This window comes from Podarcis vaucheri, assembly GCF_965113315.1.
Source record: "Podarcis vaucheri genome assembly, chromosome: 7".
Classification (NCBI taxonomy): domain Eukaryota; kingdom Metazoa; phylum Chordata; class Lepidosauria; order Squamata; family Lacertidae; genus Podarcis; species Podarcis vaucheri.
Window position 1 is genome coordinate 32,577,084 of NC_138765.1, and position 120,578 is coordinate 32,697,661.

The following is a 120,578-nucleotide window of genomic DNA, read 5'->3' on the forward strand; positions in this document are numbered from 1 at the left end:
TTGGAATGGAAATAAGTGGTTTTGGTAATGAGGTTAATAAGAATATGCAAATATAGATCGTTATATGGATGGAAATATATAGTTATAATAGGTTAAGATACAGAGCAAAGATAAATGAAAGAGGGTAAGGATTTGCTGAAAGGATTTTGTAAACGGCAATACAAAAAGGGGAGGTGTGAGGAGGTCAAGGAAATAAGTAAATGAGCCTAAAGATATTGAAAAATGGATTTTTTCTTTTTTTAATTTTTTTTCCTCTTTTTTTTTTTCTTTTTCCAGCCAGCTGTTTTTTGTATTTTGTGTTTTTCTTTTTCTCTTTTAGGTCCTCTTTTTGGTGTTTTTCTTGTTATCTTTTTTCTTTTTTGTGTAATCTGTGTTTATGTGTAATCTTTGGTATAGTTTTCTTGGTTCTTTGAACCTATGTTTGTTGTAAAATTTTAATAAATATTTTATATAAAAAAAGAAAAGAAAAAAGAAAGAAAAAAAATGGGGGGAAAGGAAGTGGAATGGGGTGTGCTTTCACAGGGTCACCATTGGGGTGGATGCTGTTGTTGACAAATTTCAGGATCCAGTCTGCCTACCGCCTGCATAGTTACACATTCTGGATTCTGTTCCTTGGAAACAAAGACTACAAGAGAGAGAAGACTTTGTCTCTCTTGTATTGCTGCCAGTCCTCTTCAGGAGTCTTGCAGGAGCCGGAAGCTGCTAAGACCATCTGCTTGAGGGGACCTACAAGATTCAAGAAGCAACCTATTTGAAAGAAGTTCACAGAGGTCCAGGGTCACAGGGGGTCACAGATCTACTGTTTTTGCAGGTCATCCAGTGAGCTTGATGCCTGAGCGGGGTTTGAACTCTTGTCTCCCATGTCCTAGTCCAACTTTCTCACCACTAAACCACACTGGCTTCTCCACTGCCAATGTGTACAAAAATAAATGTGAATTTTCATGCGGTTTAAAACAAACAAACATGAAAGTGTTACAGACGGAGAGGAGATTAATTAAGGTTGCCAAAGATAGTTGTTGTTTTTTTTACTGGACCAGCTCCAATGTAATTAACAGCATCCTTCCAGGCAGAAATGTAGCATCCAGCTTTTCCTGGCACAGTAGCAAGAAAGAGATGGGAAAAGCTTGCCCTCATATATTCCTGGCTGCCACAGCTATCATCAACCACTGCCTGTGGTGTGTTGGGATGGTGACTGGAAGTGTAGCCAGTCGGCAGGGTTTATATAATGACCGGAAAATCAATCAATAGAGCTTTTCTGTAGATTGAGTTCCTGCCCTGCCTCCTCTCAGAAGCGGTTGCCCTTCTGGGACTTATGGAAAAATCTATGAGTTAATTATGATAGAGCCCCAGGACGTCACGTGAGATGCAAGCTGTTCTTCTCTCACCTCTGAAGTATAGGGACCAGGCAAGGTCAGCCCTGAGATGTGGGCAATGAACATGCTGAGCTTATGGGAACAACTGGGCAGAATTATGTGGGCAGCTGGGTGCTTTGCCCAGAGAGGACCACTGTGCCTTTAAGGATGGCACAGAGGAAAATTACACCGAAAGGGGAATCTCTTGTCACTGCAGGAGTGTGGTGGAGAATATTCTGATGAAATTCTAACTTTGGGGGCTGACATGAAAACTCAAATGTAGTGCCTCAATACATTATTTGAGCAGCGGTTAAACTTCATTTAACACCAGATTAAAAAGCAAACAACAACAACAACACCCCAAACACACACTATCTCCAATATGGAATGATAAGTAATGTTGCCAAAAGCTGCACACAAGAAGGAGAAGGCAAGCTAGGGAGATTACTCCCCCAAGGGTAATCTAGTCCAACCCCTGCAATGCAGGAATCACAGCTAAAGCATCCACAACATTCAACCTCTGCTTAATAAAAGCCTCCAAGGAAAGAGAGTCCACAACTTCCCAAGGGAAACTGTTTCACTGTTGAACAGCTCTGACCACCAGAAAGTTCTTCCTGATGTTTAGTTGGAATCTGCTTTCTTGCAATTTGAACCAATTGCTCTCTGAAGCAGGAAAAAACAAGCTCGTTCCATCTTCCATGTGACAGCCCTTCAGATATCTGAAGATGGCTATCATTAGTTTTGGTATAATAGGCATGTGCTTCAAGCACATAAAGAGAGTTGTGTGAAAAATCTTTACTGCATTGTGCTTGTACCTAAGGCGGATGGGTTGGCTGAGCTGCGGTGAAAGCTTGGAATGTTTATTTGCTCAGGGAACAAAGCTGTCTGCGGTCCAACTTCTATGAGGGAAGGGAATCCTGCTGGCATTAAAAACTCACCTAGCAAATGGCTGATGACTGGGAAGAGGTCTAGGGAAGGAATATAATATACACAGGAGGTAAGCAGGTTGAGAAAGAGAACGCAAGGAAAGGAGGATGGGGAAATGATGGAAGAGGCGGGGAACTGAGCTGAGGTCTCAAAAGTAAGATGAGGAGAAATTGGATGCTATGCAGACAGGAAAATGGTTGTGCCGGAAGGGCTGGTGGAGAGACAGGATGGCTACATGTGGGTCAGCCTAAACAGTATGTAGTAGCCTAAAAGGCAAGGAGTTGAGGAAAGAATGGGTGATGGACATGAAGAGTCAAGGAGGAAGAGAGACTGGAGCAAAGCTAGAAAGCAAGCCTAGGCTCATGAACTATTTCCAGGAAGCAAATGGTCAGGTAAGAGGAAGAGACATGGTGGCTTAGTGGTAGAGCACATGCTTTGCATGCAGAAGGTCCCAAGTTCAACCCCTGGCAATTTCTCCAGGTAGGGGCTGGGAAAGACACTGCCCACTATTGGCTGTGGGCTTCTAAATTGAGTACATTTTGGGATGTTGAGCTTCTCCTCTGGGCTCACAATGGAGCAATCACAATCCTTGCAGTGCAACATGGTGACAAATCACTGAACCTGCCAGCACAAACGAACCACTGGAAAATGCCTTTTGATTTCAGTGGCTGAAATTTTCAGTCTCCCCCAAGTTTGTGCAGGTCTGTCTCATTCATCTCTGCCATGTGCTTCTGGAATAGGCCTGTCTCTCTGTCGGGCGAGTCAGGTTTCACCCTGACCTGCTTCCCTGCCTACAACATTCTCCTTGCGCTGAGTCAGGCAGGCAGACGGGGCTGGATAGAGTTTCGCAGGAAACCTTTGCCTCTTATGCAGGGATGCACTGCTGGAGGAGAAGTAGGATCAGGGTAAGCTGGCCACAATTCAGAGTGCAGCCACAATTACGTGGTAGACAGAAATTCAATAGGTGCAGACAGAAAGATGCTGTTAATGGCATGAGTTCCAGGTCTGGGACTTTTGCCTCTTGTGTAGGTTTTTCCCCTCTCCCCTATTTAAAGCACAGAAGCCCAGCAAAAACAAAGGGCGAAAAATGTAGCATCTGAACAGCCTCTGCTCAGAACTTTCTGTTTCAGGAGTTCCTGTGCTCAGATAAACAAGCTGGGTACTTTGCCATCCTACCTTCAAAACATGGATGGGTGGAGGAAGGATCTCACGTGGATTAGGTTGCCACATTTTATTGGCCTTGCCTCTGGGCCTTTAACAGGAGCTTGATGCACACGCACACACACACACACACACCACACACACCAAGCTTCAGTTGCTTAAATTTCTGTGTACCAGCTTGCTGTTGAAGGCGCAGGAGTACAGCCAATACAAAAAAAATGTGACAATTCCTGCCCCTTGTGCATTGCCAGAGAGCTCCTTGAAGTTGCAGTTCTCCATCCTGAAAGCCACGGAGACTCGAGTGGGAGGAGTGAACCACTGCCAGTTAGGAAAAGGTCACCTGCACACCTGCACAGAAGGCAGCAGCTGCTATTCCTGGTGGCAGATGCAATGGCACAGGTGATGATAAGAGAGGTTGACTTGCCAGGGACGAAAGCTCTCTAAGGAAGAAGCAGGAATGAAGTGTGAATCGGGAGATGATTTCAGAAAGAAGGTCTGGTTTAGAGATCTGTGATGTGGAAGAGTTGCTTTCAAACCCACTAAAGAGTCACCTTCCCTTCTGGGCAAATTCCTGGGGGCCATGTTCCCAGGGTGGGCAGGGCCAGAGGGAAATGTGGGCAGAGCAGCAAACATGAATTTTACTTTTGTACAGTAGGCTAGTTTCTCTCCGGGCTCCCGCATCCCTCTCTGCCCACCATCCAAACAAGCAAGAACCATTGTCATAACTGAAGAAAACATTCCAGCCAGGCATAATCCCATAAGGAGGATGCAAAGTAAGTGAGTTGCTGGGGAGGGTGTGTGGTCTGGAGGACCCCAGTTGGCCTTTGGGCCTGACTCTCCTCACCCCTGCTTTAACTGCGGCCCGACACACTGACATAGAATAATAGAACTGTAGAGTTGGAAGGGACCACAAGGATCATCTAGCCCACCCCCTGCAATGCAGGAATCTTTCGCCCAACACGGAAGCAGGCAAGCCTTCCTTGCATCACTGCACCTCCCTGGCAGGGAAAGCATCAACAGCTAAATGTTTGCAGGTGTTCAGCTGCTGTTGAAAGACACAGGGCCAGTTAAAAACCCAGGCAATTCTAGGAACACTGGAGTTTGGCCTTGCTGCTGGGAACAGCTCATAGAGGGATTCCTGACCCTTGAGCATACTGGCTGGGGCTGATGGGAGCTGGAGTCCAACAACTGGAAGGCAACACACTGGCTGCCCCACCTAAAGGCCCCATTTAACACCCTCACCTATTGAGCCACACCTGAAGTTGGTGTGTGTCATGCAAATGACGTGGTGTCCCTTCCTCTCTCTCTCTGCTGCAGATAATAGGAAACCCTTTGAGTGTGCCAACTCATCGGTGCCCAGCCATTCCTTTTATTTGAATCATGCTCAAGCACCTACGCTTCCAGAGAGCAGGGATCAGGAAACCTGCCTGGCCAGTGTGTTTGGGAAAGATTCCAGTCAGCTGGATGTGCTTGTTGCTCCGCGGCAAGCTTCTACAGTGGGAATTAGGCACTTTAAAAAAAGTCTTATTTTGCCCTGAGCTCTCAAGGGCAGAAGACACACCACTTTCTTCCAGCAGAGCTTCAGCACTCAGCACAAAGGTGCCTGACCTTATTCTCATGCTGGGGAGAGTGTGCTTCCTGCAGACCATCCCTCCAGTCTCCTCTGCCCCACACGTATTATCCAACCCCTTTAATCCCATCCCAGAGGCGTTGTCCCCAGATAGCTTCCTCCTCCTCCTCAGTTACACAGGGCCTGGTACTAAACTGCCCAGATTGGATTTTGAATCGCACTCCAGGAAGTTCAATTTCTCCCTTGTGTGTTTCTGCCTCTCTGTTGCTAATGCTCTTCCATTGCCATGTCCTACAGGCAGGCCCCTGCATACAATCATGGAATGGGAAGGAATCCCCACAGTTTTCCAATCCTCCTCCTGGCCCCAACGTAGGACCTCTTCAGCAGATGTCTTTCCATTCGTCATTGCACCCCCCCCCCGCCTCTGCCTTAACCACAGACTCCTCTTGCCAGCTTATTTAGCTACTGTACTCCTCTGTAACTGGACACGAATCTATTATTTTTATAGTCTGAAGCAGGCGTAGACAAACTCAGCCCTCTAGATGTTTTGGGACTACAACTCCCATCATCCCTAGCTGACAGGACCAGTGGTCAGGGATGATGGGAGTTGTAGTCCCAAAACATCTGGAGGGACGAGTTTGCCTATGCCTGGTCTGAAGGCAGGGAAGGAGGAATATTAAAGACTTACTCAAATTTCTGGGCACAGTCTGCACCGGGGATGGAATGTAAGGGTTTTCTCCTGTTCCTATACTTCAGGTCTGTGGAAACTAGAACTCTCCAGATATTTGTGGACTACAACTCCCATCAGCCCCTTTGGGTCCCTTCCAACTCTACAGTTCTATGCGGACTGCTCACACTGCCTGAGTGGATGAGCATCCTGGAGGGCCACAGGTTCCCCTGTCCTGCTTTTCTTGAACCAGCCTCAGACTGGGTGAGGGAGAGAATTGCTGTGGCAGCCAGGGATGCATCTATCCATGACTACTGCCATCTTTCAATGGTACTGATAGGAACCCAGCTGCCTCAGACAGGAGACACTTGCAATATCTATCTGCAGATCTCAGGACTGAAACTGGGACCTTCTGCATACAAAGGAAGTGCTCTGCCATTGACCTACTGCCCTCCCTGTAGTTCATATGCAGCAGTGGAAGTGCTGGTCACATCCGCACCATGCATTTAAAGCATAGTGTTTCTTTGTCACAGACCTACAATGCTCAGCACCCTTACTCTTAAAGTGGCACAAGAGAGCTTTAAATGGGTGGTGCAGATGTGATCTCCGTCTCCCCGTTTGACTAGTGCTACCAACACAAAATTAAACCCAGCGATGGTGCATTTAGCTAATGTTAGATTCTGGATTTAATGGTCTTAGGGGGTGCGGGCGGGACTTTTTAGATGGCAATGTGCATTACTGTCACTTCAAAATGTAGGAAAGCCAACCCTGGTGCATCTGGAGGTCTTCCTGCACATTCTGCTGAGTGGGACCCTGGATTTCTTGACCACATCCTCCGATGATTTCACTGCTAATTATTATGCTCACTAATCCTGAAGATCTGCCACACCCCAGTTCTATATGCACTGGAATCCCTACAGCATCTATAAAATGTACTAAAAACAAGTGGTGGGAGTGTTAAGGAGTATAGTTTCATTACAATTAACAACTACACTTTACAAGTTTGTTATTTATTTTTATTTTATCTAATCTAAGGTAGATTTAAAGGCAAAGGGTGCTACTTTTCCAGAAGGGTCAGGTGCAAACTAAGGGGGAACAGCAATTTATTTGGAAAGCTGATTCAATTCTGAACTGAAAGCACACACTGTACATGCTCGTGGCTCCTGTTCATTCATTTTATGTGGCTGCCATCAGTGAAAAATAATATGTATAAGAAGAGTAATGAAAATGTGAAATGACATATTCTTGATACTGTAGAGCGTGCATACTTTCCTTACCCACTGGTTATACAAGTTATGCTGGCTGAATCTGTATTTTGCTATACTGAAAGCTAATAAAAATACGGGGGGGGGGGTTATGTGGCTGGTGAAATTTGGTGTCCCAACAAATCTGGAGAGATCCTGTGTTCACTAATTCCCTTGTTAAAAGCAAAGAAACAAAACAAACAATTATTTTCTCAGACAAATGACACTAGGCCTTTGAACAGTGTTTGGATGGATCATGTCCATCACAGATTTTCCTTTGGATAATGTTTAAAAGGAAAATGCTTCCCTCTGGGAAAGAGGGAAAGCATATGCTTCCCTCTGGGAAAGAGGGAAAGCATATGCTTTGAAGCACCTGGCTCGAAGTGGCCGGGCTTTTTGTCCCCCCTCCCCCCGTAATTTTTTAACACAACAGCTGACAGCCCTACTCACCATATCAGGATGAGGAGAGCATGACAAATTGATGGGGTGGTGGTGGTGCACACGCGGTCAGGCCCAGCTGTGGCACTGAAGACCCACGGCTGGGAGTCCTCACAAGAACAGTTAAAGACACCCCCCCCGCCCCGTCTAATGCCTGTTCATACTTTTCTGTTATGACGGGTAAAGGAAGTGAAGTGGTGAGTGCCGCCCCCCACATCTGCCCTGGAAATTCCCCCAAACAGGCTTCATCTTACATCCTCTCTCTTCTCTCCCCCCACCAACTTTTCCCCCTTTTGCTAAATGAGTCACCCTTTCAGAGTCTCAACATGTTCACGGCCGCGACCAAGAGGCGAAAGTAAAGAGGGGTGCGTGCGTTTGGCAATCTGGGTTTCCCAAAGCTCCTCTGTTAGTTTCGGTGTCCAAGCGCTTTGAAACGTTGTCCAAATAATTTCGACTCCCCAACTGCATGTGTCTTTATACTCTAGTCGGGCTGAAGTGAGCATGACATGAGTGTAAAACAAGGCTGCCACCCCTCCCTTCTGTCTCCCTGGTCATGGTAGCTCCCAGCTTCAGAGGCCAGACTAGGCAGGGACTGTACAATAGTTGGAACTCTCTTTGCAATATCAGCTGCTGCTGCTGTTGCTGCAACTGGACAAGGGGGGGACGGGGTTGATTTATGCTGGTGGTGTTTTTAAATATATATATTTTAAATATATATCCCTTGATTTGCTTTCAATCTCCCTGGCTGCAAAATATCCCCCCCCCCCGCTTTCAAATTCCAGCGGCACTGAGTGGGGAAATTAGAAGGATTTTTTTATTTGAAGAAGGGGGGGCTTCCTCCCCAATACTGTTGCATTCGGAGAAGATAATTTTATGAGTCTCTTTGCGGGAAGCAAGTTTGTTGGATATTCTCTCTCCACCCTCCACACGCCCGGAAACTGTGGTGGAAGCTGGAATCATCTTGAAGAAGGAGGAGGCGGAGGAGGAATGAAAAAAAGAGGAAGGGCTTGATTTATTTTTGTTTCTAATAGGATTATATGTTTTATTTCTGCTTTACTTTAGAAATTAGAGGATCGGGAGGGAGGGATTAATAGGAACCCGGAGAGAAAATAAGGTGGGGGAGGGAAATCACACCCATCCTATCCATCACCTCCTCAAAAAAAACACAGAAGCCACCATGGAGAAGAAGGAAGAGGCAGCAAAGGCCTTTTTGGTGAAGCAACAGCCGGATGATATCCGAGGTAAATATTTGCTCTGCTAAGAAGTCATTTTTAGAGGATGATGTTGCAAATCGTTGAAAGGGCGGCGGAGCGGGGCGGGGGCAGAGGAGCAAAGAGACAGCAGACTTTGAATCTGTGTCCGGATTTCCACCCAGATCTGCGAGTGGGCACAGATAAGGGGGTCCGGGGGTGTCTGTTTGCTGCAGCAAGTTGTAGAACATTCGTTCTCTTAATTGTTCTCCAGCCTTTCCAAAAACATGAACTCATCGCCTGACTATTTTGTCTGTGCGGCTGGCTGTGCCTGATGGACATTTGCTACAGGGGCCTTTTGGGGAGGGGGGGAGTCGGGGGTGCTGGATGGATGTGAAGGTGGATACAGTATTGATTCTTTAACTAGGATTCCGTATCCCCCATGCAGGGAAGGGATCATTTTGGGAGGGGGCCGGTTGGAGGCCACGCTGCTGTGATATTGAGGCAGGGGGTGCCCGGCCTTCCACAGGTCACTGATGTGGGGTTTATAAATAACCCTCTGTCCGAAGCCCTACCCAACCCCGGATTGGCATTCCTCCCGACAGCTGCCTTTGGGAGGCGACCAAGCCCTCGAGGAGACCACCTGCCCCTTTCTTCTGACTTTGTGAGTGGGGGAGGTCAACCCCTGGTCGCAGTTGAGAAAAAAAGAAAAAAGAAAAGCCGATCCAAGTTCAAACTAGCCGAATTTGAAGGTGTCGAGGGCCAGGACCCGGGGTGGCCACGTAAAGGGCTCCGCCGTGGGCCTAGTTCTGCTCTTGCTTGTGCGACTGGGGTTTTTCTGAGAGGGTGGACTCGGCAGGGAAGGGGGGCAGGGCCCAGACCCACAATGGATTAAACTTCCCTGCCGCTTGGAGGGAAAAGTTGGGGGCTGGCTCTCCAATTAAAGGGTCATTTTTTGTCCCTGGGGAACGTTTTGAGATGGAACTCTTGGTCCTCTGCCAGTGAGGTTTGTCGGAATCTCAGCATCTTGCCAGTTGTATGTGTGTGCAGTCAAACAGAGAGAGATAATCTTTGCCATTTTCCCGCTAGACACCAGATATCTGCTTGTCTGCAAGGGCAACATCCTGTCTCTGTTGTACAGCCTGGAAATTTTTGCCGGCACACATGTGGGTGGGCTGTGTTGGCTAGAATTTGGACAGGACGTTTTGTGTGCTTGTGTGAGTATGTGTTTGCTTCATTTGTAGAGAATTTGCTTTCTGGGTTTCTTTTTGGAGTTTTGCTTTGTTTTTTGTTTTTTTGTCCAGAACTCTTTAAAGGCCTGCTTTCTGAAATCATCTGCAGCTTGGGGCTTAAAGTTCCTTTGAAAACTTCAGGGCCTGGTCATTTCCTTTGTCCTCGGTTTCGGAGACAGGCTTTAGAAGATGACAGCAAATAAGCAGAGTCCAGTGTTAAGGATCTCACGAATCAATAGGTTCGCCTTGCAACTTACTTTGAACTGCTAAGGTTTGAAGTTCTTGGTTATGCCTTTTGTCAGAAGCTTGTGGGGCTACTAATATCTCCCACCCACCCCCGGATGGAAAATTGAGCTAAAGTGGAACCATCTCTTCTCGACTGGCAAACTTTGGTTTTGTTCTCTGAACGTTGGGAAAGTGAGATTGTTACTTTGGTGTAGTTACGCAGTGGGTAATCTTGCCAAATGAAATGTAGGCTGGAAGTAAGGAGGGGGTTGTTCAGAAGGCCATGTAACTGGCAAATGCTGGGTTAAGTAGGGAGGGGTGTGGCTGCCTTCTGAGGCCTCTATAGCATGGCTGGGACCTGGCCAGATGAAGCAGTGTCTGTGAGTTGTCTTATTTTGGGTTTTGCTGACTCCTGCCAAGTAACTGGTGGCTTGAGTGCAAGGAAGAAACAACCGAAAAGAAAGAGGAGTGGCAAAACCATTGGGATATGGGGGACTTCCTATCATCAGTCACTGCCAGTGATGGCGTTGAGCGTGTTATAGGCAGCGAGTGGTGCATTTACTGGAAAGCACCGGAGGTTTTACATGGGGAAGTAGGAAGGCCTGGGTAAGAGAAGGTGTTTAGGTTTTGGGGCTGGGGTAGCCCAGAGGTGATGCAGAAAGAGACAAAGACACAGGGAATTACCTGATACTGAGTCAGACCATCGGTTTATTTAGCTCAGTATTATTGTCTACATTGACTGGCAGTGGCTTCCCAAGGTTTCAGGCGGGGTTCTCTCTTGGTCCTCCCTGGAAATGCCAGAGATTTGACCTGGGACCTTCTGCATGCAAAGAAGATGCTCTGAGAATGCAGAACAAAATCCCAGTTTTTGGATCTAGGCCAACAGGCTTGACTGGATGAGGTTGGATTAATTTTTTATTTTTTTTAGGTTTGGAAAGGCCTGGCCCAAATTTTCAGGCTTCTAAAGTGTGTACTTGGGGAGAAGCAATGGGAAGTAGCTTCCTATTTCTGAGGTATGGAGGTGGAAGAAGCCACTCCCACCCCCCAAGTTGCTACTTCCCATAGAAACCTCACAGGGGATCTGGAGCCAGACGTAACTGCACACTGTGGGATTTAAAATGTCTGGAAACATGCAGGCAAAGGCTGGAATATGAACAGCATAAAGGCCGCAAGGAAATGTGGCCTGCTAGTGCTTTCCCCCTCCCTTCCCCTTCTCCTAAGAGGCTGCTTGACAGGAGGCCCCCTTGGTGCTAATTTGATTCTCTCTCAAGTGCCTGGAGATCATTTCCATGCCCTTGGAGAGACCTCTCAGTCGTTTGCACCATTCCAAGCTATGGGGCAGGCGAACTCTGCGTTGCTGTATTCTGGGCCTGAATTGTGTGCCTGTGTGTGGGCCATGCAGGATCTTGCCCCTATAGTATGACTTGTAGTTGCCTTAAGCAATGTGGGCTGTGTGTTGGTGATGGATGGTATATATGAAGGGAAGCTCATAGCCTCCAATATCCTGCAGCATGATCATGGGGTCATGCTTGTTGACATGTTGAGAATAACACTTTCCTCTGCCTGCTCCTTACGTTGTTTCCTATGCAGCAGCTTATCCTCCATGGATCTGAAAGCCAAGGCAGTGCTTAAAGATAGGATAGAAAACCATAATTGCCCTACAGTAGGTTTTCAACAGTTCAGAGTGCATCTCAGCATCAATAGTGTATGAAATGGAGGATTTTGTACCACGTCCGCATGATGCATTTTAATGTTTGTGCGCAGGATTCTCTGTGCATGTGCACTAGGGATGAGATAGCTCAGTGGTAGAGCTTCTGCTTTGCACGGAGACGGTCCCAGGTTCAATCCCTGGTATCTACTGGTACTATTGGGAAAAACTCCAGTAGAACTGTTGCCAAGTCATTGCAGACAATACTGCTGTGGTTCAACCATAGAGCACATGCTTTATATACCGAAGGTCCCAAGTTCAGGCCCCAGCATCTGAACCTCTATTTTCAGCCTGAGGACCACATTCTCTCCTGGGCTACCTTCTGGGTGCAACATATGAGCCCAGAGGCAAAAAATGGATGGAACAGATAATGTGTTTCCCAAACTTAGGCCTCTCCAGCTATTTTGGAACTACAATTCCCATCATCCCTGACCACTGGTGCTGCTAGCTAGGGGTGATGGGAGTTGTAGTCCAAAACAGCTGGAGAAATACTGATGTAAATGTCACAAACCCCTCTCAATTCTCCATCTATGCATTCAAAGACATTTCAGCTAGGCAGAAACGCTCCAGCAGGGCTGATGAGGCACGTGACCTTTGGGAGAATTTTGAGGGCCAGGTGGAAAGACCTGAAGGGCCACATTTGCCCCCTAGATCTGAGGTTCCCCATCCCTGGTGCAGACAATACTGAGCTAGGTGAAACTGTGGCCTGGCAGAGTCTGTATTAGGTTGATAGGTTCCCCCCCCCCCTCTCTCTCTCTCTCTCTCTCTCTCTCTCTCTCTCTCTCTCCCTCCCTCTCTCTCTCCCCTCTCTCTGCCTCTTCCAAACTAGATGAGATGCCATTAACAGAACTATCAATTGCACGAATGACTTTTAAAAAGCAAGCAGCAAACATTGAGCTGGGGGTGAAATCTAATCTGGACTTCAGCAGGGGCCAAAGGGTTAAAGCCCCCACTCCATCCCACAACTGAGCTTCAATCAGGATCGGGACCCCACAGCTGCAATGTGCTCGCAGGCCATTTGTGAAATTGCTTGTTGGCATAGCATCTCATCTGTGTTGCTGCTTATCATTTTCCCCTATTTTGTGTGAGCTGTGGCTCCAGCCCCTTATGCAGCTGCAAATCATGGTTGACATTGCCTGTTTTAATGTGTTAATACTTTCAAAACTGAATTGTTTATCAGGAATGTTGTATGATGTTTTGAATTGATCTCACCTCCCTCGACAAGTCGGCCTGGGTGATTTTTTTCATGCTTCACATTTTTAGCTCAGTGCTCAAGGTAGACAACCAGCCTTTGCTCTAGTCTCAGCCTGGCCAAAACCTTATTGATCCCCCTCGCCATATTAGAAGATTAGAAAAAGTAAATACAAGGTGAACAGAGATTGCTGGTGGGGGATGGGGAGACTGAAGTGTGGGATAAGACATTTCCCACGATAGGCTTCCCTGCATAAAGCAGGGGTGGAGAACCTGTGGCCCTCCAGGTGTTCTTGGACTGTATCTGCGGTCACCCATTCTGACTGAGACTGATGGGAGCTGGAGTCCACCCCCATCTGGAGGGCCACAGGCTTCCCACCCATCTACCCACCCCTGCAGTAAGATATCCAGTGGAATAGACTATTCCACAGGTCTGAGGATGAGCCTTGTGGGCCTCTTGGTTGGGTCTTGTATTCAGCAGCACTCCAGCCAAATAGGTGCTCCATTTCCACCCTACCCCAGCTAAGCAACTCATTTATTGCTCCTTGATTTCCAGCCCAGGGCTGGAGTCATATGGTGGTGTGTGTGTGCAAGGATTAGAACTGCTGAAGATGCTCCATTACAGTGGTGCCCCGCAAGATGAAAAACTCGCTAGACCAAAGGTTTTTCCGTTTTTGCGTTGCTTCGCTAGACAAATTTCCCTATGGGCTTGCTTCGCAAGACGAAAACGTCTTGCGCTTTTTAAAAAAAGACGCTTGAAGAGGCGCAGTTGTGACGGACCGTGCTTTGCAAGACGAAAAACATCGCTAGACGAAAAGACTCGCGGAACGAATTCTTTTCGTCTTGCGAGGCACCACTGTACTGACCTAAAGCCCTTCCTCCAGCCTAGTAATATGTTCCCACCTGTAGCCTTGTGCACTACAAACCATCCATCCAGACCTTCCATTAGATTAGGGAGTTAGCAAGCTGTGCTAGGTAGAGTCATACCATTGGTCCACCTTACTCCGCCAGTAACTGATGTCTGTGTGGAAGGACTTTGAGTTCAGGCCATTTCTGGTGCTCAAAATAGCTTCCCAGGCTCAGAATTCTTGAACGCTGAATGTTTGTTTTTTGCAGCTGGCTTCAGTATGTGGATCTCAGGATTCTAGTAAGAAATACACAGAACAGTCTTCACAAGCCTGAATATCAGAAGAGCTTTTCTGCTGGGTCAGGCCAAATCCTAGCCTAGCATCCTGCTCCTGCAGTGACCAAACTGATTCCAATGGGCAACTCACAAAGAGAACCCGGAAGCAAAAGCTCTCTCCCCACCTGTGATACCTAGCAATTGGAAGTCTAAGGCAGTGGAGGTAGAACATGGCCATTGATATCCTTACCCTCTGTGCATTTCTCTGGTCCTCTTCTGAATCCACCCAAGCTGCATTTGTCCCCCTGCAGGACTGGGGTAGATGGAGCAATAGCCTGACCAGATATGTGGCAGCTTCCTAAGCTACAAACAGGAGACAGCTTGGAGTATTGCTGAGCGGTCCTGGACACTACAGTCCCACCAATCCCAACCCTTTTTTGCTGCTGTTCTGCAATCTTTCTGGTAGGGAACAAGTGATCAGGCCCCAAATCTACACTCAGCGTGATCGCTGAATAATCAAGAGTTTGCCCTGAGGCTGGCTTTGCGTCCGCTTCATGAGCTCCACCCAGCAGCTCTGGTTAGAAAAGACATGGCTAAGCTTGGCTTGGTGGCCCCTTTTGTGGGATGGAGGATTGAAAAGGAGATGAACAAGCCCCTCCCACCTGGCAGTCCCTCTTGCAGAGATGGCTGAGTCACCCCTAATCCGAGATTGCTGCGTCAGATGGTTGAATTAATGAATTAATTGATCAAACTTTCTTTTGTCAAGCAACCAAAGCTCTGTGTTAGCTCTCCTAGCTGCCTGTTTCTCAGGCAGATGAAAAATTCAGAGCCTTCCATTGTTTAGAATGAAGCAGGACATTCCTTTCCTTTCCTGTTTCGATGATCTCCAGATGGGGGAGGCTCAGGCAGTTGTGGAATCTGTGCGCAGTGCGCAGGGTATGCCTAGGCAGCCAAGCAGTGTTCCGGGGGAAGCCGTTGCAAGGAAGCACCAAAGCAGGGGAAGGGCCACAGCTCAGTGGCAAAGTGCTTTCTGTGCACGCAAGAGGTCTCAGATTCAATCTCGGGCATCTCCAGGTAGGGCTGTGAAAGATTCTGGTAGAAGTGCTTTGGGAGAAAGGAGCTATTTAGTGGCCTGGTTCACACAACACTGAACTATGGTTTGTTTCACTTGACTGTGGTTTGTTTAAATGTGCAAACCCAGCTCAGTAGACCAACTATGGCTTGTTTCCTGCCAACAAATCATGCCGTGAAACCATGATTTGTTGTTGGCTTGCACCGGCTTGTTTTAACTATCATTTAGTGTACGACTGAACCCAAGTGGCACCTTAACTATGGTCTCTTTGGCGACTCCTCTCCAGAGGTGCTTCAGGCTGCAGAGGCATGTGACAAGAACTGATGGAAAACAAGCTAGGTGTAGGAATAAGCCATGGATTATTTGGTCATCTGTGAGCTCGCTTGGTGTTTGTTGAACAAACCCATGGTTAAAACAAACCATTGCCTTATGTGTGAATGCAGCCAGTGTATGACTTGACTTGCTTGACATTGCCTAATACATCTAACTATTTGGTCTGCAGGCCTCTTTCTGAGCACCTCTGAAGCCCAGTTGGGGACACGTTGGAGCTGGTGGAGGCTGGGAGTAAGGGACTCATCCACAAAGCCCCACTGTATTTCGGAGGTGCTCAGAAAGCAGTGAGATTCTCATTGCTTTCTAAATAGTTCTAAAGCTCAATGCAGCCATGGGGACGAGCCTTCTCCCCAGCTCTACCCTCCAGTTCAAAGGACGGGGTTGCCACTGGCAACTTGGTGTGCATGTTTGTGGAGCCCCTGTTCCAACATGATTCTGTGCACAAAGTGCTTTCCCCTTCCCTCAACCTCCATTTCCACTTTGGGGATCGTGGCTGGATTTCTGCAAGACAGGGCACAGATGCCAGGTGGTCCTGTGACAATTGCCTACACCCCAGATTTTTCTGAGCGGTGTGTGCATGTGTAGTCACCCTATAGCAGCCCCTGCTGTCGTTTTCCAAGGTGTTCTTCTAAATCTGCCCAACCCTTTCCCATAGCCAAGAAGTAGCAGGTGCCCTGGCACTGCGTTCCCTGGGCTCCCTATGTCTTTCAGTTTGGATAAAGCTGCACCGTGACGGAGCACTTGTGATTAGGAGTGACAGGCCTTGCAGGGCATCTCAGGTTCCCTGGCTGGCTTTCCTTCATGTATATTTTAACCCAAGTGTAAGCCAACGCCTGGCTCCCACCCCAGAGCCAAACGCAGCCCCTTAGTCCCTGCCAAGCCACAGGTACGGAATGGCTCCAGCCCTCCGCTATCTTTTCTTGATGTCACTCCAGGGTATGTGTGCGCGCACGTATAGAAAAGTGCACTCCATGTGCGCACATAGCCATCCATCCACAAAGGATGCTTCAGCGGCCCGGCAATTTCAGACTCAGCCTGAGTTTTGTACAGGGTCCCCTCAGGGATTTCTCCCTTTCTTAAAACCACTCTCTTCTAAGTTTATTTTCTTCGAAGCAATCTACATTCTCTTTCACTCTGCAAAAAGAGTTATTTTGACTGCTTACGCGCAGAGAGGTGCTGTCATCTGGAAACATGCTTTTCCTTAAGCTTTTGCCATGGACCGGAAATCTTGGGGAAGGGAGACATCCTCCCCCCACCCCCACGCAAATAACACTACACTTCTGAGCCAGCTGATCTAAAGGCGATTTGCAGAAGTTGGTTTGGGACAAACAAACAAAAAAGTCTTTTCTTTCCCACAGTGAATTAATGTATGAAGCTCCCTACTACTCTTCAGGTGAGGCAATGGCCACTCGCTGCCATGGCTGGAGGAAAAGTCAATCAACACAAAGTCAAAGTCGTGTTTCCTGCAAAAGGACCCATGTTTAATCCCAGCATTTCCAGGAAGGCTAGGAAATGAGCACCACTTCCTGAAACCTCAGAGAGCTTCTGCCAGTGTTGACCAGGAAATGGGTCGCCTCCAGATGTTGGACTACAACTCCCACCAAACCTGACTTGGTCATGCTGCCTGGGGCTGATGGGAGTTGGAAACCTGCAAAACTGGAAGGCTACACTTCCCCCATCCCATGTATAGATAGTACTAAATTAGATGAACTAACAGACTGACTTGGGGAAGGGCTATAGCTCAGTGGCAGAGCACGTGCCTTGCATCCAGAAGGTCCCTGGTTCAATCCCTGGCACCTCCACTTAGGTCAGGGAAAGACTCCTGTCTGAAACTCTGGAGAGCTGCTGCCAGTTAGTGCTGATGCTCTGACTTGCTGTAATGCAGCTTCCAAATCTTTGTGGTCAGAGGCAGTATACCTCTGATTAAAAGAAGCTGGGAAGGCCATCATCTTTATAGTGTGTTAGTGAGTTTCCAGAGGCACCTGGCTGGGTGATGTTGGAAGCAAGATGTTGGACTTAGACAGACTCTGGTCTGATCCAGCAGTTCTTATGTTCCTTGAGTTCCTGTAGGTTGATAAATCCTCCATTTGCCCCTTAATGCCAGGTAGGACTGGCAAACTTAATTCCTTGGACAGATGACTTCTTCAGACTTGCTAGATAAAGTTTGGCTGAGATTAAGAGTAATAATTCCTTGCGCTCAATTTCATTGGGGTCCTTGAGGGGTTTAAAACAACGAATCCTTTCTCCATATGTGACAGGAGATAATAGCAATTGGTGTTAAAAAAATCTGAACTCTCTTCAATGCTTCTTGTTATTTTTGTATTGCATTTTGCCTTGTGGTCATTTAACAAAGAGAAAAGCAGATGTTACTTTTTAACATCTATTCTCTCTCTTTGGTGCATTTGACTCTTTTCAGCCTTTGGGACACCTAACCTTTTTTACCCTGCTTTGCAAAGCCTGGAAAGAAAATGTTGATCCTTTTTGACTAGGGCTGCCATTTCAATTTTCACTCTGGTTCTGTCAAACACTGAAGCTTTATGGCGTAAGGGAAAATAAAATTCTTTAATGGTTAAACTTTACATTGCTGTTTTCAGCTACGAACTATCCCGAATAGGTAAAATGATGCATTAGCTTGTGTGTGTGTTTTTTTTTTAAAAAAGAAAACAATATTACCATGCAGACTTTTATAATAACCTATATCCCACCCTTGTAATTAAGCTCTAGCTTGGTAAGCCACACATGACATAGGATTCCACTATATGTGAGGGAGTGAGCTGGTGGGGGAAGGCTAGAGAACACTGACCATCCCCTGTACACAGCGTAGAAACCAAGCTGTTGTGGGAGGGACAGACCTCTCTGCCCCATCACTGCCAGCTTGCACCAGACTTGTAATTTATTTATTCATTCATTTATTTATTTTTGCCTGCTGGTAAATTTTGTCAGCTTATTTACAAGGCTATTCTATCCTGTTTCTGAACTTGGCCAATCTGCAGATGGATACTGGAAAATGGAAACTAGGGGATCAGGAGCTCATACTGACATACATTGTTCTCCCCACCCCAGCCCTGCAAGGTGGGTTAGGCTGAGCTTGGTGGCTGAATTGGGATTTGAACTGTGGTCTTCCAGCACTCTAACCACAACCCCACACTAACTCTCACCTCACCACACTTACAGGCAAATAGATGACTGGGGGGAATCACTTTTGATTTTCTCCCCCAGGGGTAGTCAATATGGGGGCCCTCCAGATGTTGACAGTCTAATTAGCACTTCCACCACCATCCATGCTATCTGTGGCTGACAGCAGCTGTAGCTGAACGATATCTGGAGGGCACTGTGTCGGATACCTGTGTTCTAGCCCCTGGTTCTCCACGTGGCTCCTGCTTGCTTACTTCTGCTTACGACTCCTTTCCCTTCAATAAAAATGAGAACCAGAGCTGAGTACACACCGTACAGACCTACAGTTCCCAGCACCTTTAACAAACTTTAGTAGTCAGGATTCTTTCTTTTTCTTTTTGCTGGGCTGGCATGTGCTTTAAATATGTGGTGTGTATGCAGCCCAAGGCAGGGCTGGTATTAATGCATTTGTGGCATAGTGGGCAATGTGGGGGACATGGCTGACCTCGCTCCCCAGTGGTCCCTTTTAACCTGTCCTGTCTGAGCATCTGGTTGGTTGGCACCCCTACCACCTGGGTTTTCTTCCTTTCCCTCCTGTGTTATATACACAGGAACATATCCTTGCACTTCAGATTGGCTTCATTTATCACATTTATATCCCACCTTCCCTCCAAAGAGCTCAAGGTGGCAGGCATGGTTCTCTTCCTCCCCATCTTAGCCTCACCACAACCCTTATCTGGTAGGTTTAGCTAAGAGGCAATGGCTGCCCAAGGGCAACCAGTGAATTTCACTGCTGGGCAGGGATTTGAACCTGGGTCTCCCAGCTCCTAGTCCCAACATTCCTACCACCAGCTGTCATTTGCTTTATTTGACCACATCAGGTTTGGTTGCTAGTGTGGGGCTGACTTTAGCCCTCTGGACACATTACTCGTGTGTAGGCAATATCCTTGCTGATGGCAGAGTGAGGATGTGTTTTTTCACTCACACTATGGTTAGGTCTGCTTCTCATACGAACTATGCAAGGGAATTCAAAGGTGTGAATATGTATGTGTAAGGGACACCTGTGTCCACTCTTTCTGTGGATGTTGTACCAAAGGGTGGTGGTTCTGGGTTTCTTAATCCAGTTTAAAAATGTGATAATGTGCCTCTGACAGGACTCCTGGTTCATACATGCATGTTAATTTCTTGATGATTGCAGCCTCAAGAGATCATTGGCTTTTGTGAATGCTCTGTAGTGGATCCAACACAATGAGCAAACCTCTCTTGCAGCCTTATGTCACAACAAACACCAATATGTTTCTCAATAGGGTCAGCTCACACGTTAACCTACTAGCCCTCAAGGTTGTGGGGCATTAGGAGAGCACATTGTTGTGAGCTTTAAATGCATTGAAGGCCAACCTGCTCTCTAGAATCCAGTTTGGTCAGGGTAGCTTTGCAAATACATCCACAAAAGTGACATCAGTCATTTTCCAACAACCAAATATCCCTCCTGATAATGAGATCTACATAGTGAAATGCTGATTCAGGGTGTGGTCAGTGACAGCAGAGCCGGGGAGTTGCTTCCTGAATCTTGGAAACAATTGCTTTGATTTTTCTTGCTTTGGCCTCTCCCAAACTGGAAGAAAGCCCCAGGAAACCCATTTCCTGATTCCCTTCTAGCTAGCTGATCCTAGATTGACACTGATATGACATCCCTGCCCCCAGCCCCCAAGGTACAGGGTTTTTTCCCCCTTGCCCTCCTGTCTTTGCACAAGGCCCTACATCCCAGGGAAGGGCCCTGCCACAGCTTGTATGCCCAGAGAGACTGCACGCCTCATTAAACACACAGACACACAAATACTTCCTGCAGATTAACTCGCAAGTGTACCTTTTCACACCTGGCTGGGAACACCTGTCATTGTGATCAAGCAGCCATGCCTTAAGGGAGGGCACTAAGCTTCACTAAAGGTAACCAGCCAGCCTTATAGTTCCTGATTTGCACTGCTGGATGCAGCATCAGTGCTCCCTCTTTCCCCAGTTTGAATCCTGCCTTAACAAATTCAGCCTAAGTTTAGAGAGAGTGTGATTTCAGCAGACATAGGTTCCTTACTAATTAATGTGAATGTTTAGAGCGGTATCTACAGGTTGTGGTCAACTCACTTTTATTCAGCTCACACCCTTTGAAATTAATGGACCTAAGTTGGTCATGTCCATTCATTTCAATGAGTCTTTTCAATCAAAGTTGAACCCTGTATACACCTTTTTTCTGTCTGGTGGGCTAGGGTTGCTTAAAGGTTTTCTCCACCCACTGCAACTTCCTTTCCCCAATCATCTTTCTCACAGCTGGATTTATGTCTCGTATGCATTGCAGGAGGCAGGGGAAACTACCAGGACATTTTGCAGTAGGAAAAGCAGCAGGGAGAGGAAGGGTGAAGCACCCTCTGGCCAGCTGCATTTCCCCCTAAAATGACCCTTTACAAAGTCACAATATTCAGCAAACACAGAGAGGAGAGTAACATGTCATTTCCCCCCCTCTGCTGATGAGTTTGAAATGTTGAAAGAATAAAACTGGCCTCCTTTGTAGGGTTGGTGACTTGTTCTCTTCACACAAACCCCTTCTTCAGCTCTGCCATTCGTAGCTGGGCAGAGCATTTTCACTCTTGTTTACCACCTTGTCCCTCACCCAGCTGCACACCTAGGCAAGGGCATTTGGTTCAGGGCCCTACCTTTTGGCGGAAAGGATGGGAGCTCAGGAAAGGCTTTGGAGAAGGCAGGGCAGGGTTGCTAAATTGGTCTACTTGGCAGAGAAGGCAGAAACTTGGGTTGGGGGAGGCTTAAAAGGACAGGGTTTGTTTTGTCTGGAGACATGAAGGCAGAGCCTGATAGCATGCATTGCTTGAATGTTGGGAAACTTGTTATCAGGATCCTTGAGGAGAATTGAGTCTCCGGGGCCACCTAAGAGGCAGGGGAGAGAACCACAGATTCACAAAGTCATTTTAGAGCAGTGTTTTCCGAACTTGGGTCTCCAGCTGTTTTTGAACTACAACTCCCATCATCCATGGCTACCTGGTCAGGGATCATTTGCACACTAGGCTAGCCTTTTCACACTCACAAATCCCCCTCTATCCTCCAACCAGGCAAGCAACAGGCTTATCAGGGTTCAAAAACATATTCTAGCCAGGCAAAAACACTCAAGGAAGTGAGGGGTGTGGCTGGGGAGAGTCCCAAGGGCCAGATAGGAAGGTCAGAAGCACCACATTTCTCCCCTGGGCCTGAGACTCCCCACCACTAGTCTAAGTCAGTTGTTCCACAGTTGTCTCCACTTCATGCTGTGGACAGCTAACCCAATTCTCCCTTTCAGGGTGTAACGGAGACTGAAGGATGTTTTATCAGGCTATTTCTGTCCTGCAGGAAAGGAATGGCTCCTTCAGAACAGTCCAAGTACAGTTGCATTTGTTTCCCAACAACCTGGGAACCGTCTCGCTCTGTTTTCTAGTTGCAAACTAAAATTGGACTGAGCACAAACTCTCTCATGGGAAGTGCAAACTTGATATTCTTGAGGCTTTTCCAGAGTAATGGCGGTTGCTGGGGCCTTTGAACGGTTTGAATTCAGCCCACTGGAAAAGTGCTGCATTTTAAGTGATATGAAAGTCTTGCCCAGCAGTGTTTGATCTGCGATGTTTCATTCACACATGTGAGCCTGTTGCTGAGCAGGGACTTGTGAACAGGCCATAAGAACAGAGCATAAAACAGGGGAAAACAGAAAGCCTACCAGATAAGGGTTCTTTGCATTGAGTGGCAGCTCTCCAGGGTTTGGGGCATCAGGCCTTTCCCAGCCCTATCTAGAGATGCCAGGGATTGAACTCTGGTGACGTCTGGGGTGGAAAATCACAATAGTAGTCTATCAGAGCCTATCTTGGGAAGATTTAAAAACAGCTAATCTGGTCTGTGTGCCAAAGGTGGGGTTTGCACGGCTTGACATTTCTTCCAGTCTAGCACCTTCAAGGCCCTGTCTGTAGACGCATATGGTAAAGTTGGCAAGCTGGTGTCAAGGGCATGGTAATGTTAGCAAGCTCAGCTTGAAATGTGCATTTAAAGACCCCCTTCCTCCTTTTCTGATCTTTTCTTCTTTTGGTTTTGTCTGTCTCTCCCCCTCCTCTTAACAACTATGTGGCTGAATGCACCATCAAGATTGCCTCTCCATATTCCTGGACAGGGATAGTCTGATGGTTGTAGTCCATGCATTGATAACTTCAAGGCTGGATTACTGTCATTCGCTTTATGCAGGGCTGTGCCTGAGCCTGGTTTGGAAGCTCCAGCTGGTGCAGAATGCAGCAGCCAGATTGCTAGTGGTTGACAACATGTGACACAATTGTTAAAGCATCTGCACTGCATCTACTACAAAGCCAGGTTCAAGGCAGTGTTGGAAACTCAGATATATGTATTAGCTAAATGTCAAATGACACCTTAAACCTAGGTTACGGTCACCACAACAGAATGTCTAGGCGCCTTTTTTGTTGTGGAATTTGTTATAATTGTTATTATTATTATTATTCATCTCATTTCTATACTTTATATTTTAAAGGGGAAAAAATCTCAAAGCTGTTTGCAGCATATTAAAACGTCAAAATAAAGCAATCCAGAATAAAATGAATTCAAGCTTTGGGGAAAATATTTCAGATCCTTCTTTAAGTGACATTTTGCTTTCTGCATATCTATTTACCTACTTAATTGATATAGCTGCCCCATAGCAGTACTTAAAAAGCCAGTATGGTGTAGTGCAGGCATCCCCAAACTCGGCCCTCCAGATGTTTTGGGACTACAGTTCCCATCATCCCTGACCACTGGTCCTGTTAGCTAGGGATGATGGGAGTTGTAGCCCCAAAACTGAGGGCTGAGCTTGGGGGTGCCTTGTGTAGTGGTTAGAGTGTCGGACTGTGACCTGGGAGATCATGGTTCAAATCCCCACTCAGTCATGAAGCTCACTGAGTGACCTCAGGCCAGTCACAGCCTCTCAACCTACCACACAGGTTGATTGTGGGGATTAACTGAGGGTGGGGGTAAACCATGTACACCTTGGAGAAATATGTGGAAAGAAATGCAATAAATTAACCTTTTCGGCTTACCTGCTGGAGGGGCCAGCCAGTTGGAGATGTTAGTTGCCAACCTGGCATCCAGAGATCTCCATGTGGTTGCAGTTGGACATGCACCAGTCGCAAAACGCACCTGGTGCCTGCCTAATTTCTAACACTGGTTCAGTGGTGTTCTTGTATTAATTTACAAAGCGATGAGCAACTTAAGTGCTGGGTGCTTAAGCTCTGTCCCTGATAATCATCTGATGGAATGTCGCTGGAATGTTCCCGGAGTTGGGGAGGCTGATTTGACAACATGGAACTGTGCCTTTAAGTGTCACCGCCCAATCCTGTGGAATATTCTGCCAACAGAGAGTCAGCAGGCACCTCCTGTTTCAACTTCTGTGCCTGCTGAAAACTTTTCTATTCCATCAGGCTTATGCAGGCAGTTCAGAATACATTTTCCCACAACAGTTAGCTCCTTCCTTTTTTTAACCCCCCCCCCAAAACCTTTCTTTATATGGTTTTATGTGCAGTTGTTGTGAACTGCTTTGATCTTCTCTGTATGAATTAGCAGTGTGCAAATACTTTTATGAATAAAGAAGACAGTAAGCTAAGAAAGTCAGCTTCTAGTCAAGCTTCTGTCTTGCTGAGTGGCACAATGCACTTCCCTTGTGCAAGCCCAGCTTCCAGCGAACGGGAGTTGCATCAGAATGCAGGCATCCTCTGGCACTGTGCCTCTTCCCTTCAAAGCAGCTAGCATGGGAGACGCTTTCTTGTGGCTTGCATCCGGGCACACCTCTTGCATCTCTTTTCTGGAAGCACCCATCCTGGCCCCATTGGTGCAGCAATGGAAAGGATCTCCCTGGACGCACAGCAGAATCCAGCCCTGCTAAGCCTTCTTGAAAGCACCCATCCATTTGCCCCCCCATGTGCCTCTGTGGGCTGGAGCCAAGGGGGCAGGGCAGGGACTGCCTACTCTTGCAGCTGTGGCTTTGCGAACCCCATACTTAAGCTCTCCGAGGCTCCCTTCAGTGCTGGGGTCCGCTGGCTCTTCCACCCTGTAATTGGTGACCAGGCAGAGAGAAAAATGCAGCCTGCAATCCTTCTGTGTAAAGAAGCTTAGCTGCCTTCTCTACTTGTGTGTTGTGGAGTCCTTGAGGCAGGCTTCACTGGCTGCCATCACTGACGGTGGTAACAGTTTTTAAAAACATCCCCTGATATCCCTTCCTCCCTACATTCTCATCCCCTAATTACAGAAGGATGTAATTGGGTGGGTCATTGCTGAGCCCAGTTGTCTGCCCTGCTGCTGATATCCTGCACCAAAATCCTATCTGATGCCTGCCAGGGCTTTCCTGGTGCCACGTAGACAAGATCATGTGTTGGGTCATCCTCCAAGTTAACTAATGCAGAGTTGGGACCAACTCCAGTGCCTCCAGTGAATGATATGGATTAGGATCTGACCTCCCTCAAGCATAAGGATGCCTGGGAAAAGCAGCAATGCCCCTTGGTAGACCATGCCAAGATGACATTCCAACATCATCTTGGCAGTCTTTTTGTGTTGGAGCTGCCCTTGGGAAAGAAAGGATTCAAATCCGTTTTCCCTGAATGCTGTGGTTGCAATGAATATTGGGTACACACCCCTGCGTCAACCTTTTTTTTAAAAAGGTGTGGTTCTAAGGGCCCCTCCCAACAGTCTTTTTTTATTGTGTATTTATGATTATTTGCGCTCATTATGGTATTGGGGTGGTTATATGCAATCTCACTTTCAATACTGTTTGCGCCTGCATAATTTTCAGGTAGGGCATGTGGCCTTGTTTCCAGTCATGGCATGTTCTGTAACTTCTTGTTAAAACCCTCTGACTTTTTATACCAGCAAAGTTCTGGTTTGTGTGGACCTAGTAAGCCATATAGTTTAGCTCACCACATTGTGCAAACTAGACCAGAGTGATCCAACAACAACCATGACATATTTTCATTTACAGGCTATAGTTAAGGCACCAGGCTGGGTTTGCATATAATGCTAAAGCAAGGTTTATTAACTTAGATTTATTTAAACGCAGCAGGGCTTATATTTGGCCCTGTTTAAATTTGGTGCCAATTGCAAACTCCCACTTTCATCAGTGATTAACTCCAATTGGGAGCTCCCAAGCGGCACTCATAACAGCGGGGCTTCCATTGCATGCCAGGTTTTTAAGCTGCTGAATTGCAAAGCCACACTTGGAAAAGAACAATCAGGAACACACTCAGAAATTCCTGTTGTTCCTTTGCAACTGCGGCTTTACTTGCCCCACACCTGATGTCATATTTTGCCTGAATGGCAAGCCTTCTTTAATGCAAATCACCAAGATAACATTTTTTGTTATTGGGAAATATGTACATACTGTACATAAAAAAAATAAAATGCATTTGGCGGCTTAGGAAATTTAGCAAGCGTTGCTGTCATCCATACACTTTCAAGATCCACATCTCCAAACAGCCCGATTTGTCTCCTTTGATTCTCACCAGCCCCAGCTGTCAGCGTTGCTTTTTGAAGAATCCTAAAGAGTAAGTAGTTTTCTGCTTTGAAAACTCTTCGCTTCCTCCAGTAGGTTCCCAGATGCTTTTACTCTGCCCTGCAGAGCTAAGGTGCTTTGGTGTTGCTCATTCTGTATCTCTCCCTCCACCCCGCTGAAAGGGGGCGGGGGCCTTGATCGAAGCAGGCTCAGCCTTTTGTGGGTAAACATTCAGAGGAAGAGGGTTTCCCAATTCAGGCATACTGCGTCCGCCACCTGTTGCAGGGCACCTGCTGTTGCGTTTCAAAGAATATGCAGAATTATGCTCAGTTGCATTCCATTAAAGTATCAAAATTCAATTTGCTGCCGTCTGTTTTGCAGTCTGTTCTGCCATTGGTGGCAGAAGCTGCTGAACGTTTACATAGTTGGAGCTAGGGTTGCCAGATGCTGGGTACAAACATCTTGGGGGGAGTGCTGTGGTCACATCCTGTTTGTGAGCTTCCGAAGGCTTACCTGACTTCTGCGGCCTGGAAACAGACCCCTTGGCTAGATAGATGCTGATCAGATCCTGTAGGCATTTCTTAAACCTGACCTCTTGTATACAAGGCAGATCTCTAGCATGAGAGGTAGTGGGGTGCCAACATACCACCACTCAGGAAATTGCCTCGAGTTATTGCCAAATTATGGCCACAAGGGTTGCGTGGGGTGAAAGTGCCTATTTTAAGCATCTAATCTTTATTTCAGAAGCGGTCTGATGGAGAACCAGCAGCCTCCCGACTGCAGGGGTTTAATTGAGTGCCACTAAATTTGGAGTCTTGAATGTTCCCTGGCTTCACCACACAAGTGTTGATCTGATTATCTAGCCTGGAACATGTCATCGGGAGAACCTGAGAGTGCTCATATGAACACAAGGAGGAGGAGCCTGACTGCTGGGACAGGGCAAAGCTCTATCTGATGCAGAGCCAGCAGCAATGCATAACCATTTGATTGGGTGGCAGGGGGGCTTTGTGCAGCAGTGATCCTTGCGTGCGGGCAGGACAAAAAGTCTATGAAATGTTGGAAGGTGTGTTATGTGGACCCCACTGCTGGGATCTCATGTGGTGACTTGGTTCACACCCACCCACACTGTGTATTTCAAGCACATGCCTTCCTGCAAAGAAAGCTGGGAGTTGTAGTTTAAGGGAATTGCAGCTCTGTATGTTCCCAGGATTCTTTGGGAGAGCCTTTGGCTTTAAATGTGGATGTGACTGTGTGTTTCTATTGATAACAGTGTCTGTGTGTGTTTAGATTGCTTTGGGGCTCAGGCTTAGTAAAAAGAAAAAGGTGGGGGGGTGCGGAAAGCAGTTGATTCAATTAGCCATGCGTTCTTGAGTTACTTGACAGCCTTATGTAATTTTTGTCATAACAGCAATTTTCAAAGCAAAACCCTCCCTGATGCCAAATGTTTCTCTGCCCTGCTGCAACCTTTTTAATGTTTTCCTCCACCTCCTACTCCCCCCCCCCAAGTCACTCACGGTTCCCATGACTTAAGTACATCAAGCAATTCCATCCTTCTCCCTCCTGCCTCACTCTCGCCCCCCCTCGCTTCGGGCCTTTCCCATCTTGCTCATTTGGCCTCTGTTTGACGTGTGTGTGTGCGCATGCGCATGCGCATACAGAATAACTGTGAGCATCTTTCCTTCCCCGCCCCCCCCCCGTCCTGTTGTAAACTGGAAAGAATCACGGGTGTGGAACAAAAACTGAAAGAAGAGAGATCTTGTGACCAATTTGAAAGCACTCCCAGCTTCAGAGTCCTGCAGGCTACCCGGAGTTACATCTTTCCATTAGCAGATGTCATCTTGTATGGACAGAAAGTGCAACCCCCACCCCTTTAAAACCGAGCTGCCAGTGATGGAAGGGAACCTTGCACCCAGAACGTGTCCACACTTGTGGAAATATACTTTTTAACTGAATGCAGTTTGGTGGAAAAGTAGCTGGAGGAGATTGCTCAACTTTTGCATCTCTTTTTCTAAGTGTGTGTGTGTGTGGTCAGACTGGAAGAACTCGGCTCTCTGCCTCTGGCCTTTTAAAGTCAATAGAAAGTAAGGTAACTCTACATTGCTTTGCCCGGAGTCTTGCTGGAACTTGGATGCTAAATTAGCATTTGCACTGAGACTGTGTCCATCATACTCCCATTTTCTGCACACTGTCTGTGTTTCCAGTGCTAGGTGGGTTTTTAATGCATGATCACAGGACATATGTATACTGTAAGGTAAAGGTAAAGGTAAAGGTAAAGGGACCCCTGACCGTTAGGTCCAGTTGCGGACGACTCTGGGGTTGCAGTGCTCATCTTGCTTTACTGGCTGAGGGAGCCTGCGTACAGCTTCCGGGTCATGTGGCCAGCATGACTAAGCTGCTTCTGGTGAACCAGAGCAGCACACAGAAATGCCGTTTACCTTCCCGCCGGAGTGGTACCTATTTGTCTACTTGCACTTTGACATCCTTTCAAACTGCTAGGTTGGCACGAGCAACGGGAGCTCACCCCGTTGCGGGGATTCAAACCGCCGACCTTCTGATCATCAAGCCCTAGGCTCAGTGGTTTAACCCACAGCGCCACCCTGTAGTTTGTTACAAAAACCTATTGTTTGATGTGATGCTTCTCAAACAAGCTTCACTCTAATTGGAGTCCTTAAGCCTTGGGATCCTTAAGCCAGTTCCTATCCTCTCTAGCCAAGATGTAAACACCTTTGCATAGGGTAGAGATATCCCCTCCCATACTCCCTGTGTGTGAACACAAACAGCAATGGCTATGACACTGTGAAGCCCTGCTGATGTGAACAGCTAGGGGGAAAAGAGCTGGGAAATGCATTCACTGGCGTCTCTAAGGCGGTAATGTGAACACACCCTGAGATGGGGATTAGAGTCATCTGTGAACACATCAGAGATTACAAAATGTGGCAAACTACTTCCTTTTTAAATGTAGTAGTTATTTAATCTTTTTGAGTGCATGCTTCTAGTCCCCATGTTCACACAAAAAACAGCATGGATAGTCTACAGCAAAAGAGTCAGAGAAAACAGTTGGCTTACATCAGACTTCCATTGGCCAGAGGATATAATAATCTTAGTTCAACATGGGCCCCAGGCATTTACTGTGCCCCTCCCCATATTGTTACCCCTCCCCACCCCTTAAAAATAAGTAATTGATCCGCTACTTCATGCAAACCAGTTTTGTCTGCTGGATTTCTCTACTCATCCCTTCTTCTTTTTTTTAAATAAATATTTATTAAGGTTTTTACAATGTTACAAAATGAAAAAGAGAAAAGAAAAAATACAAAATAAAAATAGTTAAAAACAATTCAATCTTTTCATCACTTATCTTTCATTTACTTATTTCCCGGACCTCCTCATACCTCCCCCTTTTGTATTCCAGTTCAATTTATTAGTTCAGCAATTCCTTTCCCTCCTTATTTTATCCTGATCTTTAATCTTGATATATTGTAACCTAAATTTACCTGTTAAGAATCCAATTTTTTCATATTCTTTTATACCATTACAGCTAGAAACCCCTTAACTTCAATCCAACATCATTCTAACATTCATTAATTTTACAAGATTTCTGTAAATAGTCTTTAAATTTCTTCCAATCTTCTTCCACCAACTCTTCTCCCTGGTCTCGGATTCTGCCAGTCATTTCCGCCAATTCCATATAATCCATCAGTTTCATCTGCCATTCTTCCAGAGTGGGTAGATCTTGTGTCTTCCAATACTTTGCAATAAGTATTCTTGCTGCTGTTGTAGCATACATAAAGAAAGTTCTGTCCTTCTTTAACACTGATTGGCCGACTATGCCCAGAAGAAAGGCCTCTGGTTTCTTCAAGAAGGTATATTTAAATTCCTTTTTTTATTCATTATAAATCATCTCCCAGAAAGCCTTAATCCTTGGGCACGTCCACCATTGGTGAAAGAATGTACCTTCAGTTTCCTTACATTTCCAACATTTATTATCGGGCAAATGGTAGATTTTTGCAAGCTTGACTGGGGTCATGTACCACCTGTATATCATTTTCATAATATTCTCTCTTAAGGCATTACATGCCGTAAACTTCATACCTGTGGTCCATAACTGTTCCCAGTCAGCCATCATTATGTTATGTCCAACATCTTGTGCCCATTTAATCATAGCAGATTTCACCGTTTCATCCTGAATATTCCATTTCAACAGCAGGTTATACATCTTTGACAAAATCTTAGTTTTGGGTTCTAACAATTCTGTTTCTAATTTTGATTTTTCCACCTGGAAGCCGATTTTCTTGTCCAAATTGTATGCCTCCATTATTTGATAATAATGAAGCCAGTCTCGCACTTTGTTTTTTATTTTTTCAAAACTCTGCAATTTCAACCTATCTCCATCTTGTTCCAAAATTTCCCAATATTTCGGTCTACTCATCCCTTCTGCACTGTGAAGCTTCTAATGATACCAAGCTCATCCCTGCCTGCATTCTGCAAGCCCCATAGACCCTTCTTCTGGTATAAACAGCAAATACAGTGGTACCTCAGTTTATGAACTTAATCTTTTCCCGGAGGCCCGTTCTTAAACTGAAACCATTCTTAAACCGAGGCGCACGTTCCCTAATGAGGCCTATCGCCACTGGTGCCCTTCCACTGTTCGGATTCCGTTCTTAGACTGAGGTAAAGTTCGCAAACCGGGACACTACTTCCGGTTCTGCAGTGTTTGTAAACCAAATAGCTCGTAAACAGGGCTGTTCTTAAACCGAGGTACCATTGTACTGTTACTGCTTAATTCTAGATTAGAGCCTTTAGCCCTATTTATGCAGTGCTTTCCCACAATTTTGTGGAAGTGAAATTAGAAGTTCGACGTAAGCATATAGTGCTAGATTATACTGCAATTCTGTTCCCCATGGCCAAGATCCCTTCTATAATATTACTCATAAGCAAATTCCATTCAGCAAATGTCCTTTCTAATGTTAATTAAAAGTTTCCTGTATTCAGTTTTTATTTGATGTTTTTATTGTTTCATGCTGAGCATGGCAATAAGATTAGTGGCAAATTTATTTCCCCTTAAAAGTTGTCTCAACATTGCCCACCCCATGTCAGTTTCTTTTTCTGCAAGGGGAGAAAGCTTTAATTCTATTTTTTATAGTTAAATAGCCCCCCTTCCTTGGGAAGAGAAGTGGACTCTGGGAGGCTGTATTAAAAAGGCTATTCATGGCAGGCAATTAATAGGACATTCCTCACTAGTTTTACTGCCACACTGAATGCAAAGCAATAAATTACCTGAGACTTCAAACAGGAAGTGTTTAATTAAAGCTATAGTAGCCATTAAGAGTCATCATCACTTGTCTGCACAAAACAAAATTGTGCAGCAGCTGTATTTTACTACCCCAAAATTGCCACAAATCTGGCCTGAGGGGAGACCACAACAGAACACCACAAAACTGACTGACGGTGACATTAACTGGGAACTGAGAAACTGTTCCCATTAACTGGGAACTGGGAAAGTGAGTAAACAAAGGGTGGCAATTCTAGGAGGAAGGATTAGCTCAGAAGCAATCTGCCTTCCTCCCTCTTCTCCAAAACCCACTATTTTTGCAATCTGAATAGGTTGTGCTAAGGTAGCTGAGTGATGACGTTTCCCCCTCCAGCTGCATAATTGGTGAGAGATGCAGAATTTAAGGCAAGTGCTTTATTGGCCAGGTGCACCAACAGTGTCTGCTGTGATCAGTTTTTGGAACCTTGTACCAAAGTCACATGCTGTGTTTCTGAAAACGGTAGTTACTTACAAAGAATATTCCTGTTTGAGCTTGCAGACTGACTCTACTATGGTCTTGCCATCAATGTGTCCCTATGTAGCAGGTGCCAAAGAAGGAAGGAGATCCGTACATCTCTGTGTCTGTCTTTGCCAGTGTTCTAGCTATATGGACAAAGAACAGGATATTGGTGAATCTGGAGCTGGAAGTTCTTACAAGAGCCTACAGTTACAGACAGTGGTGTAGGTACAGACCTACTAAACCATCTTATACTGAGTTAGGCGTTTGTTCATCTGTGCTGACTGGCGGCGAGTCTCCAGAATTTCAGGAAGGAATCCCTCCCAGCCTTGGCTGCGGATTGAACCTGGGACTTTCTGTATGGAGAGCATGCGCTCTGACACTGAGCTATGGCCCTTCCCCAGAGTAGGGCAGAGATGGGATAAAGCACAGCCACTTATTTCACAGCAAGAACAATGATGTCATCTCCCAGGGCACTATTTGCCAATCCTCTGAATGCCAAATATTGGGGCTGGGGTGGGGACATAGCCAAAGAAACACATCAGAATAAAATTAAGGAAGAGTTGTGGTTCGCTGACAGAGCATCTGTCAGTGCCTGCTCACTCCCCCCCCCCCCTGCCAGGAACTCACCAGTTTGAGTGGTGAGGACAGCAGAAAGTGGGGGTGGGGATGCAAATTGCTAATGGGAGGGGAGGAGGCAAGGATCAAATGAGGAGCAGGGCTGTGTGTGTGTGTATGAGAGAGGAGAGCGTGTGGAATAGTTACACCCACTGCGAGGGATGAGGGAGAGAGAAATCCGATTCAGTTTACATTTAGCTAATTTGCACTTCTGAAACAATATGCATACCGAAACACCGTTGTCCTTCAGAATTCTCTGATTTTTCTGCACAGTTCCGTAGCCAAATAAAGTGTACAGAATGCATATACTGAGGTAAAGTATGCACAAAATGCGTATATTCTTGGAAATAGGATACAGTAATGGGGAAATTGCTTTGCGAAAATTGTATATTAGGGGAAATTGCAAGCAAATATTTGGAGAAATTCACATTAGAATGCTGGTGACTTTTCTTTGGGACTTAAAAATGATCATCCCAAACTCAAGTGGAAGTGTAGAGAACTCTTAAGATTTGAAAATGAGAAACTGAGAGAAACAAAAATGGACAGATCCGACCATCCCTCACTTCCCTGCTGGCATGTGGCCCGCAAAGCGTTAGCTGACGGGATATGTGGCCCTTGGGCCAAAAAAAACAACAGGCCACTACCCATGATGTAGAGAGGATACCAATGGCTGGACTCCGTGTAATTGCCTTCCTAAAATTAGCAGCTTGGAAAAGAAAGGCTGTTGCACAGTGGCAGAAGGCCATCAAAGAAGGGCCAAGTCCGTCCTCTCACAGCTGTCTTCAGCAGACCCTGCCAAATGTCATTCGGAAGTTTCTGGGAAGAGTCATGGTGGGCTTTCTTTTTGCAGTCCTGCTTCTTTTCCCCGCTTTTTCAGGCAGCAGTGACGTTTCCCCAAGACCTGCCCCCCAAATCACCTGGATACTCTGCCGCAGCTGTGGCATGGGCCTTAATTAACATGGATTGGAAGAACGGCTTTGTTAGTCAAAACATTAATTACGATAGCGCAGGAAAGCCCACACCACTACCCCTGCTTGGCATTCCTGGGTGGCATGATTAAACTGATTTGGCTGTGGAAGAGCAGCAGAATGAAAAGGAAATTTGTTAATGCCGTTTGGAATAAACTTGCAGCGCTGTTTGGAATCGATTTCTCAAACGCTCTGGGGTCTAGTTGTCTCCAGATCTCCTTGCCAACCGCCATCCCTTCCGTACTTGCCACTCGGTTGTTCTCCTCCACCGCTCCCCCCCCCTCATTTCCACCTCCCTCTCTCTTTACTTTCTGTCTGCTGAGGTCCCTTTGTCTCGTGCATGGAAATGCACCATCCATCATTACCCAACAGAGCGATTCTGTTGACTGTGCAACTTGTAGCTGCTAATTACACAATGCAGAGATGGTTAAACGTTTAAAGGAATGGCGGGGGGGATTGGGGATAGCAGAAAATATACAGCATTTTCTGTTGGCTGCATGTCTCTTGCCAGAGAGGAAGGTGGTGGGGCCAGAGTTCAGAGGCAGAGCACAAGCTTCGTGAGCAGACGGTCCCTGATTCAATCCTGGGCACCTTGAGTCTTAAGAAAGGAACGGTGGGCAGGTGATGAGCAAGACCAGGAGGGCACCATCATGGAGTCCACTCCCCTCTGCTCCGAAGACACTGTTACATCTTCTTCACACAGGGCATGAAGCTGTTGTGGAGTTGGTCCCCACAGGAGGCAGTGATGGCAACCAACCTCTATGGCTCTAAAAGAGGATCAGACAAAATGCAGGGAGTGTCAGAGGTGTCACGTGGCTGGGTCAACTCTGTCAGATGGGCAGGGTGCAAATAAAAAAAATCATTATAAAAAATGTTATGTCTCTGAATATCAGTTGCTGGGTATCTCAAGGGGGTCTGTGGTTTGAGATCAGATTTTTGGGTTAGATGGGCCTTTAGCCTGATTAAGTAGATCCCTTCCTATGCTCTTAAGCTCTTACTTTTCTCGCCCCCCCCTTATATAGTTGCTTTTAACTGCTTGTCTTTTGTTTCTATCTTAAGTTTTGTGAGTTATAATCACTTTTATCCCTTTCCTCTTTTTAGGTCTTATGTGCTTTATTTATTAGCATGTTTTTATCTTATGCTGGTCTGTGACTGTAATAAAGTTTTGTGATGGTACCTCTCTGAGGACCGAGGCCCAAAAAAGTCCCTTCTAGTGAAGGCTGAACTATAGTGGGCTTCGGGGGACTGATAGAATGAGACTCCCTAAGGTGTTTCCGTGTGACGCTTTGCTACTGCTCCTAATAATAATGATCATAATCATAACAATTTATTATTTATACCCCGCCCATCTGGCTGGGTTTCCCCAGCCACTGTGGGCGGCTTCCAACAAAATATTAAAATACAATAGTCTGTCAAACATCAAAAGCTTCCCTAAACAAGGCTGCCTTCAGATGTCTTCTAAAGGTCTGGTAGTTGTTTTTCTCTTTGACATCTGGTGGGAGGGCGTTCCACAGGGTGGGTGCCCCTACCGAGAAGGCCCTCTGCCTGGTTCCCTGTAACTTGGCTTCTCACAGTGAGGGAACCGCCAGAAGGCCCTCGGCGCTGGACCTCAGTGTCCAAGCTGAACGATGGGGGTGGAGACGCTCCTTCAGGTATACTGGACCGAGGCCAGCACGACCCGAGTGCAACAGCAAGTCTTTCCACTTGCTCAGGGAGAAGGGATGCATCCAGATTGAAGAGCAGAGAGGATATAGGTGAGGATAGGAGAACCTCTTGCCTTAAAGGAGGCCTCTCTGCAGGCAGCCACGCCAGGCTGTTTACAGCCAGAGTGATGATGGAGGGTTGTGACACAGAGATGCAAGGGACAAAGGTGACTCAGATCAGGAATTCCTGCAAGCTGAGAAGCATGTTTAGCAAATTATCCTTGCTATGAAGCTCTGCAAGAAGAAGGCAGAAAACAGCAGCATAACAACTTAGTCACCGGTGAGTCCAGGCTGGTGGAATGCTCATTCCAAGAACTCAGCATGGCAAATGACTTCTAAATATGAAAATAACTATCCAAGGCTAGGAGTTTGTGTTAACTGCTGTTCTTTTCTTTTTTTTAACGGTCCACCTGGACCCTCCAGATGTTTTGGGCTATTTGCCCCAGCCAGCACAGCTGGAGGACCCTAGGTTGGAGAAGGCTGCTTTATTTTGCAATTTCCCTTTACTTTTTACATGACCTCCCACAGATGTCAAGAATTGCTCCTGACATTGTGTTTAGTGTAGCTTTGAGGGGGCTTTGATCTGATGGAGGAGCTTCTCTGAGTCGGAACACTTGCAAACCCCCACTTTTCCCGTTCAAAAATAATGGCTTGATGCAGGATATTTGGTTTCCACTTGTTGATCACCCCCAGGCCTTTTTGTTGCCACTGTGTCCCCTCCCTTCCCCAGGACTTTTCTCTCCCTTGAATCTTGACCGCTAGCTGGCTGGCCTCACCCCACCCTCTCCCCTGCCTCTTCTTCATGCCTTCCATCCTGCAGGAGTCTGCAAGGAGCCTCCTTCAGCACAAGGCAGGGCAAGCATTTGTAGCCTTCTTTTGTGGCTTCCGCCAGGTCTCAGGCTGGACATTCTTGTTCCATTACTTAATTGTTGTCCGCGAAGGACTCTGTTGCTACGAGGGAGGTGTGTGTGTGTGTGTTGGGGATGGCGGTGAATTATGTAACTGGAAGCAGGAGTGAATTGTTGACTCTTCCTGGTCCAGATCATGGGCTGGTTCAGATTGAGAGCACCTGGGGGCGGAGGGTGGGCGTGAGTTTCTCCCCCTACATGAACCAGCTAATAGAAAGTGTAAAATATTTGTAGAACCTGAGATAGGAGGCACTGTTATTCTCTTTTTTTGGAAAGAAACTATCCTGCTCCCCCACTTTTCAGTGCTTTCTTTTGCACATGCATGCACACATAGACACCCTGGAAAAATCCTGTGGGTGCCTGTGCTCCAGGCAGGGTGGGTGGGTAGAAGAATGGGGACCCACAGCTCCTTTGAAGTCCTCCATCTCCATTTAACAATTAGAGGAGGGAAGCTTGGAAACAGCCGCCTCAGGAAATCTCACAGAAGCAAAAAGTGAACTGCACTTGGTGTCAGGAGAGGGTTTTGTGTTTTGTGTTTGGCCTGCTGTGCGGATATTAGAGGTACAGGGACTCTATCGGGGGTGGGGAACAACCACCCTAAAGGTGGCAACTTTACGTAGGGCCCATAAAACGATATTTTGCTGCTTCATCTGAGTATGCCAGTTTCCGGGCCTGAGGGAGAAGGGGTCTTTGTGCCCTGCTGGCACTGTGCCCAGCTGTGATTGCTGTTTACTTTAAATGAGCTGTGCCTGGCACCCCTGCCTCAAGCTGTGAGGGGAGGGAGAGATCGCTTGCCTAACTCTGGAGAGCTTGCCTGAGAAGTATTCGGAGGGGGTCTCCTCATAAGCCTTCTTGCCTCCTTCTGTCTTACAGCCCCGGATGGGACCCTCCCGGAAGCAACCCCGCTCCCCCTCAGTGAACGGACTAGCCATTCGCCTGCCACGGCGCCCCTCATGAGGGGGACAGAAACACACCCAAGTGACCAGCCTCTCCTTCCCCTCCCACCAGAAGCCACCCCTCTGCCGCCTGCTGCCGCTCCCACAGGGGCAACGCCTCCTGCTCAAAATGGTCCCCCGGGTGTCAAGACTGCCACGGCGCCCCCTGTGGAAATGAAACCTTCCCTTCAGACTAACCAGGCCAGCCCACTGCCTGCCACGACGCTCCTGGCTGTGGAGGCCCTGCCCCCTAAGAATGGCCGCCCCCCGCCGATAGGTGCCCAGGCATCGCCTCCCACAGAAGAAGAACATCGCCAGGAAAGCACCCAACAACCAGCACCCAAGAGCGAACAGCCTTCCCCTGCCCAGGGGCCTTCCAGACCCCGGACCAAACAAGGTATGTTTGGGGCATGTCAGGGGTTGGGGGCGGAACTCGAAGCTGATCAGAAATTTGCCGGGTGGGAATCTTTGTCACCACATAATTTTCCTGAACTGTTTATTTCTTGTGGAAAGACAGCAGATAAGTTTGCAGCTTCTCTGTTTGAAACACACACACACACACACACACACACACACACACACACACGGCAGCCAGGGGTTTGTCAATATGATGGATGGGGTCTGCAGAAATAGAGAACCTCTGGACTGTGGGCTTCATTAGGAACCCTAGGCCTCCCCCATTTGGAGTCTTTTATTCCAAGGGCCACAGGCTCCCAATCTCTGTCCCATGTGAGTGTTGTTTTTATTCTTTATTTAAAATGCTTTCATTTCACCTTTCGGTACAAAATGTTCTGTGGTAAGAAATACAATAAGGCAACAGGAGAAAGGATTCCCCCTCATAATGCTAAAACTTGTGGACATCTGAGGATTGTTGGAAGATTCAAGTGAGAAAAAAGAAAGTACAAGAAAGTACTTTTTCACGCAGCACCTAGTTAAATTATGGAACTCACTGCTGTAAGGGGGAAGTGATGGCCACCAAAGTGGGTGGCTTTAAAAGAGGAATGAATGCCCAGCTATGGAGGAAAGAAAGCATCTTCTTCCGTAAATCTCTTCTTGTGCAACCAGCCTGGAAATGTAGCAGGCTAGAAGAGCAGGAGATGGATTCCTCTGTCTCCTCCTCCTGCTCCTCCTCCTCCTCCATTTGACTTGGTAGAAGGCAACATTACATTCTGGCCTGCTGAGAGATGAGTAGCTTGCGTTTCCATGCTGCCCAGGGAGAAGAGGGCCTCCACTCCCCTGAGTCCATCATGGAAATAGCTAGTACAAACATTTGCAAGCTAGTAGTTTTTTTGCCTATTTATGTGCCTGGCTTGATAGCCTTCTTCTTCTTCTTCTTCTTCTTCTGCTGCTGCTCCTCCTCCATGGGGTATATTGCCACAAGGCATCTAGATTTGGCTCTCTGAGTTGGTGCTAGAGAAGGACGCATGATGACTGGCAGAGTCACAGTACCATCTGCAGCAGTTCTCTTGCTTCTTTTCAGATTTTTGGTCCTACTTGGAGTCTCAGTCCTCCCTGTTCATATTATTTGCTGTGTGATTTTACTCTTCCTTACTTGTCTTCCTCCTCCTCCCCATCCTGCTGTTTTACTGCTCTAAAAATATAAACATTGATAGTTTGTTTTTGTTTCTCCATTATTATTATTATTATTATTATTATTATTATTATTATTTATTTTTATTATTTTTATTATTATTATTAATTATTATTATTATACTGCTGCCAGTGATGCCACTGGTGTGACCCCCTTCAGATCCAAGTGGGACACAGTAGTCTAGAAAGAGTGGTGCAGACATGAAGAGAATTTGATGAACGTAGGGGTTGCAGGGGGTGGGGTGGGCTTGCACATGACTTTTCTAACTGGCCTAACCTCTCCCTTCTCTTCCCCAGATACCCAGAAGGCGCAAGCCAGGCACAAACTCGCTCGAGAGCGACGGGAAGAACGAGCCAAACATCTAGGTAAGAAGCAAGCTTGTGTTTGTGGGGCAGAGGAAGCTTCAGGCCCTCTCCAGGCAACGAAGCTTTCAGATCTTCTGGGACCCTTGCCCAGGACCCTTTGGTCCATCTATCTATTGCACACTGACTGACAGTGGTCTCCAAGGTCTCATACAGGTGAGTGAGAAGGCAGATGAAGAAGGGATCAATCTCTCTGTCCCTCCTCTACCAGTCAACTTAGTTTCTGTGATGGCCATGAAGGAAAGCTGCTTCTTCCACAGCTGGCACACAAAGTAGACTGCCAAAAGGGGCACAGATTGCTTTGTGATTCCTCTGCCAGTCAGTCCACCTGACAGACAGCAGAATGGGTTTTTTTTTTACCTGCTAAGAAACTAGAGCCCTGATCCTCCAGGACTCTAAATCACCCAGAGAGCATCTCTGAATAAACAGGGCAGGCTCCCTATGGCAGACATTCAGCCCCTGACACGTGGATGGCTGCAGGATTGGCAACAGGAACATGCAGTAGTGTCCCTGCACCCTCCCACAACAGTAATTCTGCGTGTGCGGAGTCTGGGAGAACATGACTTTGCACGGCTCTTGTATTTTGAGAAAATTCATCTCTCACGTGTACCAAATTGTGAGTGGGAGAGAAATCATCATACTCCTTCCTTCCGTTGGGCCAGCAAGTCTAGACAAACACACAAACTTCAGCCAGTTATGCATCCCCCTTCTGCCCCCGTCATGTGCATCTGTGAGATGTGTTGTAGGTAATGTCTTGGCAAAGAAGATTCCTTTCCCATGCAGTAGACCTCTAGTCATTAATTTTGCTGGGTGCTGCTCTCTGTTCTGCGGCCTCTCTCCTGCTTTCCCTCTGCACCACACTGCCCACACCATCACTCCCCCTCCTAATACTTTTGCCGCTCCAGTCTAAATCACTTTCCACCCTCATTCCCCCATTGTTTGGCCTGAATGTGTTTTTCAGGCCAGCTTCCCATTCCCTTTGTTGACTGCATTGCCCCTCCCTCCCTCTCTGCTAGTATCCTGATCCACTTTGTTGTTTAGGGTCTTCCCCCCTCTCTTCCCCCCCCCCCAGCTTGCTGTCACCAGCTGTGGGCTTCATCCCTGAAGCTAGGGGTTCAGTTACTGCAACCCACTCCTTGTTTGAGTGAATTCCTGCAGGATTTTCCCTCATTCCTTCCAACTCTCCTGCCAACCCAGCTTTCCATTGCAGATAGGTCCTATTTTTATTTAGTTAAAATATTTGTGCCTTGCCTTTCAAAGTTTGCTTCAAGGCAGCTTGCAAGCATTTGAAAGCATTGTGCATGCAAAATGCATAAAAACAATTAAACGAGTAAGTCAGTCAGTTTATTTATATACCACGACCCACAAAATACAACTGTTCTCTAAAGCGGTTTGCATTTTTAAAGCAGTCTAAATGCAGCAGAGTAATAATTGCATAATAAAAAGTAGAATTATCACTGCAATAACGTAACAACATAACACTAAACAAATCAACAATTAACTGTATATTTAACATCCATCAAAATTAAAGTGAGCATAAAGTTCACCAGTCGATAAAGTAAAAGTATCCAATAACTTCACATCCAGAAGTGGCCCCAAAGCATTAGCAATGAGCAACTGCTCTCCTTCATCGTTTATACCAGAAACCCCTCTCAATAGTTCTTCTGGAAGCAGCTGCTTTATGAAGGCTCCCAGTGCTGGAGGATAGAACAAGGCAGGTGAAGCAGCCACCTATCCCCTCACCTAACTTTAAAAGTGCAGACATTCTCCTTCTTTACACTACAACCTCTTCAAATCTCCTCCCTCCTTCTCCCCCCCACAAAGTAAATAAATAAAATCCCTAATGAAAAGGCAGGCCTAGTTATCACGAGCATCAGATGAGGTAGTCAGCCTCTTTCTGGACTGTTCCCAGGCCTGGCATCAGCACAGAAGCCAATGCCAGGGGCCTGTTGTAGCTAGTGCCAGCTCCCGCTTTCTAATGTTTATTATTATTTTTTAATGGTCCAGCGCTGTGAAGTGATGCACTGGGGAAAGTTGTAACCATTGGTCTGCTTCTTAGCCCCAGTGACTCAGGGCTTTGCCCCTGGGGTGCAGGTCGAGGGTACGACCCAGAGGCAGCGGGGATGAGGAAGATGATGGTGGCAGTAATGGCTGTAGTTAAAGGGGAAGGGCCACAGCCCAGTGGCAGAGCATCTGCTTTGAATGGAGAAGGCCCTAGGCTCAAGCGCTGGCATCTCCAGGTAGGACTGGAAAGCCCTGTCTGAAACCCTGGAGAGCCTCTGCCAGTCACATTGAACTAAATGGGCCAATAGCCTGACTCAGTAGAAGGCAGCTTAATTGTTTGGTGAAGGGCCATAGCTCTTGGAGAGCATCTGCACTGTGTGCAAAAGTCCCAAGTTTGATCCCTGGCATGTGTAAGCATGAAGGCCCAGCATCAATATCTGACATCCTAGTGCTCATCAGAGCCCATCAGAGCTAACATCTGCCCTCCATGCCTGCTGGCTGGATCTGCAACATGCCATCTAAATTTCCCACAATACTCTGCCATTATCAGAGTTTTTTCCAGCCAGGCTAATGGGTGGGCACATGTCCTGTGGGGAGAGGATGTGGCTGGGGAAGAGGTGTGGCCTGGGGAAAGTCCCAAACATCAGGCAAAAGGAGGCCTCGAGGGTGTGGTTCTCCACCTCTGCCTTGGGGCTGATGGGAGTTGCAGTTCAAAACACCTAGAGGGAGCCAGGTTGGCAAGAACTGTTTTGTTGTATTCTGTCTCAGAATTTCCATCCCTCTGCATCCAGCCTGCTATACGTTCCCTAGGTGGCGAGCTAAAAGCGATAATAATGTACATTCATTTTAAATAGTTTAAAAAAACTGAACAAGAGGCCATATCGTTTTAGACAAATATATGGAGGAGAAGATCTGTTAGTGGCTATTAGGTGCTATGAGGCAAATGGTGGGGGGAGGCTGTTGCCTTCATGCTGGGATTGCAAGATTCCTGGAAGGATCTGGCTCTAAGCAGGAAGGTGGCAGAGTGTTTGTTTCAGATATATATTCAGATTGCAAGACTTCCACAAAATACTCACCTTCTCTCTGCCTAAGGGACTTGTTGGATGAAATGAAAACCACACCGTTTCCTTGTAATGTAATATGTCCCAGGAGTGAGGAAGTTTGTGTGTGTGTGTGTGTGTGTGTGTGTGTGTGTGTGTGCAGACAAGGCTGGCTATGCACTACATTGCTTTATCTCTTCTGTCTACTTTCCTCCCTCTTTATTCTTTGGTCTTTGCCCCAGTAGCTGCCAAGCGGGTCCTGTGGCTGGAGAAGGAGGAGAAGGCTCGGGTGCTGCGTGAAAAGCAACTGGAGGAGCGGAGGCGGCGACTGGAGGAGCAGCGGGTTCGTGCTGAGAAGCGGCGAGCTGTTCTGGAGGAACGCCAGCGTCAAAAGCTGGAGAAGAACAAGGTGGGCTTTGGGGTAGCTTGGGAGCAGGAAGGGAGGCAGGCAGAGGGGAGGAGAGCCGGCAACAGGGCACATGAAGAAGCAAGCTGCGGATTGCAGTGCAACTGCCAGGCAGCAGGAAAAGGAATTACATAGGACAAGGGTAGCTATTAACCTGTGGTGCTCTGCAAATGCATGTTGGACTACAGCTCCCTTCAAAATAATAATACAAAACCAATACAGTCGTACCTCTACCTACATATCCCTCCGGATACGTAATCTTTGAGTTACGACCACGGCAAACCTGGAAGTATATACTTCCAGATTTCTTGGCGTGCGCATCCGCAGAAGCGCTCGATCATGCTGCATGTGTGCACAGAAGCGTGCCTCAATTTACATTATTTTCAGGGTGCGAACGGACCCCTGGAATGAATTAAGTTCATATCCGGAGGGTCCACTGTCGTATGATAATAATACAGAAAAACAGTGTTTTCTAAGTAATAAAATCCAACAGCATTAAGCAGCAAAATATCTCTGTTATAATTCTATTCTCCAGAGATCTGAATTAATTATTTTGACACCTTCAGAGCCTTTTAGTGGTTTGTGGTTTGGAGAGGGACTTTTCACTGGGTGGGGGGGCACTTTGCTTATGAAATACCTTTTCCAAAAAGGTAAACCAAGCAATGTCATATCCACCTAGAGATCTTGGGGAAGGGTTTTTGTCTCCTCCTTTGTTATTCACTCCATCCAAACCCTTACCTCCAAGGCTCTGAAATGGCAATTGAAGGTTTAGTGTCTCTCACAGAACGTAGAAAGCTGCCTTATCTTCAGTCAGACCATTGGTCCATCTCACTCAGTATTGCCTACAGGCCTACACTGACTGGCAGAGGCTTTCCCAGGATTCAGATGCCAGTCAGATGCTATGGAGATGCCAGGGATTGAACCAGGGGCCTTCTGCACACAACAGCACCCCCTGCCCCATAGATGATACAAGGCTTGTTTTTACAGGATAGGCAGCTGCCTTATACAGTCAAAGCAATGGTCCTTAGTACTGTCTATGCTGGCTGGCAGCAGCTCTCTAGGGATTCAGACAGAGGCTCTGTCCTTCCTGACTCCTCCCCTTTCCCCTTCTTCATCAGGAGCGATATGAAGCTGCCATCCAGCGCTCAACAAAGAAAACCTGGGCTGAAATCCGGCAGCACCGATGGTCATGGGCTGGTGCCCTGCACCAGGGCTCCCCTGCTCACAAGGATGGTGAGTGGAGACACTTGGCACATGTGCATCTTTGTGTGGGCACAGACATGCATCCACTGGGGGGGGGGAGCCAATAAATAAGCGCATGTAGGCTGACCAGAGTGAGCTCGATAGGATCACTAATGGTAGCATGGGGAGAGTGGGGCTCAGTGCTTTTGCACGTGCATGCGCTTGATCAAGAAGGGGCCTTTGCATGCTGATTTGTAATTAGATTGATTGCAAACCAGCCCTTTTTGCATGGGGGCAGCTGGCCTTGTATTTGCAGCTTGCTGTTCAGTAGGGCCACTAGCCAGTGGATGCTCTGGCATGGTAACTATGGTGTTGGATGCTCTGGTGTGGTGACACCCCTTCCTTGCCTCCTGCTATTCCGAACCTCCCACATCTGTTTCCTCACTTGTTTGCATTTTCTGGGCATCAGGTTTTGCAAGAGAGTGACATAACGCAGGTCTTCTTGGGGCTGGGCAGTGAGGCACATGATGCTGTTGGCTCAGTTGATTTAGTCCACAGGCACTGGCACCACAAGCTTAGGTTTAAGGCTTTTTTGTAATTCAGGGCACAAACATATAAGGGCTCAGTATCTGCAGAGGAATTTTCCTTCCCAAGAAGCTATGATTTGTGATCGAAGATAGTTTCGAGCCCTTATGGTTGTGGAGAAGAGCTTGCGAGAGAGAGTTTGCAGTTTGTTATGCAGGCTTAGCAGGGCTCCCTGCAGACAGCAGACAAGGCAATAATCAAAGCTTGCCTGGTAACCTGTGGTGAGTAATGATTCCCTCCAAGCAATCAGACAGTGAAACTTTGCTAAAATCAGTTTTTTTCTTCTGGGCCATGAGTGATTAGCATAGCTATATCTGGACAGGCAAGCAAGTGAAAATGTTTGTGGACTAGTAATACTTAGGGATTATTGCAGTGCTCAGTTGGGTTTTGAACTCTGAAGTCCTGAGTGGGCTGGGACTAAACCTCCTCCTCCTAATTAGCACTATAAGCACTTTAGAGTGTAAGAAGCACTTTACATGTATTACGGTTTTGGAATCCTTATAGCAGCCTTGTAAGGTAGTCTTTTGGCCATGACTGCTGTTAAATGGAACCCCCATGATCAGGGGCAGTATACCTCTGAGTACCAGAGTCTGGAAACAAACCTTAGGGGAGAGGGCTGTTGCATTCATGCCTGCTTGTGGGCTTCTTGGAGGCACCTGATTCGTCGCTGTGGGAAACAAGATGCTGGACTTGAATGACCTTTGGCCTGATCCAGTGGGGCTTGCTTTACTTTCTTATGTAGCTCAGTGTTACTGTCCTAGCTGGGAGAGAGGAAGTGGCTTGCCTAAAGTCAGCTCAGTGAGTTTATTGCAAGGGCAAAATTCAATGTAGGAACTTCCTGACAAACAACTCACTCTCCTCTCCTCTCCAGAGAGATCCTCTTCCTATAGAAGCCCTCTGATCAGGAACTGGGGACCCTCCTCCCAAGTCCTATATTTTTACTTGGTTATAGGGCAACGGTTGTGGCCTCCTCTGTTTGGCTCCACCCCTAAGAATCTTTCTTTCATGAATGGAACCTCAAACAATGCAAACTTTTAAAAACAATTCCATATGCAACCATGTGCATGGAGTTGTTCTTAAATGTTTGCTTTGTTTTTTATATATAGAACTGTTTTTAACTGATGTGATACATTTCTTGTTTTACAGTTGTTAACTGTGTGTGTGTGTTTGTGTATGTTATAGTATATTTTATTGCTGTAACCCACTCTGTGACCTTCTGGTGAAGGACGGGTAAGAAATCTCATAAACAAGTTCCCAAATGCTTCGGCTTTTCAGAAAGACCCAAACCATCTCATATTTCCACAGGCATTGGGCTGGTTATGAGTCTCACTTGAGGTTTTATGTATATGTGGATTAATGTAGTGTATTTATTTAATTGGCTTCCTTTGCTTCTTATAGTTTTGATATCACAGAGTATTTCAAATTTTATTAGCTGTGTTTGGTTTTGAGGTAGGAAAGGTCACTAGTCTAAATAAATAGCTAAATACCTTTCTGAAATGATAGGTACTAGGGTTCATGCCTGCTGAGAAACTTGCCCTTCAACCTGGATGTTCTTACCCTTAGTCCTAGATGGACTGAGGTTGGTTGATGGGTGGTTACAATGGTGGCAGAAGGACACTCTATATGTGTTTAAAGTACCTCTTTTAACATTATTTATTTGCTTGTTTGTGACTTTTGTGGCTGAGCAGGGAATCAGTACCCTGTCTCCCCTACTCCAAAACCACAACCGTTACAGCTCATGGGGACTGGCTAAGAGCTTGATCACTGCATGTCTTTTCCAGTGGATTGTAATGACTTCTCACTGTGCCCTAGTTGTAATCCACACCTAGTACTGTGACTCTGTACAGGACAGCTCTTCCTCCAGGGCAGGGGCCATACCTTCTCCAAATTGCAGTTTGTTATGACAAGTGAGGCCTGCAACAAAATGTTGTGGCATATCCCCTCCTTCTGAGACAACCTTCCCACTTTGGGGTCCCACAGGCTGCTAGTTTGCAACTCCCATCTTTCCTTGCCATTGGCTGTGCTGGCTGGGGCTGCTATATTGTCCAAGAGGATCTGAGAACCCAAGGTTGGGGAACCTGATCTTAGAGGAATGCTTCCATCTAGAACTCCCGCTAGTCTGAAATATGAGCTTTGTTCTCACCGGGGAGGACTGCATTTTGCAAAAAGAGGACAAATCACATATTTTCCTTCCTCTGTTTCCCCCCGTTTGAGCTAGAAGGGTTTGAGTCAGCATCTTAGGCATTTTACAGCTCCGGGATACTCATTATAAGCTGTTAAGGTAGGTGTGGGGAACCCTAAATTTTGCTAAATTATAATTTCCATAATCCCTAGCCATGTGTGCTGGAGCTGAGGGGAGTTGTAGTTCAGCAAAATCTGGAGGGCCACAGGTTCTCCATCCCTGCTACCAGAGGAGTGAGAGGGGGAAACAAGTCATTGTGGAACTTTCTATCATGGGGCTGCAGCATAGTTCCTTCAAGTGAACTATGCAACAAACTTAATATTTTACTATTATGAGCTACAATCATCTCACATACATATATACCCAGAAAAAAACTCTTTTATTTCCCACTATCTCCTATCAAATTGCTGAGGGCCTGTCCAAATGCCATAGAAATCTCTTTGTCAGAAATTTGCCTCAGGGAAAATTTCTTCCACAGTTTACCTCAGAAAATGCAACCAACTGGGGCACCTGCATCTCCAGCGCTTTGCCATCTCTCTCTGTGGACTCTTAAAAAAGTACTAGATTTTAACAAAAGTTGTTGGACCACAGTTAATCTTATCCATTAATTTCAGGTATGACTAACATTGCATCTGACCCTATATGTTTTGACATCAGGCTTTCATCAGTTCTGTCCTTCCCCAGAATCAATGAAAGGCCTACTGAGTGGCAGGTGACTTGGTTGCCATGGCAGCAAACATGGGCTGGTGGGCTTCTGACGGTGATGGCGGGAGTGGAAGGCCTGGCAAAAACTAACTACCAGTATCTACTGAACTATTATAACATCTTAGTAGTTGGGGGTACCAACAACTGCTAAATATTGAGAAAGAAGATCCAGCTATCTTTTGAGGCGTTTGGTTACCTATTCAGGCCCGAATCTCAGCATTGTTGCTTCAGAATGGAGATTCCTTCCTTGGAAAAACACAAATCTTGCCATTTTGATTTGAAGCGTCTTGATTGTTTTCAGCCCAGTTTGTTGTTTAGTGTCTGAACCTGTCTGAAGAGGGACACACCTGTGGTTGGGCACAGCTATTTTCTGTACCACAGTCTGGCCTCCATCTTGTATTCGCTGTGATAATGGAAATGTTTCATAACAGCGTTCAGGGATGCCAGGAACCTGGTATTTAAAATCTGCTACTAAGGTCCCAGCCTATATGTATTAATCATGGCAGCTTGATGGGACCTGATTTTGATAAAAGTGCAGCAGGAGCAGGCTATGAATTGGTGCCTGTACTTTCTGCTTTGGATGTGGAAGGAAAGGGTACTAGGCTCTGTATATCTTACCAAACGGCATTTTTGTTTCACAAAACCCAGGATGTACTGCTTTCCTGGAGCTGTATACTCTCAGGTAGTGAATGTGCCAACCCTCCTTGTGTCAGGCTGAGCCTTGGCATGCCATTGAACAAGGTGTGGTTGCGCTGTGGATCATCACGTGAACAGGTGGTGCTGGTCTTGTACCCTTGCAGACACGACACAAGATGGTGCAGGCTGGCGAACCAAACACCGCACTCTGAAACCCCTCCACCAAATGCCTCCGTTCCTTTCCTGCTCCTTCCACTGCATGACCTTTTGCCCTCTGCCGCTGCATGCTAGCATGTCCTCCACTTCCCACCCCCACCGCCCTTAACACCCGTGTGTCTTTTCCCTCTCGTAGGTGCGGGCAGGTGCTCCCTCTCTGCCGTAAATCTCCCCAAACATGTGGACTCTATAATCAACAAGCGCCTCTCCAAATCTTCCGCCACTCTCTGGAACTCGCCCAGTAGAAGTAAGAGACCCCTTGGGGCACCCAGCAGTGCCAGGGTGAGGGAGGGCAAGGGGCGATACTGATTTAAAACCTGTATCCATTCCTATCCCATTGGCCAAGGGCTGGCGAACACGTTTAAAGCAATTATTATTATTTTTTAAGATACCTATAACACCATAAGAGTTGGGGTAGCAATTCCGCCCAAGCACAGAAGTACAGAATTTGGTATTCAGCAAAGAATTCAGCATTGTAAGAACCTCAGCTTTAATTCTTTTTAAAATGCAAGTTTATAGTCCTCCTTTGTGAATATGGATCCTGAACGGCAGGGTATGCAATAGGGAAAGTAAACGGGTAGGTCTGGGTGATAGGCACAGTGATAACAGAGACCCTGTTGTGCCCACATATCTGCAGTATGAGGAGAAGGAGAGATTGTGGCTGAACATTAGGAGAAAGATGATGACAATAAAAAGAGCCATTTGACAATGGAACCAATGGTCTAGATAAAATAGAGTTGGTGGGCTCTCCCTCGCTGGCGGTCTTCAAGCAGAGGTTGGACCAAGTCATGTGCCAGGAAGGCTCTCATTCTGGACTTCCTGCAACTAATTCTGATTCTGAGGAAACAAACCACTTCCCCAAATAATCATGGGAACTGTAGTTCGTTAAGCGTGCTGAGAGTTGTTAGGATATCCCTATTCTTTTCAATGAGTTACAGTTCCCAGAGTGGTTTAACAAACTTGCTTTTCCCAGAGAACACAGAGTAAGTGCCTTGGTGCCAGGCTCCATGCAAGATGATGGGGCACAAGGCAGCCAGGTGCTGGATTTGGGCTGGGAGAGGGTCTGAGTAGGCAACGTGCTCAGATCTACCTCTTATGCAACACTAGGTTGCACCTTTTAGCCTGCAATATCAATGTGCTACTTTCACAGCCCAGCTCCTATGCTTCATTACTAACGCTGGTCTACTCTCCAAGGTTGGTTCTAAACTGTTCCTACTCTTCACCTCAGCCTAACTTCAACCTGCAATATTAACACTGGACTACAATGTAAAGGCTGTTATTTGAACACTTGCTTTTCAGCTATATTCTTGCCATATTAGTTGCTCCTTTCCTATAGCTAATCCTAGGTTTCACGCCAGATAAAATAACCAGCCCTGGTCCGAATGATTCTTCCTTCCTGCCTGTCTGCCTTCCATTTTTTTAAAATAAAAAAATAGATATAGATACCACCAAATATACCAAAATCATTGAAAACAAATAAGTACTGTACTATAAAAGCAGCATTTAAAAGAAATGAGATAAGAATAAAAAGGTAAAGGTACCCCTGCCCGTACAGGCCAGTCTTGACAGACTCTAGGGTTGTGCGCTTATCTCACTCTATAGGCTGGGAGCCAGCGCTGTCCGCAGACACTTCCGGGTCACGTGGCCAGTGTTACAAGCTGCATCTGGCGAGCCAGAGCAGCACATGGAAACACCGTTTACCTTCCCGAAAGTAAGCGGTCCCTATTTATCTACTTGCACCCGGGGGTGCTTTCGAACTGCTAGGTTGGCAGGCGCTGGGACCGAGCAACAGGAGCACACCCCCGCCGTGGGGATTCGAACCGCCAACCTGACGATCGGCAAGTCCTAGGCGCTGAGGTTTTACCCACAGCGCCACCCGCTGAGATAAGAATAACAGTATTCAAAATCAACTTATTGGTTAGATAATAGTAAATGAGTTTAAATCCTGCCCTTTGAAAAGCCAACAAAGAATGGAGCCAGGCAGGTGTTCATGGGGAGAGTGTTCCATAATCTAGGTGTTCCTGCATCAGGGATGGAGACCCTGTGGCCCTCCAGGTGTAGGATGTCCAGTTATCATGGTCGGTGACCACACAATCTAGGTCAGATTGGGGGGAAAGTGGTTGAAGATGGATGAAGCCAGAATTGAGGGTGGGTAATATGGATGGAGGTGGAGATGCTAACCAGGTGTTGGGACATCTGTGGCATTGAGCCATCCGGACTCTTGTTTGCTGACAAGAGGAACAGTTAAGAAAGCTGGTTTTCATATAGTGCTTTCTGAGTATTCAAAATGGTTCATGCATACTATCACAGTTGTCCTTAAAAGACACTTGAGAGGCAGGGTGACATTTTTGTCCCCATATTTCAGATCAGGTGGGTTGGCCTGAGGTTAAGAAACTAGGACTTTTCAATTGCCTGCCTGATTAGCTTGTGGCACAGAAGTGCTGTCTGGGGCTGATGGAATTTGTAGTCCAAAACATCTGGAGGGCAACGGGTTGGAGAAGGCCTGTCTATTTTATCTCAGTAATGCCAAGTGTGAGTGCCACTGGCTCCCCAAGGTCTCAGCTAGAGGCTGGGCAGTTACCTGAGCCTTTCCACCCCAATGAACTTTTAGCTGGAGATGTCAGGAATGAGTCCGTGCAAAACAAGCATACGTGACCACTGGTGCCCTTTGCAGAAGAACCTCTCGAACACACACACACACACACACACACACACACACACACACACAGCGCTGACTTGCCACTGATCTTGGACACAGTGCTGAGATATACTTGCTCCACTTACTGCTCTTTCTACGCCCTTCCCAAGTCTCTCTCTTTCTCTCTGTGCTGCAGAGGATAGTATTTTCCCCCCTAGTTGTTTTGTTTCCTAGTTGCTTAGTGATGATTAAAAATACCCTGGCGAATCTGAACAAGATTCCGGAAGAGGCTAAGTGAACAGCAGAGTGAGGAGAGGCCTGTGTCTGAGTCAAGAGGGGCCTGCAAAGAGAACCATTAGCCTCAGAAGGATTGTCCATGTGGAATGTAGGGTTGGGTAGTGCCCCCCACCCGCGGAGAAGGGGCTTTACCCAGGGAAGAGTAGCATCCCATTCAAGGCTTTGAAAAATATATTTGTGTTATTTGTTACTCCTCTCCACCCCAACCCCAAAATTCTTCTGTTCCAAGTGATCGTTGAGAAGTGTCTCTATTTTATCTGATTTAATATAATCTTTTTTAAAAAACAAAAACGAAACAAGTTATGCTGTAAGCTTGGTACAGGAAGCAGTTCCTACAATATCTGACAACACAAAGATGAAATACCCTACCAAAAAAAAGTTATGTGGTATTATTTAAAGTGAATTAAAAATCTGCCCAACTGTGACCATTGAAAATAAGGATTTTTTTTCTGGAATATGCTTGAGTCCCATTGTGGGATATGTCATGTTCATACTTAAGCTACATACCTTTTGCTTCCTTCCCCCTCTTTGATACTGCAAACATCACATTTGTCAGTATTGTGACTTGCTGCCTACTGGCTCAATCCGTACACTGAAGACTTTATCAGGTGCTCCTGGTCCAAATCTTAATATGTGTCAATATCGTTTGCTAAATCGTCTTCCTTGCCCTGAAAGTCAACTTGTCACTGCAGAAAGTCACTGCAGAGTCACTGCAGAGTCCTTTTATTCCTCGGGGGTGGGGGGGTGGCTTTGGTTAGTTTCTCAACCAAGTGGACCTAAGTACAAGCCCTGCATCTGGCAGACACCTCTTTCTCTTCTGAACTGTTCCTCTGCAACCAGCCCTGCATTTTGCTTAGGAAACAAAATGCCTTGTATTAGGTAGGCTTCGTCCCTGGCCTACTTTTGAGGAGAAAGTGATTCTGGAGTTTGTGCCTTGTTTGGAAGTCACCAGGAAGAAAACAACGAAATGGCGCCAAGACTCCCCTCAGCTGAAAGCTGGAGGCTGACGCTGGGCCTTGCAGAGTTGTTGGAACTGGAACTAGCAGGTCTTGGCCTAACTAGGAGCATTTTGTCTCCCTTTCCCCCACCAGATCGTAGCCTCCAGCTCAGCCCCTGGGAGAGCAGCATCGTGGACCGACTCATGACGCCGACACTGTCTTTCTTGGCACGCAGCCGGAGTGCTGTGACACTTGCCGGCAACGGCAAAGACCAGGGTAAGTGGGAGCAGATGAGGGAACTGAAATGATATTGAGGGGGAGGACTTGTCCCATCTCTGGTTCAACACTATCACGACTGGGTGGGGATAGTTCTTTTCTGCCAGGGCTGGCCCGAGACATTTTACTGCCTGAGGTAGAAGAGCAAATGGCACCACTCCCCCACCCACCCACCCACCAAGCAAGTCAAGGTGATTTGAACACCAAAGACCAGCCAAGGCTCTCTCTCAACACTGGCAGAAACAACAACAGCAGTGATAAATTACATAATTTAATGATATTTGTGACACCTGAAATCCGCTGCCTGAGGCAGCTGCCTCACTCTGCCTAATGACAGAGCTGGCCTTGATGCAGCACCTTTGCTGTTCTGCTAAACCCCTTCTTAAGTCCCACACTTTGAATCCTCCACCCTCTTCCTATAAGCATGTAACCCCTCCCCTTTGTCCCATTTAATTGGTGGGGGAAAGAGACACCCTTTTACTACTAACCATTGTGCCAAATGAGTATGAAACACAACTAGCATTTCATTTGTTTTCACCCAAATCTGATCTTTATTCATTTACAAAACTTGTATCCCAACTCCTCCCCCCCCCCCCCCCGCTTTTTTAAAGCAACCTCCATGTGGCTTACAATTTGAAAGCAGGAACAGAACATCATTAATTAAAACAATATAAAATCAGTGCTACAGTGTAGCAAGGATAAAACAGTAGTGTAATGAAGGGTATCAGCCAGATGAATTTAGCATGTTTCATCAATATTTCTAAAGCAGCTGTATTAGTACTTCGTATTTCAGAATGAGATATTTTAGAAGCAAAATTAAGGAATGCTGATTATGCTTAGCTTGCCCTCTTTTCAGTACATTGGACTCAGCTACATTAGTAAAGAAACAGCGATTTGAATGCACTATAAACATGCAACACCAGATGGCACCAGAGAGCAGGAAATTTTGAAACATGATTTTCCAGAGAGGTTTTTTCCTTTTGTTATAATGATCTAATTTCTGAGTTATTTATAGGGTGTGTCCCCCCACCCAGCCCATGGGTCTAGATCCACCCATTGTCCGTAAAGGTTGTGAGTGGGAACAAAGTAGTATCTTTGTATTGTCAGATTTCATTTACAGACTTTTATTTGCAAATAGTTTTATCTTTCACCTGTGCTTTGGAACTTCCTGCCTAGTGTCCCACATTCTATTGTTTTAGATGCCTGCTGAAAACTTATTTTTATTTCAGCAGCCCTACCCAGGCACACCATTTACTTATGTGTGTTTGTTTTGTGTGTGTGCGTGTATATGTTTGTGGGTATCAGCTGTGCTTTATCTACAATTGCATTATGTATTTCTCTTAGTGCGCTTTGTGATTAAGCAGTTCATAAATCGTTCTAAATAAATAAAATACTCTTGGGCCTTCTTGTGCTCTGCTCTCTGGCTGGCCTTTTGACAACTCCTCTCTCTCTTGTTCCAGCAGTACCTGTGTGCCCCCGCTCAGCCTCTGCCAGCCCCCTCAGCCCCTGCAATAACCAGCGCCTGCATCATCGCTGTTCAGAGCGACGGCGGCCAGCAACCAGCAGCCCTGATGTGACACCCCGTCGCAAGGCTGAGGCCTCCCCTGTGAGTGACTGTGTGCTCTTTCCCTCTCTCTCTCTCCCCCACATCCCCACCACTGATGAGCCGCCTATGCCCATGTTCATGCCATGGGATGCTCTTTGAACATTTTGTATTTGAGCCTGACTGTCATTGTCTTTGTTGGTGCTTCTACCAATCGTTCACTCCCTCTACGCTGCCTCATTTCCTCAGAAAAAGAAGGAGAAGAAGGATAAAGATCGGGAAAACGCCCAAGAGAAAAACGCCCTAGCGCTTCGCAAACGCAAGTCTATGCCGTCATCCCAGCCTCGCCAGCCGCACACACCTGAGAACAGGTAGGAGGAGCTCTTAGGGTGTGTGTGTGTGTGTGTGTGGTTCTGCTACTCCATCTTCACTTGAGATTTGGCAGATCTTAGTTTAGCACTGCCAAGCAGGGCTCTCTGCATCAGGCTTTGCAGTGGTGTTGTTACCTACCTATCCTCAGGAACATCAGGACAGTAGCCATGGTTACCTTTATTTAGGCACAGGGAACCTCAGGCTCAGGAGCTAAATGCTGCCTTCCAGACCTCTCTGTCCGGCCCTTGAGACTATTCTCCAACTCAGCCTCTTCCTCAGGTCACACCGCTGACGAGCCGTGGTCCACACTCCCCTCCCATTCTTCTGCTGGGCTTGACTTTATTCTTGACATGTAACAATGGCTCTTGCTTGGATGGATGGATGGACAGTATAGACACCTCTTGACTATTTTGGGTGGCCTACTAGAATCACACCCATTGTCCCACCGCCACTGGCATGAAGCACCTGGAAGGCAACGCATGAAGGAATATAGCCCCCAAGCTAAAAAAAGCTTCCCCAGTTCTGCTGTTAGGCTGTGGCCACATACTGAGTGAACTAGGAATAAGTTTACATTTGCCCTCACTGGTTCTTGGTAATTTGGGCCTAGCCTGGCACCAGGTCAGCAGGGCAGTGCTGGTTGGTTGGTAAGGTGCAGCAGCTTTTCCTTTCCCATCTGACTGTGTGTCTTTGTGTTCCAGCAGCCCAGGCCCCAAGCCCAGGCCTGCATCTCCAGCTGTTGCCAAGCAACGTCCAGCCTCACCTAGCACAGGCCCTGGTTCTCCCCATCGGGCAGGCCTGAATCGCAGCGCTCAGTCCTCGCCCAAAGTGCGGCCTCGCAGGGAGCACGATGGGCAGCCAAAGGTCCGTGAACGCAAGGATGAGCAGAAGGAACGAGGGTCAGCCTCCCCTGCTCCAAGTGAGACCCCCAAGGTCACGGGGAGCAGCGAGACAGCACAAGGTGAGGCGATATCCTGCTCTCCATTGTGGAGGGATTTTGAGTGAAGGTTGTCTTCTCTTCTTAGGGAGGTGTTCTAACCACATATTGGTATTCCGCTGACATTTGAAAAGACACTGGCATTTCCTTGGTCCCTTGAACAAGTCCTGTTTCAATTGCTGTGTTGTTTTAAATAAGATTGATTTATGGCATATCTTAATTACCAGTGTTTTTATTGTTTATTACAAATGTTTTCATAGCAAGTAAAATTTATATCCTGCCCTTCCTCCAAAGAAGCCCAGAGTGGCAAATATGTCAGTACTAAAACAATACAATCAAAACTTCTAAAAAGTGTTTAAAGAGCCTTCTAATACCAGATGAAAACTCCTAAAAACCATCACCTCCTCTCAAAACTAATAATTTCAGGGTTGCCAGGGACAGGTCTTTCAGCCAGCCAATGCCTGAGTAAACAGAAATGTTTTTAAATTCCTCCTAAAAGGAGGCAGACCACCTGGGAAGCACCACCAAGAAGGCCATGTGTTGCATTTCACTGCCAGCCAGGCAGCTTCCCGGTGGGAGCACCACCAACAATTAATTGTAATGTTTTATTCGTTGTGTATTTTAATTATGAATGTTTCTGTTTTTAGTTATTGTGTAGCTGGTTTTCATGCTTTGTAAACTGCCTAGAAGCCTTCTCTGCCATTGAACAGTACATAAATTAAAATTCAGTGAAGATGACAATGTGTTTGGGGCTCTGCAGATGCTGCCGCTCCCTCTGGGGCTGCGAGTCCAGTGCCAGCTCCTCCTCCTCCTCCTCCAACTCCAGGCAAGCCCATGGCAGGCACCACAGACCGAGAGGAAGCTGCCCGGCTCCTGGCTGAGAAACGGCGCCAGGCACGGGAGCAGCGGGAACGAGAGGAGCAAGAGCGCAGGGAGCAGGAGGAGCAGAAGCGGTGAGTCCCTGGGTTGAGATTGATCAGCCATTTAGACGTTCAGGTTTCTAGACCTTATGATGTTCATTGTGCAGGTGGAGCATAAAGCTGGTGAAATCCTAGAATCCCAGATGAAGCTGAGGCGTAAGAGGCATTAGGCCCCCCACTTCCCTTGGAGGCAATGTTGTCCCCACAACCCACCAGTCTTTTGGTCTTCACGTTGTTGCCTCTTCACTTTCTACCAAGTTCTTGTTTAAAGATTTCAGTTTCTTTTGAGGGGGAAAGGGAAGCAGAATAAATAAATAAATGCAAGCATCTCCATTAGGCTGCAAGATGTGGGCTTTCTTGGCAAATCATTTAGGGGTTTTCAGTAGAGAATTTGGATTCATGTTGTGCACAGGGCACATGCAACAGGTCGAGTGAGGGCTTGGTTTAGCTTTATTAAATTTGTTCATTGGCATCCCACAACCAAAGGAAGCTCCAAAACAACTTGCAGAAAGAGAAATACAGTGGTACCTCAGATTACATACGCTTCAGGTTACAGACTCCGCTAACCCAGAAATATTACCTCGGGTTAAGAACTTTGCTTCTGGATGAGAACAGAAATCGTTCTCCGGCAGCACGGCAGCAGTGGGAGGCCCCATTAGCTAAAGTGGTGCTTCAGGTGAAGAACAGTTCCAGGTTGAGAACGGACCTCTGGAATGAATTAAGTACTTAACCAGAGGTACCACTGTAAAACCTTCAAGTACAAGCAATGGCAATCTATGCTGTAAAATAATGCAAATTTACTAAAAGTGTCCATCCAATTAAAAGCAAATATAGCCACACCTCTTCAAAACAAATGTCAACACCACAAAATAGCTACTGAAAGCCAAAATCATTATTGTTCTCCAGATGCCTGTGATTAAATAAATATGTGCCAGGGAAACCTCCCTGCGGAGATCATTCCATAATCGGGGCAAGGGGTGGGGCTTCGACAGAAAAAGCTTGTTCTCTTATTGCCACCCTCCAACTCTTGAAGGGGGCACACTGAGAACCCTGAGAGATGTTTCACTTGTGTTTAGCTTGCAAACCTGTTTTCAGGCCCTTGAATGATAATAACGCAGTGCATTTGACCACGTGTATATTCCATCATTGTCCAGATCTCTGGAATTAGGGCAAAATATTCCCAGAGCGGGGGATGTGGCTTCCAGGCAGCCCCAGTCTTAACATAATATCAAATCCCATTTTTTGTGCTTTCCCCCCAGTATAGAGGAAGGGCTGAAGGGCAAAACACCTGCTATTCATACAGATCTCAGGTTCAATATCCGGTATCCCTAGGTAAGGCTGGGAGAGACCTCATCTGAAATCCTGGAAAGCCACTATCCATCAGTGTAAACCAGGGCCGGCCCACCCATGAGGCAAAGCGAAGCAACTGCCTTAGGCAGCGGGATCCAGAAAGGCAGCAGATACCAATGTAGATCTTTCTCCCCCACCCCCCTTGTTTCTGATGTAGATCTTCACTCACCCCTTTTTCCCTGGCGGGGAGGAAGGTGCCATTTTGTGGTTCGCCTCAGGTGTCAAAATGTCTTGGGCCAGCCCTGGTGTAAACAAAATACTAAGCTAAGTGGACCAGTGGCCAGACTCCATATAAGGCAACTTCCTATGTTCTCCCCGTGGAAGTGGGAGGGTGGATGGGCCCGAAGCAGCTGTTGTAATGGTGGTGTTTGGTACCCTTAGGCGCCTAGCAGAGGAGCGGGCTCAGCAGGATGCCAAAGATCGCCTACAGCAACAGGCTGAGCTCGCCAGGTTGGAGGAGGAGCGGCGGCAGCAGGAGGAGGAGCGGGCCCAGCAGGAGGAGCGCGAGGCCCAGGATCGGGCCCGAGCTGAGCAGGAAGAGCAAGAACGGCTGCAGAAACAAGTGTGTTTGCTGGGGTTTTTATTTGCTGCTTCTCAGGGACTGCAAGAAACAATATAAAACAGTTTTAAACAGTTTTAAAAACTTACAGTTAAAAAATTACCTCTAGGTAGGGATGGGAGAGACCCTGTCTGAAGTCCTGGAGAGCCACTGCCTGTCAGTGTATACAGTACTAAGCTAAATGGACCAATGGTAGATCAGGGGTGGCCCTATCATTGGGAAAACTGAGATGGCTGCCTCAGGTGGCAAACGCTGGAGGGCAGGCAGGGGTTGGCAAGATGTTGGAGAGCAAGGCATCATGCAGCCTGTGCTGCACCTCCTATGCTAGGCCACAGACTGCTATGGGGCACTTTGATTGTGTAAACCTAAATTTTATGCTCTTTGCTTGAATCCTTCCAGCAAAATAATACCATGCTAAAGGCACCCTAAGACTCAAGTGCCAGTCTGGTGATACTTGGTACATTTTTGCCTCAGATGACAGAATGTCTTGGACTGGGGCTGTAATGCAGGGTTGGTGCGCTTTTCAAGGGAGAGGGTGCTTTCAGGCACTTGGGGGCATTTTAGGGAACCAGACAGGATGGAGAAGCACTGCCATCTAGTGGTAGCAACTGGTTACATTTTATAGGGTGGAAATTACGTTTTGATTCCCTATGAATTTAGGGGAGTGGGTCCCTGCAATTTCTCTCTTTGATTACCGTGTTGAGCCCCATGTCCCTGGCAAGCAAATTAGGATAGGCGTGATTGAAGTGTACACACTTGCTATGATTTAACCAGCAAATTCAGGTTGCATGATTTGTTTTGACTTCACCCAAATGTATGAACTTCTTCTGTTGGCTGCAGAGGGAGGAAGCAGAGGCCCGTGCACGCGAGGAGGCCGAGCGCCAGCGGGTGGAGCGTGAAAAGCATTTCCAGCGGGAAGAACAAGAGCGGCTGGAGCGAAAGAAGGTGGGTGTGCCTTTCTCTGCAGGGGTGTGTGTGGGGGTGACTGAACAGCCCAGATTGGCTGGATAGGCGGAAGAAAGAGAGAAGGCAGCTGTCTCGCTTTGCCCAATGGTAGGGCCGGTCCTGCACAATTGCAAAATGCAAAGTGATCACTTGTACACTACAAGCAAAGGCTTTGACTGCTTCCTCCCACTCCCAGTTGGCACCCATGACTGAGAAAGTGGCAAATGTTTGTCTCTGAACAGGGATAATGTCTGACAACCTTCTTCCTCCTCTTTCTCTCTGCAGCGGTTGGAGGAGATCATGAAGAGGACACGAAAAGCAGATGGAGCTGATGCCAAGGTGAGTCATTCTTCAGAAAACGGGTCAGGGATGACGTCTTTTTATTTAATTTATGTCTTGCCGTTCTTCCATCATGGACCCCCAAGGCTGCATACGTGTGGTTCTCACAAGGTCCCCCATCCAAGCACTGACCAGACCTTGACATGCTTAACTTCAGCAAAGCCTCAGGTGGCTTCATACCCCAAGCCGTAGGGCTGGCTTGCCCTTAAGCAGGTGGTGAGCCACTGTTTGCTGGGCCAAGGGACTTTGGTACCTGCAGCAGAACATGCAGTTGGCAGCCCTCATTATTAATGATACACCAACTGCTCTTGCACAACACCTCTGTGTGTTTCTATGGTACTTTTCGGATCTGACCTCAGTGCAACCCATAATCTGCCATCTCATGGTCAGACACTCTCTGGGCCCTTGAGCTCTTCATCCCAGGGACCTTTGCAGGACCTCCTGGAAGGCAAGGCGGGCCTACTTCTACCCCTGGAAACAAAACGGGCCAAGCTTAACTTCTCCAGTGTGCTTGTTCCAGACCTGCTCTCTCCGTGGCCTCTGGGACAGGATGACAGTACAGTAGTCAGTCAGTCAGATTTACTTGTTCATCACAAAAATACAAAGCCAGTGTGGGATGTAATATATTGGACATGACTAACGTAGTTCCATTTATTTCATAGGGTCCATTTATTTCATAGAGTTAAATTTTGTTAGAAGTACATTTCACTAGGGGACGTGGGTGGCGCGGTGGGTTAAACCACAGAGCCTAGGACTTGCCGATCAGAAGGTTGGCGGTTCGAATCCCCGCGACAGGGTGAGCTCCCGTTGCTCCTGCCAACCTAGCAGTTCAAAAGCATGTCAAAGTGCAAGTAGATAAATAGGTACCACTCTGGCGGGAAGGTAAACGGCGTTTCCGTGCACTGCTCTGGTTCACCAGAAGTGGCTTAGTCATGCTGGCCACATGACCGGGAAGCTGTACGCCGGCTCCCTCGGCCAATAAAGCAAGATGAGCGCCGCAACCCCAGAGTTGGTCACAACTAGACCTAATGGTCAGGGATCCCTTTACCTTTACATTTCACTAGAAGTACATTTTAGCATTGTTGGTCTCCAGCACGCAGGACCCCCCTGCTCCATGTTGTACAGTGAAATTACAGCTGATCCTTTGAGCTGCTAAAACAACGTAGGAACCTTATATGTACTGTATTTATCCCTATCCATGAACAAATACAGTAACAGATTTTCTCCTCTTACTACCTGGAGAATCGGGCAAATTTAACAGTTGGCATTTGTTTTTGCAGAAGAAAGACCACAAGAAACTTGTGAATGGGAAGGAAGGGAAACAAGAGGGCGAGGCAGACCCAGGTGAGAACCACCCCTTGTACCGGATGCTCTGCTAATTATGAAAGGGCAGGATCACAGGCTGGTTTGGGAATCTGGCCCCCTGCAGTTCTGAATCCAGGTCCTAACTCCAGGATAATGCCCACTCTCTAGTCAGCTATACTTTTGTCCAGGCTGTGTCCATAACAAATAGTCAAGGAGAGGGAGCTGCAGTCACAGGTAGCAAAGACCTGACTTGCAAGCATCTGGACACAGACAGTGAGATGGGCTTGACCAGGAAGAGGGCATAACTTGACCAAGGAAGCCTTTGTAGCACTTCCAAGCAATTGAAAAGGTTTGTAGCAAACGAGTTGAAACCTGAGGCTGGCTCAGAGGGTTGCATGGCTGAGGTCTCTGTCCCTGGATTCAAAGGCCTCTTGTGGCCCATAACAACCTCTTTCCCTGCATTCCCAGATGGAGAAAAGCGCCCGGGAAGCCTTCCCAAGGAAGAGGAGCTGCCCGAGATGCAGGCGTCAAGTCCAGCCGGTCGCAAGGGGCCAGCCCCTGAGGGGACCCAGCACAGGTACCACCTACAGCAGGAGTGACGTGTTCTTAGCTCACGTTGGTGCCAGTTCCTCTGTTACAGGAGCAGCATAGTTGCTACTTCCCTGAGATCTTTCCTACACCAAAATGAAAGAATGTGTACATGGCAGGCCGGGGGGAGAGGGGATCTCATGTGTGAAGGACCACCAGGGGCAGGAGAAGCATCTGTAGTGCTACTCTTCCCCAGGGCTTCCTGTCCTTCTTCATCACGGTTGTGTGACCTGTGGAGTTTGTGGGAAGCAGAATAAGCCAAGCGACAGAGAGGGATTTTAAACACATTGCCAGAAGATGGTTTATTATAGCCTCGCCCAAGATGTTTTGGGTTACAATTCTCTTCAGCAGGCTGATGGGAATTGCAATCCAAAATAACTGGAGGGCACTAGGTTGGGAAAGGGTAGTTTATTGTAACACAGACAACAAGACCAACATTCTTTGGATCACCAGAACCTTTATCTGGGGTAACTAGCCTTAAGACTAGACATTCTCACATGGTCGCGCCTAGGAAATTCCAGTGGGGACAAACATTTGTACGAGTTGTTGTGCTTTTCCCATGGTGCAGTGTCTGCATATTCTGCCCATTACTGAATACTTTATTCAAAATACAAAATTCTGAATACTTTCCTTTAAAAAAAAGCAGGCTACTAGTCCTTATGGTTGCAGATAGGCCAAAAAGAAGTGGACAGTGCTTGGTGTAATCTCAGAACCCAGATGGAGAGTGAGTGAGTGTGTGTGTGTGTGTCTTACCAGGAGCAGAGCAGATTGTGCAGTGTGTGCAACTTGAGGAGGGCTTGATTTTGATTGCAGTTTTCCACTCTCTGTGGTACAGGATTTTCTTCTTTTTTTGTTGTACACTGCCACCTGCCCACCTTGATTTCTTCTTCCCTCTTTGAGACAGGCCTTTGCTTGCCACATCTCCATCTGACACCCTCTCCTCTCTTTTGGTTGCAGCTGTCCTGTGGCTTCTGCCCTGTCCCTGGTGAACGGCCTGCAGCCCAGCAAGCACGAGAACGGCTTTTCCTCCCCCAAGGAGCCCAGCGGGCGGGAGCACACCGTGAGCATGGCTGGCGAGCCCATCCTGCCTTTTGCCAACAAGGAGCCCTTCCTCAGCAAGGCGGTAGCAAAGCCCCCACAGATCACAGGTGAGGGGCTGCCCCTTCTTTGTCCAGCAAAGTTCAGGAGCTTTAAGCAAGTTAAAGGGCGTGTTTCATATGCAAAAAACTAGCCCATCAAATGCCCTGAATAGAGGCAGTGGCAGGCAGGCAAATGGTCTGGAAGTCAGTGCAGAGGATGTGAACTTTTATTGGGATCAAAAGGTCCTTAAGGTCCCATGGGCCCAAGTTGTTCAGGGCTTTGTGAATTAGCACATAACCGTTGAAGCTGGCCTAGTGGTAAACATGGTCCGCCTAACGCAGCATTGCCTGTTACACTGATTCCAGAAGCCAAGGCTTATTGGTGCTTGTGAAAAGCCATAATCAGTTCCTAAATGGCAGGAGCTAAGCAGCTGGTTTTGGCCGATTCTTTTTTGGAGGCAGGAGGCAGGCTAGAAGATGCTCTGCAGCTCTTCCAAGTCTCTCTGATCCCTTTTTAACTTCTTTCTCTCCTGCAGAGGTTCTGTAAAGCAGCGACGCCACCCTCCCCCACCCCAAAGGATGGGTGCAAACAAGGTGCCAACTCCAGGCTAGCTCTAACCAGAAGATCAGCCCAAGGCTCCCCAACCTGCAAGGATCGAGGAGGTGTCAGGAGCCAGGCTGGGGGCGGCCCAGCCCCACGGACTCTTCTCTTTTCTCTTACTGTTCTCATTTTATGATTATGATTATTTTTTTAATATGCACCTTATCAGACTGACCCTCAACCCATAGCTCATCCCAGACGATATAATCACATAGTTATTTAACTGGCTGGGTACAAAGGATGTTAATAATGTACATAAACTTCAGTGTTAGCATGGGATTACGCAAGCAGTTACCTCTGTGGTATCACTGCCCCAAAACATGTATTCATGGGAGATGCCTTTGGTGGGTTACTTTTTTTTAAATGTGGGCTGAGTCATGGCAGGGGAGACTGGATCCCTTGTACACGGTTGGGGTCTGTGTGCAAGAGTGTGCGTATGTGTGTGTGTGTCTGCCTGTTACAGCCAATGGAAAGCGTCTAGATTTCTAATTTAAACTCTCACTATTGGTCCCAGCCAGAATACCTGCAGGAGTGTGTGTGTGTGTGTGTGTGTGTGTGTGTGCGCACCATTAGCCACTCAACAACTGCCGTTGTCCTACACACTGTGCTTTTTTTGGGTGCTGCTGTTTCTGTGTGTGTATGTGTTTTGTGTGTGCGATGGCTGGGGCTGTGTTTCGCTCAGAGTCATTGTGACAGTATTATGCATCTGAACAACCTTTTGTGGACAATAAAATGGAGAAATGGCAGGTGACATCTCTTCTTTGGGCTGAATGTTTACAGGCTGTGCTGGGTTTACCTGCTAGAAGGACAGGGACAGTAAGCAACCTCACGCCACCTCCAGGACAGTTTGCTGCCACAGTTTACAGTGGTTTGGAGCTATGGGGCAGTAGCCATGTTCTCCATCCCAGGCCACTGGGATGGAGCAATTCAGACCCTGGAGACAGGTAGAGAGAAGCAGATGGAATAGTATGCACACAGCCTCAGTAATTTTGATGCTCTGGTGGTCAGTTTAGACAGTTACCAGAACCAAGTGGCTTTTCCTGAACAGTACCACTTCAGTATGAAGAGGAGAAGGAAGTGGAACTTTTCTGGAGTTTTCTGTGGGGGCGGGGAGTACTAAAAATACAAAAAGATACTAGTCTTGTCTCCTCCAAATTTGGTCAAGAATCTGAGTCCGGGATGGTGCTATGCAGAGGAAATCTCTCAATGACTGGGCTGACCAGCAAGCAACCCCGGTGCGTCCCCATCTGCACACCTTATTTTCTCTTCTATAACTGAACAGCTGACATTAATTCCTGTGGAGCAATGTATAATAATGCAGTGCACTGGAGGAAAATGGTTCCTCCACTGCCAGGAGCATCATGGGGGCAGGGGAGAGAGAGCAGTGCCTCCTTTCTCAAGCGTAAGGCAACGTACAGTAAGTAAATTGCATTAGACACACAAACCACAAACCTAACAATAAGCAGCACAAGAAAACCCAGACAACCACCAACTAACTAAAAACCTATCAGAAGCTTGCTAGAGGAGGGGAGGGAGCTGCCACTTGCCCAAGAGCCTGGCAGAGAGCCAGTGGGATCCCTACAAAGAAATACCTAAGGAGAAGAAGCCGCTGAAGTTTCACTTGTTCCTCCACACCTTCCAGAGGAATCGAAACCTCAGAAGCCCAAGTGGCTGAAATGGGGGGGGGGAATTGTGTGCATGCAGCGTGGGAGTCGGTGAGAGCCCCCCTCCCACACCTGTTGCAATTGGCAGAGCCTGCTGTCTGTTGATGGCCCTGCCGTCTCCTCCTGGGGACTTCTTAATACAGGGTTGCCAAAATCTCAAAAAACAAATTACGGTTTTGAGCTGTTTTTAGGAACTTGCCAAAAATCTACACTTCCGACATGGGTTGCCATATGTCCGGATTTTCCTGGACATTTTAGCGATTTCCCACCCATTTTCAACGGCCAAATCCCTCTATGTCCAGGAAATTGCAGACATATGTCAACCCTACTTAATAGAGCTTTCCTGCGCTAGCGCAGAGCAGAGAGCATCTGCAGGCGGGAGATGCTGCCGGGGGGGGGGGGAGGGGAGCTGGAATCCTGATTTTAGTCCTGCAAACGGCCTTGTGAGCTGGCTTTCTTTGGAGCTCAGTTTGCAAGGTTATTGTTACTGTTAGAGAAGCAAAAAGGATGGTTTCAAAGATACTTTCCCCCTCCCCCTTTTTTTTTTTACCCCTAGTCAGGGCGAGGGACGCAATTTCCCCAACAGGCCACATCTTGTTTGCATTGCCTGCCAGCTGAAACTCTTATGGAGTGCTGAATGGGAGATGGTTTCAGCGTTGATGGTTCTGGACGTTCCCATTTCTCTGCATTGCTTGTTTGGAGCACCAGCTGAGCTCTTCAAATGAGCTCTCACCTCCTCTCCCTCCCCGGTGGTTTTAGACCTTGAGATCTAAGTGATACCTGGAAATGCCCAAGTAGTTTCCGTGCTTTGGAGAAAAGCTGCAATTGGTAACAGTTCTACAAGTTTGAGTTCAACATCTGGATGAAATGGGCTTCTGTCTGTTTCCCAAGCGGGCAAAAAAAGGGTTTGCATTTTGAGTAGCAGCTGGAGACAGCAACCTTAAAAGAATAATCCTAAACATGATTTGGAAACCAGTGTGACTTACTTGGGAGCAAATGTATTTTGGAGCAAGGTTCTAGTGTGAAAGACAGAGATGGTTTCTCTCATGAGTCCCAGCCAGTAGGGCTAGTTCTCGTCAAGATAAAAAAAATTCCTTCCAGTAGCACCTTAAAGACCAACTAAGTTAGTTCTTGGTATGAGCTTTTGTGTGCATGCACACTTCTTCAGATACACTGAAACAGAAGTTGCCAGATCCTTCTATATAGTGAGAAGGTGGGGAGGGGTATTACTCAGAAGGGTGGTGGGAATGGGAGATAGGCAGATAGCTGAGAGAGCCTGTTGACGACTCTAAACGACTGTAATAGGTCTTACAGGAAAAGGCAAGGGGTGAGAAGGTGAGAAATGGTTTAGTCATGTATAGTGAGATAAGAATCCAATGTCTTTGTTCAGCCCAGGTCTCTCCATGGTTTTAAGTTTGGTAATGAGTTGTAATTCAGCAGCTTCTCTTTCCAGTCTATTTCTGAAATTCCTTTGTAGTAAAACAGCTACTTTGAGATCTTGTATAGAATGTCCTGGGAGATTGAAGTGTTCTCCTACTGGTTTCTCTGTTTTGTGATTCTTGATGTCAGATTTATTCTTTGGCGTAAGGTTTGGCCTGTTTGTCCAATATAGAGAACTAACTTAGTTGGTCTTTAAGGTGCTACTGGAAGGAATTTTTTTTATTTTGACTATGGCAGACCAACACGGCTACCTATCTACGACTTCTCGTCAAGAGTAATGGGAAGGCCACATATTAGGCATCCTGACTCAATCCATTTTGGTTCTTGCATCCTTATCCAGGTCACTGAAGTGAGAGGCCACTGAATAGTCCTATCTCTTGATTTGTAATTAACTTATCCTTTCTAGGCTTGCTTTGAGTTACTTTCTCGAGATAGATGCTGGCATCTCCAAGGGGTGCTTGGTGCTTGTACACTTGATGCTGCCTTGTGCATGTGTCCAGCGCCCCCTTGGGGACTACTAAATTTTGCCACACCTGGAAGATTAGAAAGATTCAAGACTGTGAAGAAACAGAGTGAGTTCTCCTTTTTAAATTCCTTCCTCCAGCTAAAAATGTGGCAGATGTTTCCTTTTACGGATTTTGCTGCCCACCCTTGTAATTTTTATTTTGTGGCTTGAGTGGGTCAGGGAGAGTTTGCTATTCTCCACCTCCCCAAACCCTTCTCTAGGATTACTTGCTTTATCACAGGGATGGGGAGCAAACTGTAGCCCTGCAGATGGTGCTAGACTTCAATGCCCAGCATTCCTGTCTAATTGCCCTGCTGGATGGAGTTGTTGAGAGTTGGGTCCCAACAGCCTCTGGAGGGTCACGGCATCCTCCTATCTACTCTGTAGTTTGTCCATGTGTACTGTGTTGGTCCTGTGGGGAATCTCACTCAGCCCCCACTGGCAGGTATTCCAAGCTATGGGGAAGGGCTCAGTGGTGGGTCCCACATTCAATCTTCAGTCTCCTGGATTCAGCTGGGAAAGACACCTGTCCAAAATCCTGGCAAGCCCCTACCAGTTTGCTCCTAGACCAGGCATGGGGAGTGTTTAGCCTGCAAGCCAAATTTGGCCTGGCACAGGATCGTTTGATCTGCAGGGCTGTTTTCCCCAAACCTGCTCCACATTTGATGCCATATATGCAGCTTGGCCAAAAGATCAAGCCCACTTGAGCAGCTTCCAAGGTGCCCAATAACAAGCTGGAAGAATCCCTGCCCCTTGCATGCATTGATGCAAAGAAGCACCTGGGAGGATCACAGAGCCATTTGCTAGCCTCTGACATCTGGGTACAGAGCAGAAAGGGGGGGTCATAAAGGGCCTTGTGAGCATCTCCACACCTCCCCTTTGCACCCTGGACATTGCCGGCAACAAAGAAGAAATCCTTTGCAAACGTACTTGAAACAGCTACCCACTTCCTCCATATTTTAAGCGGGGTGGGGACTGCTGCTGCAGAGAATGCTCGTTAAAATGGAAGACTCGCAAAGCTGAACAAGGGATTTTGACAGCTGGGCAGCACCACCTTGAAGTTTTAGGTGTCTAAATATTAGGTAGGCAGCTGCTGATTATTATTATGATATTGATATTTACTATCAGTTTTTCACCATGCTGAACTTTTGTTGAAGGATGGTCTACAAATTATTAAAATAGTGCACCTCAGTTGTATGTTCTTGTAACGGCATGGGTTGCTGCAACTGGTATCCCTGTTGCAGTTGGAACCTTGGGTTCAGTGCTAGAAATTCCCCAGCTACTGGCGGAATTTCTAGTTTAGCTACTGGCGCAGGTCCAATTGCAACCATGTGGAGAGCTCTGGATGCCAGGTTGGTGACTGACATCTCAATCTGGCTGGCCCCTTCAGCCTTCTTAAGCAGGTAAGCAGAAGAGCTTTTTGCATTTTTATCCCACTTCTTCCTCCAAGGAGTACAGTACATGGTTTATGTACATCCTCAGTTAATCCCTATAACAACCCTGTGAAGTAGATTAATAGGCTGTGACTTGCCCAAAGTCACCCAGCAAGCTTCATGACTTGAGTGGGGATTTAAGCCATGATCTCCCAGGTTAGTTTGACATTCTAACCACTACGGCACACTGGTTTCCTGAGCACTTCTGCTATGCGGCAGCAATATAAATTAACTAGGTAAATATGCAGAAGCAAAATGCCACTTAGAGAAGGATCTTGAAGCTTGAAATTTGTTACAGTGGTGCCCCACAAGACGAATGCCTCGCAAGACGAATAACCCGCTAGACGAAAGGGTTTTCAGTTTTTTGATGCGCTTCGCAAGACAAATTTCCCTATGGGCTTGCTTTGCAAGACGAAAACGTCTCGCGTGTGTTGCAATTTTTTTCACTCCCCCCCTTTTCTAAACCACTAGGCCTTTAATAGCCGCTAAACCGCTAATAGCGCTAATCCGCTAATAGGGTTGCTTCGCAAGACAAAAAAACCGCTAGACGAAGAGACTCGCGGAACGGATTATTTTTGTCTTGCGAGGCACCACTGTATATGCTGGATTGTTTTATTTGATGTTTTAATGTGTTGTAAACCACTTTTCATGATTTTTTTTCTTTAAAACATAGTGGTATTGAAATGAAATTATTTTTATTAATAACTGCAAAAAAGGCACATAGACATTCCATTGTGGCAACCGTAACCTAGGTTTAATGCGCCATTTTAGGATCAGTTTATATACAGTGGTACCTCAGGTTAAGTACTTAATTTGTTCCGGAGGTCCGTTCTTAACCTGAAACTGTTCTTAACTTGAAGCACCACTTTAGCTAATGGGGCCTCCCGCTGCTGCCACGCCGCTGGAGCACGATTTCTGTTCTCATCCTGAAACAAAGTTCTTAACCCGAGGTACTATTTCTGGGTTAGCAGAGTCTGTAACCTGAAGCGTATGTAACCCGAGGTACCACTGTATCTGAATTTCTAACACTGCTCAGGTTACATTGCAGCTGAATCAGTGGCTGGGAAAAGGACGTCAGCAACTGCCTTTGCTGGTGGTAGCCTTTTTGGCATGTTCCAATTAAGTAGTACAGTATGTCCACCGTTTAGGGGACTGAAGCAGGGCTTGGGCTTCATCCACTCAGATTTGCAATTTCTAATCTCTTTTGTCTTGACTTCTTTTCATCCCAGGTGCTGCAGGGTCCCAGTAACACTGCAGCCACAATTGGAGTAGTAGTGCTAGATGCCTTACCTGAACTTGGGGTTTATTTTTTCTGCTAGTTGATATGAAATGATAGCAACTCATGAACAGCCAGTTAAAAATTGAGATGTCCATAGCACATAGGATACACGCCAGGGGCAAGCAAGCTTTAATAGCAAAAAACATTTGCTTAATATGAATGTTGTTGGCCTGCCAGACAAACAGCCGGTTTTATCAGTTACCAGCCAAAAGGGCACAGTGATATCATATAATCCCAACAAATTACAGAACTTTTTTTTATTGCAAAGCAGGAATCAGGCCATCCTGTAGTAACACTGCCAACCAAAATCATGTCACTAGACACCTATTTACTCATAGTCTTAATCAGTTGTTGCCTTCATGGTGTCAGTAATGTTTACTATATGGACCACCTTGAGTGCTCAGCATCACAGAATAAGTGCTGCACGAGTGGTACCACCTACAGTCAAGTCTAGTCAGTGTCTCTTCTGGAACACCTTTTTAGCTCATCTTGGTTACTGTATTCAGCTGTTTTAATAAAACCTTCATTTATACCAGTGTATGGGTTGCTTTCAATGCATTAAGGAAGTTCATAATTGGTGAAGTACACAGTCACTATTCTCACCCACCCTTGATGGGCAGACACCAATGAGGTTTTGCGGAGTATTAACAAAAACCGCACTGTTGAAGAGAGTATAAGTTGGGGCCCTCTTACATTCCCAACAGTATATTGCCTGCTGTGCAGTAAGCAGAGCCCTCCTTTGTGCTCCAAAACACAAAGCAGGCTTTTAGCTTAACTGTTTTTCAAAAAGGCAGCCTGGAGGAATTTTGTCTGCTGTTGTTTTTGTAGGTGTCTTGAGAAAATTCAGTCCCCTTCAAGTCTGCAATTACAGGATGAGAAGGGGACTGTCAGACTTGGGCTCCTGCCTACTCTCTCTGAGAGGACTTCAGCAGCTCCCCACACCAACTTGCTGGCTTCCTAAAGCTCACCAGTTATGAATGATGGAGCCTGTACATGGGACCTTGCTGTCTCTTGTGAGCCCTGCTCTATGCTCTCACGTGCTTTTGCCTACAGCCATAATGTCTCTTGTGTATATGGGTTTGTGAATGACTGTAAAAACAATGTTCCTGCAAGGCTGGAATGTGGCCCGCTGCACAAAAGCAGTGTCATGGCTGCTCTACTATATCTGTCTCTGACCCCCACATTTTGCCTGCCCCCCAAGTTTACTACTAGCAAAAATGGCCCTTTTTAACTGGAAAAAAAAGGTTTTCCCATCCCTGTTTAAAAAGTGCACTTTCTGTGCCAGATAACATTAAATCCGGAGAGCTACCAAAGCCTTTCTCCCATCTGTAGACGGATCTCATTGTCACTTCCTCCTGAAGTTTCTGCCTGGACAGAGACAGAGCTGTAGCTCTTAAGAGGTCCAGGGTCCCCACAGCTCCAGTAGCCGAGCTTCAAGGAGGGCCCTATGTCTTCCTTAAGAGTAAGAAACAAAAATTCCTCTGGGGAACTTCAGAGGCAGAAAGAAAACTTAAAACTCATCCATCATATACAAATATACTGTTTTATTCTAGGGGAACCTTTGTGTTAAGTTCTACCAAGGGGAAAAACCGGGGAAAGGTTTTTTTAAAATTCAACAAGATGGTTTGGATATATTCCCTTGCTGCTTATTCCCTGCAGGAACAGAAAAACAAAGAAATCCACACAAATTTCTAAGGAGAACACAAAACAGTCTGACAGACAGATATAGCTGCATGTCTGAGGGTCTTCCCACCTACTGTGGGCTTCTCAATTATAGACTCATAGGAGGACAATTTACATGCAACCAAGACACCACTTTTAAAAAACATTTCTTTTTTTTATAGCCATACAGTAAATTGATTGTACCTGTTTGTTAAAAACAAACAAACCAAAAAAAGCTCTCATCTTTTTTTAAAAAAATGTGAGGGACTTTTATTTTTTTTTAAGTTCCAGAAAAACATATTTTGATGTTGTAATCCGTAACAGTGTATCTGCTATTCAACTACTTATTCATACAGCTACAAGGGGTAAAAAGGGATGGGTGGGTGGAGGAATTGGGGGAAAATTAGCGTTTTAAACACCTAGAAAAATTCATGTACTTCAAACTGTGGAAAGTTTACTGGGAAAAGGTCACAACCCAGTAACAACTTTTCCTCCCTTCCACTCTCCAAATTTTTACCTCAGGCTATACAGTGAAACATGGGGTTTCTGTTCAGAAGCAACAAAAACATTGCGGGATGGGGAAGAGAGAGATAAAATCAGAATTATACAGAAATTGGGGGGAGGGGGCAGGTGCTTTTTTAAAAAAACCCTATTTCACACATTTTTTCGTATTTCAAAAATACACTAGTGAACTTCATTACAGGCAGGGGACAGGACTATCAAGTACACAACGGCAAAAGAGGACTACTTTCTGATCTTATTTTGTTGTTACCTTTGATACTGTTAAAAATAATAACTCAAACACACACACACACACATACACACACACAAGGTGTTCAACCCTGGAGAGGTTTTCAACTAGAGGATTTCTTTTTTAAAAAAGGAAGGTGGTGGCTGGACAAAACTGCCAATAAAAACATACTATTTTCTGTTTTTAAAAAATAGGTTGGCTTTCCAACTGAACTGCAAGACTTAGAAAATACAGTCTAACACATGAGGCGGGGATTGGTGAAATGTATCTGACCAAGCTTTGGATAAGCACCCTGCATTTTTTATAATGTGGAAGGATTTTGACCGGGGTGGTGGTGGTAAAAGCCTAACAGTCAGGATACCAGAAGTTCTCTTCTAAATTTGGGCCTCATGTCCTTTTTCACCGAAGGATCACCCAAGTATCATTTTGCAGCTGGGCTCCTTTTTTTAAGGGTGCGATAATTAAAATAAAATAAAATTGCGAGGCCCACAAACCCTCATCCCTCCAGGAGGTATACAAAAAAAATTTTTATCACAGAAGGGAGACAAAGAAGTGGAAAAGCTGCCACTGAGATGGGTTGGAGAAAAAATGAAAAGGGAGGAACAGAACAGGGAGCACAACAGGGAGCACAATTCCTCCAGAACCGTTGCTGTGTACCTTGGCATTTGATACCAGTATAATGGTCCAGTGTGGGGTGTGCGTGTTCCTGTGTCAACCCTGTTTGTTGTAGTTGGGAGTGCCTACACACACACACACACACACAGGCATTTCCTGTCTCAACATAGTGATCTCAAAGGATGCTCAGCTTTACTCTGCTGCTCAGTGAGGGATGCAACAGACCCACAGTTTCAAAAGGGAGGGAATTTTACAGCACCCCACTAAGCGGAGTCCTTTGCCCCAGCTTCTGGCTGAAACCGCCTCTTTGAACATCCAATTTGAGGTGTTTTCTTTTTCCCTCTCTTGAAAAAACAAAAAAATAAAAAAGTGGGGGGAGAACATGATGGAAAATTGGTGTGTTTATCTTACAGACAGAATTTCCATTGATTTCCACCTTACTACGTTCTGCTTCGCATCCTACAGTAAATGTTAGGAAAACCCCACACAGCTGTGGGCAGCAGCTACATTGCAAAAGCACCCAGGGGTTTAATCTAGCTTTCTTTGCTTCCATGGTTAGAAGGAAAGGACGTACACAACAGGATTTTCTCTAAGGGAAAAAAAAAATCCTTAACGGGTTACAATTGATACAAGCACCCCTTTGTTTTGAGGAGGGGGGGAGGCGGGACAAGCATCAAGCTCATCTTAATAAAGCGTTTTCAGGATCAAATGCAGCCATTGAGCCCTCCGTTTTCTTGCGCTTTGGGCTGTTTTCTGTCCTTTGATTCTTATTTGCACTCTGTCACAGATCGTGCTGCTCCTCCTGACGGTTTGTGTGATGTGACGGAGGAAGTCTTCCAAAGGATGGATGCGTTCACAGTTTGGTGCTTTTGCAAGGTGTATTGGAAAGGGAAAGAAACAAAAACAAAAAGAAACCCAAAAAGAAATAATGCCCCCCTTCGCCCAACTTTAGTCTGAAAGCTCAGGGTCAGAGTCCTCTGGTTTGACTTTGGCAAGTTCTTCGTGCACCTCCCTTACCATAAGGATACGCGTCAACATGATGTCCAAAGTCCCAGGATCTATTGGCATAGTGGAATACCACATGGGGCTATTGGGGACACACGAACGCTCTGGCTGGAGGTAAAAGACATCACTTCTCTGCTTCACGCTTTCAGAACTGTGGGAACAGAGGCTTATGTAAGGTGGCAGCGCTGAGACAGTCCACAGAAAACACAGGTTCAAGGAAAAATTCAGGGCAGAAAGCTAGGCAACAAAGTATGACTGAACGCAGAAGCTAGGAGTGGGAAGGCCAACAGGAAGTGATGCAAGGATGGGAGGGCAGCCAATGAAATTAGCAGATTTTAAAGGGTATAAAGTATCTATTTCTCTTTCCCTACACAGCCAGTGCATGCAATGCCTTCCATTATATTATGCTTTGGGGAATGTCTCAAATGCTTCCCATATTATTACCTCAGAAATCCTCTCAAAGGGCTTGCAAAGCAAGTCAGTATTAGCCCAGTTCATATGTAATGTAGAACATGTGTATAGTTCTTGCTTAGCTGTGTGCTTCTTTGGCAATTTTCAGTGCTGTTCTTTGCATTTTATTTCTTCACACATCCAGGCTGATGCAAGTAGGTTATGAGGTGGAATCCCAAAGTATTCTAATCAAAGTGGGGGTGTGGTAGGAAATAGGGACGAAAGGGATACTGCAAAATGCCCATGATCAACAAGGCTAGGATGGTAGACACATTTCTACGTCATCTTCTTTCATGTTCAGAAGACAACTTAGTGCACAGAAATGCAGCTATTTTGCATTCATGAATTCACACCACAGAATGGGTGTGCAGTCAATACACATACAAATGAATGCAGAGATTGACACCCTGAATTTATTCAGGAAATCCAGCCAGATGGGCAGAGTAAGTATGTATGTATGTATGTATACACAAACAAACAAACAAAAAAGTCATCCTTATGACCACCTGTACAGCTCACCATGAATGCACACAGATGATATCTGATCTGATCCCTTTACAGCAGATGCAGTGAGGGGAGGGCTGACCCTATGAGATGATCACTTGCCAAAGGCTACCAGAAGCATTTACTTGAAGCATCTGAAGGCAGCCCTGTGTAGGGAAGCTTTTAATGTTTAACTGACCATTGTATTTTAATATTTTGTTGGAAGCTGCCCAGAGTGGCTGGGGAAACCCAGCCAGATGAGCGGTGTATAAATATATTATTATATTTATATTTATATATTTATTATTAGTGGGTGAGCAGAGATGGAGGGCTTCTTGATTCACAGCTCAGATTCTCTGCATTAGGTATCAAAAGGAGAAATGACCAATAGTGTGATGGAGTTCAGAGGAAGAGAAGCTACAGCCTAGGGTTACTGCCCAGGAGTTCAATTTGTCCTCCAAGGTCCTCTATTAAAAACTATCAGAGCGCTGACAAGGGCTGTAGAAACACAAAGGCACAGGTTCCCTGACCTGTGCAGCTGACTGGGATCAGGGCAATGTGTGGTATTAGGATGCACCTGCTCCCCTCCCGCTTACTGATTCAGCTGTGTTTGCAGTTGAGTTCCTGCAAGAGAAGGCTTGAATTTGCAGAGGTACATGATGGGAATTGATCCATTTCTTTGTAACCAACTCCAAACTCTCTCGCTGCAAGGGGAGCCTCTGAGCACTGATTTGCTGGAGGAGGAAAGAGAGGGAAGGCAGGAAAGAAAGGCAGCATCGCTCACCACTTTGACAAGTAGAATTCATAGAGCCGAACTGGGCATCTCAAGGGGTTGTCAGTGTTCTCGACCATTTCCACCGCTGTTGGGACATCTTCGCCCTCGTGGCGTTTTCTTTTCCCTACTAATTTATCTAGAGATGGAGCAGGGAGGGGGGAGGGAGGAAAGAGGGCAATGGCACAAGAACAAAATCATTAGTTTTTGGCACAGAAAACTAATTAGGAGTAACAATTGCTTTTGTTACTCTTCCATGCAGGGTCGCCTTTGTAAGTGGCCAATGTTTTAAAAGGAGTAAGCTGGGATTCTGTAAATTGTTGTGCTTGCACAGAATTTCAATGCGCCTGTGTGCAACACCCGGTAACCCAAGGAAGTCAAGCCATGCGCTGCAGGAAAAGAACGTCCACAACAGTCCACCCACCTGATTCTACCTCCTGCTTTTGGAAAGGAGGAAAGAAGCGTAAATAAGTCAGCTTGGTGTTGTACTTCAGGGTCCGGGTGCGTCGCATGACGTGGGCAAAGGACAACTTCATGTGCTCGCTGACATTCTTGAGCTGGAAGTATTTGGTGTTGAAGAAAAGCAGCGTGTTCAGGAGGACGATGGGGGAATAGGCACCCAGCTGCTTACACTCCCATAAGTGCTCCTCTTCGATTCTTGAGAACATGTAACCTGGAGATTAGATGACCAGGGGACACACAAGAAAGGAGAAACCTGGTCAGTCGTTTACCACTGGCCAGTGGCTAGTGAACCACCAAGCATCTCCTGTGACTCTTGCACCAAAATGCTGGGCTAAAGGAAGTTGCTGCAATGAGAACCGGGCACCAGTGCAGCCTTCCCCATCATGCTGAGCACCAGAGTTCTTGGAGTACTTGCCCCATGAACTGTCTGGGCCTGATGGGAGTTGTAGTCCAAAACCTTGAGAGAACACAAGGTTGGAGGAGACTGCTCTAGAGCAGAGCAGGTAAGATTTTAGAGGGAAGCCCCCGCCCCCCAGTGTATGCTCAAGGGGCATAGCTCCTGCTTTCCCACCTGCTCCCAACAGCAGCAGCGCATGTAGGAACTTTGGCTCTGCTCTTCATCTGAGAGAGGTATGAGATAAGCCTTATGGCTTCTAAGAACACACAGCCTCTTCTATTTTCAACTCTCTGCTTCTTTAATAATGTTTCCATTGTTACATTCTGCTCTGTGCAGGCTCAGAAACCACACATGCACGGAGGGCCACAACAAACAGGAAAAGCCAAAAACCCAGTAGAAATTAACTAAAATAGCACCAGCAGCCAACAGTCACACAGGCAAATGATCTATGATCCATCAAACGCTCTGGTGGGCAAAATGTAGAAAAAGATAACAAAGGTGGTGCCATGTGAATGTTCCTGAAATGAGGGTGTGCCACAAATAAGAGAATGGGCACAAATAAGAGCATTTCTGCACCTCTGAAGGCAGGGGCAGCCTAAGCAGCCCTCAAGAGGTGCTCTTAAAAAAGGAAAAAAGAGGCATGTTCATATGGAAACAGTTTTGGCTTAATTGTTTTAAGAGATGCCAAGCTGGCATTCTTGCCTTATAAATACAGAATGTGACGGTGAATCAGAGGGACTGTAGTGAAAAAGAAAGAAAAAATACAATATAAGGCTAAAAACAGACCACCCCTCATTTATTAGAAGCCACCATCTCCCTCTCTGGAGTCTATGTTCTCCCTTCTGATACATGCCCACAAGACATTACAGACAAAACAAGTAACCTCCTTACCATTTGGAAGCGTTGTAGGCTCCCAGATTTTCAACAGTTTTGTAAGTTCGATCATAAACCTGGAGTAGGGCTCGGTAAAAATGTTATCTATTCTACCATTCTCAAATAGGTACTGCAAGAGAAGAAAAACGATGACAGAAAACTTGGGAGGGTTTACATAGAAAGGTGCAGACACAGCCTGCTGATTCAGTTCCATCCTCCTAACATTTTTTGGAGTTGGGCTCTGTATTCTTGGAGGTGATTCTCTTCTCCAGGCTGGCTGGCTTTGGGTAACAGCCGGAAAATGGGACTGTTCTTGCAGACTTATGATACCACCTCCAGCCCTCTATTCCACCACAAATCTTGAAGACCATCCCACAATGCTCTCTTACATGCAACATTAATTTGACACATCAGGTATCTATATACGTGTGCAGAAGGGCAGTCTTAGGGACTGGCCCCCAACTTTATCTCTCCTGGGAGACTGGTCAAAGCTTGAGGTTGGACAGCTTCCAAAAGTGCTGTAAGATGTTTTCATTCAAACTGGCTTTGGTGCAAAGGGGGTTTGGTAGAATTATGAGCACACTATTTCCCTGAGTTTCTTGAAAAGGAGTGTGCTCCAAGTTCAATTAAATAAATCCATAGCACGCCTGCAACTCTCAGAAAGAACTATTGGCACCACAACTTCCTTCTTTGGAGGTCTTTAAGCAGAGACTTGACAACCATATGTCAGGAGTGCTCTGATGATGTTTCCTGCTTGGCAGGGGGTAGGACTCGATGGCCCTTGTGGTCCATTCCAACTCTATGATTCTATGAACCTCAGGAGAACAATGCCACAATAATAAATGTGAATTGTCTTACTCAGAGTTGCACTATCATTTCTTCCTATAATTTATATCCCAACCACCTATAACCATATATACTCAGGGTAGCTCACAAGGGCTTAAATCACAGCAACAAAACAAATCAAGCTGTAAAACAATGGGAATGATTTCAAAGAAGCAATCAATTTAGAAATGTACTGAGCCAGAACTAAAGAAAATAAGAAAATGCCTGCTGAAATCAAAATGTTTTGAAAGCATGCCCAGAAACAGGCAGTGAAGGGACCATGTGCGCCTCTCTTCTGAGACCATTCCACAAACTCGGTGACATTGAAGAAGCCCACCCACCACACATCTATCAGATGAGAGTGAAGATCCTCAGATGTAGGTTGAAGTTCTCAGGAAGAAAAGAGGCAGAACCTAAGATATTTTGGTCCCAGAAATTTAGGTCTTTAAGAAGGTTAAAGACAACAGCTTGATTTAAACCTGGTAACAGACTGGCAACGAGTGAGGTTGACAAAGGACTGGTGTAGCATGAGCAAATCTGCCTAGGCTCAATAAACAATTCTTTTTGCTGGTCACTCCTTAAAAGAACAAATAAATTAAGAAATATAACACCAGAAGGACAATTACCTGCTGAATTCCAAGGCACAGGTATAAGATGCTGTCAGGGTCATACTTCTCACCATTTGGTCGTCGTACCTCCTGGATAAACTGGCATAAGCCAAAGCTCAGCTCCGAAAAAGAACAAGAAAGGATGTCCTCTTTGAGCTTCACAGGTCGAACTACAAGGAAGAAAAGCACCAAAAGAACACCAGCCTCTTTCACAAGCAGAAATATTTGAATACTCAACTCCATCAGAGTAATTGAGGGCACTGCCCACTCATAAGCAATTAAGGAATTCACTTTCTTGTTTCCCAAGCTCCTGAACAGTAAGTTCAGTCTAAAAGGGAAGGAGGACTACTTTTCCAATAATTAAATGAACCAATAAAAGAGCTGCTGATTCAAATACCTCCCCCTTCTGTAATATGGGGCCTATCTGTTGAGGACAGAGAACTGTTGTCATGATAATCTATATGAAATGCTTCGAATCCTGAAAGTGCCAAATATTTTAACCAATAACTGCCTACACACTTTCAAACTTGTTTTTTAGAATGGGAATCTTGATGGAAAACCTGCCTCCCACTCTCTGTAAATGTTTTTTTTAAAAAAATCCAGATATTTGAGGGGTGTAGCTATCTGACCCTTATTCTGGGATGTGCAGTAGTACAGCTTTTAATTAGCTACAGCAGCTATGCACTAGCTGTGCAATAAAGGGGGGGGGATGAATTCAATGCAAATAAAATCATATGCACGATCACTGCTGATGACATGTACTGACATCAGAGGGAGAGTCTGAGGAAATCTATTTCACTTCAAATGGTGGGTTTCAGAGGAACCTGGAACAGGAGAAAATTTGGTGATGGCCTGTTGGTAGCTTGTGTGAATTAAACTTAGGTCTCAGGTTTGGGAACATAACAGTCTCACCCAAACAAAGACCCAGAGTATTCTGCATAGGCATTCTTGTTGAGCCTATGAACCGGTATCCTGGAATCCCAAATCTCCAATGCCCAATTAATTCATTGCAACTGAGCAGATTCCATTTAAATCAATAGGGCTTGTTTCCAAGTAGTGCATTTAAGGAGCAGTGTGTTAAAAGCCATGTCTGGCACACTTCCAGGACCATGCAATACATACAATGAGATCTGATCCACCCATCCCATCCTTCCAGGATTATTCTGCTGAAAGACCCAGGGTCAGCTCTTCATCCTCCATGGTTCAATGAAGCGTAAAGTATTAATTCTTATTTTTAAAAGCATTACCTCCAAATTTGAGATCTCCTTGCTCTTCCTGTGTGTTTTTCCACTGGACCCAGTTCTTCCAGGCATTCACCCCATACATATACTTGAGACTCATCCCGGAAACGGAACAGCCTGGGTATGAGCTCTGCACAAGCATCCGGGGCTCCACAGCTACTATGGACTTCTTCCTCCCCTGAAGGAAAACCAAAGTGTGTGCAAGGGCCCAACAAAGGCATTGCTTTGCTTAGTCACAGAGGGAGGTAAATGGTTTCTGGACCAAACACACCTCCGGTAAGCCATCTATATTCAGGATTGGCAAGCAGTGGCCAAATCAGGGAGCATCGTTCCTCCTCCTCAACGTATGCTGATGAAATCAATGCCTATGGAACTGGATTATGTTTGGGGAATGAAGATCCTGGCCTGCCACTGTCCTTAAATCCTCCCCTGGAAGGGAGAAGGTGACCAAGAACCACATGACTGGGGATGGGGGAGCAAATGCATCAGAAGTTGCATTACCTGTTTCCTATTCCTGCTCTCAATTGAGACACAGTTTTGTGGGCGAGAAACTAAAGAGACATATGCAATCTCCACACTCCTGACCTCATCTAGGGGCTTTTCTTTGAGAAGGGGCAAATGAGGAAGGGAAACTTTGGGGTGGGGTAGGAGAGAGTCAAGAAGCCTGGGGAAACGGAGGAAGGCCCTTCACCCTGAATACCTCACCCCAAAATGTCGTAGGCTTGTAACAAATAAGCAGCAGGAAAAGCAACGGCATTCCTTACCCTCCTTTTTGGCTGTGGAAAACCGTCTCTGTGTCTCCGCCTTGCTCGCGCACGTGAGTGAAGACCCAGCCCTTTGCTGATCGGGTCAAAGGAGTCTAGTTTTTAAACAAAAGCAGAGATTTAGTGGGAAAGTTGCAGCAGCAAGAGCTGTGCTGCCAACTGGTGCCTCCCGGGATAGCAGGCTGCTCCCAGAACAGAGGGCGAGGGTTAAAAAGTTACCAGCAGCATGGGGGCAAAAGGCCCATAGCACATTCCACACCCAAGAGCCTTTTCTTCTCTGGCTGACAAACCTGAAGGGAAATCAGCCTCCAGGTCCTGCTCCAGCTCTCCTTTGGAGAATTGCCTCGGCTCGGGGTCAGGCTCAGGCACCGTATTTGAGCGTAAGGCATAGTGGTTCAGCTCCTCCTCCCAGCTGTGAGGGGTCGACACTGCTTCGGACTCTAAGTCGCCACTGTATGTGCTGCCTTGGTCTGTAATTGAGAGGGGAGAGAGAGACAGGTGGTGCTCAGGAAGAGAAGCCCAGCAGGCAGAGACAGAGCACAGCCTATTAGGACATTCAAGGATGTGAGGAGTCACGAGCCCGGCTGCCTTTGGCAAGCAAGAGCCACAGAATTTTGCAAGAGTCAAAAGGGAAGCATAGTCCACCCCCATGGCTCAATGTAGGAAAACTGACACTTAGAGGATCTCAAACAGGTGGCTGCCCAGTCTCTGCTTGAAGATCTCAAGCAAGGGAGAAGCCACCTTTGCCCCGTGGTATTTCTTTTCATTGTGCTCTGCTTTCAAAGTGTCTCCCAAATGTTCAACCAAATATTTACCCAGCTGTAACTTAAGAACAAATTAAGATTAGATCTGGTTCTGTCCTGTGGGTCATGTCTGCTAACTATGCAGAGAAACATTATAAAAGCTGATGCACTTTTACATGCTCACTCTCCAAGTAAGGTATGAGTGGAGGGGGGTCTCATATTGGGCATGCATATATAATCAGTGCAGTTTTGAAATCAATGCTTCAAATCAGTCTGTTTTCAATAGGTTCAGTCTGCCATTTTGATTCAAAATAGTATCCAATTATATCCAAACATAGACAGAAGGCTGCTCCTCAATCTCAGGATCCATCATGCAAAATTTGGTTACGATACCTGTTCACATAGTGAACAAGCTACTTTCCAAAATTATACAGTAGATGTGAGCGTATTTGCTAAGTGGAGCAAGTAAGCACCAACCTTTTTCAAATATCTTAGGGTCGAGGAACAGCTCATGCTCAGATGTTTGAGAGCCTGAAACAAATGAAGAAAAAAATACAGGTATACCAACATTGCCAGACCAAAAGCACCAACCACCGAAAACATTGACTCCATATTCAACTACCATGTACTAAATAAAAAAATTCCTTCCTGTAGCACCTTAAAGACCAACTAAGTTAGTTCTTGGTATAAGCTTTCGTGTGCATGCACACTTCTTCACCTGAAGAAGTGTGCATGCACACGAAAGCTTATACCAAGAACTAACTTAGTTGGTCTTTAAGGTGCTACAGGAAGGAATTTTTTTATTTTGACTATGGCAGACCAACACGGCTATCCATCTGTACCATGTACTAAGACAGACCACTAGTACACCTATCCCATGACTGCCAACTTTGAATAGCAATAGCTTCCCAGGATCTCAGGCAGAGAAAGGTCCTCCTGACCTTTATAGCTGGAGGTGGTGGGAACTGAACCTGGACTTTCTGCATGCAAAGCAGGTGTTCTAACACTGAGATCAAGCCTGTTCAGGGCTGAGTGTCAGTCAGGATGCCTAATCTTGCCTAATTTCCTTTATTTAAACATTTATAAAGCAGGTTTCATACATTATTTCCAGGCAGTTTACTTAAAATGGGCTACTGGTAGGTATGCAAAACTTCATGAGGGAGAACAGCTCCTACCCACCCCTCCCATAAAACTATTTTTGTCCTTCTCCTTCTCCCACCTCAACAGCCCCAACTCCAGATTCCCCTGGAATATGTGAGTTGTGTAAAACTGTTTAGTGGCAGAATTGCTTCAATTTGCAAAACTGGAAGGGGGTAGATCACTCCATTTCAATGTGGTCTTCTCTTGGAGAGATTTATACAGAACCCTTCTGATAGAATCAAAAGGAATAAGCCTATGAAATAGAAATCTGGATGTATAAATACAACTTCCCCAGGAAGGTTCCCTCCCCAACCCCTCCACTGCAGTCACTCTCCCCTCCTCTCTTTCTCCCATCCCCATTCACCAGCTCCTCAGATTTCCTTTTTTAAAAAAAGCCTTGCACCTCCTCTAGAGTGTTCTTTATCCTTCTCATCCTCTGCGATCATTTCTGCCATCTGGAGGAGATCTGCCTCAAATGCATTGGCGGAGCTCTTCTCCTTGATGTCTGGAATGGTTTCTATTGCCTTGCCAGTATTCTCCGGAGCAGATGGAACCAACATAGGAACTGGGACCTGGGGGTGGGGGAGAGGTTTGATTTGTGCAGATGAAAAGATCCTATAGCAGGGAACACACAACAACATTTTGTGGGTAGAACACACACAAAGAAGAAGTCTCCATGGGGAGGAGGGCAAGCTAGAGAAATATTCTCTGGGTGATGCATATCAGTAACAAATACACACAACTCCACTTGCATCCTACCAGCTTTCAAAGCTGTAATTGCCCATCTTGAGCCTCCTCAAACAAGGTCCTTGCCATCTCAAGAGAATCCTGTCTCTGATGGGTTATCAAGCAAAGGTAAACCTTTTTAAACTGTTGGCTTCAGTTAAGAGCCAGCCACTAACTGGGTGTAAGCAAGGCCTATCCCATGATCCCGACTAGGTGGTTTATTTTCCACCTCTCAGGCCTCTAAAGAAAAGGTGGGCAGAAGGTAATTCACAGTGCACCAACAAACCACTCACCAATTTCCAGAGCACCGCTTAGTGCCTCTTGGTTGCTGGGATTCCTTCAACTATGGAAACCCTGGTCTGATCCAGCAAGACAATTCTGATACTCTTTTGCTGGAGTACATAGCATCACTTAACACAAATGATGCCTTTGGTGTTAAGAGATTAGGAAGCTGCCTAATACTGAGTCAATACCATTTGTCCTCTACTGTCTACACTGACTAGCAGTAGCTTTCCAAGCTTTCAGGTAGGCGTCTCTCCCACTGAGCTCTCCCCAGATCATGAGTGCAATGAACTGACTTGCACTGGATGTGGGGCTTACTTCAGCCCCACCACAGACACTCATGCTGAGACATTCGGCATTGTCCAGGCTGGCCACAAGCTGACCCAATGAGCTCAACCTTCAAAGCCACTGTCCAAAAGCCAAGGTGCCAAACACATCACTTACGGGTATTGGCATTCCCAGCGGAACTGGTGTGTATTGGGTGAAGAGGTGGAGAGGAACTGGCACAAACACTGGTACAGGAACAGGCACCATGATTATTTTGGGTGGAACTTCTTCTTCTTCTTCTGTTATGTTAAAAATAAAAGGCATGATCCTTGGAGAAGAGAAGCCAGCTGTTCATTCATCTCTCTCAACAAGCTGTTAACTTTTCTTTGCTAACCACAACTGCTGCTCCTAACACACCACCCCTTTCTATGTGGATGCATCCACATATGTTCTCTGGGACTCTTCTGTCCATGCAATTCTTACATGATTATTCCAAGCCAGGGAACACAGCATATGACCAGGCCAGCCTTTGTCAACCTAGCATCCATCAGACGTTTTGGACTATAACTCCCATCAGTCCAAGGCAGCATGGTTGTAATGCAAGTTGTAGTTCAAAACATCTAGAGGGTACTAAGTTGGCCAAAGCTGAAAGCCAGCTTGATTCTGTGCTGGAATTTTCACTTGTTCATGGGTTGCCATAAACAAAGGGGGAACATGTGAAAAATTCATTATGAGTTCGATTGCTGGGGCTGCCCTGTTCTCTACTACACTTATTCACACATACAGAAGATGGTTGTATCATACATAAGAAATGCATACATGGGATACAGAAGACCATTTACCATTAATGGTGGGTCTTTGCCTACAGAAGAAGATATGCCCTCCACGCACTGGGCAATGCCACCTAATTGGGCCTCTAAAATTAAGATACTACTTTCCTAATGTAAGGACCATGATGTTTCTCTTAACTTCTGCTCTCTGGCTTGCGAAGTTCCAACATATTGCAATGGTAAAAATTCAGAGAACCCACTGAGAGAAATCGAAATAACTACTTGTTTTTACATTTCCAAAGGGAAATATATCATTGTTTCTTTCTCCCTGGAACCTTTAGTGCAAAAGAAGGCCCCAGTTCTAGGCTGACTAATCACTTGAACAGAAATACTCCCCTGGGTACTATACGATGCAATATGGTATTGAAGGTCTGTTTTTTTAAAACCGTTGCTGAATGGAACTTTTTCATCTTCCACAGCTGCATCCAATACGCTCCCCTACTTGCTCACTACTTCGTGATATTTTAGCTGGTCACAACAAGAAGTGCTTACACAAGTTTTTAGATTCACATCTCTCTGTCTCCCTCTCAGAACAACTGCACATGCCATTTCTGTATCACATACCTGTCTGGCATTCCTTGTGTTGCGTATGAGGCTTGCAAGAGGTGGCCTTGGTCTGTGTTATAGGCTTGCACAGTAAGGCTTTGTTCTTGAGAAGTCGGGGAGGCTGGGAAGGAGGAAGCTTCAAAGCATCCGTCTGAGTACTTGCCTGGTTCAGGGCAGAAAATGAGGTACAATAACTCTTTGCTGCCTTTCGTAAATGTCATGCTAAGATCAGCTAGTCCTAGTTACCAGCCCACTAAGCCGCCACTTCTTTCACTTCCACTGCCTCTAAACCTCCCCCTCTACATACAGTGCAAAAGTGCCCAAAGACTTTGAGCAGTGAGTGTGTGGGTGTAATATATAAATAAATACTTTACTAGATGTCCCAGAAATTTTCTTGAAAAACTTACATCTCCAATAATTTTTGCTGTCACAGTAGGAACTGCACCTGTTAAAGGGGGAGGGAAAGCAGGAAATTTGTTTGCCGCTCTTCAGAATATCATGACTAGTTCTAGTTTCTGGGGATTACAAAAAGGGGGCATTAAGCAACTTTCTTAGGGCCATGCTTGTTGCTTTCCACAACAACAAAATGTAAATTTGCATAGATGTGTATGTGTGAGAGACACACACACACACACACCAGGAAGTGCATTTATCGCTGCCTTACCTTGCAAAACATTATTGGAATTGGCGGTGGGCTGGGCAGCAGGAGCACTGGCCAGGGACACCACATTTGCTATAACTGGAGTAGAATCCTTCCTGAGAGACGGAGGGGGGCCCACCGAGGACGTTGGTGCCATGGAAAGATTTGCTAGGTAGAGGAAGCAGAATGAGATGAAGTAGTGTAATGTGAATGGCACAAGGAGACAATATTTATACGTCAATCACTCTATTTCTCTACAGATGCAGTAGTTAGGTCATAAATACATTTGCACCCCCTTAACTAAACTTTACCCGCTCTATCATAGTGGCAATGAAAATAGAAATGAAATCTCATTGTTGCTAATTGTCAGTGACCTTCCCAATTTAGCCCTATTTGAACCATTTAACTGTGCATACTTAAGTTTTTTAAAAAAATTAGCTTGTTTTGTCTGGTCACAAAATAACACACAATAGAAGAGTAGAATGTTAATTAAACTGTAGATGTAGTGATAGTCAAACAACTTTTATCTGGAATTAATGGCAGCTAAGCACATTTCCTTGTGGGCTCCGTTTCTGAGTGAAAAGTCAATTAAAATGTTTATCGGGCAAACCCTGTTATCTTTATAGCTTTGAAAACTAAAATAGTGACTTAAGTTGGGGGGAAAGGAACTTTGAGCAGATATGACTATATGCCAGGACTGGATGATTTTATCCAGGATATGAGTCTCCTTTTTGTTCAGAAGAATACAAAACACCATTATTGCTGCAATCCTACACACACCTGCCTAAAAAAAGAATACTGTCCCAATCAAGGAAAGTAATAGTCCTGCTTTTTAGACCACAGCTGGAGTACTGTGTCCAGTTCTGGGAACCACAATTTAAGAAAGATATGGACAAGCTAGAACATGTGCAGCGAAGGGTTACCAAGATGATCAAAGGTCTGGAAACCAAGCTTCATAAGGAATGGTTAAGGGAATTGGGCATGTTTAGCCTGGTAAAGAGGAGACTGAGATGAGAGGTGATGGCCACCTTCAAATATATAAAGGGCTGTCAAATGGAAGATGGAGCAAGTTTGTTTTCTCCTGCTCCAGAGGACCCAAACCAATGGTTTTAAGTTACAAGAAAGGAGATACCAACTAAACATCAGGAAGAACTTTCTGACAGTAAAAGCTGTTCAGCAGTGGAAAAGCCTCCCTTGGGAGGTGATGGATTCTCCTTCACTGGAGGAATATTGGTTGAAATCTGTTCCTATCACCAGCCTAGTCCAGTTAGATTCATGTCCAGTCTGCTGTTCAGTTGAAAGAAACACAAAGGAAGCACCCCAGGCATGCTACACTCATTGATATGGGATTTGCTTGTCGCTGATGTCCCTACAGCTTCTCCGGCATCCATAATAGCAGCAGGCCTTCTTTTACCTGTATTGTTCTGAGGTGGGGGTGGGGGTGGCGGCGGTGGAGGAGGTGGAGGTGGCGGTGGATCTGATGCACACTGCTGATTGCAAAACATCAAAATGCAAAGCAAGTTGCAAAAATGCTTAATTTCCCCTCGCCATTTCAAGGACTCGCCAAGTTTGCCCTGCCTTTTGCAGCTGTCACACTTGGACATCTACAAAGAAGAGAAAAAGAGAGTACAATGTGCATATTGTTATTTTTTAAAAGTAAAAAAATATATATTGTTCATACATGTCTGACTGCTTTTCTCAAATGACTTTGTTATTGTAGTTGGTTTGCATCCTGTGAAAAATCCTGCTGACACAAATAACATATGGCCTCCTTGCCACTGAGGTCACCTAAGCCTCAAGTGACAGCAAAGGATCCAGAAGAATCCCCAAGCTACATACCCACTCCTTCAGAGGGATCATAGCCCCATCAAGAGCAGGCAGCCTCCCATCCATCCAGTCTAGGAAACCACCCACTAACAGTGCTGAATCTTATCTGGAATGAGCTTCAGTTTGTTGGCTCTTATCCAGTCCATTACCAAGGCAAGACCATCGGTCCAGCAATTTTTAAGACATGTTTGAACTCCAGAGCAGCTTACCTGATAAAACAAAACTGTGAATTTTGACATGCAGTCTTCTGAACAGAACTCCTCCACCTTGCCCCCAAAATGATTCTGAACCAGCTTGGGAGATGTCTGCAAACAGTAGCTGCACATCTTACAGTGGTTTCCCCAACGTTTGGCTAAGTCGTGCTTATACAGCAGCTTGCAGCCTGGAACAGCACAAGAGAACAAACAGCAATCAATTAAGATTCCCCCCCCCCTCTACTCCAGTTCTCAAAGTAGGACAATATACACAAATAACAGGCAGCACAAACATCCCTTGTGAACAAAGCAGCCACAAGCAGTAACATATGGCTACTGCCTAAACACTACTTTGTGACATATTGACTTAAGAATAAGCAACAGGCTATTTTGCCCTTGTAATTAATAGACTAGCTCCTCAACGAATTGGATAAATTTAGATCCCAAACCATGTGGTTTTACAACCCTTGTCAAAATGTAACCTCAAATTCACATTTCAGGATTGAGGATTGCTAAATCCTCAACAGAGCCCTGTTCCTGTGGCAATAGGAAGCTCCAAGGTCTTGGACCAAAATGCCTTGGGACTAAAGTTTGAAATACACACTCCAGATCTGTCCCTTCTTACCTTCACTACAGAATGACTTGTCAATGCCTGAGAATCGCACAGTCTCTTTGATAATCTTCTCAATCTTGCAGTATTCACACATCGACATGACACAATTTATCTTCTTATACTCATCGCAGCAGGTCTTGCCACAGAACTGGAACATTTTACCCTGCAATTAAGCAAGAATACTTTGGTCAAACTGAATCCTCCAATGCCTGGCTGATTCAGGAGAGGACATGCCACCTCATCCTTCTTCAGTGGGAATGCAAATTTGCCCACTTCCATTAAATGCAAATCAGGGCTGAGTAAAAAGCCACCATCCCACAGAAGTGCGAGAAAAGCCTAGAGTAGAATAGTGGGCAGGCCTGACACCAGTGGTCAGTTAAGCTGGGCCCTGGCTGAGGCCCCAGAACTCAGAAGAGTCCCTCATCGGTCCAACCTGCTGTCCATCTGCCATGAAACCTGGTTGGTGACCACTATGACTCTGCCTTTTCTGGGCTCTAAGAACCAAGGGGGGTCTTCTTGTCAGAGCCTAGCACTCTCAGGGCCAACATCTTAATGCCAGGCACTGCCTCTGTCACCATTGCAGTTTGTCAAAGCAACTACAAAGGCTTAATTATTATTTTTTAAATCTACATTGAAAAAATATTTCTAGTGACTATGGTGGAAGCATGGGCATTCTCTTGGCTACCTTGGTGATAGAGAAGCTGTTACTGCTGCTGCTGTCATTTAAAGTCCATTTTCTCAAAAGTGGGGGACAGGGAGGAGTATCAAAATGCGCCAAGAGTCCCCTGAGGTGCCAATGCTGGTAGTGAACGTAAATTTTTTTAAAAAAGCAGAAAATCTTATTTCATATAAGAAAAATAACAACTTCCTACAACTTGTGGAGGTAAAGATACGCTCAAAAGTGTGTGGCCAATGTCTGTTGAAATCTCAGAACTCAAATATATGGCTGAATAAATTTGCCCCAAAAAAGAATCGTCAAAGAATTATACAAAAGGGGATATCAGCCCACTTTGCATTTTGTATACAAATGTCAGCTTTCCTTGCTGCAGTGTATTTTAAAACTTATTATTAAGCATGGAATACACACAGCCTTGCCTGTCACTGGGAGTCTGGTCCACAATTAGAGCACCCACGTGTCCGGCTTCAAGAGGTCTGTGAACAACAACAACTGGCAGGTGCCAATTACCCTGTAATCGAGCAGTTCAGGCTTGGTTGCAAACAGGCGGCTACAGTGTTGACACTTGAGTTTGACGACAGTGCGGGCAAAGGTAACTTGCTGGGACTGAGCGGCGAGTCTCTGGAGACCAGCTGCGGCTGAGCTGCTGACCGAGCTGGGGGAAACTGTGGAGGTAGTGCTGCCCGCTGCTGAAACCGTGGCTCCTGAGGGGATACTGACAATCACTTGGCCCTGTGACAAGGGCACCACTGACGAGTTCATTCCTGCAGGCTTGTTGAACAAGTTCTGTTAAAGCAACAGGGGATGGAAAAACCTTGCATCAACAGGATTTTCTGCCAAGTTTGAGGGGTTCCTAGCATAGGGTCACCGTTTCAAAATTCCAGGGAGGAGCTAGCAATTTTAATAAGGATTGCAATAGCAGCCTGCTAATCTCTGGAGGTACACCCCACCACCCCAATTCCCTGCCCCACAGCCAACCTATCCCAAGTCTCCATGCTTTTCCTTCCTTTTAATTGTTCTCCATCTGTGGAAAACAGAACTCTTAATTCTTGGGAAACTGATCTCAGAAAAGAAAATCATGGAGAACAAATGAAGACACAGAAGTCTGCATTATATCACAGAGGTTATACCAGTGTTATACCATCTCCATTGTCTTCTTGGTACCTGTTGAAGTTTTTTTTCCTCTTTCAGCAAGCCTTCAAAGTGGAGAAGTTTTATCCTAGTTGGAATCCGTGTTGGATTTGAAATTGTTTTTATATATGCAGTTGTTTTCCCCCCAGATGCCCTCCCCCTTTCTATTTTTTTTTAATGCCAAGCGCATAAAACTGAACGTGCACAAGTTAAATATGTGCAAGTTGAGAGCTTACTCTATGTGTGTGTGCAGGTGTGCATATTATGAAACCACTTCAAGATCCTTCATAGCAAACAATTTTTACGTTAAATATTATATTATTAATTATTATGATTACTATAATTTAACTGACACATCTCTGCACTAAGTCTATTAAGTGTATTAGCACTCTTATCAGGATGAAACATAGCAATGGAGAAGCTAGTGGTCAAAAGGAGAGGGAGTATGCCCAAGGAAAGATTGGCAATGGCCACAAGTCCAGGAAGGGGAATGAGACTAGCACATCTGACAAGCCAATTGAGTAACTAAACTGGAAAACAGGACATACCTGAAAAGCCACCACGCAGCTATAGCTGCAAAAATTGCGTATGCTGCCATCTGACATAGCGAGGTGATACTGAGGGATGGCTGAGGTCTTACAGCTGTTACACTGAACCTGGACACCTGCCAGAGAGAAAAACAAATAATAACAGAAAAATAATAACGTAAGAAATTTAATGTGCTTTAAGGTCTCTTGATTTCAGAAAGTGTATATATGAAAAGGACAACACAACATTTACCTGAAGATGTGACCATTTTAACTCTGTGTGCTGACAAGCAGTTCACAGAACAAAAGAGCTCTGTTTTCCCCACATTATTTGTGCTTTCAATCATCTCAGCTGAAGATCTCAGAGATTTACACAGTGCGCAGGGAGTGATTTTTGCTGACTTCTGTAGGAAGAGGAACAACAGATTTTTCCCAATTCTGAGAGCAGAAACAGTTCACTTGCCCACATAGCCCACTTGCAGGTGAAAGAAATAGGTGTGTCACATACACAAAACAAAAGTGAGCTTAGTATTTATTAAGTCAATTTACACACTGCTCACTATACATAAAACATCTTCAAGTGGTTTCCAAAAAGGAGTCAAAGATGCCAAAGTAAAGAGTCATAGACTTGCAACAGTATCTTTTACAATAGGAAACAAAACCAGCCCAATTTGTTTCTAGGGGCTGAACTACATGACTGTCTAAGACTCAGGTTTCCAGGTTTCTCAGACTTTCCCAGGAAAGTCACTTTGTGAGGGGATGAGCCTGCAGCAGGTTCAGAATGCAAAATTCTCTCCCCTGTACCCAGAGCTGTTCGCCTGTGCAGCATGGCCAATGCCCATCTGGCCCGGAGAAATAAAAACTGGTGGTAAGCTCCCCTTTCCTTCCCACTACAGGTTCTCTCAAATTTTCTCCTTGTGTCAATAGAAGGAAAGTAGAATTCTGGCCTTTATGTTGAAAGCACTCCCTCGCCTCCCTTATCTGGCTGCTCTCCACAGACACAACTATAAACAAGTTTCATATTATAAGCTATAGGGTTGAGGCTCCACGCAAGCCTAGTGTGCATTAAAATAATGATTTAAAACAGTAACAGCAACACACACCAGGAACCAAAGAAACAAAGCACAGACCTGTTTGTATGCAGTGACACACGTTGAACTGCAAAACTTTTTGGACTGCCCCTCGATCTGAAGCATGTGGCACTGGCCTGAGGCACTGTAACAGTAACCCCCACAGTTCTCACAGCAGTTCATGGTCAAGTTGTTTGCTGAGCGGAACTTGGAGAAGCAGGCGTCACTGCAGAGTTTGTGCACAACATTCTGGTAATTCACTTCATGCCGAATCTGAGAGAGCAAAAAAAAACATTACATGGGAGTATTCCAAGGCGTTCTTTCTCTCAAAATAATTATGCATTTTAAAAAATCTAGTGGATTACAGCATTTCCCCCTCCCACCTACCAACTCCCTTTGATTTTTTTAAATTAAACAAGACAGACTTACAGAAGTGTTTAAAAACTGGCAATCCAGGTAAGTAAATTTTGCATCTTGCAAATTTTGAATTTCTTACAATTTACTTACTTATAGTATACTTAATTTGTATACTACCCTCCATCCATAGATCTCAGGTTGGTTCACAACAGAAATACTAGGCATTGTGGAGTGAATCATACTTATGATAGGCATCACATTATTTGTTATGAAAATTAAAATCAATATTCTAAGATCCCCAAATGAAGTAACTTGCCAGACTTGCTACAAGTTTTGTTTCATCGTGAATTCTGATTAAAAATTAAGCAACCAAGCAAACCCATTTTTGCTTTTCTGAACCACAAAGGCAAAGAATTTCAGTGATTCAGGAGAATTCCGCTGGAATGATGCAGTAGAAACTTGGGGGTGAGAGTGGGAAACAATATTATATGCAAGAAGTAGACTTTAGCACAGCCTTCCCCATCCCAGCTTGCTTGCTCACATCCTAACCCATTACTGATTCCAGACACAGGTTCAGAAGTTCAATGGCCTCCTTGGTTCAAGATGCAAGTGCTAAGAGGAGAATGCCATCTGCATACTGGTGACAGCAAACTCCAAAACTCTTCTTTGGAACTGGATTCTATTGCATGGTGGCTATAACTGCCCTCACCTGCCCTCACCCTCACACGTGCAGATTGTATAATTTGCAACTTGGAAACCAACCAATGAAGTCAGACAAGCTAGTGATTTGATGAAAGCAATATGCAGAGCTTCATGGCTGAGTGAGCACTGAATGTGGCTTTTCCCACACTGAAAGCCGATTCACTAATCACCTGGCATCCTGACCAACCAAACATTTAGAAAAAGGGTTTGCGATTTCAGTTACCACTGCATTCTTCTGGCACATGCTGCACTTGGTGGAAATACTGTTTGTGTGAATGGTGACGACAGGCTTCCTTTTCAGCTCGTACATGGATAGACACGACTGGCTGCAGAAGTCCTTGCTGGAGTTAGTGTTGTCAAACTGAGCGGTAATCACATCCTTTGGATTCAGAATTTCCCTACACAGTTTTGAAAGAGGAAGAAATCAGGTGTTCAACTTTCACAACCACAAATTTACATCCTCCACAGACCAGTGAGGTTCTCTACAATACCAAATGTCAGCATTTGGTACCAATGAGTGTGACCTGGCCTGACTACATCTGAATCACAGAAGTAAACCCAGGGCAAGCTTCAGTTACTTCGTGGGTACTTCCAGGGATGTACAAGCTCTGTATCAACACTCCCACAACCAGAACATGTCTTCAAAATTTATCTATCTATCTTTATAAAAGATTGTTAAGTCCAGTCAAAGGCGACTATGGGGTGTGGCACTCATCTCACTTCTGGCTAAGGGAGCCGGCATTTGTCCACAAACAGCTTTCCAGGTCATGTGGCCAGCAGGACTAAACTGCTTCGTGACGGAAACCAGAGTGCATGGAAATGCCTTTTACCTTCCCGCCGCAGCGGTACATATTTATCTACTTGAACTGGTGTGCTTTTGAACTGCTAGGTTGACAGAAGCTGGCACAGAGCAACAGGAGCTCACAACCATCATGCAAGTTCAAACCACTGACCTTCTGATCGGGAAGCCCAAGAGGCTCAGTGGTTTAGACCACAACGCCACCCGCATCCATTCAAATTACATTCCCAGGGCTGTTTACAAAATAATAATATTAGTGCTATGTTTCTTTTCCCTTTCACAAAAAAGAATAAAAAGCAAAAAATGCTAAGATTTTTCCCATTCCTGCTGATCGTCAGTGTCAAAAGTCTGCTTTGCAAGCATTTTATTTTTATTGACTTGAGTACATGGGTGCTTCCAGACTGTCACAACATTTGGGGTGGAATTCAATCACATACCAGCAAATCCAAGTTACAAAACTGAGTTGATGCTCTTATGCAACAAACCTCTCCCCCCAAACCCCACCCACCCAAAGTGGACTTTCTGCAGCAAAGGGAAGTGTGAGATAACATGTACTTGACACAATGCCTTCTAAACTCCCCACAAACGATTCAGAATGATTTGTAGCACATTTCAAAGCCTCAGAGCCCTTACTTTGAGCAGCTGGAACAGGTTTTCTTGGAAGAAGCTGGTGGTCTTGTGGCTGGTACGGTATATCCCGTGAGGCACAGTGTGGAGCAGAAGAGCTGAGTGGAGCCTTTCCTCTGATAGGCTGTTTGCCCCTTCTGTAGGATCTTCTTACAGCCTGAACAGGAAACCCGAACAGCCGTACTCGGGACTGAAGGAAGCAGTTTGTTCATGCCAGAGGATGGTGTGTTAGGTGGGAAATTGGAAGTCAGCTGTGGAGCTTACCAAGAAGAGAGGAAAGAGATATGCTGCTATTGAGGATATCTTCAGAGGCTCTCCTCTGGGTATTCTACCTCCACCTCAGAAGCAGGTGGCGACCAGAGGTGGGGAGGAGCTTCTTGGTTGTTGCACCTCATTTTTAGAAGTCCCTCCCCAGAGAAGTTTGCCTGGGGCCAATGTTGCTATTTTTTTTTTTGTAATGTATTACTGACTTTTAATAACAGATAATACATAAAACATAAAAAAGAACTCTGCCTCCCTCCCTATATAAAATAAACAAATCACTACTATTACCCTTCTGCTCATTTGCTCAAACCAAATACAGAAAGCCATTTCTTCCAAGGCAATTAGTATATAGTTATGTACTACTTTGGAAACCGGACTTATGAACAGGAAGAAGTCAAATTACTGGCCACCAATGCCCCATTAAATTATCAGTTTTCTGTCTCCCTTTCTGAGTCCTGATTTTCTGCGCTGAGCGACTTATCCATAATTAATAAATCCCAAACTGTCTGCACCCAATCCTCTTCTGCAGAGGATTCAATAGATTTTCATGTCTGTGCTATCACTAATCTGGCAGCTGTTAACAAATTATGAAACAATTTCTTTTGGCAAAGCCTTTTTAAAATGTCCCTAGGCTTTTAATGCTATAATTTATTTAAAAGTATTCTTTTGATTTCTGTTATTTATCTTGCTTTTGTAAATTTCCCTGGAAGCATTGCTGAAGGATGGCATAGCCATCTGAAGAACAGGAGGGGCAAGCGCAAGCCTTTTCCTTACCAAGAGGGCTGCCACTGACTGAAAACACAGCACTGATCTTCAGTTCCCCTTCCTGAGTTTTTGGCTGCTGGCCATATTCCTGAAACAAAACAGCTACAGGTAAAATTCCAGCCACTGTGATCACCAGTACTCAATCTATCATGTAAATCCTGGGCCACATTTGAAATAATTGTGCTCAAACTCCAGTACAATAATTAACAATTCATTTACTAATCACCTTCTGCAAGGCCCAGACTCACCAGCCCTACTGAAGAGGCTCCTCATGAGGCCGGAGGAACATTGCCTGGCTGTGAGTGTGAAGGTCGCTCCCTGCAAGACACTTTCCACCTGGCCTAGGGGGTGGGGCCCAAACTCACCAGCCCTAGAAAGAGGCTCCTCATGAGGCCGGAGGAACATCGTCCGTCTATTGTTTTATTGATTTAATATGCTGTAAACCACTTTGAGATTTTTATTAAAAATGTAAAGCGATATAGAAATTAAAATGAATAAAAATAAACATCTCAAGGTGATGTATAATAAAATAATGCTCCATTGGGTTGGATGCCATGACAGATCACTTTCCCTATGCAGTATGCTGATGTCAGCCACGTTTGATGGTAATGGCTCACCAAACTCCATCCCTACTTTTACTCTCCTCCATGCCCCTGCACCACTTATACATGCATCCAAGATACTGCACTTTTCCATAAAAAGAGTTATTCTAAAGGCAACTATAAAAGCATCCAATGAGCTAAGAACAGAGATGCAACCCCACCCCTACTACCACTCAATATCTTCACCATACAGCTTTAACCCAGCTGCCAATGCTGCACTTATAACACAGACACAGGTCAAGGCTAGGCAGTTTATGTCCCATCTTACCTCAGTATTATCTGGTTCATCCTTAATTTTGTTCAGCAGCCCCTGCTGAGGTGCAATAGCTTTATCGTAGTCATTGTCCAAAGGCTCTTCCTTAATTCTAATATTTGGTGCATAGGAATTCCCCAGCTCTTGACCAACGGATTCCTTATTAGCAAACAGGTAGCTAGACTCCTAGCACACAAGAACAGTAACTTCAGCAGCATACACATTTGGGAGACAATTTCCCCAGTTAACTTTGAATTTAGCTACAGTCCACTTTCCCAGTTTTTCTCTTTTCTGGCAGCTTTCCCCATGATCTCTCCTCTTGTCCTTGTTACCCTGAGTTTCTAGGTCAGGAAACATCTTCTACTTTGCCCCTATCAGAGCAGCTCAGTGAATGACAGTCCAGGACCCTTCGACTAGCTCCACCGTTCTGTGACATTATGGCAACTTAGCCAACTATTAGCAGAGGATTCAGCAGCAGCACAACAAAATCTCTACAATATTTCTATTCCAAAAAAATGCACTTTGATATGCCAATCAAATAAAGGCCCACGACTTACCCTGAAGTTAGTTTCTGGTGTTTGTGGTGCCAACTGTGTCCGTAATGTTTCATCCACTTGATTAGTAACTAGGGGAAAACATATTCAATTAGCATCCCTTTGGAAAGCAATTCACTGCAACCTGTGGACTACTACATCAATGCAGGGGTGGGGAACTGCATTCGGCTGGCAGGCCTGATCCTGATCTTCTGATTTCTCCACCCACTCCAACCACAGGTGGGCAATCAACCAACATCATGCAACAACTTCACTCACTGTCAGCACCAATCAGTTGAACAGCACTGTCAGTGAACCCCACTTGTCAAGGAACAATTGGGAGCACATGTTAAATTTTTTAAAAAATATTCCTTTGCAGCAAAATACTTAGCTGCCCCATATTATGTCATCAGGTGTAAGACTGGTCAGCATGGTTTGGGGAAAATGGACTCAGGGGCCAAATTAGAACCCTTGCCAGGTCTAATTAAGTCTCCAGCCCAGAAGTCCCCATCACTGATGTACTATTTTGTTCATCAGTTTTTTCAAAAGTGGATGGAACTGAGTATGTCAACCAGATGCAGCCATCCATGAGGCAAAGTGATTGCCATTAAGCGTGGCAGACAAATCTGTCCCATGGTGTGTAATCCACTGGGAATTTATTTGAAGATGTTTCACTGAAATAAGCAGAAACTCATTAAGTTTAATCTAAACCCTAAGGTTTGCTCTCTGCTTAACCTTAGCAAACAAAGTGTTACCTGATTTATCGAGGAAACTGCTTTTCAATCTGGAATCCATTTCCTTCGGCATTTTTTCCAATCGTTTGTCATGCTCCTGAAAAGGTCCTTCTCTGGCTTTCTCCTTTGTCAAAAAAATATCTTTAGCATCATCTCTTCCTATGCTAAAATCTTTCCGAACAGACTTAAATACAGAGGGCCCTTTGTCAAAAGGGGAAGAGAGGTCTTTCTGAATCACATTTTGCATCTGTGTGTCTTTCTCATTGTCCACTGCATGATCCCGAACCCTCCTCATATCTCCCCGACTATCTTCAGGGCGCGAAGGGAGGCTATCCTTTGCCGGAAAAGTTTGCTCATCCTCATTGTCACTCCCAACAATAGGAATCCCTGTAAGATCCCCAGAGTTCAAGAAGTAATCACTGTCAACCAGCAAGGAGTTTGTAGATCCTGTTCGATTCTGCATTCTGTACGGTATGCTGTCGAAGGCAGGGGTTAGGTTGTGAACAGTTTTCTCAGACATTTCTGTAGGTACAAGCTCACCACCTGGAGAAGGAAGAATAAGATGCTTTCCAAAACCAACATATTTACAATATGCAAGCAAATATAAGGATGAAGATATTGTTTTGGGCTTTCAGCTGGATATTACAGCTTGTAATTTTGATGTTTTGTATTTCAAAAGTTGCTTTTTGCAACCTTGTGACCGGATGTGAAAGAGGGAAGGAGACTTAGTAAAAAAAATAATTATGTGTGCCCCAATGTATTTATTACACTTTAGGGCAATGGTGCCCAAACTTTTTTCAAAGAGGGCAAGATTTGATGAAGTGAAGGGCTGTGGAGGCTGACTAAAGGGCCAACCAAAGTTGCCGACCTTTTTTTAGGATTTTACCCCAGGAAATGAAATAAACCAACCGGCGGGCCAGATTAGGCCCCCCAAATAGACTTTGGACATGCCTGCTTTAGGGGATGGAATAATGTCCTAAATCTGTCACGAACATACTGCTGATCAACTTCTTTGGAGGACTCAAAATTCCAGTATGCTGAGAAGAAACAATTAACAATGCAGTGGTGCCTCGCAAGACGAAAAGAATCCGTTCTGTGATTCTCTTCGTCTAGCGGTTTTTTGTCTTGCGAAGCAAGCCCATTGGCGGATTAGCGGATTAGCGCTATTAGCGGCTTATCTGCTGATCGGATCAGCTGATAAGCGGCTTAGCGGCTTAGAAAAAGGGGGGAGGGGAAAAAACCAGCAGGAACTCGCAAGACATTGTCGTCTTGCGAAGCAAGCCCATAGGAAATTCGTTTTGCGAAGCACCTCCAAAACGGAAAACTCTTTCGTCTAGCGAGTTTTCCGTCTTGCGAGGCATTCGTCTTGCGGGGCACCACTGTGTTCTTACCATTCTCAAAAATTCCTGGTTCCAGTCTTCCTCCTCACCTTTGCCCCAACAATTTGCTGTTATGTCCAAAAAGTACAGACTGTAGTTAACATAAACTAGAGTTCATTGTAACAAGCCAGGGTCAAACCATGATTTATGCTGCACCCTTAAGACTTGATCATGAACTAGTATAACAACCAAAATGGGGCACTCATTTCACCTTTAAGGCTGCACACTATTTGACAATTTTAGAAAGCTTTGTGCCAAGACCTTAAGATAGCTTTCTTTGGTCTATACAGCCAGTTTAAACACTATTAGCCTACATGTGGTCAGTGTGTGTTTGTGTCCTCCAATATACAGCTACTTACTGACTCACCAGACATCCTAGTTCTTACTACTCTTAATTTGCAACATTCTGCAATTTTAGAGTTCTCTGTGGGGTTATCAGGAATTGCCTCAATTACTGCAGATGGGTGGAGAATGCATCCCCCCAACAGTTTTGCAAAGTGTCAGTATCAGAATTTTGAAATACATGTAGTAGCTACCAAACTGGGTTATTAGTTAATGATCTGGAATATTTTTTGTTACTTACAAGCCCACCACTTAATGACTGGACTTAAGCCATCTGGAACTGGGATTCTGGCATCTTTTAAGAAAGGGACAGAAACTTTTAGCTCATAAAGAAAGGAGTTTCTGAGGAGGAAGGAATCTTTTGTAAATAAACAAATAAAAGAAGCACTTACGTTTTTCTGCTATACTCCCAAAAACTGCATCAGCTTTGTCTTCATACTGCAAAGAGAAAAGGAAATATATAATTATTCTGGTTTATTCACATAATTTTTCATTTATTTATCTATATATTAAATTTCTATGCCGCTCCTTCATTCAAGAATCACAGGGCAGTTTACAATATGAAACACAAAAATACATGATAGGAGAAAAGTATTTTCCTCTTCCAGTTACCAAATTCCCAGTGCAAAAACTCACAACTTTATAATGCAGCTATCAAAGCAAAGTACAAGCAAAGTAGAAAATATTATAACAGAATAGGTTTAACAACACTTTCACTTGGCCCGTATTTTGATTGTATTAATCTTACCCGCTGAATTGGATCTGATCAGATTTGAAGAGATTCTGCTTAACCGAGCTTCAATTCAGTGGGTAAAATCAGATTTTCACAAGGCACAGCAGTGGAACAGCGAAAAAAGCTTTAGAGCCTAGGGAAATTAATTGGTACACAACATGATCAAAATATGACATTGTGAGAGGAAACTGTTTCCTCATAACATGTGTTTCTCTCATTAATGAAAACTTAAGTCCTGCATATAATTTTGTGTTCTGGTATTTTAAAATTTGACTATTCTCTGCTCTGTCTGCTTTTAACAGATGCCATTAGTCAGGAAATAACTCTGTCATACTGGCCAGGGAATATACACTCATGTTTTGGCTTTTATATTTCAAACCTGCAGTGTCCCCCATAGCACTGTTAACGTATCTTCTACCAGTGTGTCAATTTCTCCTGAACATAACATAGGTATTTATGCACACTTTGAAAATACAGTGGTGCCTCGCAAGACGAAATTAATCCGTTCCTTGAGTCTCTTCGTCTAGCGGTTTTTTCGTCTTGCGAAGCAACCCTATTAGCGGCTTAGCGCTATTAGCGGTTTAGCGGCTATTAAAGGCTTAGCAGCTATTAAAGGCTTGGTGGATTAGCGGCTAAAAGGCTATTAGCGGCTTAGAAAAAGGGGGGGGGGAAGCGAAAAAAATCGGAACACTTGCAAGACGTTTTCGTCTTGCAAAGCAAGCCCATAGGGAAAATCGTCTTGCGAAGCAGCTCAAAAACGGAAAACCCTTTCGTCTAGCGGGTTTTCCATCTTGCGAGGCATTCGTCTTGTGGGGCACCACTGTAGTCTCTAAATCTATAGTTCTAGGAACATCATCTTCCAATTAACATTAATTTCTGATTCATTTTTTTCAAAGTTATAATCTCTGGTCCGATTCTGCTTTGTATTCCAAAGTAAATTTACCTACCCTCATGTACCTATCCAACAACCAAACATACTCATTCATCTTCACTCTGTCTGACAGACTTTGTTAATTCTTCAATCACAGATGAAGAAACATCAGATACTGAAGTCACTTGTGTTATGGCTCCACTTGTTAATGTTCAAAAGAAAGGATTGCTCTTTTGCAGCATGTTTCCAAAAATGATACTATGCAATAAAGCATTATTGGTCATCATTAAAATGGCTAAGCTCACATTCAAGGCAAAGCCATAGCTAGGGAAACCAATCATGGTTTCTTCAGCAAATATGTCTCACAGATAAGTAAACAATTTATGGCTTGTTTCCCCAGAGCTTGCTTTGTTTTCCAGCTGCTGATGTGTCTGTAGCTTAGCAAGCATATGGAGTGGGGTGTTCTAACAAACAACAGTTAAACAAGACCAGTGGATTCAGACAGAGCATTAAACCATAGTTTAAACAAGCCATGGTTTCTCATGCTGGTTCGTTGCCAGAAAACAAACCATGATAAAACTGCAGGCCATATATGGACATTTTTTTTTGTATTTGTATTTAGTTTTATTGGTTATAATGTAAACAGTATAACAGGTAACAAAGGTTTAGCAGCCAGATTTACAATTACAACAAGGGTGTGATGTATTGAAATGTAACACTGTGAGACATCTATCAAAACGAGATAAACATAAAATATCCATTTCAACATAAACCATGAGTCACTGGGTACCAATAGCCAGCATTATATTTATTAATAAAGCTTATAAACAGAAACCAGATGACAAAGTTATCATGTTTTGCCAAACCCTTAATGCATGATGATAACATGAGTGCTCTGAAAGAGCAATATCCCATATTCTTGACCACCATCTCTCTTTGGAAGGCCCATCTGGGGCTTTCCAGTTTTGAGCAACTTCTAAGCGTACAGCCGCCAGTAATAAGGAGATTAAATGTTTGTGATACCTTGAGGTTTGTCAGACTTTCACCTGTCAAAAATCTTTCAGAAAGACCAGGTGCATTCAGATGCAATATCAGAAATTCAGGGGAACCAGGCCAATTTCTTGTAATTGTAGATGAATAAAAGCAAACATATTAGACACAATGCTAATTTCATCTATGATTAAAAGTAGTAAAGGCTTAATGAGGCTCTGTAGAAAGGCAGCAGTGTCAAGACCTAACTTTCAATACTTTATCCATGTGCTCCACTGGGAGCATAAAACAGTTTATGGGATAATCACACTACCAATGCTGCACTGAGTATAAGAAGAGCCTTGCTGGATCAGGCCAAAGGCCCATCTGGACCAAATTGTTTTCACATTAGCCAACCAGATGCCTACGGGAAGGCCATAGGCAGGACAGGGATGCAATAGCGCTCTCCTCACTTATGACATCCTGCAACAGGAATTCAGAGATGTACTGTCTCCAACAGTGGAAGTAGGACATAGCCATTGTGGTTAGTAGCCACTCATAGCATTCTCCTCCGTGAATTTGTCCAATTCTCTTTTAATGCAACCCAAGTTGGGGACTGTCACTACCTTATGTGAAAGCGAAATCAGGAGTTTATGCAATGTGTTAACAAGTCTGCTTTTGTCTAACTGGAATCTTCCGATATTCAGCTTCACTAGATGAAGTAGGTTTTGGCATTATGAGGAGAAAAACATTTCCCTATCCACTATCCATGCATGTTCTCATACAACTCAATTGTGGCCCCATCTTCACCTATTTTCTTTAGTTAAAAAGCTACTAATGTAACCCATCTTCATAGCAGAGTTGCTCCCATCCCCTTGCTTTACATCAGGGGTCAGCAAAGTTTTTGTGGCTTGGGCCGGTTCACGGTCCTACAGACGCCGCGGTGGGCCAGAGTGTGTGTGCGTGCACACATGCGCAAATGCTATTTCCAGCGTGGAGGAGGCATGCGCTGCTTCCCATTGGCTGAAGGAGCTTCCTGCAGCCAATGGGAAGTCGGCCAGCATTGCAGAAGGCGGTTCCCCACTCTGCTCCGTGCCGGTTTAGTATGGCGCACAGGAGCCGACCGAGCGGGCAGCGGGGGTGGCCCATGGGCCTTAGGTTGCTGACCCCTGCTCTACAGTTCACTTCTGTCTCTGGTACAACACATTTTGTACAACACATTGTGAGCATTATACTTTCCAAATTTGCTTGAATTATAGTCTTGTAACAGGGTGGGCTCCCATTGCTCGGTCCCTGCTCCTGCCAACCTAGCAGTTCGAAAGCATGTCAAAGTGCAAGTAGATAAATAGGTACTGCTCTGGCGGGAAGGTAAACGGCGTTTCCATGCATTGCTCTGGTTCACCAGAAGCGGCTGAGTCATGCTGGCCACATGACTCAGAAGCTGTCTGCAGACAAACGCTGGCTCCTTCGGCCAGTAAAGCCCCAGAGTCGTCCACGACTGGAACTAACGGTCAGGGGTCCCTTTACCTTAACTTGATTAGATCCAATATTTTGTGAACACTAATTCCCACATAAGACTTGACATGTGAGCAATACTACAGGATGGAGCACTAAACTCAACAGAGCTTTGCATTTCTCACAAGCTTCTCTGACTGAGAATATGAGCTTAGGTTTATGTTCGGGCTCAGCTCATATGTAATGAAGTCCTTAATTTTATCTCTCTTTCCTGTACTAATTACTGATCTTCTAGCTAATGTAAATAGTGTATACTGAACATCCTTAAACTCAAAGAATGATCATTATACTGAACTCTGTGATAGCACTGACTCGAGTGCTCTTTTTTAATTTTTCAGTTCTACCATCATGAACAGAACCAAGCATTTTATTTATTTTTCATCAACAATATTTAACCAAATCTCCTAAAATGGTTCAGATGTAATGCTAAGCCAGACTATGTCTTAGTGCACATGTCTAAGTGTGACTGAGAGATCACATTCATGATCCTTGCCTAGTCCTCTTGCTGCTGCACTGCCAGAGTTTGTCTTATAGCATGTTGTCTAAACTTAGGCTCATAGTTTTTATTCTCCCGAAAGCTGTAAAACTAAGAAATTTGCTTACAGCTCACAATCTGTCTAGAATGAGGCAAACCAGGAGCCCAAGTTTGGACCTGCTAAGCCAAACATAGCTTACTTCACAGCAGAGCAGCAGCAGGACCAGAGGAGCAAAGTGCTCACAATCTCCTCTCCGGGAGTCCGCATGCACATGCATTCATGCTAAACACAGTCTGGCTTAGCATTATGTGCGAGCCAGCTCAGAATCATCACAGAGTTTTGCGGCCTTTTGCACAATAAAGTACAAACTATATTTCTGTACACAAATCATTTTCTGTATTTTGATTGGTAATACATGAGCTCATCTGTATTCAGTTTTCTAGTAAAGCTACTTCTGTTTTTGTTACTGAGAACATGATTCATAAAAATAATTTACAGTGATGACAGTAATCACTATAAAGGACTATTCAATTGTTTAATTTCTTCTTTAAGATGAGACATTCTTGTAATTCTTTTGTATGGTTTTATGGCATTTTATGAGTTATAGTATTTGCATATATTACTGTGATATTTTATGTGAGTGGGCAGTATATAAATACTCTTTACAGTTTACAGTTGTTTTAGTCTTTCAGAATGCCTACCTAAAATTTATCCTGCTCCTGTCTAATCTGCACTGCTAAGTTGTCTGTATGAGTAACAAATTGTTTTAGATATAACCTTTTTTGAAATTTTGTTATGACTGATTTTAGAGATCCAAAAGAATTCCTCATAACATTAGCTATACTGTAGTAAGGGGCACAAAGTACAGTGGTACCTCAGGTTACATACACTTCAGGTTACAGACAGCGCTAACGCAGAAATAATACCTTAGGTTAAGAACTTTGCTTCAGAATGAGAACAGAAATCATGCTCCGGCGGTACAGCAGCAGCAGGAGACCCCATTAGCTAAAGTGGTGCTTCAGGTTAAGAACAGTTTCAGGTTAAGAACGGACCTCCGGAACAAATTAAGTACTTAACCCAAGGTACCACTATATAGGGCATTTTTAAAGAAAAGACAAGCTTTAAAATCTATCTCCCTGCTCCCTCTCCCTTGTCCCTTTTTTGTCTTTTGATCATAGATGCTTTTTAGACCACACCTTATTTCCCCTCAGGACACATTTTGTCCTATTTCTTTTAGCAACGTTAGCCTAATTTTTAAATTTTGGCTATATTTCTTATGTTTATTATCTGATGTATCTCTGATGTAATGTGTGGTCCCTGCAATATTTCTCCTCACCCCTTTTAGCTTTTTGAGGTGGTAGTATCTATGTCTCTTCTGTCGCTTTCTTTGTTGCTCCGATGGCATTTTTTCTTCTTTGTATTTTACTCCAGATGCTAAAAGAATAATATTCAAGTCTGGTTAAAAATATTTAATGTTGATTCTACTGAGGCAGCACACTTAGTCATATTTAGCATATCTCTAAAACAGTTGCAGTATATTCTGAATTATGGTTGGGCCTTATTATCATCCTTGTGATACACCACAGTACATTTGAGTCAAAAAAGTAACAATAAACTCAAGAAGCTGCTAAAAAACAAAAGAACATCAGAGCAGAATAAGACACAAAGCAGTTTGCTTCAACACTAAGCATTTCAAACTCATCCAGCCTATACCTCACCTAAAATAAGCCCATGCATGTGTGAGTTTCATACTAAGTAGGCATCAATGGCAAAGAGGAGAGTTGACTTCTCTACCAAGGGTAATCTGGCTCCTGGCTTGTCTGCCAAGGGTAACAATGTAGTTTTATGATATACAAAATTATCCCCCAACACTAACAGTGATTTTTTTACACTTGAAGGGTAAACAATTACTGTGAAAAATGATACAAATTATCACTACTGACTGACAGGTCCCAACATCCTTCCTCCGAGATTCATAGAATCTGAGTTTGCACCTTAATTTTTAACAATGTTGTAACACAAAGTAAATTAAGAACAGAGGACCAATACTCCCAACACCAGTATGTACATGAACTCAATATGACATAGTTGTTACTTTTGCTGTTGGATGCTGTATGTTTAAGTAATCTTGAAATGTGGCTTTTTGTATGTTATTATATTTGCTACTGTTGTGCTATGTTATATGAAATTGTTACTATGTCATTGCTTTGCTATGCTATTATAAAATTGTTTTTGTAGTGTTTGATTGAAGTGAATTCCTGTTTTCTCTGTTGTATGCTGCTTTGAGCATGATTTTGTGTGTGGAAAAGCAGCATACAAATAAAATGAATGAATGAATATTGGGATGCAAATAAAATGGTTCCAGCAACATTTGCTTCTTGAAACTATTAATTTAATATACATTAAGATATTTAGAATGTGCAAATGAAGGAAAATTAAACAAAGTATTTTGTTTTAGAATTATTAATTTTTGAATATAATGGGTAGTTCTTAGCAATATGTGTACTTTCATTCACAATATAAACTCTATACTTCACTACTAAGGTTGCATGTGGCAGAATGAAATGCAATTCACAGTGCTACATAAGGCGTGTGCAGAAAGTTTGGTCCAGAAGATCTTAAAAATAATGCTTATTTTAAACCGGTAACCCCATGGCATCTGATTTACTACTACTACTACCACTACTACTACCACTACTACAAAAAGAAGAAGATGGCTTTAAACTTCATTATGTTCAGTCAGCAGGCACAGACAAATCTGGTCTAGTTCTAGGAGTCATCTTCACACCGTAGCAACTAGGGCCAATAATTGACAACCACATGCACCTAAACTTCAGGCAATAGAAAGCAAAATAATTTTACCACTGAGGGGTGGCTCCAGAATCATGTCCAGAATTACCAGTAGGGCATACAAACATCGGAATGATGCACAAGAGTTTATAGTTTCTGCAGCTGCAATCTCCCATCCATGTTTCTCAAGGTATAATGTTGATTTCTGAGTAAAGTTTACATTGACTTGAATCCCCTTTCTTTCCCCCTTCCCTCTCATCTTTTCAGTGTTCTGTCATGTGCAAAGTCAACGGCCATTAACCATCTCTCTTGCTATGTAAACACATCCTGATTTTCTGTTTCAAAGATTTTTTGATTAATATAAACTCAGTTGCACAAAGTGGTGTAGCACAGCCTCCAACAACCTGGTGCCCTACATGTGTTTTAGACTACAACTGTCACCCTATTATTGGGATTATAATTAGTTTTAGAAAGTTTTCAATGCTGTATCTTAAATTACTGTGATCTTAGGATAAAAAGCGAGTAACAAATTGTTACTGTTGTTGTTGTTTGCTGCTGCATGTGTCTTAAAAAGAAATCATAACACTTTTATCCTACCCTTCCTACAAGATGCTCAGGGTGGTATACAAGATTTTCCGCCCATTTTATACTCTCAACCATCCTATGACCGAATGATAGTGACTGGCCCAAGGTCACCCAGCGGGCTTCATAGCTTGGAGAGAAGGGAAGATCTTTATTGCTACAAGGTGAAAAACAGCTTTTGAGACCTATTTATGCAGCATTCCTGTACAGAAGGATTTAATTCCTCTCCCAGCACCATGACTGCAACTGAAATAGGAGCCCCTTACACCTGCTTTTGAGTGTGATAAAAAGTGCAGAGGTCCAATCACAGATTTTCTACATCATGTCTGTTTTAGCCCTATCTTTAGACAATGGAGATGGGAAAAAATCAGAGGGAGGCTGAAGAAAAGGGGGGGAGGAATGTGAGCATGCATGTGTAAGTTTAATTTCAGAAGAAGAACGAGACGCATGAGAGAAGCTAGGATGGGGATGATGTAGAGATGTAGCATTAAGTTACCTGCTATAATTTACACGATGTGTGAAATCCAGGCTCTAGTGTAATACTTGAATCCCCTCCCCACAAAACAACTAGCAATCACCATCACAGGAGAAATACCCTGGCAAACTTAAGATACAAGAGAACAACTGCTGGAAAAATGCAAGCAGACAGTACCCCCAGTATCCTGTAACTGATTTTTAAAATGGCCTTGAAATCTGAAATGATTCTTGGGTATGTGCATCTTTGATCGCTCCAAAAATGCTGAAGCATTATTACAATTGCTAAAGGTAATATTGTTACTACTATAAAGTTAAAGGGTGTTCCGTTAAACTGACCACAGCCCACGAGAACACAAATAATAATAATGTCCTAAAAATACTGTTTATATTAAGCCAGGGCAAAATGGAGTGGGCTGGGTCATCGGTAGCAGTAATACCACTGCTTCAGCTTTCCTTTGTCTTCTGGGCACAATATGCAATGCTAGTCTTTAAAACCTTGGGTTCCACAATGAAAGATGGGATTAGCAATAGAAGACAGCAACAAAATAAAGTCTGTTTCACTCCAAAACAGCCCCTTTTCCATAGCCCACAACAGCCATTCATATCTACCCCTTTATTTAAAAAAATATCGGGTACCATATCCACACAACAAGGGCTCTCAACAATGTACTATTTGCAGTTACCTCACAACGATGGGAATTCGCTCCCCAAATGTTTCTCCAAGCCCAGGCTTGATCATTTTCTATGGCTAGGATAAGACTCTTTGAAAACTGAAGGTTAAGTCAGGTGGCTACCGTTGTCTGGCAGGAAAGAAAAGAAGAAGTTTTGTGTGTGAAACACTGGATTTAATTTACCTCAACCATCAAGTTACTAGCAAACCACTCTTATTTGCTCTTTAATCCCCATCTGCAGTATGTGGGAAATTATAATGGCCTACTTTACAGGGCTTTTCGACTGATTTTATAGAACTCTGGAGGAATGCAAAGAGTTCTCAAATTGGGGAACAGTAAATAATTTTTTGAAACCTAAAAATAATCCTAAGGATAATGGGATCTATACTTGGAAAGAGCAATATATAAATACTAAGAATATGATTAGTAAGCAAACACATTATTAACATATTTCAATACAATATACAATTTTGTTTCATTATATTATTTTCTGCTAGTTTTAAACACTACCTATTTTGAGCCCCAAAATATTTGACAGCATTTCAATTTTACAACTAACTGTAAAACATTTCTACATTATCAAGACATCACATATTCAATTAATTTTTCTATGAATAAGCTATGTGTTTGAGTTCATTATGAAAAACTAACATGGTTCAACTTTATTTTTAATAACATCATCATCCAGTTGCTATCAACTTCCACCACAATTACAAGTTCTTAGATGCTTGAAATAATACTATGCCTTCCTGGATTTCTTTCTGCTCATTGTACTACAAGGTTTATTTACTGGGGGGGGGTGCACAGAGAGAAACTATAGAAATGTAACTTTTTTTAAAAAATTCAACTTTTGTACAGAATGCCTCCAAGCATACCATTCCTGGGAGTGTAAGTAATAGATAAATATTTTTTGTAATAGCACACAAAAGTCAGATATTCTTGAGCCCTGGCCAAATAAGATTAAAGATATAGTCAGAAACACTGATGGGGGGGGGAGGTGTTCAACTAGCAAGTGAATCCCATTGCCCCTCCCAGGTCTGGGAAACATTGTTTAGCATAAAATACAGTGGACATTCCATCTTCAAGCCCTTCCCAGGGTTGTGTTTGCAGAATCATAAAAGCAATTCATTGATTCCTACCTTCGAAGCATCTAGGGAGAGAGGAGTGCAGTGGGTAACAAAGAGCCAGCCTGCTGCATATACCTGCTGCAGGAAAAGAAGCACTTCCAACAGGAAGTGAACCCCTAGAGGTCAGGAGAGCCATAGAGAGCAGCTAAGGAGAGAGCTTGTATGAGTTGTGAACTCAGAAGAGCTTTGCCGGAACTGTAGAGCCCCCTAGCAGTGTCAGCTGTTGCAGCCGCCTGTGTCTAACGTGTGGCACGGAGACTGCAAGGGGAGAATGGATATGTTCATCCTAGCCTTTCTCAATAAAGTTGGACAGTCACATGTTCTTCAGCGTTTATTTTCAAACAACATTCCCTGCATGATGGGAAACATGGCAAATGTAAAACTGCTCAAAACAAGAACCTAACCTGCAGCATTCATTAAAAAGAAATAAAAGCCATTTACCCATGTATTGCTCCCTAGTTTAAAATAAAGAACACTGAAACAGCAAATAAATTATTTTAAGCGTAATGACTGGAAATGGCATTTTGAATGTTTATCTAAATTTTACTGATTTCAAGTATAGGATGATGTGATTAATGACAGTGAGTGATAACCAAGTACAACCAATGAAAGTTATGTAAGCCCATTGATTTTATAGTTGGTCTACTCTGCATATGATTAACACCAGCTATCAAGTTTGGGCAAATATTTTGCAAATATTTTACAAATCAGATGTCATGGGGAAAAGCTACTTTCAGAATTTCTCCCATTAAAAATGTTCTATATGAATACCAAATAAACAGACATTCAAGTGGGACCTGCAAAAAACATTGCAGTGTGGAATGTTTCAGGGTTCCAGCCAGACATATTTTGCTCACTGCATATGCTCAGTTCTCATTAGGCTGTTTTCTCTTTCCCAACACCAGCACCTTTCCCCCTAAAGCTTTTTGGACTTCTGCAGTTTGCCCCTAGGCTTGCTGATACATTATTCATTGGCTGCAGCAGTTTTGGCTATACTGTATAAGAAGCACCACTCAGATAACTAAGTTTGCAATTAGAGGGGGGTCTGAAAGTGGGGGATATTAACACCAGTCCCTTGGCGTGATAGGATCATTTCCTGTTGAGATCTAGGCTTTCAGCACCTTTTCCGCTTTGCAGAGGCAGGGGACCTATTAGGATGATCTGCCACTGGAGGCTAATGGATATAACTGGCTTCCAGAAGCACTGGTCCACCTGTGGAACATATGAATGGCTCAGGGAGCTGACACTATCACCCCTGAGATCCTTCCACCACTTCATAAAGCCCACTTTGCTCCTTGGTAGACCCCCCTCCTTCATGTCCACCCTCCTTGATAGCTCTGGAGCATGGCAACATGAGAACAAGCCTTTTCAGTGGAGGCTCCCTACTTATGGAATGTTCATTCCAGGGGGGCTTGCCTGGTGCCATTACTGTGTAACTTTAGGTGCCAGGTGAATACATTCCTTTTTTGCCAGGCCTTTGGCTCTTACTTATCTGTGACCTCCATAAGTAGGTGGGATATTTTAATCTTTCCTTTTAAAAATAGCATGGACTTTTAGATTTTTTTTATGGCTGTACGCCATATTGTAAGCCACCTTATGCCAATAAATGCCAATAATAAAATACTGTAAGCCACTTTCTGATACCTTGGTAAAAAAGCAATCAATAAATTCAATAAAAATGAGTATAAATGATTCTATTCTATTCTATTGGAGTGCTTTCCTCCCCCCCCCCCAGGTCACTGAGTCATATAAGGTAATGCCCAAGAGTGGATTACAATTAACATTTGGGAAGTAGGAAGACTAGGGGATTTTCTGTGCCAACAAACACTTTTATGTATTTAATACTTCTGTTATTTTATTGATATATTTTTTTCACTTCCTCCAGTCATGCTCATTGCATCCCACAGAATTAGACACAAAAATATTAGCCAAGACCACAGGAGCTGTGGAAGTTGTCTTATAGCACATCAGACAATTGGTTCATGCAATTCAGTCAACACTAGGCATCCCCAACCTGCAGCCCTCCAGAGGTTTTGGCCTACAACTCCCATGATCCCTAGCTAGCATGACCGGTGTTCAGGGAATTGTAGTCCAAAACATCTGGAGGCCCAAAGGTTGGGGATGCCTGGTCAACACTAACCAGTTCTCATGTCACTTTAAACCAGGATTGGGAAACCTCAAGCATTGCCATTTAGCCCACAGTGCCATTTTGCAGATGATGTAAGGTGTGCCGTACGTAAGGGTGGGGCTTTAAAAGAACACCAGGGCACTCCCAACCACTCATCTGCACACCTCGCTGAAGGACTGATGGTGACACATTTTCCATTCTATGGAAACCTCGCCCTCCCAGTACTGCTTCCACAGGGGGTGGGTTGGGGGATAAGAACAAAGGGGGGCAAGTCTCCCTTTGGTCTCCTCACCCCACCTCTCTGCTACTGGCTCATCCAATGATGCTGCTATGGGGAGTGAGAGAAAAAAACCTGCAATTTAATATGCAAGCTTTTCTCCCTCACTTCCCTCAGGAGCACTTGGCAACCCCACAAGCATTTTGACTGCTGGTCAGGACAACCCTCTTGTCAATTACAGTGGTACCCCGCAAGACGAATGCCTCGCAAGACGGAAAACCCGCAAGACGAAAGGGTTTTCTGTTTTGGAGGCGCTTCGCAAGACGAATTTCCCTATGGGCTTGCTTCGCAAGATGAAAGCCCATAGGGAAATCTCCGGGGACCTGTTTTAAAATGCTGGGGGTCGGCAGCGAAGCGTTCACTGCGGACCCCCAGCATTTTAAAATCTCCCGGGGACAGCAGAGAAGTCTCCGCTGCCCCAGGCGATCTTAAAATGCTGGCGGGCGGGAGCGAAGCGTTCGCTCCCGCCCGCCAGCATTTTAAAATCTCCCCGGGACAGCAGAGAAGCAGCCCCCTGCGACCCTCTCCCGGCTGGAGAGGTGACGTGCGCCTATGGAAGGAGCCTCCATAGGCGCGGGTCACCTCTCCAGCTGGGAGAGGGCGCGCGGGGCTAAAGCAGCCCCCTGCAACCCTCCCCCGGCTGGAGAGGTGACGCGCGCCTATGGCAGGAGCCTCCATAGGCGCGCGTCACCTCTCCAGCTGGGAGAGCGCGCGGGGGGCCAAGCAGCCCCCTGCGACCCTCCCCCGGCTGGAGAGGTGACGCGCGCCTATGGCAGGAGCCTCCATAGGCGCGGGTCACCTCTCCAGCTGGGAGAGGGCGCGCGGGGCTAAAGCAGCCCCCTGCGACCCTCCCCCGGCTGGAGAGGTGACGCGCGCCTATGGCAGGAGCCTCCATAGGCGCGCGTCACCTCTCCAGCTGGGAGAGCGCGCGGGGGGCCAAAGCAGCCCCCTGCGACCCTCCCCCGGCTGGAGAGGTGACACACGCCTATGGCAGGAGCCTCCATAGGCGCGCGTCACCTCTCCAGCTGGGAGAGGGCGCGCGGGGCTAAAGCAGCCCCCTGCGACCCTCCCCCGGCTGGAGAGGTGACGCGCGCCTATGGCAGGAGCCTCCATAGGCACGGGTCACCTCTCCAGCTGGGAGTGGGCGCGCGGGGCTAAAGCAGCCCCCCCAGCCTTCAGAAGAGGTTGGGGGACAGACTGTCCCCGGACCTGGTCTGAAGGCAGTTTCCCTAGGAACGCATTAATTGATTTTCAATGCATTCCTATGGGAAACTGTGCTTCGCAAGACGAAAAACTCGCAAGAAGAAAAAACTTGCGGAACGAATTAATTTCGTCTTGCGAGGCACCACTGTATGTCATGCCATAAATACATCATGTGGGCTATCCAACTGAGAAATCTTCACAAATGGAAGAGAAGGGGATTAATTTTTTGCCAATTCACCTTTTCCCATACAGTTCTCTGAAAAAGTGTTCCAAGGGGGTGGGGGAATCTTCAGAACAATGTGGAAGATAGTATAGAGCTGTGTGGGAGGGGAAAAGGCAGAAATGGCAAAAGTTTCCTCTGCTCCTTTTCGGTTAGTGGAAGCCTCAGCTAGGCTAACCATTTGTCCATAAACAGAAGAGCATAGTAGATACCAGATACAACAGTTAAGCTTCTAGTGCCGTCATTTCTTTCTTTCTTTCTTGGTGTTAGGGAAGAAATCAGACATTTACACAGCATGTAAAAGTACACTTTACTACCTTCATTTACCAGACAAATGGGCTAACTTAGATCTCAATCCATTTAGGGAATTGAATACTTTTCTGTTTAAGTTTTCTTGAGACAACCCATACTAATACACACACTGCCCAATAAACAAATATTCTACAGTGATATCTGCACACACATTCTGCGATTAATAAAATTATGCAACTTGTATAAAATGTGTGAACAAAGAAAACTTGCACGTTCCCACAGTGAATAAAATGACAATTATATAATTGTATACTATTTTGCTATCATGGGGAGAAGGATGGAACCTGCAGAGAAATGACAGACTACCCAGTTGTTGTTATTTGCAATTATATCCCACCTTTTTCTCCAAAGAGCTCAAGGTGGTGTACATGGTTCTCCCCCTCATTTAATTCCCACAACTCTGTGAGGTAGGATAGGCTACCTAGTGAACATCACGGCTGAGAGGGGTCTTAGTCAGATGCTCTAACCACTACACCACACTGGTTCCTAGTAGATTATGTAGATTAACAGAGCACTTCTAAGAACAAGTCTACTTCTACGTAAGCTCCATTAAGTTCAATGGGACATACTCACAGCTAAATGGGTATGGTACTGCAGCCTAAATGTTCTGTGTAGCCAGATATTCAAATGACACCTACATTTTCACTTACAGATAGGTAGCCGTGTTGGTCTGCCATAGTCAAAATAAAAAAATTCCTTCCAGTAGCACCTTAAAGACCAACTTAGTTAGTTCTTGGTATGAGCTTTCGTGTGCATGTATCTGAAGAAGTGTGCATGCACACGAAAGCTCATACCAAGAACTAACTTAGTTGGTCTTTAAGGTGCTACTGGAAGGAATTTTTTTATTTTGACTACATTTTCACTGTAAAGAACAATATCCAAGCACTGAGGCACTTCTGAATGATTCCCACATTGGCTCCCAGTACGTTTCCGAGCACAATTCAAAGTGTTGGTGCTGACCTTTAAAGCCCTAAACAGCCTCGGTCCAGTATACCTGAAGGAGCATCTCCACCCCCATCGTTCTACCCGGACACTGAGGTCCAGCACAGAGGGCCTTCTGGCGGTTCCCTCACTGCGAGAAGCCAAGTTACAGGGAACCAGGCAGAGGGCCTTCTCGGTAGTGGCGCGCTCCCTGTGGAACGCCCTCCCACCAGATGTCAAAGAGAACAACAACTATCAGACTTTTAGAAGACATCTGAAGGCAGCCCTGTTTAGGGAAGCTTTTAATGTTTGATGTATCACAGTATTTTAATATTCTTTTGGAAGCCGCCCAGAGTGGCTGGGGAAGCCCAGCCATATGGGCGGGGTATAAATAATAAATAATTATTATTATTATTATTATTATTCCCAGTTCCCATTGGATCTTTTGCCTTTCACTTCACAGATATATTGTGAGCTCTCACATTTGCACTTTGAAAACATTAACTTTCTCCACTCATCTGGGTGATAAGACGTCAGCATTTATTATGTTTTCAAACTTTTTAAATTTCTTGGCCCACTCCAGTTCTAGATTTTAAGCAGCTAAAATTATTATTTTGAGCATACAAGTTGACCAGCCTCTTGACCACTCTAGCTCAGTTGATATAGCCCTGGTTCTCCAGCTAAGAATGGAAGGCTACAACTAATCTGATGTGGTCCTTGGTCTTGAAAAAGTTATGTACCCTTGCAACAGCATTTCCCAGATATAAAACTACCAGCATCAGAAGTGGATTCCCTGGCTACAATAAGCTTGCAGAAATAAAAGATTATGAAACAGGAGTTACCACCGTAACAATCATGGTCATAATTATTCAATTCTATGGTGATTTTAGCATGTAACAGTCTTTATAATCCTCATTATCTCATTCTTCACAGAGCAATTAACTGTCAGATGAATAATTAAAATGATAAGTCTACAGATGAAGGACAACAGCTTTCTAGAACAGATTTGGAAAACATCTTTCAAACTGGGCACCAAAACCTATTCAAGGAACTAGAATTTAATTTTTCAACATAAATTAAGGACAGAAAACAAGATGACACAATTCTCATGCTTTGACAAACCTACATGGCTATGGAGCTGATTCTCCCCCCCCCCCCAAAAAAAAAAAGATTCACCAAATAGGCCATTTATGACAGGCTCCATAAGGAGTGCTGCTGCTGCTGGACAGAGAGGGCTCAGTTTTTGTTTTGTTTTTTAAATTGCTTTTATTTTTTATCTATGTCATTTTAAATTGTGATTAAAATTAATGCTGTATTCTTAGTTTTAGATTTTATGATTTATGTGGAAATTGTTTTCCATTTGGTTGTGTACTTTTTGATGTGTTTTACTTATTATTTATGATAAGGTGCTACTGGAAGGAATTTTTTTATTTTTATTATTTTTGAATTTGTTATGTTGGTAATTAAATCTTGTCATGTTGTAAGCCGCCTTAAGCAATATTTTAACTGTGGAAAGGTGGCATACAAATAAAATAATGAATGAATTTATGAGCACTACTTCACTGGGTTAGTTCAGAAATGAGACACACCAAGAACATGCTTCATTCACTTAGTGCCAAGATCAGCCAAACCATGATCTGGCACTAAGTGAATGAAGTTTGTGATGTTTCTACTCTAAGTCATCCAGAGAATGTATTTGAAGAGTGGTGTATAAATTTAATTAAAACTGCTACATAAACATGCTTCAAACTGATATACTGCTACATCCCCTCCCCTCCTCCAACATGGATACAGTTTGTTATTTCATTTGAACTGGGACAAAATGTACTTAGTTTAAACTTTTAAGTTTATGGTTTGTCCAAACAATCCAACTTCAGATATTTCCACCCACTTACTGCATTACAATGCTCAACTTTTACTAGCTACTAGGATAAACTTTTCAGATATTTATATTGCTTATAAAACAAATATATTTTAAAAGTTTTGTTTACTAAATGAAATCAAGCAAACATGTTACAGGGAACCCAAAACTTAAGCAGGGTGGGGGTTATGTTCCGCAGATTGTGCCTAAAGCCAAAACCATGTATAGTCAAAGCCCATTGGGTTAAATGGTGGGTGGATCTGACAATACAGTGGTGCCTCGCAAGACGAAATTAATTCGTTCCGCAAGTTTTTTCTTCTTGCGAGTTTTTCGTCTTGCGAAGCACGGTTTCCCATAGGAATGCATTGAAAATCAATCAATGCGTTCCTATGGAGACCGTCTGGGGACAGAGGGGAAGCGCCGCGGGCCTTCCCCTCTGTCCCCAGACCTGTTTTAAAGCAAGGGAAGGGGCAGCGGGGAGAATCGCTTCTCCCCGTTGCCGCCCCTTGGTTCAAAAGGGGTCCGGGGACAGAGAGGAAGGCGCGCGCGCACCTTCCCCTCTGTCCCCGGAGATTGCGGGGCTGGCAACGGGGAGAAGCAATCTTCTCCCCGCTGCCCCTTGCTTCAAAAGAGGTCCGGGGTGCGGGGGCAAGCTTTGTTTTGCGAAGCAAGCCCATAGGGAAATTCGTCTTGCGAAGCAACTCGAAAACGAAAAAACCTTTCGTCTTGCGAGTTTTTCGTCTCGCGAGGCGTTCGTCTTGCGGGGCACCACTATATGATTTTTCCTGGTACCCCATCCTCTTTCTAATCTTGTTACTTTTTTGCCACACACACAAAGCTGAATGCCCACAAGTTAAATGCGTATAGGACAATGGAAAAAATCTCATTCAAATTTTCACAGAAAACCCCCATTAATCATGGGGAAATGGGCTGAAGGCTAGAACCTAAATCCCTATACAGTGACTGCATCTTACGTGATGGATAGGTTCTGGATAGAGCGAACATACACAAAAGTGCATATAGTCAAGAGCCTTGGACTCCTCAGAATCACCACATTCCATCCCAGGTGGGGCCCTGGAAAATCACCTCCCTCTTTTCCTAGCTCTAAATGCTCACTGCAGGGTTGGTTCTGACATCACTTTCCTCACTGCTAGTGGGTCAGCTGGCGGCACAGCCTTTTAACTAGAGAGCAACCGCAACAATGCCACCACTTCTCCACTCCGCTCAGTGATGTTCCTTGCAGAAAAATGGCTAGACACTGTTTTAAAAGAGGAACTTTTTTCCTTGGTTCCCTACTTGAGGGGTCATTCCCCCATAAACCCAGAGGTTGAAGCCAAGAATATGAAGCTGAATCTGCGTAAGTAAAATGTGTGTAAGATGTAGAGGAATTTCAGTTCTCACCAAGTCTACTATGAAACTTCATTTATTGTAGAAAAATAAACCTGCACAATTAATATCCATTTGAACTTACAACCCATATCCTAAACATAATGCATAAAAGTTGCGGTTATACTGTAATTTACATCCAAAGGTGGTTAGAATTACAGCCAAGAACACCCCAATCTAATCCTGACCTCTTTATACACAGGGGCACAAGCAAAATTTGTAATAATTAAAAGAAATTTTCCATTTTAAAAAGTTGCTTCTATCCAGCCATGCTATCATCCCAATAATCAATCAAGTACTGTAAGTTTTTCCCGCCTTGGGAGCTGACAAAATATTAAACTGCATCTGGAAAATATTTATTATGTGCTGCATTAATTAAAAGATACGCCATTCAACAGTTAGTGGTACAAAACATCTAAGTGTGTTTTTAAATTTAAGTAACCTTTTGGTGCTGTGTAGATAGGCAAGACTTCTGCATAGTACTCAACCTCCTAGAATAGAAGTTAGCCTAACTAGACTGCAATACAACAGTTACCTGGGGATAAATATAATTCAGTCGGACTAAGTTCCAATCAAAAATGCACAAGATGTGACTGTAAATATATTGGCTTGGATACTAAGGTTGCAGTTCTATACTCATTTATCTGGAAGTGACATTGAACTCAACTTCTGATTAGGCACCATAGAATTTTACCACAATTTGTTTTTCTGATTTTAATAGGGAATCAAATTTCCACTGATTTCTCCTTCAGTTTGCAGCCCCCTGCATCATTTCCATGTGTCCCCAACAGTCAGGAACAGACTTGGGGGGGTCAGGAAAGCCCCATTCATAGAACTCTATTCCATTTGTTAGAGAAGTTAGGATCTAATCCATTATGGTCCCATCAGAAGTTGCATGGAAAAAAACAACTCACACACATAACCAGCATCCTCTCCTTCATCCAAGATGCACATCAGCAGGCATGCCATCTGTTCTATATAGCAAATGCCACCCATTCCATGTCATGACATCATAAAACATGAGTGAGGCTGCAGCAAAATTCTGGTTAAAAAAACATGCAGCTTGACCAGCAAGAGGGAAAATTTAAAACAGGTTGCTCATCTAGAAGATATAGAGTTGCTTGCACATTAGCCCATTTCTCTGCAATTACTATGCTTCATTTGCTGCAGAGAATCCAGTGATCATTGCCAAACCATATCATTCTGGTGTTTTCTGACAGGGTTTGGGGATATCCAATCTTTCTGTATGAGTTTTCCTACGTATTCCGGGCCCAGTGCTACAGATCCTCTACTACACAGTTCCTTCCTCCTTAGCTGAACTTTGGGATTAAAAAAAATAAAGTACAAGAGCAATAAAGTACAACACTTTCATTATTTTGATACGAGCACAAATATTTGAATAAAAAACAAATGAATGAGCCAACAACAGGCCTGCTCAAGCCGCAAGCAGGAAACAGCTAACTGGATAGCAAACTGAGGAGAAAGGCTAATCAAAAGGCCAGTTCATAATGCCCATGACCAGAATGCAGCCCCTCCAAAATCCCAACTGAAGAGTCAGGATGAGGAGAAGCAAGACTTTTGATGAATGAGACTTACTTATGAATAAATGAGTTAGAATCCTGTCTGTGGGGATGCGTACTGGAGAACTGTGGAAATAATCTTTTTCTATACTCATTGGTGATACCAATCTTCCAAAGCAACTTTGTAGGAAGCAAGTAGTTTTGGATTAAGAAGATTCACAACTATGAATAACTTTACTACTAACAATGATACTGACGCCCTTGACCAATACTGAATTTTCCTTTTCTTCTAAACTAATTTTAAGATAATTTGCCAGTGTTGTGTATCAGACTTGTGTTTAGCCCTTCCAGATGCATATTTTAACATTTTATTTCAGTTTCTCTATAAAACTTAAAGATGCATGCAATTTCTAAAATACCAACTACAGCTGCAACCATCGCTTTGAATCAAAATTGGAAAACATTTGAATTCCAAGTAGCCTCCATATAATACTTTATGATCAGCCCTTAGAAAGCATTTAAATATGTAGCCTCCAGCATCAGATTATTAAGCATGTGAATGAATGGCCTAGGGTTTTTTGGTCTCTGTGTTTAACACCAGTTCTTACTTAGAATGTAATAAATATAGCAGCATCCCAGACCCAGTTGATAAGCTTTCATATCAAACTGAATGCAAACCACCAAATACATGATAAACCTTCTGTTTTTCTAGCTAAAAGCCTGGGAAAACCATGGTTGTCAAGCATTCAGAAAGTCTCAGTGTAAGTTGGTTGGCTGTGTTCAGGTCACACATTACACAGGCTTGCTCTCAAGGCGATTTCATTTATGGGTCACAAAGGAGAAGTGAAAACAACACTAGTGATCAAGCTTGATCTTAATGACACTGATAAAGCTTCTAAAGGTTACTGGAACTAATACAATGTTACATCTGAAGCATCTTTCCACACAAGAAAAGTTGCTTTATCCAGTTTACAAGACTTTATCCTTTATGAAACCCTAGCATTAACCACTAGTACAAAATCCCCACCATCAGGATTACTTTAATTTGCCATTTATAATCCACACCTTGACTAACAACCCCCGAAGCCACCATCTTGGTGCCTAAATTTCATCTTTTTCACCCTTATACTCTTGATCCTCCAGTTCCCTAACCCACCTATTACACTTTATTCATGCTATCCCTCACCCTCCCAACAGACATATACCATTACCAGCCTTGACACCCATTAATACTGTATTCCAAAGATTCAAGAAGTACCCATCCACCCCCTTTCCACAGTATTGTATTCACCCCAGGTGCCTCACACCCTAATCTTTCAACTCACAATCTCCAGCTCACTGTAGTCATCAATGGACCAGTTAGCTCCCCAACATTTCTTAGCCCTCCCCTCCAAAAAAAGATGTCCCATCATTCCAACAGCCACTTCTAACTCATAGCCACCACCCCCGGTACAAACAACTTGATTCCCTCCCACCCACTATTTCTAAGACCAGGCACCCCCACCCCCAACATCCTTGGCAACCGTTATCTTTCCGGCTCCCCAACAGGTGCCCTTATCTGACTCCTCCTGGGTCCCGCCCACTGCAGCCTAAGCCCCGCCCATTCACTCACTGGCGCGCGGTCCTGGCCCCTCCCCTTTGGCCGCCGCCATATTGAGGGGGGGCGCTGCCTCAGAGGAGGGGAGGGGAAGTTGTTGTTTTTTCCTCACCCCTTGGCTGAGGTGGTTGGGGGCAGGCGCTGTAACCTCAGGGGGCGCTCCAAGGGATGGATATCCAGCAGCCGTGAGGAGGCGAGCAAAGGCGGAGCGTAAGAAGCGCCTCCCTCAGGAACTCACGGAAGGGGGGGTCCTTCTCCGTCAAAATAATAATAGTAATAACAATAATAAAAAAACACACAACAATTGTGGTGACGGCCGCACTCAACCCTCCAGGCCCCGCGAGCCCCTTAAAGCTGCAAAGACCTGCCCAAGCAGCGAGGGGTGGGGAGAATTTCACTGCGCATGCGTCCAGCGCACGCGCACGCCTGCCGGCCTGAAGCCCTGCCTTCTTTTTCCCCTTCTCCTCCTCTTTTTCCCCACCCCTTCGCGCATGTGCGGTGGGGAGTCTCTCTGCTCGCTCGTAGGGAGACATGGAGTTAGGACGGGTCCAGGAATGGCGC

General features: G+C 45.0%; 2 protein-coding genes across 13 annotated transcripts; one reads left to right on the plus strand and one right to left on the minus strand.

Moving 5' to 3' along the window:
- Window positions 1–7,967: 7,967 nt before the first annotated feature.
- MAP7D1 (MAP7 domain containing 1) lies at window positions 7,968–63,329 on the plus strand. Of its 12 annotated transcripts, none has more exons than XM_082233207.1 (18): window positions 7,968–8,600; window positions 36,929–37,387; window positions 38,878–38,946; window positions 42,230–42,396; window positions 43,512–43,626; window positions 48,036–48,146; window positions 51,926–52,048; window positions 53,509–53,654; window positions 53,841–53,962; window positions 54,665–54,921; window positions 55,658–55,850; window positions 57,549–57,729; window positions 58,567–58,671; window positions 58,957–59,010; window positions 60,291–60,354; window positions 60,784–60,892; window positions 61,861–62,051; window positions 62,519–63,329. In XM_082233207.1, exons 1-18 carry the CDS (start codon window positions 8,537–8,539, stop codon window positions 62,527–62,529), a joined length of 2,541 nt encoding a protein of 846 aa, XP_082089333.1. In that variant the 5' UTR covers window positions 7,968–8,536; the 3' UTR covers window positions 62,530–63,329. The 12 variants fall into 12 exon arrangements, with proteins under 12 accessions (XP_082089333.1, XP_082089332.1, XP_082089328.1 ...); XM_082233206.1 differs by having other exon boundaries at window positions 53,512–53,654; window positions 54,662–54,921; XM_082233201.1 differs by having other exon boundaries at window positions 7,969–8,600; window positions 54,662–54,921.
- Window positions 63,330–70,810: 7,481 nt separating this feature from the next.
- Window positions 70,811–120,087, minus strand: ZMYM4 (zinc finger MYM-type containing 4). The gene is given in 30 exon segments (XM_082229153.1): window positions 70,811–73,088; window positions 74,655–74,781; window positions 75,067–75,315; window positions 76,393–76,504; window positions 77,826–77,977; window positions 79,055–79,226; window positions 79,813–79,907; window positions 80,103–80,282; window positions 81,033–81,086; window positions 82,099–82,267; window positions 83,148–83,269; window positions 84,365–84,509; window positions 84,754–84,791; window positions 85,011–85,154; window positions 86,401–86,590; window positions 87,023–87,195; window positions 87,633–87,783; window positions 88,807–89,082; window positions 89,976–90,091; window positions 90,208–90,358; window positions 91,085–91,297; window positions 92,307–92,481; window positions 93,516–93,768; window positions 94,548–94,626; window positions 95,409–95,579; window positions 95,951–96,018; window positions 96,682–97,203; window positions 98,774–98,819; window position 120,033; window positions 120,035–120,087. Coding segments are annotated over 30 exon segments (4,590 nt in total). The 5' UTR covers window positions 120,073–120,087; the 3' UTR covers window positions 70,811–72,880.
- Window positions 120,088–120,578: the final 491 nt, after the last annotated feature.

Bases quoted from the DNA above. Each gene is read 5' to 3' on its own strand.
- MAP7D1 (XM_082233201.1), top strand. From the start codon at position 8,537: ATGGAGAAGAAGGAAGAGGCAGCAAAGGCCTTTTTGGTGAAGCAACAG. The intron at 53,963-54,661 runs GTAGGAGGAGCT...TTTGTGTTCCAG, and splicing joins CCGCACACACCTGAGAACAG to CAGCCCAGGCCCCAAGCCCA. The intron at 55,851-57,548 runs GTGAGTCCCTGG...TGGTACCCTTAG, and splicing joins GAGCAGGAGGAGCAGAAGCG to GCGCCTAGCAGAGGAGCGGG.